This window comes from Myotis myotis, unplaced genomic scaffold (genome assembly GCF_014108235.1).
Source record: "Myotis myotis isolate mMyoMyo1 unplaced genomic scaffold, mMyoMyo1.p scaffold_m19_p_12, whole genome shotgun sequence".
Taxonomy (NCBI): domain Eukaryota; kingdom Metazoa; phylum Chordata; class Mammalia; order Chiroptera; family Vespertilionidae; genus Myotis; species Myotis myotis.
This window is the reverse complement of record NW_023416316.1, coordinates 31,616,142-31,760,320: the sequence shown is the minus strand read 5'-3', so window position 1 is coordinate 31,760,320 and position 144,179 is coordinate 31,616,142. Positions and strand designations below refer to the sequence as shown.

Sequence of the window (144,179 nt, the reverse complement as noted above, 5' to 3'; positions counted from 1 at the left end):
TGCTTTCCTAAGTTTATTATTTACTCATTTATGGGCCAGGGTAAAAAGAATATCATGGCAGGAAAAGAACCATTTCAAATCTTTCCAGACTTCGAAGTAAAACCAGAACTGAGCTTGGAATGTTTGCATTAAATGTTAAAATCAGTTTAGAAACCAAACCATACAAAGGATGTGCTTCCCAAATGCAAAGCGATGGTGAAACTCTGCTGGGAGAGAGATTGGTCTGGGAATATGGTTTCAGTGAGATGCCCCTCTTCCTCTAGCTCACACGGCTCAGGAGAAAGTCCAAGAGCTGAAAGAAAACCACCATGGCCACCCTGAGACAGCCTCAAGACAAGCAGGCCCCAGTGACAGAAAGATACAAAACTGTCCCTAAAGCAAGCCCTCTCCTGTGCAAAACACAGAACCCTAAAGATCCCTCAGTTGGTGGCCAGATGAGTTAAAACTCTATTCTGCACATCAAAAACGCAGACATTTATCAGCATTGTTGTGCACTTTGAAGATTAAAAATTGGAGTGTGTGTGTGTGTGTGTGTGTGTGTGTGTGTGTGTGTGTGGAGGGGGGATGTTCCAGAGTTTTTAAAATAAATGTAGTAGAAACTGTCTTCTCTGAGTCATTGGAACCAATAGCTCGTAGGATAATTTAAAAAATCTGGTGCAAGCACTCAGTCATAAATGGTAATGCCTTAAACACTTTAACTTAAAACACACACACGTACAGTGGTTTCCCAGACTTTTGATGTAAGACCAAAGTCTTTCCTTTGACTTTAGATCTCTGAATTGGCATTTCCCCTGCATTCTCCATAATTTCCTGTCTTTGTTTAAGTCTTTGAGTTTAAAGACATTTAGAAATCAGAATGCTTATGAGTTCTTTTTCTCATTTTTAAAATTCAGCCACTTTAAAAAAACCATTTGCCTAATTTTTTCAAAGCATTCCATTTACATGAGAACTCTTTCTTTTGCAATCATTTTTCATCAGTTTATATATTTTAAAAATTTAATTTCATCATTACAATAGTACTGGCATAAATAGGTTCAAACAACCGATCCTTGGTAAACATAAAATTCCACCGCTTGGAGGCATCAGGGCTCAGTGTACTGTGGGTACCCGTTGGCGAGCTTTCCTAGGAGAGTAGAGCCTCCTTTTCTTAAGACTTGGAGCTACAGTTAAGAAATCTTCTCCTGTACAAGTTGAATGTCCTTGTCTGTTCCTACTGCCATAGCAAAACTCCAAAGATTGGGTGGTTTATGAACAACAGAAATTTATTTCTCACAGTTCTGGAGCCTGGGGAGTTCAAGATCAAGGTGCTGGCAGATCTCAGTGTCTCCTGAGAGCTTCCTGGTTGATGCCCAGCCATCTTCTTGCTGGGTCCTCATGGGGTGCAAGAGGCAAGAGAGCGCCCTGGGGTCTCTTTCTAAGGGCACTAACCTGATTCAGGAGGGCTCTACCTTCATGACCTAATCACCTCCCACCTCCAAATACCATCATTAGGGATGAGGTTTAAACATCTGAATTTTGGGGTGACACAAGCAGTCAGCCTAGAGCAGTGAAATGATAAAACTACTTTCGTTATCAAGATGGATTGGAGAAAAATGGGTTTGGAAAAGTGAATTTTCTAGATATCCGGATACTTAAAATTATTCCAAATGAACTGCTGAAGGAAAGCTTTCTACAGTGTATTACATTTTAGAAAGAAAAAAACAAAGCCCCCAACAAGCTAAAGAGCTGACACCAGAGTAAGCAATAATGTGGCACAATGATAATGATTGAGCGCCACTGGGGTGCTGGGTGGGCACACGCCCTTTCAGTGGATGTCCCTGCACTGCCTTGCTGGTCTAGTTTGTGCTTCCCCTCCTTTCTGTACACGCTAGCACTTCCCTGGGAGCCTTCTCTGACCGCCATTCTCTTTGGTTCAAGTTGCCATTCCTGCGCCCTGATTCCTTCATGTGCCTGATTTTTATTGTTTCTTCTCTCCAGTACATGGCTTTCATTTTTCCTGCCACTTGGAGTTTTCAGTGTTTGGGCCAACAGGGTTTAGCTTTGGTCTTCTACCAGGTTAGCCAAGTTGGATGATGACATCGCCTCATCTTGGATTCTCCTCATCTCTTTCCATGCTGCCCCCTTGGGGCCCGGAGGCTGGGGCTGGCTGGAGGGCTGGTGACAACCGAATATGTGGGGATATTGCAGGGAGTGGGACCCAGAGCCCTCTAGGCACAAACAAAGGAAGGAGACGTCCCAGAGGGTCATGCCCTTTATTCTCTCAGCCTTTTAATGCACATGTTTATTTCTGTAAAGTGCTTTTCCCATTTGGATGAATGATGAACTGCAATGCCCAGCGTAAAAGGCTACCAGAAATGAGTTCTGTTCAGAATCACAGAAGGTTACAGTGGAGTCTCACTGTGTTTGCTTTAAAGTTCTCAGGATAACGCCGACGTATCTTTAAAAGGGATAACAGAAGAGCATGCAGTGTAGCTGTTGCTGTTTTGATGCAGAAATTGGTTTAGATATAACAAAACCGCCCTTCTTAAGATTAAAAAAAAAAAAAAGCAACACAGCAACAACCCACTCACGTATCTCAAATCCCAGTTGAGCTAACGCTACAAATCACACGCATTTGTAGGATATGGCTTAGAGATGACTCTCGATAATGAAGGCTCCTAAGCCTGGGCTGTAGTTAGCATAACATGTAAACAGGGCCTCCCAGTTTTCACTCTGTTGGACGCTCTAATTCATTTCTAATTGCTGTTTCCTGGAAAAACACTGTGCTGTCTGTCATTGCCTTTTAAATTTCTTCCGTCTTTAGAGAAAACACATATTTTAGACCATTAAGAAAACCCTTGCCTTGATTTGGATGATGTTTTTGTTTAACAAAGCAGAATTATTATTTTCTTCAAGACTCAATTCGTGTGGTAGGAAGAAGTGGCTGCATACATTTTAATTTGGCAATGAATTAACAATAATCAAGATAATGTGGCTTATCTACTTTACACAATTCAGATCTACCTGTTTAGTTAAGCCAGAGAAAAAGAGCCTTTGCTATTTGATTTTTAAAAAAAATATATTTTTATTGATTTCAGAGAGGAAAGGGGGGATGAGAAAGAGAGAGAGAGAGAGAGAGAGAGAGAGAGAGAGAGAGAGAGAGAGATCAATGATAAGAGAGAATCATTGATTGGCTGCCTCCTGCACACCCCACACTGGGAATTGAGCTCGACACCCAAGCATGTGCCCTGACCGGGAATCGAACTGTGACCTCTTGGTTCACAGGTCGACGCTCAACCAGTCAGGCACACTGGCCGGGCTGCTAATTTGGATAGTTAAAGTGAATTAGTCAGGAAGGAAACATATTGGCATGTGAAATATTAAAACCTTATCTTAATTTATTTTTATTATTATTATTATTTTTTTAATTTATTGCTTAAAGTATTACAAAGGGTATTACATATGTGTCCATTTTATCCCCCCGCCCTAGACAGTCCCCTAGCCTCCCCTATCCCCCAGTGTCTTATGTCCATTGGGAAAACCTTATCTTAATTTTTAACTCAACATTGCATTTTGCAATTTAAAAAAATCCGTGACAAAATATACAAAGAAGGCTTTAAAATTAGCAGGTGTAGTAAAGAAAAACCAATATGTTTTTGCATAGACAAGGAAGTAGAATGTGCCAAAACCCAGCTTTAGTTGTTTTTCCTGTTATGACATACTACCGAAGTACATATGGAAATTTAAGTGGACAAAACTCATTTTCTCACTCATTAGCTGAAGTTACCTTGGTTATTTTTTCAGTGACTTTGTCCATTTTTATAAGAAATTTGGGTAATGTATGAATTGGTGGGATAAAGTTTTCTTTGAGATTGTGAATGAAAATGAGGTCAATGGAGGATTGTCCACCAAGTCCAGCTCCAGGAGAAGGTTCGGGAGAAAGGACTGAAGGTAACTGGAAGGGGGAGAGGGGAGAGAAAGCTCTTCTAGGCCCAGGTTTTATCTTTCCTAAAAACTTTCACTTCTTTTCTATTCTTCTGGGGAATATAAGGAAGCTGAAAAATCAAATACCCAATCAGTCATCTAGTTTAGAGGTTCTCAAAGTGTGGTTCTGGGACCAGTATTATTAGAGTCACTTGGGAACTTGTAAGAATGCAAAGCCTCCGGACCCACCCCAGACCAGCATTGCTGGGAAGTAATCAACTGCAAAGGCCACACCATGGACCAGAGAGGGGACCCAGAACTCAGAACTTGCCGTTTTACTCCTCGATTTACCATTGGGCTCCAATCTTGAGCTGTAATGTGGAGGTTGGGCGTAAGTAGTAGGTAGGTAGGTCTTAAATCTTGTTGAAAAATAGATTAATTCTGAAATGTTTTAGCATGTAGAGTCATAAGAACACATTTTGATTATTCTTTAGGCCATTATTAACGGGCCTGGCAAAACCTTTTACTTATTTGATCTTTACCAGCTGCATTTTTGTATTACAAAAGTCAACCATATTTGTTGTAACAAGAAGAGACCGGAAATGCCGATAAGCCACAAGAAAAATAAATTATTTGCAATTCTGTCTCTTGGAGATAACTACTGTTGACATTTTTGTATAGATTCTTTTAGCTGGCAAGTGAAAAACAAATGCAGTTCCTAAGAGGGTGTCTTTGAAAGCGCTCTCACATGAAATATAACCAAATGAAAGCGTTATGAAATTCATAGCAGCCTGGGCTCTGATGTAAACCTGCAGTTCGTAAACTCTTCTGTCAACAGTGCAAAAAACAAAAATAACAAACAAACAAGCTCTTCTAGGCCTAGGTTTCATCTTTCCTGAAAACGTCCACTTCTTTTCTATTCTTCTGAAAAATCAAATGCCCAATCAGTCATCTAGTTTAGAGGTTCTCAAAGTGTGGTTCTGCGACCAGTATTATTAGAGTTACCTGGGAACTTGTAAGAATGCAAATCCTCCGGCCCCACCCCAGACCTCTTGAATTGCAAGCCTGTGTTCCAGCAAGTTGTGTGTTTACGGGTCTTCGAGGTGATTCTGAGACGCACTAACACCACTGCCCCTCGAGACATTCTCCAGTGGGGTCTGGAAATGGTCTCTGGCAGGCTGTTCAGAGGTCTGGCAGCCTGGTACTTGGCTCAGATGCACCAGGGGACTGCTCTGTTGGTGTCTGGGTGTAGTTTCCAAGAAGAGTCCAAAGAAAGGAGAGGCAGCTGTTTTCTCTGGAGGTCAAGTGGCTGATAGAATTAGGAACATGTAATTTAAGACCGGAAAGAGCTGTTTGTGTGGAAATATGCTCTAAAGACCAAATTAAGACTAATGAATTTATTGAGGGAGAATAATTAAATATTCATAATTATTGGAACACTGCTACCTCTCCTGCCATTTGCTTGAACAAACTTCTTCTGCCTTTATTAGAACAAGTAATGCCCGCTAGCGAATCATATTGTATTTTTATTTCCTTAAGTATGTCATCATCTTACAGCAGGGAGCAAAGCAGAGCAAATGTTTATTTTTAAAATGTGAAAACATTTCATGCCTCAAAACATGACTTAAGATAGTATTTAGCGTTTAGAATTAAAATAAAGAGAATTTATGCTTTGTGGATGGTTTCTGTCTGTGTGTATAAAAATATTTTCTATTTCCAGACAGTGTGATTCTAATAGCTGAGTGACCATGAGAAAGAAGTGAAAGCGCACCAAGCCTTAATTTTTTCACCTGCAAAATGGGCTAATAATGCTATACTCATGTCAAATAAGATAATGATATATTAAACTGCTTTCCAAGCTGCATAGTATTGTCATGACCATTACTATATTATACTGTTATTATATAATGTTTTTTAACATAAATATTGATTAGTTATTTGTATTTACATTAGTATATTTAATTGTTACTTATAGTAGAGAACAAATACCACGGACCTTTATTTTTTAAATAGAGAAACTATTTTGGTCCAGATATAAAATATGGTATGAGTTAGCATTTATTTTTATAATATATTTTTTATTGATTTCAGAGAGGAAGGGAAAGGGAAAGAGAAACATCAGTGATGAGAGAGAATCATTGATGGGCTGCCTCCTGCATGCCCCACACTGGTGATTGAGCCCGCAACCCACGTATGTGCCCTGACCAGAAATCTAACTGTGACATCCTGGTTCATAGGTTGATGCTCAACCACTGAGCCATGCTGGCCGGGCGAGCTAGCATTTAGACTTTGGAATTACAAAAGAGAAAAGTTATGAATTGATAAATAAAGAACACTTATTGGCAAAGTCACCAGCTAGATGCCTATTTACTGTATTATTATGCCTATTTACTGTACTATATACTATTTTTAAACATTCATAAATAAGATTCTGGGCACTGCTGGCTGCCATTGAGTGACAACATAGACAGAGGCCTAGTCCCTGCTAGGAAATGCAATGTGTATCTTGGGCAAATTGCTCTCTGTCCTGTAATATCTTAGACCTAGGAAAATGCCAGCTGCAAAACATTGAAAAATAAAAACATGTTTTTCTCCTGCATAAACTTAGATGCAGAAATCCTTAACAAAATATTTGCAAAACTAATCTAGCAATACATAAAAAGGATAATGCCTCATGATTAAGTGGCTTATCCCAGGAATACCAGGTTGGTTTAACTTTTGTAAACCAACCAATGTTATTCACCATACTAATAGACTATAAAATAAAAACCATATATCACAATTGATGCAGGAAAAGAATCTAACAAAATTCAATACCCATTTGTGAAAAAAAAAACAACACTTCAAGAAATTAGGAGTACAAAAGAATTTCTTCAGTCTGATAAGGTGCATATACAAAAGTCTACAGCTAACATCATACTTAATAGTGAAAGACAGGGAACAGGGCAAGCATGTCAGCTCTGACCATTTCTATTCAACATGGTACTGGAGGTTCTAGCCAACAGTCCAGCTAGCCAAGAAAAAAATAAAATAAAGGCAGGGTCCTAATATAAGGTGACAGGAGAAGATTTGACTTTGATGATGGGCACACGGTGCGATATACAGATCCTGTAACATAGAATCCCCCCTGAAACCTATATGTTCATGTTGACCAATGTCACCCCAATCAATTTAATAAATATTAAAAATAAAAGGCAGATATATTGGAAGGGAAGAAGTAAAACTATCATTATTCTCAATGAAATAATCATCTATGAAGAAAATCTTAAGTAATCTACAAAAAAGTGGCTAGATCTAATATGTGAGTTTATCGAGATTGCAGAATACAAGATCTACATATAAAAACAAATTTTCTTTACTAGCAGCAAACAATCAGAAATGAAATAAAATGACATTTACAATAGCATCAAAAATATGACATTCATATGGATGAATTTAATAATATATGTGTGAGATTTCTGCCCCCGGAGGGTCTTGTTGCCTACTGCCAAATTGTTTTTTTATTATGGTACATTCCCAGGAGCAGTATACCACAGACAAGTATTAGCTTACACTTGTAAGCTTTGGATGTTATCATTCCATTTTTATTAAAACTTTAAAATCTGGCTATATCAGGTCTGGCCTGTATCCAGACGGCCTGAACATCAGGTCTTTTCTTGCCAATTTTAAGTTTCACTTTTAAAACCTAAATTGCAAGTGGTCATAATGATTAGGATAGCGTCCACTTACTGTATGTTTTTGTGTGCAAGGCACGTTAAGTGCTTAAGAGCATTAACTAATTTAATTCTCACAACGACTCTATGAGTTAGGTACTGTCAGATTTCCCATTTTACAAGTGAGAAACTGAGGCTTAGCGAGGGTGATTTGCTCAAAGACTCACTGCTGGGAAGTGGGAGAGCTGGATCTTAAACTATGGACAAGCTTTATAACCTTCACACTTGCTTCTCTGAGCATTGTGAGCTGCAGTGTGGGACTGCCGTCAACGGTGCACTTGCATTTAGACTGGGTGTGCATGCTGCTGAAATATAGCAGTCAATGGTTTTAGAAAGGCAGATCCTAGGCAGTTCCTTCAAAGGAGGAACATGCGGTGACACATAATTTACAGGTCTTGAATAGAAGAAGCATGGTCCTGGGCCCACCTCCAGAGATTCTGCTTCAAGAGTGGTGGGGTGGGGTCCAGGAATGTGCGTGAGTAACAAGCATCTTGGCTCAGGTGATCTAAGGGCCCCACATGGAGACTGAGATACACCACACGTCAGAAGGAAAGAGGGAGCTTACACAGGCTGACCATCTTGACACCAATGAAGCATGGGTAAAAAGTGAAGGCTTCAAGGCACATGGCAAATATGAAGGTGTGATGATCCATTGAATTAAAAGTACAAAGATTCATAAATATCTTTCCCAAGTACTAGAGAAAGGAATTTTCATATTAACCATGAGAAGGAAGGACTACAAAGTGACTTCTCAGTGGCAGGAAGTTGTTAGGAAGTGGATTGCATCAGTTCCTCTGTGAACTCCTCCCTGTTTCTCCAATCACAGGTTGTGTCGGCAGCACCCGCCCTGTGCAGATGTGAGAGTAGCACCTCCAGGACCATCACTATGCAGGGCCTTTTAGGAAGTAAGCAAAGCCTGGGCCACTTCTAATTTTGGGGCGACCTTCATATGTTAAAAATGGAGAAAGCCAACACAGGATTACCAATATACCTACCAGTATACAGAAAATGTTTTCATTTAACAAATTAATGCTTTTAACACAAAAACATTGAGTTCATAGAATTTTGAATTCACCAGGAGAGTATAAGATTTCTTTACAATATTAATTCATGATAGGTGACGTAATCCAGAAATGGAGCACAGCTTTGAAACTGTCTGATGAGACTATTTTCCCCATCCTGTCAGTGCATCTCTGTGAATACGTGTTAATGTCATTTGGAGATGATGTCACAGATCTAAATTTGAAGCCCTTCCTGAGAGAGAGGTCTGGGCCAAACAGCTCCCCAGCTCTTTATCCTGAAGTAAGCCTTGTTGTTGACTGTACTTTCTACTCTTTTAGCTCTTTAAACTGCAAAGAACTTTGCAGGTGATTTCATGTTAACTGTTCGCATATCTTAAACGTTCAAGATGTAAGGTAGGATATGATTCTATTTACATACATTTCAAAAACAGGCAAAACTAACAAATTGTGCTAGAAGACAGTGTAGTGCTTACTCTTGGTAGGAGGGAACTGGAAAGAAGCCTGAGAAGTTCTTCTGGGTGCTGGTAATGTTGGTTCAAAGAAGTTCAGCCACCACAGCAGTAATCCCTTAACAGTGGTCGGCAAACCGCGGCTCGCAAGCCACATGTGGCTCTTTGGCCCCTTGAGTGTGGCTCTTCCACAAAATACCGACTTCTGCGCATGGGCCACAAAGTTTCAATCACACTGTACATGCGGGCCCGCACGTGGTATTTTGTGGAAGAGCCACACTGAAGGGGCCAAAGAGCCGCATGTGGCTTCCGAGCCGCGGTTTGCCGACCACGGCCTTAGGACATGAGAGGCATCACATCTGATGAGTGGCTCTTCCATCTCCAGGAATAGCCCTCATTGGCAAGGACCCCTAGCTCAATGGTGGACCCCTGCTGGTGTATCCAGAGGGCCTGGCACCACCAACCAGGTGGCCCTTTAGGTCCTCCCTGGCGAGTGTGGACGAGCACAGCATGTGCAGTCTGTCATAGGCTAATTGTGCAAGGCCTGTGACAGAAATTCCCTGGATGTGAGTCCAACCTGGTTAATGGTGGCTCTCAGTGTCTCTGAATTACTCATTCACTGTGTGTGTGTGTGTGTGTGTGTGTGTGTGTGTGTGTATGTGTGTTTTTCTCACCTTCCTCAACTTTGTTGTCCATAGAGATTCTGAGTGACAGAGTGGAGTGAAACAGAGCCTGTTCATAGGAGAGGTTGGAAGCCTGCCAGCTGGCCCTGTGGTTTGTTTGGCCCCCGGGAGGCCGTGCCTGACACCTGGCCCCATATAGCAGTGCATTCTCAGCTGACATGAGCCAAGAAATCCCGAGGAGTAACAGAAACACATTCCTAACTCCCTGGCCAGACCAACAGGAGCCAGGGAGGTGGGATGAAGTGCCTGGGCTTGGGAGTTTAGAGACGTGCATTTTAGCACATGTCCTCATGGCAACTGGCTGTGTGACTCTGCACTGGGACTCCTTTTGAATGACAGATGAAGGGGACCAAAAAAGGTGTCTCTAAAGCCCCTTCCAGTTTCTATGATCTTATGATAATTAAAAGAAGTTTCTTGCTGGAGTTTAGACTTTTACCAGATTCCTTTCTCAAGTTTATTTACCCCTACTCCCCATTACAACTCTGTGTATCTGTCATGGTCTAGATTAAATGCTATTTTCCATATGCATTCTTCGCAAGAGAAGGTCAACAGTCTGTCATAATTGTCATCTAACTTCTATTCTGTTACTTATATCCATGTCTTATAGTAATTCCATTTGAGATTGCAGATTCCTGGATGAAAATGACAGCGCCATCTTTGTATCCTCAGTAGCAAAGATTCCCAAATGTTGGTTGACTGATCTATAGCAGAGTGCCTGCATTCAAGTCACACAGGGAACTTAACCATTCAGATTCTCATGTCTAACCCCAGGAGTTTCTGATGCAGAGATTGAGGGAGAGACCAGGGAATCTGTATTTTATTATTATTATATTTTAGTTTTCTAGCCTTTTATTTTAAAATTTATTTTTCAACTTCAGTTTACATTCAATGTTATTTTATATTAGTTTCATGTATACAGCATAGTGGTTAGATAATCATATATTTTACAAAGTGGTCCCCCTGATATTTCAAGTGCCCACCTGGCACTGTACATAGTTATTGCAATATTATTGACTATATTCCCTATGCTGTACTTTACATGTTTGGTAATTACCAATTTGTAGTTCTTAATCTCTTCACCCTTTTCACCAAGTCCTCCAACTCCTCTCCCCTCTGACAACCATCAGTCTGATCTCTGTATCTATGAGTCTGTTTCTATTTTGTTTTTCATTTATTTTGCTCTTCAGAGTCCACATATAAGTGAAGTCATATGGTATTTGTCTTTCTCTGTCGACTTATTTGGGAACCTGTGTTTTAAATAGCACTTGAAGGGTGTCCAGGGCAGAGCCAGTTTGAGAACGCCTCCGTACTGTGATTGGCATTAAGTACTCAACATGTGCCAGTTGAATCAGTCGAGGAATATGGTTCATCACATCCTTTAGTCATCTAAACACGTTCCCGAGTTCACAAAGACATAGAACACGAATTAAGATTGTGATATCCAAGCCAGGATCGCATTGCCTGGCAAAAATGTCTTTGAGTTGCTCCAACAGCACTTTTGGATATTTGGAAATGGTCTGTACCGTGGAGATAGACAAAGTGAAGTAGGGACACTTTATTCCCCAAAGAATTTTTGACCTGAAATAGGCAAACTTCTTTTAGAGCAGTGGTTCTCAACCTTGGCTGCACATTAGAATCACCTGGGAATCTTTTTAAAATCCTGATTTCTGGGCCTCATCCTCCGGAAAGTCTGTTTCTTTGTTATGGGGTGAGGCCACAACATTAGTAACAAAGAAACAGACTTTCCGGAGGATGAGGCCCAGAAATCAGGATTTTAAAAAGATTCCCAGGTGATTCTAATGTGCAGCCAAGGTTGAGAACCACTGTTTTAGAGGCTTCTGCAGCACCTATATTATCCTTTTTTACCTGCTCTTTGTCTCCCTCAACTGGCCCACCTGCTTCCTAGTTTGGCCCCCACCCCCCACTTTTTTCCCTTCTTCCATCAAAACCTGCTTTCTCTCATTCTATTTATTTGTGCAGCCATCCAGTTGATAAATGTTGACTGAGAGGTGTTCTGTGCCAGGCACTGGGCTAAGCCCTGGGAATGTGGCGATGAACAGAGCAGGCCTGGCTCAGGCCCTGTGGAATTTACACTCCCAGGGGAGGGGGGAGGCAGATGTGATATAAATAATTACAAATATTAGCTAGGGCCTAACAGCTTATCTCATCTCTTAAACTAATGACACCTAAACTCTTGGCTGCTAATGACTTAATATTTTATTCTTCCCAAATAACATTTGCAGCTAAAAAGGCTTTAGCACCTAACCTCAAGAAGAAAATAAGTAGTAGAGGAGGATAAATTTCAAAAAGAGGTCACTTTGTGGAGGGAATCTTTTCTGCTACTCTTAAAATTGTGTAGTATAGCTAGACGCCTACCCCACCTGACCGCGATGGTCTCTTTTTGTTGTTGTTGATGTTAATCCTCACCCAAGGATATTTTTTCCATTGATTTTTTAGAGAGAAGGAGAGGAAGAGAGAGAGAGAAAGGGGGAGAGAGAGGAGAGTGAAACATCGATGTGAGAGAGACACATCAACTAGTTGTCTCCCACATGCACCCTGACCAGGGCCAAGGATCAAACCTGCAACCCAGGTATGTGCCTCTGACCAGGAATCGAACCTGCGACCCTTCGGTGCATAGGCCTACACTCTACCCACTAGCCACACCGGCCAGGGCTGAAATGTTCTCCTTTGCAAAATAACATTGGTTCTTAAAGCAAGGTTTCTGGAAAGGCTTCCAACAGGTCTGTGAACTCTTGAGTATTATGCAGTGTTACGTGTTTGAATATTTTCCTGCCCATAAGTCCATTCCTTCCTCAGTCTCTCAAAGGTCTCAAAATCTTTAGGGGGGAAAAGAAAAAGAAAAGAAAGGAATAAAAACAAGCAAGCATTCTTGGTTTTCCTACTTTATTAATGTAACTCAGATCTCTGTTCTTGTCGCAGAAACAAACACACACACACATTAACAAAACAAGGAAAAAAATGTGTTTCTAGGATTGGGTTCTTTGGTAATTTCAGAGAGTTAAAATATCCATCCTCACCTTCTCCCCTCCCACCACCTCTTAAAAAGAACTGGAAATACATTCTGAGGATTTTTATTTGTTGGGAAGGATGAATAAAGCCAAGAGCAGGATCTGTGTACAATTCAGGGGGGAAAATCTTCAGTAGTAAAGGTCCATTAGACATCCAAATCTCCCAGGTCTCAAATGGCAGGAGTAAATTAGATTTTTCATACATGCAAAGAAAATTTTATTTAAGTGATAACCAAGACAGTTCTTGTTGCTTCTGTTAATAGCAAAACCAACAAATACAGGAAGCTAACTTAATGCATCTTAATGCCAAATTTTGATGCGTATAAAAAAAGTCAAGAAATTGAGCATTTCATACCAAATTGTGTATCTGTGCCATCCAGACCGAGTAAGTTAAGATTAGAATCAGTTGTGAGAGACTGAAAATCCAAAATAACAAGAGTCTGAAAAAAGATGAAAGCTAATTTTTCTCATGTGAAATTCTGAGTAAAGGTCCAGGGTTGGCATGATTGTTCACAATACCAGGAAATATTATGTTTCTTCTCCACGTTGTTCTCTATTCTCATGTTCACCTCATTGTCCACAATGGCTGCTCCAGTTCAAGCCATCAGGCCACATTCCAGCCGGCAGAAGGGAGTAATAGGAGAAGTTCTCTTTAAAGAGACGTCTGGGAGGTTGCATACACCACTCTCTTCTACATTTCTTTGCTCAGAACATAATAACTTGACCACACCTATAAATAAGGGAAAGTAAGAAATATAGTCTTTCTTCTCGAAGGTTAGATGTTCAACTACAGATTCTATTGCTATGGAAGAAAGGGAGGTCAGATACCAGGAGTCTTTGCTACTGAAAGTTTTTACATATAGATAGTTCCAAATGGTTAACGTTGGTATAACATGCAACTACAAGTCTTACTTAATGTGCCAATGCAATTGCTTGATCCTAATCATCCATTTTTGGAGCTGCCTCTGATGAAATCTATACTGACATTAAAAAATAAAGGATATTTTTTATTTTGAATGTCTGTCTGATGGATGCTAAACAAAATTCAGCCCACATGGAACAGCATATCTTATTTGTGGATTCTTGAGACCCCTTTTCATTCCCTCATCCTTTCTGCTCACCATCTTTCAACCATTTTCCCATTAGTCACAGTCTCAAGTAGAGAGAAAAAGGATGAAAAAGAAATGAAGTCTCGCCGGAACCGGTTTGGCTCAGTGGATAGAGCGTCGGCCTGCGGACTGAAGGGTCCCGGGTTCGATTCCGGTCGGGGGCGCGTACCTGGGTTGCGGGCACGTCCCCAGTGGGAGATGTGCAGGAGGCGGCTGATCGATGTTTCTCTCTCATCGATGTTTCTAGCTCTCTATCTCTCTCCCTTCCTCTCTGTAAAAAATCAATAAAATATATATAAAAAAAGAAAAAAAAAGAAATGAAGTCTAGAACAGATGGTTTTGCTCTTTCTGAGCAATGTTTCTAGAAGGGCTAAAGCAAAAGAGATAGAAATTAAGTAATACAGGTTGTAGGATTATCTATCATAAAAAACAGTCCCTAATGCAGGCAGTAGGCAAGCTCGTTTTCATTGCCATCTGTAATTGTGGCTACAGCCCTATGAAGAAGGTGACGTCACCCTCCCCCATCCTCACCCTGACTGTGGAGAAGAGAAGAAACTTGCCAAAAGAACCTATTTCTAAGGGGCAGAGCCAAGATTTTAGTTAAGGCCTCTCTGCCCCCCAAACCATGCTCTTTGGACTACTCAATCCACAGACTCCATTTCACCATGAGTTTTGAAGCACCCTATCGCCATGGGAGAGCAAGTTTTTACATTAACATTGACAGAGACTAAAGCAGACCTTGAAGGTATAAACAAAGTGAAGAGGTTCAGAGAGTGCTAGGCAGCCAGCTCCTCATGGGCTCTCTGCCCGCCCAGGTTTTGAGAGTTGTTATTAGCCAGCACTTAGGAGGCACTTGATATTTGCAGAGTGGCACCCAGGACTTTCAGCCCCAGGAAGCATGTAGAAGATGAGACAGTGCTCTCTCTCCAGAACACTTGAAAAGAGCAAGGATGGTTTCAGGACCGCATTTCCTTGGTTTTTGCATCCTACAGTGCTTGAAAGGAGAAAGTCACTGAGTTGGGTGGAAGTTTGAGTGGGACACTGCCCTGTCTCCACCTTCCTCCAGCTGGGGATGGAATAACAGAGCCTCACATGTATTCTCTTCTTGCTCTGGGGCAGCCACTGTGCTAATTGTTTCTTCTCGGACAAGCCTTTAAATTCTGAGAGCCAATCTGATGTGGGGCGGGGAGGTGTGGAGAGGGGTTATGAGATTTGAACGCAGAGGAGTTTTGGAATTACCGAGGAGGTGACATTTGGTGTCTGCTAATATTACCTTTTTATTTGAGAGATGTAGAACTAAGGCCCAAAGTCAAGTAACTTGGGGGCAGGTCAGGATTTCTTCCTGGTCCCAGGCTGCCTTTCAAAGAGAATCTTGGCAATGAGGTCGGCTGGAGAGCTTCCACTGTGTAAAGAGTCAGGGCCCAGGCAGAGGCCAGAGCAGGAGGTTACCTGGATCCTGATTCCACTCTCCATCCTTATTAGGAGACTGTGGACAGCTCTGGGCCCAGCGGGGCCAGTTAGAAAGTCTCTGCCTTTGTAGGATGGAAGGGGAAGCCAGCAGATCCTGGCAAGGGCATCTGTTGCTTTGAAGATTTTTGCTGGGTCACTACCTTAATTTGGGTCCCCTGGAAGCAGATCCTGATACAAGTTGCTGAAGGAAGTACAGGGAGGGGCATGGGAAGTGAGACAGGGAAGGGCAGGCAGCCAGCAAGTGGTGTGCTTCCAAGCAAGTCACCGATGTGGACAACTGGAGCTGAAGGCAGAAACACCATGTGCCCAGAGCGGGGTGTTTATGATTGTTGCTTCCAAGGGTGTTGATTCCAGTGCAGTTCCGGCCTGCTATTAGGTGGCAAGGCAGGTTCTACGAGCCAGTGAGCCAGCGAAAGTGCTAAGGCGAATGAATGCAGGTGTATTGTTGGAAGCTAGCCTGCATGCAGGTGCTGGCACAGGTGATGGGACATGGGCGGGTCACCTCTTAGTCATCAGCGGACTGGCTGAGGGATAGAGCCCCACAAGGTGTGTGTGTGTGCCACCTGCTCAAAAGCCCTAGTTCAAGTCACATGCTAGTGAATAGAGGAGTGGTGTGGCCCGCGGCTCTGCCAGACCCCTGAGGCTTTCATCTCCCTGGACTACTGTCCCTACCTGCTCTGCCTGTCCATCCCTGCCAGCCCTCACAGACTCCAACGTGCTGCCCCAGTGGTTTCTGACCAGTTTCTGAGTGCCAGGCCAAACAACTTAGAAATGGGTCTTGCCCCCTCATGACCACTGTCATCAGAAGGCTGGGCAGGAATCTGGCTTTCAAGAGCTTTGTCAACTCCCAGTGTCATATTTCAGGTGCAGGGCAGTCAGCCTCGGTGGATAGTTTAAATCCGCTCCTTTCCCCTGGTAGCTGAAGCCTGTACAGGTTTAGTGGACGTGTCTATGCCCTCGCATCAGCGAGGCAGCTGTCGGTCTGAGTGAAATAATGCCTGCTTCCTGCGTTCTTTGGGAGACACATGGCACGACCCTATTATTTCTATGATTATTTGCAGTGTTGTTTTCTAAACACACACAAATGTGCATATATAAAAGGCTAGAAGCATGTTCATCTGAACACGAGCTCTCTCCTCGGGTGTCCAAGACAAAGGCAGGTTCACAATGTTTCCAGACTGCAATGTTCCATCTGACGGGGCAAGGTCTTCCCCCGGAAACCAAGATAATGTGGCCAAAAGGAGTTTTTGAATTTAGAAAAGTATGCTATTGAGCAATGTTCTAAATCAGGCTCCTTATGCTTCTGTGTAGGTTATAGCCTGCAATGCTCTAGAATTCACTTTGCCATATGGGGATGTTGCCTCTAGAATTTTCAGTACACAATTTGTGCAAGCACACACAGTGGCCATGAAGGACCAATGAAAGCCTGTGTATAAGACAGTAAACAGTTTGCAAATACCAAAGGGCTAACCAATAAAAACTAGAGGAAGTCAGCTCTTAGCTATATTTTTTATTTTTTCATCACTTAGAAATTTATTTTTATGTTAGCAATTTAAACAAGCTTATGTTACCCGTAAGTATAAAGCTCATTTTAACACTCCTGTGTTATCTTAAGGTAAATCTAATCTTTATCACTCATATTTAATTTATTAAATGTTGTCTCTTTGATGCCTAATAAGCTTTTCTCTAAGCTCTGAATATTAAGATCTAAATACTTTCTCTCTGATGTAGAATGCTGTCATTTTGTGTTTACTCTGGGCTAGCACTGTCCAATAGCATTTTCTGTGGTTGTGGGATATTCTCTGCGCTGTTTAATAAGGCAGCCACTAATAACATGTGACTTTTGATTATTTGAAATGTGGCTAATGTAATTGAGGAAGTGAATTTTAAATTTTATCTAATTTTAACTAATTTACATTTAAATAGCCACCTGTGGCTCTTGGCTACTATACTGGACAATGCAGCACACCCTTAGACCCAGTACCAGTCACGATTTCTAATCCTGTTGAAGTCATACTGTCACAGTCCAAGGGGACCTTACTTAAGGGCAGGATGCGACTTTGCTTTGACAATAAAACTGCTTCATTTTAATGCATAACACGTGCCTAAAAAGTCCTATAGATGGAGAGAATTTTTATATCAAATCACGTTTTTCCATTTAATCCTATTTTAATTTCAAGATGGCATCCCTTCCCCCAAACCCTTTGATTTCAGCATGTAATAGATTTGATGGTTGAGAAGACTAACACTTGCTTTAAGAAAATTTTGATCTTTATCAAAGTCTTGTGTTTTCATGTCTACTTTTCCTGGTCTGCACCCTTCCAAGGAAGGTTGATCAAATGGATTCATGCGATTGTGATGAGCACTGTTAGAAGTATTTCTCTATCAAAACATGCCAATGCCCTGGGCCTGGGAGTCCACACCGGGCCCCTGCATCTGTTCTTGCCTCTTTTGCACTTGCTGCATCTTTGCAAACATGGCTGGAGATGGGAGCTCAAAAATTCAGCACTCGCAGTGGGCACCTGCCCAAAGAGCAGACAGGTCTTCCCTTCCCCTCTCTTTAGGTCCTAGAGATCAAAAACATTTGAGAATCAATGCTGTGGGGTTAAACCAATTGTGAGTGTGCGGATTGAAGTTAATCCAGCAGTGCTGGCCAGGGCCCGCCCCCCCCCACCCCCACCCCCGCCCCGAACCCCTGACCCTGCTACATGACTGGGAGGGAGGGTGAGGAAGACAGTTTCTGCTTCTTTTGAGCATGTAATGCGCACTCCAGAGAGGGCTGTTACTGCTGCAGAGACCAGGAGGAAGAAGAAAATTAGAAGTAGAGACCATAGGGTCTCCATTTTTCCTCTTGGAGAACCTTCTGGCCTGATGCTATCAATCTGAGAAATGATGATCACTTCCCAAATAAAGAGCAACAAACAAACCTTCATAGTAAAGATCAGAGAGTTTGTGACCTGCTCCCAAATCCACATTCCCACTTAGTGACATGGGTCAACCATGTAGCCAGCAGAAGCCATTGACCTCCCCTAAGCCTGCCAGCTGGGTACTCTTTCATATAAGACCTTTAAGCTCCCCTTTTTCTCTCCAAGAAGAGGAATGAGTAATTTTAGCCCAACACTCTATCCTTATTTTTAAAAATACCTTGTTTAAAGTCTTAACTTTATGCTCAAATAAACTGCTTCTAAATCACGTATTCGTTTTCCCCTTTAATAAGTATTTAAGCCATCATTGTAAATGCTTCACCAGGGTGAATTGCTAATGAAAAGGGCTTTGGGGTAGCATAAAGCTCCCCAAATATTTGTGCTACTTGCAGATTTCCAGGTGGCATTAAATAGCCCCATTTTACAAAAAGTGCCTCCCCCATCTCATACTGTAGCACTTATTTACCTAAAATGTTCTCTCGGCATGCACAGTTTTGAATTGCTGCCACCAAAATCTGCCTGCTGCTTGAATATTTTAAGAAGAAAATTTACTGAAGAGTTAAAAACTCATGATTGTAAATATTCAGCAGGCCCTTAATTTATTGTTTCAAAATAGCTTTTGTGATGCGGAAGCCATGTTTTTCTGTCGGCTGCTCAGTATTTATTTTAACATATTAAACAACCTCAGAAATATTCATTGCATGGAAATCTTTCCACGTTTGAGTGGATTAAATTTATAAGCCCAAATTAATGCTATAAATTACATTTACATAATTCATTTCCCACTAAACAGTTATTTATTTAGTCTGCATCTCTGCTAATACATATGTTTAAGAAAAAAAGCAGCACCTGTATTGTTGCCCACGCAGTTAATTTAGTCTAAGTAGAATTTTAGAAGGCATCTCAGTGCTTCTTTTGTTACAGGCTCTCCTACCTCCCCTCCCACCCCCACATTCAACATCTGAATTTTGCAATTAAACAGCATATGCATGTGGTCTGGGCGAGGAGAGAAATCTGCTGAACAAAACCCAAGCCCCCCTTATTTTTGCTTTTCAGAACGTTGTGTGATGTCTTTGCAAATTTTCTATTACTCGTGTTTTGATAATTTTACGCGAACCTGAAAAGAAGGTAAGAGATAAATAAACTGGGCTGGAGGTCAGACAGAAACTTTGAAACCAGCAGCTCAATCCCAGATGGGTTTGAAATTGCCAAGGAAGGTAAAAAGAAGCAAGAGATAGTGAGTGGGTTGACAATGCACACGGGGACACAAAGAGCCTGGAGCTTTCCTTTTGCATTTACATCTATTTTCACAGATGAGGGTGAGGGCTGTCAATGCATTTGCGGCTGTAATTTCAGGTTTTAGAATGCTGTGAACAGTATGCCTCAAATCACGCCAATAATTGGAGCACCCTTCGTTATTGAGTGTTATGCCTCTAACGATGTTAGTGGCAGACAGGAGCCATCAGTTTACCGGGCTTGGTTTTGTGTGACTGGCACCAAAACAGGCATTGTTCCCCTCAACTTCCCCTCTCTTTTTTTCTAGTAGCCCTATTTAAACCTCTTTGTTAAACGACCCAGCTGCTTGTTTTCTCTCAAGATAATGACTGAAAAATGCGCTTTAAAAAAATCATGGGGAAAATGATTTCTGGAAGGTCTGTTTCCTCTTTCTTTTGCTGTCATCTGGCTGATGATGACTTTCAATAATCCCAGGGTAATAAAAATTCATTTGACTACATAGACCCAATATGGAGTTTAAATTGCCACAGAAACCAGAAACTACTGCCCTTCTTTTTACCTTAACGGGTATTCTTGATAGTCTCTTTTTAAAAATGGAGATATAATTTACAACAGTAGTTATGTACAGATTTTAAACCTACTGTTTGTTGAGTTTTGATAAATGTATAGACCCATGTAAGTACCATCCCAACCAAGATGTAGAACATATTTGCCCTGGCCGGTGTGGCTCAGTTGGTTGAAGTGTTGCCCTGTACACAGAGAAGTTGCAGGCTCGATCCTCCGTAGGGATATGCAGGAGGCAGCCCATCCATGCTGTTTCTCTCTTCCTCTCGCTTTAGAAAAAAACAATCAATAAAAACATATTTTTGAAAAAGACGGTACGGAACATTTCCATTATCCCAGAAAGTTACTTCATTTCCTGTCCTGATCCAACCCCTCTCCAGAGATTAAGCACCGTTTGGATTGTTATCACATGGATTAGTTTTGCCTGCTTTTGTACTTGTGTAAGTGGAATCATACAGTATGCATTCTTAGGTCTGGCTTCTTTCCACTCAGCATGTTTTTGAGATCTGTGTTGCTACCTGAATCAATAGCTTATTCCCTTTCGTTGCTGAGATGTGCTCCGTTGTAAGGATGCACTACAATTTCTCTCTTTTTGTTCATAAACACGTAAATACATAGATTGCCTCCACTTTTTGGCTATTTTGAATAAAGCTGCTGGAACACTTTTAAGCATAAGATTTTATGTGGATATTTGCTTTCATTTCTCTGGGGTAAATACCTCTGTGTGCAGTTGCTGGATTTTGTGGTAGGTGTAGGTTTTATTTTATAAGAAGCTGCCAAAGAGTTCTTCAGAGGTGTTGTCCATTTTCCTCTTTTGATGAAACAACAAAACAAACAAGCAAATAAACAAAAACATGTACACATCAAAAACTGAATTTGGTGAATGAGATCATAACGTTTATGGGGGGACCAGCATAAGGTATGCTTTGATTCACTTTTATTTGGGGGAACACTTGTTTTGTTAACAAAGAGATTCGAGTTATTAGAAATATTGGAGGTTGCTTGATTGTTTTTTTTTTTTTCTTTAAGAAAAAAGACCTGCAGAAGCTCAGGCAAGTGTCCCAAGGAAGTGATCCCTTGCACCCGATTCCCTGTAAGTTGCATGTTCTGATACACTGCTCATTTGGGAGGTGGGGGTGTCTCAAAAAAGGCTAGATCTGCAGGCTCCATCCTGACATGCAGACATGTTTCTGCAACAGAAACTCAATACTCATCGACCCTTCTGCTGTAACAAAGAGCCTCTATGAAAAATCAGAGAAAGATAAAAAAAAGTCAGCAAAATGACAGATCTCTTTTGTTTTACTGGACAAACACCAAGACCCTTTTACAGGTTGCTTTTGTACTAGACAACTACTAGGACCTTTTGCACATATATGCTGCCTGCATGCCTTACAAATAGCTGTGAACCAACACATTGAGACATTTTTGTACTGTGTTTGTCCTGATCGGTTTATCTAGGTATTACTGAATCCCAAGAAAGTCTACTGTGTTTACTGCCCTCTTCATGGATCTTTGCAAGGCAGGCAAGGAACTGAAGTGTGCGCACTGCCCTTTTTCCTTCCTGGGGGTGGATTTCATAACTAGCAGAGACCTACTTTAAATTCACAGTCTCTGGTATCTTAGTTTTGACAACAGATGCCAGACTCTATGCTTGGCTTTGCAAATAGATGTTCTCTTTGTGTAAAAACAATTAAAGGAGGAACTAGTATAGTTTAAGAAATTGAAATCTCTTTACCATACTCATCTTCCATCCCCACGTGATTCACAATCTCAATTCGTGATTCATGCTGCTATAGCTAATATACCAGATTATTCTGGTTAAATGAGTCCTTTGAAGTCAGAATATTTGAACAATATTATTTATTTATTTATAATATATTTTTATTGGTTTCAGAGAGAAAGGGAGAGGGAGAGAGATAGAAACATCAATTATTAGAGAGAATCATTGATCAGCTACTTCTTGCACACCCGCTACTAGGGGTTGAGCCCACAACCTGGGCATGTGCCCTGACTGGGAATCAAACCATGACCTCCTGGTTCATAGGGTGACGCTCAACCATTGAGCCATGTCAGTCGGGTTAACAGTATTTATTAATTTTATCTTTAAAAAAAACTTCAAATTAACAATAAGAAAATGAACAACCCAATTAAAAATGTGCAGAAGATCTGGAAAGACACCTCACCATATACAGATGGCAAACAATATGTAAAGATGTTCAACATTATATCTCATTAAGGAACTGTAAATTAAACTGAGTTACCACTACACACCTATCAGAATGATGAAAATTGAAAACACTGACAATACCAAATGTTGGCAGGGATGTGGAGCAGCAGGAGCTGTCTCATTTATTGCTGGTGGCAATTTGGCGGTTGTTGTTTTTGTTTTTTCCGCCCCACAAACACTAAGCATACTCTTTCCATAGGAACCAGAAACTGCACTTCTTGCTTCTTGGTATTTATCCAAGAGAGCTGAAAATTCATGGCCGCTCAAAAACCTGCACACCGATGTTTATAGTAGTTTTAGTCATAACTTTCAAAACTTAGAAGCAACCAAGATGTTCTTTAGGAGGTGAATGTATGAACAAATTACGGTATATCCAGACGATGGAATATTATTCAATGCTAAAAAGAAATGAGCCAAGCCATGAAAAGACATAGAGGAAACTTAAATGTCTACTACTGGGTGAAAGAAGCCAACCAGAAAAGGTTACATGTAGGATTCTAACTATTTGACATTCTGGGAAAGGCAAAACTGTGAAGGCAGTAAAAAGAACAGTGGTTGACAGGAGTTGGGAGAAGAAGGGATGAATAAATGCAGCAAATTTTTAAGATTTAGGGTTTTTGATGGCAGTGAAACTATTCTGTATGATACTGTAATGGTGCATACATTTGTCCAAACCTATAGAATGTACAACATCAAATGAAAATTATGGACTTTGAGTGATAATGACGTGCCCATGTAGGTTTATCAATTGGAATAAATGTACCACTCTGGTGCAGGAATATGTTAGTTTGTTAGGGCTGCCAGAACAAAATGCCACAGACTGGGTGGCTTACACAACAGAAGTTTGTTTTCTCACAGTTCTGGAGGCTGAAGTATAACATTATCGTGTCATGGGGTTGATTTTTCCTGAGGCCCCTCTTCTTGATTAGCAGATGGCTATCTTCTCCCTGTACCCTCACATGGTCTTTTCTCTGTGTGAGTACATCCCTGATATCTCTCTGTGTGTACAAATTTCCTCTTCTTATAAGGACATCAGTCAGATTGGATTAGGGCCCACCCATATGACCTCATTTCACCTTAATTGCCTCGTTAAATGTCTTATCTCTAAACATTCACATTCTGAGATACGGGTGGTTAGAATTTAAACATATGAATTTTGACGGGGCACAATTCAGTTCATAACAAGGATGTTGATAGTGGAGGAGGCGGAGTGTGTGTGTGGGGTTAGGGAGTATATGGAAATAATCTACATTCCACTCAATTTTGCTAAACCAAAAACTACTCTAAAAAAATTAAATCCATACAAAGATAGCTCCAGAACTCTGAACTCATGGGTGATGTTACTCACAAAAGCCACAGTCATACCCTTTGTTTGTCCAACAAATGTTTAGTGACCACTTAAATGTGCCAGGCATTGTCCTAGGCACTGGGGAATATGGTAGTAAACACAGACACAAATGTCTATCTTATTGGAACTTAACTTCTAAAGAAGAAGGATAGACAATAAACAAGATAATAAGTAAAAATATGTTTTTGTTAGATTGTAATAAAGGCTATAGAAAAAAAAAGGAAAGGAGGTTATTAGGTTGATATTTCAAGTAGAATGGCCATTAAAGGCTTTATTAAAAGGTGATACTTGAATGACATGGAGTGAACTTATTATTATTTGGGGATTTGCATCAAGTCAGAGGGAATAACAAGTGCAGAGGCTCTGATGTAGGAGTTTGCCTGGTGTGTCCCAGCAAATCAAGCCACCCTGTGTGTCCCAAGGGTGTGGTGAATAGGAATGGAGATCAGAAAGAGAATAGGATGAAGGCCTGGAGCTAGGGTAGGGGAGCAGGTGTGGACTAGAAGGAGTTAATGGGAAAAAAGGGGACATCTGCAATACTTTCAAACAATAAGGATAAAAAAAAAAACCCCAACAAAGCCCAGTTGGTGTGGCTCAGTGTTTGGGTGTCGTCCTATGAACCAGGAGGTCACAGTTTGATTGCCAGTCGGGGCATATGCCTGGGTTGTGGGCTTGATCCCCAGTGTGGCGTGTGCAGGAGGTAGCCAATCAATGATTCTCTCTCATCATTGATGTTTCTATCACTCTCTCCCTCTCCCTTCCTCTCTAAAATCAATAAAAATTATTAAAAACAAACAAACAACAACAAAAAAGAAAGAGAACAGGGCCTTTTAGGATATTTCAAAGACTGTGGCTCTTACTGAGTGAGATGGAATGCCCCTGGAGGATTTAAAGCAGAGGAATGACATAGCCTGCTGACATTTTAAATAGATCAAGCCACCTGCTGTGCGAGTCCAGACTGCAGAAGAGAGACCAGTGAGGACTCTATTCTGATAGTTAGGTGAGAGAAGGTAGCAGTGGAAGGGATGAAAACTGGTCAGGTTCCAGATATATTTGAAGTTAGAGCTGACAGGAAATGCTGAAGGGCTGTAGATAGGAGAGTTAAAGAGGAGTCAAGAATAACTCTAAGGCGTTAGGCCTGAACAACTGCAAAGATGGAGATGCCACTAACTTTGTTATGGAACCATGAGGAACACGTGTTATGAGTAAGATCCACAACTCAAAAACATAGGGATAACTCTTTGTGGCTTTGGATGGTTTCTTAGCTAGGACATCAAAAGCACAAGCAACAAAATATATAAATTAGATCATCAAAATTAAAACTTTTGTGCTTCAACATATTAAGAAAGTGAAAAGACACAGCGGGAAGGCCGGGGATGTAGGGGGGCAGAAGCGGGGGGGTGGGGGGGTGGGGTGGTAAGAGATCAACTGAAGGACTTATATGCATGCATATAAGCATAACCAATGGACATAAGACACTGGGGGGTAGGGGAGGCCAGGGGATTGTCAAGGGTGGGGGAAAAATGGAGACATATGTAATACCCTTTGTAATACTTTAAGCAATAAAACTAAAAAAAAAAAAGAAAAAAAGAAAGTGAAAAGACAAACCACAAAATGGGAGAATATATTTTCAAATCATATATATAATAAGGAATTCATATCTAGAATATGCAAAGAACTCTTAAAACTGAGTAATTAAAAGACAAATAGCTCAATTAAACAATGTAAAAAGTATTTGAGTAGATATTTCTCCAAAGAAGATATACAAATGGCCACTAAATACATAGAAAGATGCTTATTATCTTTGGCCATCAAGGAAGTGCAAGTCAAAAGCACAATGACATACCCCTTCACACCCATCAGGATGGCTACAATAAAAATAGTAGATGGTAAGTGCTGGTGAGAATGTGGAGAAATTGGAAGCTTCACACAATTGCTGTTGTGAATATAAAATTAGAACAGCACTTTAGAAAACAATCTGGCAGTTACTTAAAAGGTTAAACAGAGTTACCATGTGACGCAGAAATTCTATTTTAGTTATAAACCCAAGAGTAATGAAAACATGTCTACCCCAAAACTTCTGCATAAAGGTTCATAGTAGCATTATTCATTATAGCCAAAAAGTAGAAACAATCCAAATATCCATCATAATGAATGGATAAATAACAAGTGACATGTTCATTGGAATGGAATATTATTCAGCCACAAAAAGGAATATAATACCAGTACATGCATGGATGAACTATGTTAAGTGAAAGAAGCCAATTACTTAAGACAGTAGGATTCCATTTATATAAAACACTTGGAATAGTCAAATCTATAAAGGCAGTTAGTACATTACTGGTTGTACAGGGATGGGAGGGCTGGAGGAATAGGGAGTGGCTGCTACAGAGTATGATGTTTCTCTTGGGGTGATGAAAATTGTGTTCTAAAATTGATTGTGGTGTTGGCTGTACAACTCAGTGAGTATACTAAAAGCCACTGAGTTGTAGACTTGACATGGGTGAATTATATGTTATATGAATTGTGTCTCAATAAAGCAAAAAATTGAAAAATTTAGATCAAGAGCTCAGTTCTGGACATGCTAAATTTGAGATGTTCATTAGATACCCAAATGAAAATGTTGAGTAGATAGTTGGAGATATGAGTCAGGAGTTCACAGGAAGGTCCAACTATAATTACAAATGTGGGAATTGTCAGCACATAGACATGTATGAGACTGGATGGACCACAGAGATTGAAGATAGATAAAAAAGGAAAGTCCATGAGTGAGGCAGTATAAATCATTAACTCAAACTCATCACCTCAATGGGAAGATCAAATCAAACAAAAGTCCAAGAGGGGACAAGAATGGGAGCTTTGATCTAAAAATAGCAAATAAGTGTGCAAGTTTAAATGAACATGGCTTTGTACTGATAGAGTGGCCCTGAAGTACCACATGGAATATTAAACCTCTGTTCCAAGTTTCCTAGATATTTTTTATTAGCAGTTTCTCTACTGTCCTGTAGACGTGGTTGGAATCTTTATGGAACAAGCAGTTGATGAAAAAGCCAAAATGAGGATTAGGCACAGTTTTGTTTTGTTTTTTCTAGGTAGCTGCTGAACTTGAGGTTTAAACAAAATTTCAGGTTAACCATTCTAGAGTCAAGGTCAGTAAGTTTGGAGAGCCAAAGATTCATGTTCTTTTAGCGGTGAAGCAGTATCTGGATAACATAGTCACCATACCCTGCCTGGGGAAGCAGGTAGAATCAGTGAAAAAGTGTGGGACACTGTAATTTATTTGCTTGTATAACTATAGAAGCTTCCTTTTTTAATGCAAATTCTGGCACCACCAATTTCTAAGTATTTAGCTTTGGGCAAATCACATAGTCCTCTCTCATAGAAACTCTCAGTTTCTTCCTATGGAAAAGGAAAAAAATTATAGTAATCATCATTTTGCACAGTTGTTGAAAGAATAATATAAGATAGGTTAGTACCAAGCCCTGTACTAATGTAAACATTAGTACAGGGCTTGGTACATAATAGGTTCTCAGTAGATGGTAGGACCCTGTAATTGCTAAACATGGTTTACAAATTAGGAGAAGCCTGTATATATTTTTTATACACTCATACCTGTATCTATTTGCTAGACTCAGTGTAACACCTCTGTAATGGGTTCATTATTTACCTGCCTGTCTCTTCACTGGACTTTGAGCTACCGACACAGTGAAGGAACTACCTGCTCCATCTTTCTATCTCCAGTGACTAGCACAGTGTTCAGTGAATGTCTGAGTGAATAAATGAAAAACTTCTCCCATTATATGGACTGGGAGAAAAAATTTTTTTTACCAATATCTACCCTATTGAGGACTTCTCAGACTGATCCTATCCATGCTTGTAAACTCCTGCCTTTTACAGAGCAGACTCATCACTATTCAAGGGTTTTCCTATCTAACAGGGCATGAAAGAAAGCAAGTCCCTCCCTCTCTGAAGCTGTTTGACTCCAAAGTTAGGCTCTTAACTGCTGTGTGGGGACAAGCTCCTGTCTTTTTCTTTTCTTTTCTTTTTTATTGTTTTATTGCTTAAAGTATTACAAAGAGTATTACATATGTCTCCTTTTTTTTTTCTCCCCTTGATCTTCCCCTAGCCTCCCATACCCCCCAGTGTCTTGTGTCCATTGGTTATGCTTATATGCATGCATACAAGTCCTTCGTTTGATCTCTTACCCACCCCCCAACCCTCCCCAGCCTTCCCGCTGTAGTTTGACAGTCTGTTCGATGTTGCTCTGCCTCTGTATCTATTTTTGCTCATCAGTTTATAATGGTCTTAATTATCCATAACTGAGTGAGATCATGTGGCATTTTTCTTTCATTGACTGGCTTATTTCACTTAGCATAATGCTCTCCAGTTCCATCCATGCTGTTGCAAATGGTAAGAATTCCTTCTTTTTTACAGCAGCATACTATTCCATCGTGTAGATGTACCACAGTTTTCTAATCCATTCATCTGCTGATGGGCACTTAGGCTGTTTCCAGATCTTAGCTATGGTGAATTGTGCTGCTATGAACATAGGGGTGCATATATCCTTTCTGATTGGTGTTTCTGATTTCTTGGGCTCCTGTCTTTTTCTAAAGAGAAGACAATATCTCCTGTCAATTTTGATGGTTTTCCTTTACCATCAGGCATTCTTATTCTCAGGGGCTGAGGAGGTGAGTCTTAGGCTGGAGGAAGGTGAGGAAGGGGAGTTCCCCTCTCTTGTGCCCTCGTGGATGTTGGTGCCCTTGACTCTAAATGGGTATTTGAGGATGCTTCTCATGGGGCAAGGGAAAATAGAACTATCTACCTGATGAATGTGAAGATAGGCATACCAGAGACCCCAGGGAAGACTATAGGGACTATGGAGAAGCACATCTACTGTCCAGCACCGGGTTTCTTTTTGTTATAATTCCTCTCTGTTAACTCCAAGACCCCATGAAACCCCCTTTAAACATATGGCTTGTTTTCTGCCTTCACTGAGAGAACTTCAGAACAGGACAGCGGAAAACAGCAGTAGCTGGAAAGAAGCAGGGCCGGGGGCCACAGGGGAGCCACCAGCCGCAATCAGAGGCTAGGCTGCAGCCAGCCGCGGAAAGAGCATCATGGTGCATGAAACGATTCCATGGCACTCCCAGAAAGGCTGGTGAACAGGAAGCTGGTGGAAGAACTGACCTTCCTGGAGCCAAGTAGATAGGAACCTGAGGTGCCATCATTTTTACAGAATAGATGTGACTTCATTATGTCATTTGAAACCAGTAAAGCCTGAAAATGTGGGCTAACTAATGTGAGGAACTGCGGCTTGGTGACTGTGGCTTATTTTTGCTCATTATGTTGTCCAAGGAATGGGAACAAGGCCACACTCTGCTTGAAAATTGGGAGTAAACTCTGATGGAGAGGGACATTCTGATTTCATTGTATAAAATTAGAGTCACAATGTAACACTCTCTGTCTAATTAGCTACAAAGCTTTGACATCAGTGTTCATGCTCTGAATCTCAACACAGGTCGCTCTGTTTTTGCATCCACACCGTCTTCTTGATTACCAAATACCTTCGCAAATAGGACAGCAGATGTTCCCTCTCACAACTTCAACGAGGCATCTGCTCAAATCATTTGTCTTCTCTTACCCATTCAACTCCTAAGCCCCAATATTTGTCCTGACATCTGGGGCTGGCTCTTTGCCCATCCAACAAAGCTGAGTAACATTGAGTAATTTCCTGGACTAAACTGGTATTCAAAGGGGAGAGAGCTGAAAAATTATCTGAATTCTTCCTAATGAGGTAAATATTAATTTTACCTATAACCAAAGTAGGAGTGATTTTTTTTCCCCTCTGGGTGACAGGAGTGATTGTTATTTTTATTTACCCATTTCTATTTGCTAATTTTAAAAAAACCAAACATATTATTTATAGAACAACAATTTAAACATTTATGATTATCCATTTAGGAAACTCTGGTCAGGCCTAACTTCTCAGTCCTCCATTCCATCTTAACATTGTTGGAAGAGATGGATGGACAGGCTGGTGGCTTATGGCAAAGTGGGGACCATCAGTTCTTTCCCTCCCTACATTTACAAACCATTCTCCACCTTACTGAATTAAGGTTAGCCTGTGACTGGCTCTTGACAAGCAGAATATGGTGGAGGTGACACTGTTTATCTTCTAAATGATAAGACTTGCAGCTTCTGTTGGGTCTCCTTGAATACTCCCTCTTGGAGTCCAGCCCTCGTGTGAGCAGCCGAGCTGCCTTGAGCCACCATGCTGTAAGGAAACGCAGTCTAGCTGCGTGGAGAGGCTGCGTGAAGGAAGATGCTCCCGCAGTGATGGCGTATGTAAGGCCGAGAGCCTTGCCGGGTAGAGGGCGGTGGCTATTCCACAGGTCTCCTCTCCCAGACTTGCGTTTTGAAGGCCACTGCTGGCTCCATGTTTCTCCTTTGCTCCCTGGCAATCATCTTGGGCAAATGCCTGCTTATTTGTGCTCGGGAGAAAGTGAGGGGTGTTCTGGGCAAGTTCACTGAAGATATCATGCCAGCTTAGGCACAAACACCCTGCCTCAGCGGCCACCCAGCTTCAGGGGCTGGTTCCTGCTCTGACTGCAGGGTAAGCAGTGTCTGTGCCCCATTCAGACACAATTAAAGGCCCAGGAGATCTGGTCCTGCAGAACTTCTCCAGTGCCTCTTCTTCCCCCTTCACTCGCTGACCTGCCTCTTCTCCCCTTTCATAGCTGACCTGCTTCTTCTTCCCCTTCCATCGCTGATGTGCTGCTCAAGCAGCTGTTTTGGGGCGGATGGCCAGCCAGAGACATCTTTCAGTTTTATTGCTTATATGGCAAGGATCCTTCCAAAAAACTGTTCTTTTCATATATATATGCTTACAATTTTGAGGCCTGGGTTTTTAGCTATTCCATTAGATGTTTTTTGTTTTTTTTGTTTTTTTTTTTTCTGGTAACTTTCCTTCCTAGGGAGGGAGAATCAATGTCCTTTGGCAGCAGCTTTCATCTAAAGCAGTGTCCATTTTGTTACTCACAGGCCTCCCCACTGCAGGGTGGGGGCTGGCTGCTGTCCCCCTGCCCATGTCTGCATTTTGCCTGGGCAGTAGCGAGGCTTGGGAACTGACTGTCCTCTCCTTCTGAGTCCTCCCACCCCACCAACAGCCTTTAGCCAAAGACTGGCAGGAGCTGGCATGCACATACTCCAGCTCCCCCACTCCCGGGAGGGCGAGCTCTGAGGTGTGGAACCTGCACTGACACCCGGGTTTTCTCGGCAGGGTGCAACCATTCACATTTGAATTCTTATTTCAGGCTTTGCTTCTGGAGGCAACCCAATAGCAGACAGTCACATTTTGCCGGAATACACTAAGCCCCCCATTTTAATCTTCCAGATGCTTTTTTATACACTTAGGTCGGGAACATTATCCTAAGTGTGGATATTACCATCAAGAGTTGACATCAGTTAAGCTCCAAGATGTTTTATTGCAACATATGTTTAGAGTAAAACTCGTAACAAAGGACATAAACCTCAGTCCAATGGCAGGCAGACATCTGGAGTGAAGAGAATGAGGGCTCCCGAAGATGCAGCCTGTCCCTGACTCTGCCAGCTCTTGCTGAACCTGGATGTTTAGCTTCAACAAGCCTCATTCCCAGGGGCTGGGGCAGTCAGAAATGTTTGAGGCAGAATGAAGTTTCAGTGTGTGGTTTTCTCAGCTCGTGGGTGGCCCATTTGACAAAGTAGAAAAAGAAAATCACGTTGCAGCTTCCGAAGAGAAACGGATATAAAAGGACTTACCTAAAAATAAGTTTATTTCCCAGCGGAGAGCTTACCGGAGAGACAGCAACTTGGAGTCACAAGGCCCAGCCACTCCATGCAGCGGCATGCATACTCCTATTGCTTGAGTTTACCTGTCATTCTCCCACCAGGAGGCCCTTCATCTCCATCACTTCCTTTAAGACAGCGGTTCTCAACCTGTGGGTCACGACCCCTTTGGGGGTCGAACGACCCTTTCACAGGGGTCGCCTAAGACCATTGGAAAACACATATATAATTACATATTGTTTTTGTGATTAATCACTATGCTTTAATTATGTTCAATTTGTAACAATGAAAATACATCCTGCATATCAGATATTTACATTACGATTCATAACAGTAGCAACATTACAGTTATGAAGTAGCAACGAAAATAATTTTATGGTTGGGGGTCACCACAACATGAGGAACTGTATTAAAGGGTCGTGGCCTTAAGAAGGTTGAGAACCACTGCTTTAAGACGTGGCTCAAGCATTGTTTCCTCTAGAAAGTCTTCTGCGAAGCAGGTCCATCTTCCCAATGGAGATACAGGTTGTTGAGACGGTGAAGGGCCTGAGATTTTACACTACTTGTAAGTGAACAGTCAGCCAAACAGTTTTATGCATGTGGCAGAAGACCGGAGACACACAGATCAGAGACAAAGGACGTCTTTACTCCTAGCAGCCGTAGTAGCTTAGTGCCAGCATTTGCTCCTGAGCCCTAATTCTACAAAGAGATTCGAAGAAGGCCAGATGTCACCTGTTGATTCCCTTATAGGAGGGGAAACCTCTCGGGAAGCCTGAATCATTTATAATGAGCAGGGAGTATGTCTGCCCTTTGCTCCAGAGGGAGGCAACAGCTTTATCTTCCCAAGGCTGTTCACTGTGCAAACATCTATGAAACAATAGGTAGGAACGAAGAAAGTTGTGCCTCTGTGCAAAGATGTGTAAAAACACGAGACCCACAGCAAATTGTCACCATCACAGAGCACTGAGAGGACTGTTATAATTAAGTTGATAAGCAGTGTCATGGTTAAGATCACAGACTGCATGAGTTCCAGTCCTTTTAGCTAGGATTTAAATCATGTTAGTTAGCTGACCTTTGGTGAGTTAGGTAGTCCCTCACTTGTAAATGGGGGGAGTAGTCCCTCTCAGGTGCTTGTGAGAATTCAGTGTTAGAAAATATGAAGTGTTGGTATAATAAAATAAGAAATAGAGATGAGTCAGTGCAATCCCTGATGGCCTGTGGCCAGGACCCATGTTCTTTGTAACATTCCCATCACACTGACTGACGTGCCTCAGCTAGAAAATAAAGTACGTGATTTACGTAAATGGGAAATCTGAGTGTGTCTCCTCAGGATGGCAAGTAGAATGGGCATTATCAACATAGGAAATTGAATTTTTAAATATGACTCTGTGTCATGAATGTTATTTTCTGTTTACACAGAGTTCACCAAGAGACCGGTCCATCTTAGAGATGAAGCCTCTCTCCAATTAAATGTGACTTTCGCCTCCAAAGTTCCGGCACATGTGTATACTTTTCTTATATCCCTTGGGGCAGTGTGTGTGTGTGTGTGTGATCTCCCAGTAGACTCTACAGTGGTTCTCAACCTTCTAGCCCTTTAAATACAGTTCCTCATGTTGTGACCCCAACCATAAAATTATTTTCGTTGCTACTTCATAACTGTAATGTTGCTACTGTTATGAATCGTAATGTAAATATCTGATATGCAGGATGGTCTTAGGCGACCCCTGTGAAAGGGTCGTTCGACCACCAAAGGGGTCGCGACCTACAGGTTGAGAACCGCTGCTCTAGAAGCTTCTGCAATGTGGGGGCTGTGTCCTGCTCAGATTAGTTTGGTGGAGCTAACATGACAGATACTAATGTTGTGCCTGGATTAGAGCTGGGCTCAGTCACCATTGACTCCAACTGGAGTTCTGCAGCCTGCATAATGGTCTCCTGCCTGTCCTGGGGGCTGCAGAAGCCAGAGCTGTGCCACTTGGTTGGTAGAAGCCCTCAGTATGGAGTACCCAAGGTGGGGAGGAGATGGGATGAGGGGCTATTCACAGGCAAATCTGAGCAGGCTAACACAATCCTGTTCACTTATCTGCACCCCTTCCTTGGCAAGTGTGGCATGTGTGGCCAGTCAGGTGACGGGGGGACAGGGTCAGCCCATCTCTGTGGCCTCATAATTCAATTTAGGAATAGAACAGGTGGCTCTCACGGGGTTCTCTGGTGAGCAGAGTTCTGTTCCTGAGAAGGGCAAGTCTATGATCAGCACCAAGCTTGATTTTCAGGATGCTGGCAGGTAGCAGCCACTGGCTCTGAAGGCACAATTTCCACAGAGGTCTGTTTGTCTGTGTGGCATTATTAAAAAGGTCATGGTCAGGTCAAAAGATATAAAGGACATTTCTCCAGCTTGCTGCTGTGAGGCTGTCCACATGTAACATGTATGTAAGGCAGGACTGAACAATGATATTTCCTATTAAACGGTGAAGTGCATCTGCTTTGGGCTCCTTGGGCAGTTCCAAGTGTTTGTGCCAGCTTGGGGTTAAGAGACCCAGACATGGATGTGCCTGGACTCAGCCAGGAAGGTGATGACTAAAACAGGGCTCTCTGGAGCTGCTGCTCTAATCCCAGGCCTCCGGTGGCCTGTGAATGAAAAAGTGTTGGTGTGAAATCCAGGTGGCAGCTGACCCTGTGGTCTCCGGCAGGTCGCTCTGGCCCTGTTTTCCAGGTTTCTGTTTGTAAATGGAGCAAATATCACTGGAACATCATAAGCCACGAAGGCAGCTGGTTCTGAAGGAGCTGGAGAAAGCAAGGCGGGGGGTGAAGGCGGAGGAAGCCAGTGGCGTGGAGGGGCTGAGGACCTGTGGGGAAAGGAAGCCGCAGCTATGGCGACAGAGAGCTGCAGAGCACGCAATAGATTTTCCAGGCAAGGGCCATCCTTGGGTGTTAGAGCCCTGTGTGAGGAGACACTGCAGTGGGAAAGATGGGAGGTGCAGAAGGGACTAGGGAAAGGAAGGTGGAAAGGTTCCCTGAGGCTAAAGCTTTTTCTAAGGCTGGGTGAACATTCTTTTAATTCTCCGGAGAGATAAAAGGAGGAGCAAATGGCCCTTTTAATACATTGCACATGCAATCTCTTATTGGAGAAAAGTTTAGTGAGAAAATAAAGTCCTCCACTGAAACCCGGTCATCACATGCCTTTCACAAATCTGACCTGTGATGAAAATGACCAGGTGTGGGAATGCTGAGAGGAGTGCAGTGGGCATAAGTACTTTTGTCATCTATCCAGATTAGTAATTCTCTTATTGGTAAACCCTCTGCATGCTGTCCACCATGAAAACTAAGCCAGGAGTTGGAAGAGGGAAAGAGGATGCGGTGTAAGGGATGTAGCACCTAATAATGGGAGTGGGGAGGGATTAGCTCTGTGTTGAGTAAAAGGAATCAAGGAAAAGAAGGACAGGCTGGAGTCATAAGGGTCAGGCTTAGGATGGGGGTAGGATGAAGGATGGAGATAGGGAGGAGATAGAAGCCCCTGAAGAACGTGCAGGTGTCTACTCTGTTCCTGCTAGGGAGCTGGGAACAGTATAAAAAGAGGTCAGGAGTTCAGGGAAACATTCTAGTTGTGAAAGGAAGATGTAGAAAGATACATTCCTTCCAGGAACTCTGAACATTGACAGGGTGGACTGAGGTGGAAGTGGTGATCATTAGAGCGTGTTCAATAGCATTCAGATCTGCAACATGTCTTAGAGGTAGACGCAATAGAGATGTCTCTAGAGATGGGAGGTAGAGACAAGAGGATTTGCTGATGGATTGTATGTGGGGTGTGAGAGATGATATCATTTGGGCTTGGGTGTAGGGAGAGAAGAAAAGAGTTTGAGGACTGAGTCCAAGGGTCCTCCACCAGTTAGAGATCAAGAAGAGGCTGAGGATCCAGCAAAAGAGAGCAGTTCCCTATATTCTCTTAAATGGAAATACAGCAGAAGCCCCTGTTTACTGTGGGTATTTATAATCAGGGCTAGTGCCTATTGTGTAGATTAAACCAGCTTTAGCCCTTTGGAGTTTGAGAGTCTGGAGCGACACCAGTCATCACATGGTCCTGTGTGTTTCCACTATGGGTCATGGATGGCCAGGAAATCAGTTTATTGCATCCTGACCAGCATTTAAAAAAAGGAAACTGGAATAGAAGACTCAAGCACACCAAATTGAACCAGTGCTAATCCTTAGTTTGTGACATCACATATTGGCATTGGTACATGGAAGCACTCTTATTTTATGTATCATTTAATAATTTAATTAGAAAAATAACATAAAGGTCACTGGCAACTAAGAACTAGTAAGAACATTTCCAATAATCTTGACTGCCCCCAGGTAACCAGGCCCTTAATTGTATGTTTATCTTTCCTTCTTTTTTTGGTTCTGTCTTCCTATCTTTCTTTATATGTATAAACACTGTGTTGTTTAGATCTGTTTTTTTTTTTACTTTTTATTGTAGAAAATTTCAAATATATAAAAAGCAGAGAGGATAGTATGATAATAAACTCCATATAGCCATCTTTTAGCTTCAACAATGATCAACTCATAACCAATCTTGTTTCATCTCTATCCCCCCCTTATCCCATTTTGAAGCAAATTCCAGATAAATATCATTTTATCCCCAATATTTCAGCATAAGACTTAAAACATTCTAAATCATTATCATAGCTAAAAAAATTTCATAATGGCTTTAAAATATAATTAAATATTCCATGACTTCTAGAGTCCCAATTGTCTCAAGAATTATCACATTTATGAAAAAAATAGAAATTTCAAATTAGACCTGATAATGAAGGATATTAAAAAATGATTGTCATTGTGTCTTAGATATAATATTATGGTTGTTGTTTTTTGGTATTTTTAAAAGAGTTTTTATTTTTGAGGTCTATATTATATATCTATATTATAAAGAGGTGATATGCAAATTAGGCCAGGACTCTGTAACAGGTCATGACCAGACAGGAGGAGGTTGCACATACAGGTGAGGTCCAGAGCGGAGATGGAGACAGAGGCAGGGGAGCCTGCCTGAGCTGGCGTGGTAGCTCGGGCGGCCACGGAGTGGACATAGGCAGGAGGGCTGAGGGACACTGTGAGTCAGCACGGGTCCTGGCCCCCTGCAGTGCCGATCCGGCCTGACTCCTGCGGTGGCTGGTGCTGTGCGAGTCAGGTGCGGCCCCCCCCCCCCCCCCCCCCGCAGAGTGCCTCCTCGCGTGATTTCAATCATGTGATGGGCCTCTATTTTGTTTATATACATCTACTTAGTGTACGTGATATACCTATACTAAAATATTTATGGGTGAGATGATATGATGTCTGAGATATGCTCTGAAACAATATAGGAATGGTGGTGAGTGGGTAGATGAGATTGGCTATGAATTTATTATAATTGAAGCTGAGTGACGAATATATGGGGATTTACTAAACTTCTATGTAAATTTTTGTATGTGTTTGTAATTTCCCATAGAAAACACATTAATGCAAAGAATGCAATACTGAAATGAACATGCAGGTACATAGCTCTTCAGGTCATAAACTAGAAGTGCAGCTTCAGCTTCCCTGGCCTGTGCAGAGGGGCTCCCCAGCGTCCATGGCAGCCACAGACAGAGACCAGGTCAGGACTCAGATTGCTTCACTTTGAGGACAAGGAGTCCAACCTCTATGTTGGCCTTTTTGCACCTTCTAGGGTGTGTGACTCTGTCTGGGGTGAGAAGGAAAGTGTTGATCCGTGTCCCTACTGAAGTGTGATAGGACACAGCTGGATCAGATGAGCAATTTCTAGAACATGAATACCTGCCTAAGTCTACCTACAGAGCCCTTGCTTTGGGTATAAGACTCACCCAGCTTACAAAAATCTGCATGCAGGAGCTGTTTTTGTTTTGTTACAAAAGAAATACATGTTTATTATAGACATTGCAAGTAAGTACAAGAAAATAAAAATCAGCTTAACCTACCATACCTGTCAGTATTTGCTATTTATGCTCTGTCTTTTTTGTTTGCTAACACTCTACATTCTATTGAAATGTGCTTTCTTCATTTAAGGTGTATTTTCATATTACTAAAATACATTTACTAAACTATTTTTTATGGGTGGCTTAATATATTTGTTGTCTGAAAATGACATAATTCATTTAAATCATTCCCAATTTTCAACACTTAGACTATTCCAAGTATTTCCTCATTTTTTTCTATTTTTGCTCATTTTGAAGGACTCAGCACTTTGACTTGTCTCCAGCTAGAACCAGCTCCACTGTGAATGAACAGATGTGAATGTTTCACGGGGAAACACACAGTGCACAGCACGGAGTGGGAACTCAGGCTCAATAGCTCTTTGGTTTTTGTGTTTTCTACCCTCTGTGCTTCTTCCCAGACAACAGCTTCTTCTCTCTTCTCTTTCTTCCCTGGGCACCGTTTCCAAATATTTCCCATGAAGCCTGGAATTCAGAGTTACTCATCTCTGGGCTCCTCCTCAGCAATGTAAAAGTTCTGCAGTCAGCAGAACCACCCATCTTGACACAGCACTTCCTGGAGCATCTATTTTCACTGAAATATGTCCCTGGAAAGTTTCACCAAGTGACTTATCAAAATGTTATATAATCCATAACTCTTTCCTTGAAATAAATTCTTAGGGGTGAAGTGGCTATATCAGAGAGTATAAAATATGTGAAGAGTTGGATGACTGTGAGGAATGAGGTGCATTGACTTGCTTTCTGCCTGTGTTCCCGAGTGAGTGTTGGCTTGACTGCAGTAATTAACAAGCTGAGATTTGGAGTCCTATTTCTCGGGTTCATTCGTCACTCTGTTCCCCATCAGCTTTCTTTCTCAGTAGCACATCAGTCAAGAGTTCAGTCAGGAGAACAGAACCAGTGTGTGTGGGTGGATAAAGGGATTTGTTATAATGGCTAGACTTCACACAATTATGGAAGCGCTAAGGAAATCAAGTGCTGGAAGGAGTTTAGTTGGAGGATCACAGACAAATTTTCAACCAGGGACCTTGGAGGGGAGCTGCCTAGAGATTGGCCTGAAGTGGTTGTAGGTCCATAAGGCAGACAGTTGGAAAGAAAAGTTGGTTATGAAGCAGATAAGTGACCATGAGCCTGCATAGTGGCTTGGGGGACACCAGACCTAACTGAAGACTTTCCTGACCAATAAACAATGAGGCTGTTATAACCACCTTATTCAGTCATCTAGAGAGATTTCAAGCCTTAATAACCACCATGAAATTGCCTTCATTACACTTAAAAATACCTGTGAGTTCCTCAGCAAATTTATTCATTAGTGGGTGTTTCCTTGACTAGCAAATTTTCCCCTGGTACTGAAGGTCTTTGTTTCATTCTTTGGCATGGAGGAAGTCAATTAATAGGTGTTTTTTATTAAATTTAAATGCCATTTATTCTATTTTATTTATATTTATTTCTATTAAAATATTTTTATTGATTTTAGAGCGAGAGGAAGGGAGAGGAGGAGAAATAGAAACATCGATGAGAGAGAGACATTGATCGGCTACCTCCTGCATGCCCCCTACTGGAGACTGAGCCTACACCCCAGGTATGTGCACTGACTAGGACTCACTGGGAATCAAACCAGCGACCTCTTGGTGCATAGGTCGATATTTCATCACTGAGCCACACCTACATACAGGCTTCCCTCTTGGGTGAGTGAGGTAAGGGATGACATCTGCAGAGACTGACAGCTGCCTTCTCTGTGCCCCAGTACACTGTGATGCCGGGAGCCGGTCCATCCTTGCTGTTTCAAGGGACCTGGCATATATGGCATACTGTTCTTAATATGTTTGCTCACCTTCTTGGCACTACGTGTTTTAAGCAAGGTCACCTCTCTGAGAAAGGTTGTTTCCCCAGGTAGGGATTTTCCCCTGAAGTTAGGGAGGGAATAAAACCCCTTAACTAAGTGCCAGGCGGGTAATTAATCACTTTAACTACGAACAATCATGCTTAAGCTACATAATCTTTACTCCCTGGAATGGAGATAAGAAACGCCCTAACCTTTGGAATAGAGATTGATAGGATTGGAATCAACTGGTATAAATACAGATGTAACAAGACAACAGGACACAGAACCTAGACACAGAACCTAGACACAGAACCTAGACACAGAACCTAGACACAGAACCTACACAGAACCTAGAGACAGAAGAACTTCACTGGAGAGAACATGGCAAAAGATCCTGGACAGAAACTGGCCACAGAACCTAGAGACAGAACCTAGCGAGAGAACCTGGCTGAAGAACCTAGAGACAGAACCTGGCTACAGAACCTGGATAGAACATGGCAAGAGAACCTGACTAGAATCTGGTGACTGAACCTGGCTGGAGAACCTAGCGAGGGAACATGGCTACAGAACCTGGCTGGAGAACCTGGAGAACCTAGCAAGAGAACATGGACACAGAACCTGGCTGCAGATCCTAACCAGAACTTCGCTGGAGATCCTGGCTAGGCTGCTGATCAACTGAATGCTGTCTCCGTGTCATTCCTTCTTTGCCGACTCCGTCTACACCTTTGGGAACCCCAGCACTGTGACCCCTTCCCTTTGCTGAGCAAACACAGGGCTGTGGGGCCAACCACCAGATGGGAAAACAGTGTATTTGGAACTTGTACAGTTTTGGGGTGCTTATTTCAGGAAAAGAATAAAAAATTTTCAGAAATTGCCGAGGCCGGTTTGGCTCGGTGGATAGAGCGTCGGCCTGCGGACTGAAGGGTCCCGGGTTCGATTCCGGTCAAGGGCATGTACCTGGGTTGCGGGCACATCCCCAGTGGGAGATGTGCAGGAGGCAGCTGATCGATGTTTCTCTCTCATCGATGTTTCTGGCTCTCTATCTCTCTCCCTTCCTCTCTGTAAAAAATCAATAAAATATATTTAAAAAAAAAATTTTTTTCAGAAATTTAAAGTGAGAAAATAGAACCCAAGACATTATAAATTTAAAACAAGCAAGAAATTACAGTTTCCTAATTGGAAGGCATTAGAAAGGGTACCTTTTAATATTATGAGCCTCCAAAGGAGCTTGGGCAAGTGCAGAGCCCCAAAGCGTAAGCTTTATCAGCTTCATGGTAAATCTTATTCTGGTGACCACACCCTGACATTTCAAACCCCGGTCCCAGCAGCTCCAGGCTTCCACTTTCCTTCAGCTTCCAGTGAGGAAGATAAAGTTTTGGGAAGTGGGATGAGGAATTGCTTATGTATGTAGATAAGTCATTGGTTAGATACCTGGGCCTTTCTCCAGAATTGGCCTCCTCCTTGGAAACTAATTAACTTCCATGAGCTTTGCTTTCTTTCTTTGTTACATGTAATCAGAGGCTTGCCACCTGTAATTCAGTAAGAGGGATCACATGATGTGAGCAAAGGCATTTTTTATCCATCTTGTGGCTCCAAGTCTGAGCAAACTCCTGTAATTGTTGGTGCTCAGTGAGTTGTACCCTAAGGAAATCTGCTCTACAATCCTCTCTGTAAAAGGTAAAGTAACTAACAGGTAATGTAAGATTTGGAAATGTAAGCTGTGTCCTACAGAACAGTAATAATGTGTCATTTAAAGTGATAACAAACAGTATTTCTTCATGGTGGATGGGAGGAGGCTCTTTGATGGCTGTTCTCCAGATGCTACCTTGAGGGTTGGTTTTGCATCTCCTGTCTGTATTTCCATTGTCAAATGGGCCCATAACAGACTCCATAAATGTTTGATGAATGAACACATGCATTCCCAAAGAATCCCATGTTATAGAAGTATTATGTACAAATTGCACTTACAGTGCATCTACACTGACCTGATTCTCTTTTCCTTCCTCCCTTCCTTAAACATAAACAACTTTTTTCTCTATTCCAGGCAGACTCATGGCCTTGGAAGACATCCCAGATCCCAGGGCCATTCTCCAAGTTTTTCCCACACTTAGAGCTGTTACCAAATGGGGACTGGCCCCAGAGTGGGTCTGTCTCGGGCCGGCCAGCAGTGCGTGGGTTCTGGACGTTGTGCAGGAAAGATTTCACAACTTGAGTCCAGGTGATTTTGAGAGTATGCTTATGAAAGCTGGAACAAAGGAAGGGCTCAAGGTAGAAGGAGCAACAGGAGAGAGCCTCGGCGGGGCTGCTTTGGCTCACCGGGAAGTCAGAGAAGAGGGGGCCCATGGAGACAGGTTCAGGGGGTGAGCCCGGCAGGAGCTGCTGCTGCCCGCTGCTCCCCTCATTGCTAGTCTCATGGGGGCTCTTAGAGTTGAGGATAAAAAGAGCAAAGATGCAAGGCGTGGGTGGGCTCCAGCAAGAGTGCTCCTTGGGTCCTTTGTCTTGAGGCTTCTTGATCTTTCTTTGGCTGGCTGGAATCCCAAGAGAAATTGGACTATTCATTAGCTTTCCAGGTGTGCCCTTCAATATGTCTATTCATCAAAATGTGTGTATAGAGGGGTCAGGGTTATTTTCTGGTTAGTTTTATTTTCAAAGAACATCTTTGAAGAGGGGCTGGGACTGAGGCCGTTCTGTCCTGGGAAGGTCTGGAATATGTAAACCATTTGCTCCAAAGTGTCCTTGGTTAAGGAAGATAAACTTGTGAGTCATTAACTGGCTGTAAACTACTCAAATATTTGGCCTTGTTTAATTATATTGTCTTAGTTTCCCTTATTCCGTTTGTCAAGGAATTTCCCCAGCTTCTTACTCTCCTGCCACAGACCGAGTGGCTGGGTGGTGGTTTGGGGGAACATACCAGGATTATCCAGAAACTGCATTCTATTTTGAAAAGGAATATTTTGTATCCCTTTGAGCAGTGGTTCTCAACCTTCTGGCCCTTTAAATACAGTTCCTCATGTTGTGACCCAAGCATAAAATTATTTTCGTTGCTACTTCATAACTGTAATGTTGCTACTGTTATGAATCGTAATGTAAATATCTGATATGCAGGATGGTCTTAGGCGACCCCTGTGAAAGGGCCGTTCGACCGCCAAAGGGGTCGCGACCCACAGGTTGAGAACCGCTGCCTTTGAGGCTACTCCCTGAAGCAGGGCATTCTGCAACAGACAGACATCTCTTCTCTTGAGAGCAGGTTTCTTGCCTTTGTGTGTACCGTGGGGTGTCGGCACTCAGGTCAGCTTTGTCACAGCACTTTGCAGCTGTGATTCACGTAACATTTTACTTCAAGAAATGGCACTTCTTTAAGGCCCTGCTGTAAATTGAGATGAGATGATAATGTGTTTTTAAAGTACTTAAGGAGAGTTAGAGACTCAATTGAGGCCACACGTGTTAAATGTTATATGGAGTTGTTGACAGGCTGCGCGTTAACATTTTTGACAGGTAAGTGAATTACTGGTGAGGGAAGAGGGTTCCATCATGTCACCTTCTGACCTGAAACTCCCTGCAGCCCTCTGTGTAACAGCCATGCCTCGGGCTAGAGAAGGAGAAGGAGAAGGAGGTATTTGTGGGGCTTCTGGGTTTTTTTTCTTAGATTCATGCACGGGAGCGGTGTGAAGGGCAGGGAGTTTGTCCATCACTTCACTCTCTTTCTCCCTTCCTTCTTGGAATTATACATTGGCAGGAGCCAGTGTGTCTTTCCACTTTATATTACAGTGAGCAGTCTCTATTTAGGTAATGGAGGATTTCCAATCTCTACCTATGGCCTGTCATTTTGAGCAACATTGATGAGAGTCCCATACAGTAAGACATGTGAAAAAAATTCTTTAGGCATGTGCTCTTTTGGGTCTGAGTCACTTAGAAAAACTAAATATCCTTGTATGATACAGGAACATTTTTCTTTCTATTCTTTAAAAAAGAAATTAATTTCCCCCATTTTAATTCTTTCCTTTCTAATTAAATTTTTGTTTTAATCAGAGTAGTGTCTGAATCTAGTTTTAAAACTCAGATGCATTACCAATGGTCTTAAAAACATCTCCCTCTCTCTTTGAAACTTTTTTTTTTTATTAGAAAAGCAGTGTATTTTAATGGAAGCAAATTTAGAAACATTTAAAAAAAATCTAAATGAAAAAGTTTAGGCCTGACATGCTCTCTTAACACCCAAATGATAACTTCACCTTTAATTTTAAACACAAGAAACATCAAAGCCATGAGCTACAAGCATAGGGCTGAACAATTGATTTGCTTAATATGTTTATAGTAAATGAAAGGTCCTTAATGACTGTATATGTTTTAAACTTATTAAATATCATCATATTTAATATTCCATATTATACCATGTATACAAAAAATCATTAACATATCTGAATTCTAGAAATGCAGAATGGGTCAGACCCATATATTTGGGTTAGTAGTCTTTTTTCATACTTCTTATTAGTCATCTTTTTCTCTGTATATATTTGAAAATTAAAAATAAATTTTGATTATATATCAGCTATTATTTTGTTAGGAATCATTCTCATTAGAGTCCTTAAAAAGGATGCATGGGAAATTTTGGAGAAATTCACTGAGCGTTAACTCGAGAGAGAGAAAGTTTAAGATGGATGTGATTTAATCATTACTGGATGATTGAGTTTGACTGATCGAGCTATGTTCAGTCTTCCTGATGGGGAATAGGTGTGGAAAACCCATCAAAGAACGGTAAAGCAAGCTTCACATAACCCAACCGGTTGCACAGAGAGGAGAATACCTGAAGGAAAATTCAGCAGGCTGTTAACAGTGGTCATCTATGGTGTGTGTGTGTGTGTGTGTGTGTGTGTGTGTGTGTGTGTGTAGAGTTATAGGAGGCCTCTGTTTTCTACATGATGGATTATTGTGGTGATTTACTTTTATAATTAGCATGCTATTTTTTGTAATTATGAAATGCCAACAAAGTATAATTTAAAAACCCGGAAGTCGATTAGCTTCCAGCTAATCAGTTTGACGTGGCCTTTGGAGGTGGATGTGCGGGTCAGCTATGCTTGCTGATGGAGCCGTGGTTCACACGAAGGGCTGGGAAAGGCCAGTGGGGCAGGACGTGCAGATCAATGCCATACCATTACCACCACTAGCAAATTGATCGGAGCCTCTCCTTGACTGATGGTGAGGGAGCAGCTTAATCATCACATGTAACACAGGAGTAGGGCTAACATTTAATGTATTGGCCAAGCCAGTACATTTTGAGTGAATGGCAACATTAGTAATTCTGCCGGGACTTCAGTGTAAACAAGGACTGTTTTGGCAAACGGGCATATGGTCACTCTTAAGCATAGGAAACTCACACAACCCTGAGTATATGCCATGTGGCTGTGTTCTAGGAGTGGTCTCCTCAGGGCTGTCCCCCTGGGCCCTGGAGAGGGTCTGGGCACCATAAAATGGTCCATCTAGTGAATTTCAGTGATTAGAAAGGCCCTAGGTTACTGAGTGCTGTCCAATAGAAATGCAGTGCCAACTACATATGTAATTGAACATTTTTTGTAGTAGGCATATTAAAAAAGTAAACAAGAAACTGGTGGAATTCGCCTTAATACATTGTATTTAATCCAACATATCCATGTGGTAGGCAGAACAATGGCTTCCAAAGAGGTCCACGTCCTAATTTTCACAGCCTGTATCCTACTTGACAAAAGGGACTTTCCAGATGTGATTAAGTTAAGGACCTCGAGATGGGGAGATAATTCTGGATTATCTGGGCCCGATCTATTCGCATTGATACTTAAATGTTGAGAGCCTTTCCTAGCTGTAGTCAGAGGAAGACATGACTAGAGGAGAATGGTCAGACAGATGAGGCATTGCTGGCTTTGACGATGGAGGAAGGGGTTTGAGTCAAGAAATGGCAGCCTCTAGAAGCTGCAAAAGACAGGAAAACAGATCTTCGCTAGAGCCTCTGGAAGGAGCACAGCCCCGTCCACACCTTGATTTTAGTCCAGTGAGACCCATTTCAGATTTCTGACCTCCATGACTGTAATATAAAAAGTAATATTGCTTTGAGCCACTATATTTAGTCGCAATTTGTTACACTAACAATAAGAAACCAATGCGATCCAACACATTCTCATTTCAACATTTGAACATATAAAATTTATCAATGAGATAGTTTACGTTTTTTATTTCATGCTAAGTCTTCAAAGTCTCACATGTATTTTACACTTAAAGTACAGCTCAGATCTCGATTCTGAGATCTAAAGTTTAGCCCCACTTTAAGGGCTCAGAAGCCAATGTGACTGGTGACTATCATACTGAAAGGTGTCATTCTAGTAGATCCATTGCCCCAGGATTCTGAAATCTGAGGTGCCCAGGATTGACTAATCTCAGCTCAAGGCATCTGCAGATAGCTAGCTGTGGCTGTTTGCATATGTGTGAGGAAGTGTGTGTGTGTGTGTGTGTGTGTGTGTGTGTGTGTGTGCGTGCGTGTATGTGAGTGGGTTGCCTCCATGAGCATTTATGCTGTGTCTGTGGGCAGTGGGGCAGGGCCAGCAGCCTTGGCAGACATCCCAGATGCCCAGGGAGAAAGGTACAGTTTTTGCAGATCTTAGTGGTCATCCTAGTAGGAACCAGCTTGCAAACTGATCTCCTGCTACAGATCCCTCGTCACTGCCCCCAGTCCTGCCAATGTTGGCAGGCAGCTATTCCCGATCGGCACAGAGGCCCGTGTCTACTTGTAGAGGGTCCACATTCCATTTAATTAATGTATGTTTTAAAATTCTCACTTTATTGAGATATAATTGACATATAACATTGTGTAAGTTTAGGGTGTACAATGATTTGACAGATGTATATGTTGTAAATGTTTACCACTATAAGGTTAGTTAACACATCCATTGCCTCACGTAATTACCATTTTGTTGTTGTTATGGTGATAACGTTAAAGCTCTGCCCTCATAGCAACTTTGAAGTATACAATACAGTCTGGTTAACTGTTGTCCCACCTTCTGTTTTGATCTGCTTTCGCTGGCACCTGCCTGGGAGCCACCCCAGGGTCACGCACCACTGTGGTGACAGTTCCTGAGTAGGACAGTGAGGAGAATGACTGCACGATTATGTTTCACTGGGTTAGGGCAGGGAACTGTATTTCCGTCAGGTCCGATTTTCACTGAGAAGTTGCATTTTCCACCAGTTCTGCATTAGGTTGTCAGGAACACCACAGTGTAGTTGAAACCCTGGCAGACAGAGATGGTTGAGGATATGTATGTCAGTGCACACCCATACAAAGGGGGACATGAGTCTTCAGACTGCTCTTCCTGGCATCTCGAAACTGGATACACAGGAATGGGCCAGCCTGGATGCAGAACCAGGCAGCGGATACATTTATGCGCTGGCAAAACCAGCGGAGAGCAGCTGGAGCTGTATCCCTAACTCTTACTAGAATGGCTCTCTATAATACTTGATGTGCAAAAGAGATACAAGGGACCTACTGTACTTGCTAAAGGTTGTGCTGCTGTCACAAAGCAAGTAGAAAAAAAGTACATTATCCTCACCTGATTAGATTTCCTGAAGAAATGACCCATTGCCTGGGCATGTAATCCTAGTGCCCATCTGCGTCTTCTGTGTCCCCGCTTCTGATTGTCTGCGTTCACTTCTCTCTGGCACACATTGTTTTGTATTTCTGATTAGACTAAGGTGGAAAGTAGGGTGGCAGATAATTTATTGGTACAATTTGCTCTTGTAATCTATGCTGTTGGTGATTCAGAAATACATTCTGAGGCATTAGCTTTTAAATTATGTGTTTTCACAGGATTCTTTGATATGCAGATGAAGAGTCAGCCTCTGATGGTGGGAGCTCTAGCTGAGGATGGTGGCATCACGGAGGTCAACCTATTATGACTGCAGAAAGCATGATTCATTTAATAGTTATGGCCCACCTTTTTCCTGGGTGTGCTATGAGGCAGGCTGCAAAGCCTTGCAAGTCTACAAAGAAGTAAAACCTACTCATTAAACTGGGGATGAAAATTTTGCTAGGGAAAGTCTCATCTTAATACCACTGTGTTCCTACTTTTTAGCCTGCAGGAGAGCCTATCTCAGGCTCCCCTCAATTTTGCATAAGTGTGTGTGTGTGTGTGTGTGTGTGTGTGTGTGTGTGTGTGTGTTGGAGCACAGCTGGAGAGGCAGCAGTGTTCTCAAGAGGATAAAAGTGTGAGAGCGTGGAGCACACACTACCTTTTTCCTCATCCTTTCATGGCAAGGAGCACTAACAGACTCTGTGGTGGTAAAACCCACTGATAAAAGTTCTAGCCCTTTTCTAACATTAATGGGCTGCTGAGAGGCAAGGTGTGAGCTTACAACGGACATCTTAGTCTGAGGAATAAGGTCTGAGGCTCTTGGTTGGATGCGGGGTTGAGGGATCCTTACAGAGAAGAGCTCAGTAGACTTTCTTCCCACCTCCCAGGCCCATCATGATGCCACATACTTAGAGCAGCTTGGGGCTATTGCAACTCTGCTCATAGTCCATCCCTTTGCCAGCTGCACCCCAAGCTCTTTCTGGGGACCATGGCTTTGTGCTTGGCATTCAAACCCTCCAGTATTGGCTGCAATCCTCTTCTATAAGCTCGTTTGCTTTTATGCCACTTCTTACCTCTGGGCTCCAAGCCAGTTAAATGACTCCCTCTTCCCCACACAGCTCCATGCTTCTCCACTCTGTGCCATTGCTCACGCCTGCTGTGTTTCAGGTTGCCTTCTCTTTTCTCCCTCCATGTGCCCGAATACTACACATTCTTTCAGGTTTAATGCATACATCACCTCTCCACAAAGTCATGCCCCCTCCCCCTCTGGCTCAATGTTACCTCTTCCTCTTCTGAACTCTGTTCCTCTCTCATGACAAATCTCTTACTCCCTTTGAGTGACATCCTATACATAGCAGGTCATTATTTGTTGAATAAATGAAGAAACACAGCATTGATCAGAAGCCATTGAGATGCACACTCTTGGAGGTCACTGGTTTGTCAAAGTGAATTCCAGGGGCCCTTTTACTTGGTTTGGGTGGAGACAGAAGGTTGTTGAAAATGCAGATTCATGGATTCTACAAAGACCTACTCTAAGATTCATGGGTTAGGGTTTGTGGGAGGTGAGGCCTGGATATATGAATAAGATCCCTGAGAAGTCTGGTTTTTGAGAGTCTCTGGGTACTTACAAGATGGAGATGTGTCTGTCCAGTTGGGGTTCGGTCCCCTTAGGATAAGGATGTGGAAAGTGCTGACTGGAGGGCTGGATAATTCCAGTCTACTGATGTGGCAGAGAGGGTGTCTGCATTGGCTTTAGAGCTGGGAAAGGGAAGCTGTGGTGAATTTTGGCTATGATATTTAGGGAGCCTGTTCTCAAATGCAGAGAATCCTGCTAAGTCAGGGAAAAATACATCCTGGGCAGAGAGTTTAATTTGTGTGTGCCCATCACGCAAAGGGCTGTCAAGGACTGGCTCCAGTTTAGGAGGAGAACCATGTCAGGGAAGCCAAAGGTCACTGATTTAATGAACAGAATTGGGTGTTTACTTATTAGTAAAAAAATTTTTATTTTAAATGAGTAAAGCAACAGAGGAAAATCAGCCAGCCTTTAGGCCTAAGGGTGGGAAAGAAGCTCAGCTGGGATGTAAGAGAAAACACACAGCATCCAAGTGAATATTTTAAATGTTTCTAAAATTTAAATAGGAAATGGGAAGTGGATCTCTATAGACTTTAGTTACTATGGCCAGTGGGTAACTAAGGAAATAACCCATTTTTCCCCTACTAATTTTTCCAGGTGATCTTAACTAGGTATAAAAGCCATCAAGAAAAACAAAAAGTGGCATCCCTAGCTACATAGGGAAAAAAAGCAAATAAAAGAAAGGCACTTCACACTTAAAGAGCTTTTTTCTAAAGAAAAGTAGTGTATGTGGTGGTTGGGGGTGTCAAAAAAGGCAAAGGGTGACAAGTACTTTTGAAAAATGATGGTATTATGGGCTGCTGCTAGTATTTAAAAAGACAGGGAATATAAGAGTTGAGCTGCAGAGAAAATGGCCCAAGGTTCTATTTTCAGCTTTCCCGCAGGTCAGAGGCACTAACGAGGGCTGTTGGGGTGGCAGGCACTCTTCCAGCTGAACTGGTTGTACAGCTTCTTGTACTAAAAGCAGAGGCTGCAGGAGCCCTCCCAGAGCAGAAGCAGTAGGTAGAACAGCCGCCAGGATCCGCTTTCCTAAATAACTCGCTCTTTCTCTTTAACTTTTCAACTTGATGTCCATTAGGGGGAAATTTACCTGGTTGGATCGTTTAGACTGAGTTATCGAGTTTCCATTTGGCCGAAGGCCGTGCATCTACTAAGCATGCGAAGGTCTTCCCCTTAACTGAGCACTCAGAAGGCTCCTGCAGTGTGATGTTCACCAAGTGGTCCAGGGAGCCGTTTCAAGTCTTCTTTCTATTTGGCAGGGAAGTCACCCATGCGATGACTTATAAGTTTCACTTGAAGCAGACTGTCTAAATCTATATTATGTTTTCTTGAGGCCAAGTTCTGGCTGGGTGTGTGTGTGGTGGGGTGGGCTTTGCTTGTGTGGTATTTATTTTCTTTCTTCATGTCCTGGGACAACTTGCTGTATCCAGGTTAATTGCACATCTCGGTTGTTATTCTGGAAACCAGGCCATCCTGGCAGCCTCAGACAGAGTCACCCTGGCTCTGAGGATTCGCACGAGTGCTTTGCTCAGGGGCACAGAGGCAAATGTCTTCAGAGGCATCTTCCTTCTGAGGCTTTCCAGTTGTACTTGCTCATAGAGTTGACAAATCCTGTGGGTTTTTTTTCCCCCTGCTGTCTTCAATATTATGCCATTCTCATCTTGAAAAGGCAAGCAGTACATCATGTACCGGGTATGGCTATCAAGACCAGCAGATCACCTCTGCATCCCTGTCCCTTGGTGCCTGATGGTACCTGCACTTGAGAGGACCCATTCCACACCTCCTATGTAGCCATGAACTCAGCAACCATAACTCAGCAAACAACCTCAATGCATGGAGCGATTGTCACAGAGTCGCTGCCCCCAGGATGGAGAGCGAGACTAAAGTGGCAGGTGGGGGAGAAAACCAAGATGGTGGCATAGGTAAACACCGGAAATTGCTGCCTCCCACAACAACTTTAAAAATACAATGAAAAGACAAAACGGACATCATCCAGAACTACAGGAGGGCTGGCTGAGTGAAAATTCTACAACTAGAAGGAAAGAGAAAAGCACACGGAGACTCAGAGGAGCTGCGGAAGTGCAGAGGTACGGAGGCTCGAGCATATGCGGAAAGGGGCTGGCACCTGAGGACGCGGCTGTCTTTTTTTTTTTTTTTAAAATATATTCCATTGATTTTTTACAGAGAGGAAGGGAGAGGGATAGAAAGTCAGAAACATCGATGAGAGAGACACATCGACCAGCTGCCTCCTGCACACCCCACACTGGGGATATGCCCGCAACCAAGGTACATGCCCTTGACCGGAATCGAACCCAAGACCTTTCAGTCCGAAGGCTGACGCTCTATCCACTGAGCCAAACTGGTTACAGCGCGGCTGTCTTTTTGAATCAGGAGGGATTCAAAAGCTCCCAACTGCTCTGAACTCCAGTTCCGGGAAGTCTCTGGGGACCCAGGACTCATATGGGGAGAAACTGGACTGTCTGGCAGCAGGCAGAACTCCGAACTTGAGGGCGGCTTTCCCTCAGAGGTGCTTGCAGCAATTACCGGGACACTGAGACCCGGGGCCCCTTAGGGCAGGACTGAGGATCAGCCATAGCTGCTTGTTCCGCCCTGTTGATTCCCTGAGACCCCGCCCCACCCAGGCTGTGACAGAGGCTTTTACATATGAATGCCCTGGCCCTTTGCAATCTGAAAATTACCTAACAAACTACAGCTGGGCCAGACAGACCCAGAACTTCCAAGAGAAGGCCCAAGGCCCCACAGCAGCTTGCATTGCTTCACAGCTGGGCCTCATCTGGGCACCTCCAAACCCCAGAAAGGGGAATCTTCAGATCTCTTTGTAGCTCCTGCTGGGTAGCCTCAGGCAGAGGCTAAATTAGCACCTCCTTAGATCCAAGAGCCAGTGTACCCAGTGGTCAGAGTGGGCCCATCCAGATTACAACTCCTCAGATCCATAAGGGACACACTCAGGGGGCAGACTCAGTGAGCCCCAAAGCCCCACTGAAGCAAGTCTTGCCCCAGAAGGGTGTCTTCAGCACAGAAGTTCTCCCACTGCAGACACAGCTGATTCTCACAGCCAATTGGCCTGGAGGTCAATTCCTCCCAGTGATACCTACAACAATCAAGGCTTAACTACAACAAGACTGTGCACAAAGCCCACAAAGGTGTGCACCAAGAGTGTCCACCTCAGGTAACTGGGGAGGCTGAGCCACTGGGCCCTATAGGACACCTAGCACACAAAGCCACTCTATCAACACAGGGAAGCATAAAAACTACGGAGACAAAGAAACAGGACACAAATGACAGAAATGGAGGAAAGCAAACGATTGGATATAGAGTTCAAAACCACAGTTATAAGGTTTTTCAAGAATTTTCTGGAAACCACTGATAAATTTAGTGAGACCCTGGAGGATATGAAAAAATACCAACTAGAAATTAAGCATACACTGACTGAAATAAAGAATATTATACAGAGATCCAGCAGCAGACAAGAGGATCCCAAGAATCAAGTCAAAGATTTGAAATACGAAGAAACAAAAAATACCCAACCAGAAAAGCAAAAAGAAAAAAGATTCCAAAAGTATGAAGATAGTGTAAGGAGCCTCTGGGACAGCTTCAAGCATACCAACATCCAAATTATAGGGGTGCCAGAAGAAGAGAGAGGGCAAGATATTGAAAACCTTTTTGAAGAAATCATGACAGAAAACTTCCTCTACCTGGTGAAAGAAATAGACTTACAAGTCAGGAAGTGCAGAGAACCCCAAACAAAAGGAATCCAAAGAGGACCATACCAAGACACATCATAATTAAAATGCCAAGAGCAAAAGACAAAGAGAGAATCTTAAAAGCAGCAAGAGAAAGAAAGCCAGTTACCTACAAGGGAGTACCCATACGACTGTCAGCTGATTTCTCAACAGAAACTTTGCAGGCCAGAAGAGAGTGGCAAGAAATATTCAAAGTGATGAATAGCAAGAACCTACAACCAAGATTACTTTATCCAGCAAAGCTATCATTCAGAATTGAAGGTCAGATAAAGAGCTTCACAGATAAGCAAAAGCTAAAGGAGTTCATCACCACCAAACCAGCATTATATGAAATGCTGAAAGGTATTCTTTAAGAAGAGGAAGAAGAAAAAGGTAAAGATACAAATTATGAACAACAAATACACATCTATCAACAAGTGAATCTAAAAATCAAGTGAATAAAAAATCCGATAAACAGAGTAAACTGGTGAATATAATAGAACCAGGGGCATGGAAAGGGAGTGGACTGACAATTCTTGGGGGGAAAGGGGTATGGGGGTGCAGGAAGAGACTGGACAAAAATCGTACACCTATGGATGAGGACAGTGGGAGGGGTAAGAGCAGAGGGTGGGGTGGGAACTGGGTGGAGGAGAGCTATGGGGGGGGGGGAGAGGAACAACTGTAATAATCTGAACAATAAAGATTTAATTTAAAAAAAAAATAAAGTGGCAGGTGGGAGGTGGGATGAAGCCCCTGCTGTTTCGAACTTGCTGTGATGACTCCCAGCCCATGGGATTGCAGCGGAAGCTGTTTTATTAAGATATAATTGCCATATAACATCGTGTAAGTTTAAAGCACACAGCGTGATGACTTGACACATATATTGCAACATGCTTTCACTTTTTAATATTGAAAAAATATTGCTTTTGTAATCACAAAACGTTATTTAAAAATAACAAGACCTATCTTTTGGGACAGCAACAATGCAAAGGGCCCTGGGAACCAGTCAGCACAGCTTTGTGACTATTCCCCCACTCCCACCCCCGCAGCCTGGGACTCCTCAGGGAGACCCCAGCGGAGACCATGATCTCACAACCATGAAACCCCACATTTTTCTTTTTGAGGCGCGGGTGAACAATTTAAAATCTGTCACAATGTAAGTGGGATGTGCAGTGACTTCCCACCGATGATGACTTTGGAGGCGTGGAGACTGTGGAGGGGGAGTTGCAGGGTGTGCTCACGGGAAGAGGTGGGCTGTGGCTGTGCTGCCAGCCTGTTTCTGCTCGGGCCAGGCTTTGTTCTGGGAAGCATTTCTTTAAGCATCTTGATGGCTTTGCCTATCACTCTGGTAAACTCCTCAGGGGCAGGTTTGATCAGTGACATTTTTCCTTAATCAATGCCTTCCCTGAGAAGAGTACTCTCTAAGAGGCAGATAGATAGCACACAGTTTTCCATGCAAACATTAAATGACACTACACTGAAATCGTAGCCAGAAAGTTCTCTGTTCTAACCCATGAGTCCTTTCTCCCGGGTAGCTTAGAGATGCTGGATGACACCTCCTGGATATGCAAATGAATGGATGGTGGGGCAGCTGCTGTAATTGTGCTTTGCTGGTAAATTTAGGATGAGGAAAAACAAAAGCAAGAAGAACCAGAGAGAAAAGATGGCTTGCAGCCTAGCTGGCGTGGTTCAGTGGTTGAGCGTCAACCTATGAACCAGGAGGTTACTGTTCGATTCCAGGTCGGCATAAGCCTGGTTGTGAGCTCGATCCCCAGTGTGGGATGTGTAGGAGGCAGCCAATTAATGATTCTCTTTCATCTTTGATGTCTCTCTCTCTCCTCCTTTTCTCTCTGAAATCAATTTAAAAAAATAAAAAAAGAAGAAGATGGCTTGCAGCACAGTGACTTCAGCCCTGATTTGCAGGGTCATATCTGCCCTGAGGGAGACAGGGGGGAAGACCGAGAGCACACTTTGTTCCTTCGTGAAATTGGATAAGGGCAAATTAGATAATCCGGCCTGTCTAGCTGAGTCCCAGGACCTAGAAGGACCAGGCCAGCAAACCTGCCCCCAGACGTGTGGATTATGGCCATGATCTGCAGGTTATTACTCAGGGTGAGAATGATGTTTCTTACAGAATAGCCCTCTTTGTGAAAGGCTGCTTGTTGGTGTGCTTGGCAGACTTTTTCACCCTTTTGATGTACTGTTTAAATCGGTGAAAAACCTAAATGCATAATGAGTAGAACTACCAAGGGGAAAACTGGTGTTTACCTCGGTTGTGGAGCATCATCCCTGGCACATTCCCTGGCAGTTCAGTGTGGGCAGCCAGGATCGTCCATCTCAGTACAGTGATATTAACCAACACTGTTGGACTCCTTTTCACTATCGTGCTAAAATAATAAGGTGTCAAATGTAAGATAGTAAGATGTCAAATTAACCATATGATTTTTGTAGATCAATGTGGTGAAATGGCAGCAATTTCATAGAACTCAAGCTAGTAAGTGGTCTTTCCCTTTGTGGAGTTTAGACATGAGTTGGGAGACAGAAGTTTAACTTATCAATAGGTACATATGATTAAGACCTGGAATTCAGAGGCTTTTATTTTGAAGCCAGTAATGCATGTGGAGTTAGGAATACCGCAAGGCTTTTCCTGACTGCCTCCATGTAGGTGAATCCATTTCTCACTTGATGAACCATATGGTTCAATTTATAAGTCACAGGGGAAATCGACCCAATGACTATATGCAATTCAGTTTTATCTGAAAATGTTATTATCTGCCTCGACCACCCACGTTTTCCCCAAGAGTTGATTCTGCACGTTTTCCAGAAACAGCCGCACCCTCACGTGACCAAGCTTTATGCTGGGTAGAGATTTGGCAGAACGTGCTGAAGCTCTGAGGGCAATTCCTGCAGGAGAGTTAATATTTGAGCCGCTGCAGCGGATCTGGCACTAATATGCAGCTTCCCAAGCTCTGCCTCAGAGGACACAGGGCTCACTTGGAAAGTGCTGGCTGTGTTTCTTTTAACATCAGGCCCATTACTTTATTGTCACACCTTGTGACACCGGCTCAGGGTCTCCAGGGTCCAGGGAAAGTGACTGTTCCTTCTATCTGGATTTTATTCAGTCACATATCCTAGTTGAGTGGCTGTGGCCTGGCAAGTTCTTTTTCAGGTTCCAAAGAGATTAGCCCTGGATCATCAGGGGCTGTTGTTGTTTTTAAGGCTTTGCTATTGGAATAATCATGATGCTTCTCAGATGGTTTTTGTCCTAACTGCTATTGAGTTTCTGATACAGAGCTGGACTGATATTCTCTCCTTGCTGGTGGTTCTCTACGCTCTAGGGTAAAGGAAAATCACAACTTTCCTGACATAGTTAAATAGAAAATCCACGTTAGTCCAAACTATCCTGAGAGTCAGGCAACAAAAGTTTGGGCCTCAGTTCTGAACGGGCAAGTTCATTAACGTCTGGAAATACTAGTTTCTTCCTTGGGAAAATGAGGCCATTAAAGTAGATAATCTCCCAGTTACCATCTGACTCTAAAGCAGTATGAGTCTATGTAAAACCTTGTCTATCATTTGGCTCTATTTAAGTTATTCTATAATCCTTAGACATTCTTTTTTTTTTGGTAACTAGTAAAAGAGAAGGTAGCTCAGAAATAGGAAGATTGGTAGGAAAATCCAGGTTTTAAAATGTTTATGGTAACTGAGTTATATGGAAATAATTTAAATTTGACTATTTTTAAAGATATTTTCATCTTTATAAGAAAATGTTATATGCCCTGACCAGTGTGGCTCAGTTGGTTGGGCATTGTCCCGTGCACCAAAAGGTTGCCGATTTGATTCCTAGTCAGGCACATGCCCAGGTGGTGGGCTCCATCCCCTGTAGAGGGCATGCAGGAGGCACCTAATAGATGTTTCACTCTCACATTAATGTTTTTCTCTCTCTAAATATTAATAAAAATGTTTTAAAAAAGAAAATGCTAGGATAAGAAGGTTCTGGAGATTCTGGAGGGTTGCTGCTGATATCTAAAATTTCTCATTCCTTTATACATTTGATGCTTGGAATTCATGCAAACAGAAGGAGTCATTTGTGTTGGAATAAGTTCCTGGTCACCTTAATGTTCCTTTTTGTGCAGACTGATGAGGTGCCTATGGTACTGTCTTAAATAAGAGCTGAGCATGGAGGCAGAAGAATGGCATTTTCAGAATTTTTGTCACTAATTTAGGTTTAGGGCTGATGTTAACTGGGATATTTCAGTTTGTCATCTTGGACATCAGGCATCAATCAGTGCCAGGGCCGATTGTGAAGTTGGGGCTTGAGCAATGGCGATTCGTTCCGCAGTGAAATTTGGGGTTGAGCGTCCTTGCTGGTGACATCCTGCCACCTTGTGGCCAGCTGTGGACTTTAGCATCGTGCATTGTCCCTAAGTGCGCAGGCTGCTCTGGGCTGAGCCTGGTGGAGAAGTAGCCTGTGACAGGCATTTCCAGGCCCGGAGATTCTGTGGACTCTATTCACTACAGACTCTCCCACTGATCATCAAATGTTTGCATTGTCCCCTCTCCGCAGAGGAGAGCCAATAATCCTTTCCTTGTTTAACAGTGCTCCCATAGCTGATGGGATGGCAGAAATAGAGGAAGGTTAATGTTGCAAATGTCTGACCTTGGTTCTGCTCCTAAACCGATTCTTGCTTCAGGTAAGCCCAGATCTGGAGTTGAGGAGTGAGGCTCTTCCTGGTTCAGTCTTGGGAAGACCAACTCACCTCTCTGTCCTCAACTGATAGTTACAGCATGTTACCAGGGTTACTGCATGTCTGCACTGCATATCACAGCATCTGCCTGTGGTAGATACTATCTTTATTCTCATTTTATAGGATTATTGAGGGTCAGAGACATTCTGTAACTTGTCCAAGGTCACGGAGGTGATATGTGTTAGAACTGAGATCCAAGGCCCAGTGACGTGAGCCCCCACTATTAACCCCTGTCCTGTGTCTGTGAAAAAATGTAGAAACACCCACTTTACTGCACACAAGGAAGCTACATATGCAACTAAAGTGTTTTGTATTGAAAAAGATCTGCCCAGATGTTGATCGACATTTTAAAAGTTACCATTGTTACTATTGTTATGCATGCTGTTGAGATTGTTGCCTATGCAGGCAAAATATTTCCATTTCCTAAATGGAAGAGAACAGCGACTTCTTGGAGAGAAATATCCAGATGATTTAAAAGTTATTTGAAGTTGCTATTACTGGTGTTCTCTAATTTTCTCATTGGCTATAAAATTTCAAACAAAGCTGATCCTATTAAGAGATTCCTTTTGGAAATGAATTGAATATATGAATGAAAAGATGACTTTGGACCACTGCGGGTAACAACTAGACCAGAGTGATGAAGTTTTGAGGTTTGGGCCTATAGCTAGGTGAATCATGCAGTTTGTTTGGTAGACAAATATCCTTCAAAGACTGTGACTCTTGTGGTGCCATGGGATGGAAGAACATGACAAAAAGAATCCAGAATAGTGAAAAGTTTGGGTGTTACTAGAATTATTGTTTTGTCATGAGACTTTCAGGTTATATAGCTACCCTAGAGCAATAATTTTCAAACTTTATGGAAGACCATAGGGACATTGTTAAAATTGCAGCTACCTGGGACCCATCCCCGGAGATTCTAATACGATAGTTTGGGGCCAGCATTTTGACAAATACTGGACTGGAGGATGCCCATTGCTCAAAGTTTAACATTCCTGAATGGAGTTAATTAAATTTCTGTTTTTTCAAAAGAGAACATGTCATTAAAAAATACAGAATTTGTCCACTTAGTAAATTATATAAATGTTTGACCTCTATGCTGTACACCTAAAACTACTAAAACATACGAACTGTAATAAAAAAAAGTTAAAAAACAAAACAAAAAAGTATAGAAACATTAAAAGAAAAACACACACACACCAGAATTTGCTTTAAATACTAAATTGTCTAGGTTTCTGAAGGGTCCAGTTCTCCTACCCCTCCCAATCTCTTTTGTGAAGCATGACCCTCAGACCCATTGCATACAATTGAATTCTTGCCTAAATGTTAATGATTTGACCAGGGGCTTTTAGCACTCTCTGGCAACTCTGGGCAATGTGCATGGCGGAATCATCCTTAGGTTCCTCCTCACCATGGCAACCAGTGCACACTGATCTCTGTCCGTTTCCAGGCTGACAACTCTACAGGCTCACCTGAGTCATAGCAGCAGGAGAAAGCTGCAGCTGGCTTTGGTGGTCCAAATGTCCTGGAAACAGGGCTTTCAATCTCAGGCCCCGACTTCCTCTCTTCAGTTTCTGGGTAAGAAGCAGTTTGGACTCTGGGAATTGGGGGCCTGAGAGAAAGAGGGTCAGAGGGGGATTCTGGGATATGAGAGAAATTGGTGGCAGATAGGTGTAAATTGGAGCTGTCAGCTGGACCAGCAGGAAATAAGAAGTATGAATCTCAGGGGAAGGGAATGAATCACAGTTCACAAAGACAGCTTGAAATTTAGGCCAGGAGGTGAATTATAAGTTTTTCACTCTACGTGAAATATCAAGACACAAGGAAAACCCATCACCCTTTGCCTTTGAGTGTTTGTGGGGGGCAGGGGAGGTGTGGTAAAATTAGAATTGGAGAGAAGGATGATAGCCTTGAGTTTCTCCCAACATTTTAATATAAAAAAATGTTCAAACATATAGCAAACTTGAAAGAATTTAGAGTGAAACATACTAGTTAGATTCTACCATTAATATTTTTTAACTACTTGATCACATTTTATCCATCTGTATATCTCTCTGTTCCTCCATCAATATATCTTATTTTTTTGGATAGCTTTGATTTTAATATTCTGATTATTTTCTTCTTTCTTTCCTTCCAATTCTGGCATTTATTCCCCTCCTTTTATTTGTTCTCATTCATCTATAGCCATCATCTTTAATGATACAGCAAAGAATATGATGATGATAAAAATAATTATCATTTATTGAACATATACTATATGATAAGCATAGTGCTAGCCACTTTTCTTATATTATTATCTCATTATTTGTCAGAATGAGAAAGAGGTAAAATTATCCCTCTTTTAATGATAAGGAAATGGAGTCTTAGAAATGAATGGCTAAACTAGAATTCAAGTCTGGTCTTACCTGACATGTTGCCTTGGCAGACCAGTTTCAGGGGGAATAACAGCCCTTGAGGTTCACTTTCAAACTGAATTAGTGAAAAAATTCACTAAAATAATCTCAAACCTCTTATCCAGATCATTGATGACTATTTTTCACACGTAAACATGTCTTTAGTTCAGATCTAGTGGAAAGGCTATCCTTGGCTGGGAACCCTCTGGGTATCTGCTTTTCTTTGCACAAGAGTGAAGTAGACGACATTTCCTTCTCTTTGTCATCATTGCTGAAATTTATCGAATTTTTCTATGGACCGAACATTCCACATTTATTTAATTTTTAAGGCTAATTCTCTGGGTTAGATATGATAATCTCCATTTTAGATATTATAAGGAAGAAAAAGGATCTTTTCTTCTACCCTGTTAGGTTCTGGGACTGGGGCCCACAGATTAAATTAACAAAAGAGATTAACAAAAGAAACAGCTTATATTACATGCACATGGGGGCTCCCTAAGAAAGAAGTGAAAACCCAAAGAAGTGGTTAGATGTGGAGGCTCATATCTCATTCTAACAAAGATTGTGAAATAACAAGACAAAGGGAGTGGGGTAGGTTGTAGGAAGTGAACTGTGCTTCTAGGTGCAGTAAATTGTGGGAAGGTAAATATACGGGAGAAACTAATGAAAAAAAAGGGGTAACATCCATAGTGGCCAGCCATGGGAGGCAGGTTAAATTATAGTGAAGTCATATAACGGAATGCTTTGCAGCCATTTAAAAATAATGTACAAGAATATTTAACAACATGCAAAAATGTTCATGATACATCGGAGGTCGGGGGGGAAGCTGGCCTCAAAATATATCACAATGGTGTTACACACACACACACCACACACACACACACGTGCACATTAAATGACTATACATTACAGATTATTAGCACTAGTTATGCTTTTGTAATGGGGTACGGGGAAGTTTTAACTTTCTCCTTAACATTATGAATATTTTTCTACAACCAAGGATTGATTACGTTTGCAATGAAGCATCTTATAAAAGTGGTAGAGACAGAATGCCTCTGAGTGCCTTTCCCAATCCAGTTACAGCGGCTGACGCAGGGAGTCACCCCTAGAACAGGGATCTCTGCCTTGTCCTCCCAGGGCCATCCGGGCTCTGGCCAGTTGCTGCCGGAACTACCTGGATCTCTGCTCTGTTCCTCACCTCAGGGTAAATACCTAAACCCTGAATACAATCCCCCTCAAGCACATTCCTGATATTATTGATAAGAAGGAAGAGAGAGTATTTTAGAAATTCATGTTACTTTCAGGTCATCTAGAAGGCCGGTTTCAGATGAAATTTTGATTGAAACCTTTCTGAATACTTCAGTAACTTTTGAGAAGTTTTTTGAGTGTCCAACTGCAGCCTCCTGTAGGCACATGGCCGCTTTTGAGAATGCCAGAGTCTGTTGCTATGGAAACAATAGTCAAGTCACACTGACAGGAGAACTCCTGAGCCCCCAAGAACATTGAGTTTCCTTCTGTTCGAGAATTAGTCTTTTGTTTCACACAGGTGCTTTTAAGAACTGGCCAGCCATTCTCATAAATGGGATTACATTTTTTGTAGCTCCTAAGTAACAAAATTTTCAGCTGATGGATGCTTTTGTATCTTGCGAGCTGCTGGAGCCAAAATATTATATGATCAGAGCTCATCTTGCGTGCACGCCAGGGTTGCCCACAATATTTTCAAACTATAAACTGCTTTCTTACATTATTACTTGTATTTTTAAAAATTCAAGTTTCTGCACTACAGCCCTATGACGTCAAATGCTAATGTAAAGTAGATCTATTGGAGATTTAGAAAAGCCAAGTGAATTTTCTCAAAACACAGTAGAGTGGAAACGCCATTATGTCCTGTGTAGGAACAGATTAATCACCACTCTTTTTAACCAAGAATGACCGTACAGGTACTCCAGCTTCCCTGTTATTCTCTTTCAAGGCTCAGTTATCACTGACCTTCCAGTATGTGGCCCGAAGCCAGTGATCTTGAAAATACCTTTGAAAAACAACATGTGAGTAAAGAGATTCAGCTTGATGATGAGGGAGAGAAAGGGCATTAAGGAGCAAACCCCAATGTGGGCAAGCCACATCTTTTTTACCTTTCAATTCACATTTCCTAAACTTCAGATATTCTGAAACACCTAAGCAAAGTGCGGTAAATAGAAGTTATTTTCAAAAAATAATTTTGCAAAAACTGAAAATAACCTAAATGTTCATTAAGAGTAGAATGGATGCATAAATGGTGTCATATTCATACAAGGAAATAATACTCAGCAATAAAAGCAGAAAGACCTGCTGGATAAAATTTGAATACACTGTGCTGAATGAGAAAAGCAAGAGTCAGAAGAACATGTGCTCTATGATTGCATTTATATGAAGTTCCATCTGATCCTTCCAGAGCTAATCTCCAGGGGAAAGAAAATGAATCAGGCTAAACTGGGAGGACAGGGCGAGATTGACTGGGAAAGAGGCACCCGGGAACTTTCTAAAATAGTGCTTCTCAACCTTGGCTGCACATTAGAGTCACCTGGGAATCTTTTTAAAATCCTGATTTCTGGGCCTCATCCTCCGGAAATTCTGGGCCACAACATTAGTAACAAAGCAACAGCAGTTCTGGAGGATGAGGCCCAGAAATCAGGATTTTAAAAAAAGATTCCCAGGTGAGTCTAATGTGCAGCCACGGTTGAGAACGACTGTTCTAAAATGAAGGAAATGCAATCCATCTTGACTGGGGTGAAGTCACATACATGGGTGTATACATTTGTCAAAAATCATCAGGCTGTACACTTCAATTCTGTGTAGTTGCTTATATGTTATACCTCAATGAAAAAAAAGTGTATTATATAGTCTTTCTCTGTGAGGCATGCTTCTAAGTGCTTTACATTGAATTAACTCATTTAATTATCACAAAAATATGGGAGAGAAGATATGTTTATTTGCATTTTACAGATGGCGACACTGAGATAGGTAGAGAGGTTATATCAAAGGTAAAGGGTCCAGGATTTGAACACTGGTAGTTCCACTCCAGAGCCGAAATCTTAGCTGCTGAAGTAGCAACCAGCTGGTTGTTTTCCATTCCTTGAAAGAGCTTTTCCAAATGTGATAGCAGGACAATGGCTCAGATAAGCAGAAGGAATCTGGTTACGGGTAAATACTCGTATTCATGCTGGGTGTTGGGATGTTTTTAATGATTCCATTTAGCTTCAACAAAGACAACACTACTAAATTGCAGGCTGGCCGTGCAGATAGATGATCAGGAAGGCCAGTCTCCTGAACTTTGTTTGCTAATTACTGTACAGCACAGTTCATGTAGGACAAGCCAAACCCTGTGCCTGGCATTACCAAGAGATGGAAGGTGAAATGCTTCAGGCTTTGAGCTTGAAAGAAGACTCACCTGTGCTCTCTTCGGCAGCACACATACTAAAATTGGAACGATACAGAGAAGATTAGCAAGGCCCCTGTGCAAGGATGAGATGCAAATTTGTGAAATGTTCCATATTTAAAAATAAAGACGACTCACCACTCCAGTTTGCTAGTTACCACTTATTGTATTGTTTATTATACAGAGAAAAATTAGCAGCGACACCAAAGTATTAACTGTGGCTGACTTATGGTAGGAATGAGATTGAAGTGGGAGGCAATTTCCAACTTCTCATTTGCATAGCCTTTGCAATTTTTATGTGTGTAATTTTGATGAGATTTTTAAGAGTTTTCAACAGTTATCTAATCAACTGTCTGCTTATGTGAAGGTTAGCCATTTTGCAATCTTCATTTATTCATTGAATAAACGTTTACCAAATGTCTACTAGATGCCAGATCCTAGGTACTAGAGATACATAGGAATTAGTAGTCTCGTGGTCAGACAGACATGTGCATAAACACTCAAACAACAAGGTGGTTACTCTGCAGTTGAAGGGATTTAGATTAGACCAGGGATACTGCCAAACTCTGCTGTTAGCCATGGGTTTGGTGGCTCTACATGTCTGGGGGCAGGCAGTAGGGGGGCTGAGGGGAGTTGAAACATTTCTGAATGATGTAGGGTTCTACAATTCTCTTATCTAATCTATTAAAAGAGAAACATGCAAATTGCACCTCTGTTATGCCCCAAGCCACGCCCACCAGCCATTCAGAGCGACTATATGCAAATTAACCCAACCAAGATGGCGGCCGGCAGCCATAGAGCTGGAGCAAGCAGGAGGCTTGGTTGCCCTGGTGATGGAGGAAGCCAAGCTCTGAATGGCTGGTGGGCGTGGCTTGGGGCATAGCAGAGGTGCAGTCAATTTGCATGTTTCTCTTTTAATAGATTAGATAAGAGAATTGTAGAACCCTACATCATTCAGAAATGTTTCAACTCCCCTCAGCCTGCCCTGCCTGGCTGTGGCCTCCGCTCAAGGCAACAAAGTTTCAATTATAGAAGAAAAATAAATCCCAGGTACTTGCTTCCAGCCAGCCTCCACTGGAAGCTGGACAGCCATCAGCCCCATCACCCAGGCTGGCCACACCCTCATGGGGTGAGGGTCCCCGCTGGGGGGCTTGACCAGCCTGCAAACAGCCATCAGCTCCTCATCCAGACTGGCCAGGCCCCCCAGTGGGGACCCCTACCCTGAAGGGGATGTGGCTAGCCTGCAAACAGCCATCAGCCCCTCACCCAGGCTGGCCAGGCACCCCAGTGCGGACCCCCACTCTGATCCGGGACACCCTTTGGGGCAAACCAGCCGGCCCCCACCCATGCACCAGGCCTCTATCCTATATAATAAAAGGGTAATATTCAAACTGACCCTAACAGAAGGGAATGACTGGTCACTATGACACACACTGACCACCAGGGGGCAGATGCTCAATGCAGGAGCTGCCCCCTGGTGGTCAGTGTGCTCCCACAGGGGGAGCTCTGCTCAGCCACAAGCCAGGCTGAGGCTGCGAGTACAGCGGTGGTGGTGGGAGCCTCTCCTGCCTCCTCAGCAGCGCTAAGGATGTCTGACTGCAGCTTAGGCCTGCTCCCCGCTGGCAAGTGGACATCGCCCGAGGGCTCCTGGGCTGCCAGAGGGATGTCTGACTGCCAGCTTAGGCCCAATTCCCCAGGGGTCCCAGACTGCGAGAGGGAACAGGCTGGGCTGAGGGATGCGCCCCCCCCCCCCCCAGTGCACAAATTTTTGTGCACTGGGCCTCTAGTTTTATGAATATTACCAGAAGCATGTTTGTACATGGAAGATGTAGGGCTGATTTTACATGTTAACATGGCTTGTAAGACATACATTTTATTCCAATCCTGGGTTCTCATGGTCAAGTAGTTGCTGTCAGTTCTAGGAGGACTAAATCTTAAGGTTGTAATTTGAATGCTTTCCTCCATTGCATGGCTACTGGCTATATCCTCCTCAACATCAGTCACTGTTTTCCCATTTTGCAAAAGATATAATGGGTAAGAGGGGCTGGCTTGGTGCAGATTTATTGTTTATTTTTTAGAGTCTTTTGAAATGAAAATGCCAAGGAAACCCACTAATGACCAGAGTTGAAAATACTCACTGTACATCCAGGAGACAGTCATATTGCTTTGTGATATAAAGGCAAACAATTGTTACAAGCTTGTGCTGTCCTTAGACCCAGAAAAAGAATTGGTAAATGTACACTTTCCTTCCTGCTTGAGCTTACAACAAAAATTTTTTTTTTTATAAATAAGTAACGGGTTGTAGAAAGTAGCTATTCTCAGGGCCAGGTGGTTCATTAGCACCATATGGCGTGCCTGTACCAGACATCTCTTTCTTAAATCCTATGTTCCTGCCTGTTTAAAATGTGAATGATTGCCTCCCCTTTTCCACTCCAGGACATTCAGGGGAGTTAATCCTTCCTGGCACACTGTGTCCTTCAGCACCTTCTTTAAAAGCATGCCTATTTGTAATTGTTCTGTAATTGGAAGTCAGCTTCACTGGACAAGTGCACGTCTTAAGCCCTTCACAGTAGCCTATCAGTAGCCTAAATAAACCACAGAAATATAAAAACAATTCGTTGGGAGTTTTTGCAAAATGAATGCATGTTAGTAATCAGTGTAGTTGCAGAGACTTTGCCACTCAGGTCTAACTGCTTGGATATGCTGACTCTACCAATGGGGGTTAGGGAGAATCAAAGAAAATTCTCCATGGTCCATGATTCCAGTTTATTTTTGGCTGAGGCCCTAAGGCTTCTATAGGGTCAGAAAATTTGTTTATAACCATAGTTTCTGCATTGGGGAAAGAAATGCCATTTCTGCTCCCTTCTCCTTTTGCAAACCAATGGAAAACAATTAGGAGAATAATAGGCAGTAGAGAAAACTTCCATCTTTATTGAAATTAGGAGACATTCATATCTGGACTTCTAATACTGTGTTTGAAAAGGGCTTTCTGATTAGTGAAAACTGTATCAGTGTAAACACAGACTCAGAGATAAGGCCGGGGGCTTCAAATTTCGTGGGCCAACAAGGCAGAGTGCAGAGTTTTTCAAAATATAGGGTGCCCCAAAAAGTGTATACACACACTTTGAATAATTATAAAGCAGTGTCTATTAAAACACATTTTGTTTTCAAAATTGAGCTGTCAGGTGTTAAAGTATGTATATATTTTTGGGGGACACCCTATAGATATCACAGCGTTGGCTTAAAAAAGGTCCAGGTACCTAGGCTGACAGCCACAAGTTGTCAGCTCTGAGTGACCTCAGAGAACAACTGAGCAAGCACATAGGAAACACATGGACATACCATCTTAGGACACTGAGGGGCGGGGTGAAGGATAAGCTGGGGTGTGTGCAAACATCCCTTTAGCTTCTATGTCTGCTAAAGAAGAGTGAAGATGCCCTGGCTGCTTTAGCGTAATGGCTAGAGCATTGGCCTGCGGACTGGAGTGTCCTGGGTTTGATTCCGGTCAAGGGCACATGCCTGGGTTGTGGGCTCGGTCCCTAGTAGGGGGCGGGCAGGAGGCAGCCAATCAATGATTCTCTCTCATCATTGATGTTTCTATCTCTCTCTGTTTCTCCCTTCCTCTCTGAAATCATTAAAAATATATTTAAGAAGAAAGAGTATAGACTTATCATGCACCAAAAACCTCCATTAAGAGGTTTCACTGGGAACATGTAGTTTGCTATCTCATTTATGTAGAATTGTATGCACACACATACACACACAAACAGTGGTGGGAAGGGAAGGATAGAGCTAGAACTATCCATAATGACTTATAGGAATTTGCAAGGTTATATTACCAAGTGAAAAGAAGTTGAAGGTGATATGTAAATTGACTCATTCTATTTGTGTAGAACCAACGTTCTTATATGTTTGGAGAAAGGTGCATATGGCAGTCAATTAACAATATTAGTCTCAGGAGTATGGTACTGGAAAGAGCTGGAGTCAACAGGGTGAGGAGAAAGGTGTGTGTGTATTCAGATAGTCCCAAACTTATGATTTTTAAACTTTATAATGGTGTGAAAGCAAATTACATTCAGTAGAAACTATCCTGCAAATTTTGAATTTTGACCTTTTCCTGAGCTAGTAATATATGTTAAGATACTCTCTCTTGATGCTGGGCAGTGATAGTGAACCACAGCTCCTGGTCAGTCACACAATCTCAAGGGTAAACAACTGATACTCTACAGTGTACTGTGTTGCTAGCATTTTTAGATACTGTGTTTTGTATTTTTCCATCCTATCACGTCTACAAAATACCTGTCTGTGTCTTCTAGTTCTGGTGAGAAGGGGAAGGCAATTACTCTTGTGATGAAACTCAAGATGATTGTCCAACTGTAGGCTAATGTAGGTATTCTAAACACATTTATGGTAGGCTAAGCTAAGCTATGATGCTTAGGTTAGGTGTATTAAATGGATTTTTGACTTACATTTTCAACTTCTAATGAGTTTATTGGGATGTAACACCATTGTAACATCATCATTTAAAAATTATATAATTTTAAAATTGGTATTACTTTTTATAATTTGAAAAAGAAAAATGCTTAACAAAAAACAGGGCAGTAATTGTTTTTCTTGAAATAATAATTTTAAAAAGGAGCTCAGAGAAGAGCTAAGAGCTACAAACATCCAAGGAATAGTAATGGTAACAGACATAATTTGAAAAGTAGTTGGTCAGAGAGAGACACTAGAAACATCAAAGAGATTCTTTAAAATAAAGCAGAATATAAAAAAATGCAAAGAGTTAAAAAGGGAGAGGAAAATAATAGCCATGGCAGACAAAGGAGAACCAATATACGAATAATTGGCCTCCATGATACACTAAGCCAAAGGCTTTTATGAAGGCTGACACCAGAACATAAGAACAGAGGGAAAAGACATATAAATATGTTTCCATAAAAAAAAAGTCTATATACCAAAAGGGCACATTGAGTTCCAAAAGAATTTTGATACAAATGATTAATAACTAGAAATATCCTGGTATATTATGCTTCTGACATAAAGAGTTCTTTGGGTATTTAGCTTGCTTCTTCACCACCACCACCAACACCAGCACAAAAGAAAATCAACTATTTACACATAGATTTAAAAAAATTACTCTTGTACATTAACAAAAAGAAAAATATAAATAAATTACTTAAGGTATTTCAAAACCTTTTTTACATTCATTTTCTGTGAGTCCAGACCTTAGTGTTTGTGTTTTCTCATTCAAAATGGTCTTTACGGTATGAAGAGCACTTGTGATGGCCTGGCTGGTGTGGCTTAGTGGTTGAGCATTGACCCAGGAACCAAGAGGTCACAGTTTGATTCCCAGCCAGGACATATGCTAGGGTTCACTCCTGTTCTTCTTTCGAATTAAAGCTGATTCCATGATGGACGTATCAATCTGTGGAGAATAGCTTTTTTTCTCTCTCTCCAAAGTAGAAAATTCAGCACCCGTACTTAGAGTTCTGTTGGAGAAGTAACTGAACTCAGAATGCATCAGGGATCCAACTGCAGTTCAGTGATGATGGATTCAACAATTGGCAGCAGTTCTTCAGAGAATACAGGCTGTGGTTTCCTCCTGGGATGACCTTGCCGGGACCGTTGACAACAGTGCTAGTGGAAAGTGGAATGAAACAGTTAGTTGAGCCTTAGAAAACAGAAACAGTAGATGAGCAAAAGATGACACATCAGAAAAAAGCATAGGGGAGGAAGCTGATTTCCTCCCTCACATTCTGTTTAGGGTTAGGTTAAAGGCAGAGTCCCCGGAGAATTAGTTTTGACTCTCAAATCCTATTTGGCCTCAAGGATTTTCCCTATTTCCTCCAGAATAAACAAAGGGAGAATCAAATCAATCCTTATAGAACACTTACATAGTAAGAAGGGCAGATGGGTGGGGATATTGGTTTTGTAAACAGAAACTGTACAGGACGGGGGTGGCTGGCATGGGCCACTGGTGGCCCCTCATTCCCTATAGTTCATCACCACGTTGTCAGGATAACCTGTGCTGCATGACCTCCTTCAAAGGGAGGCAGTACCTAGTAATGAAACTAGGATACTAGTTAAGGGCGTGGGTTCTGTGGCAGAAAGACCCAATTTTTCTTAGGTCTTTCTGTCTTGATTGTGCATGAACTCATTTTTCTTAGGCAAGTGACATAGCCTCTCCAAGACTGATTTCATCCAATGCTTACCTACCCAAGCAAGGGTGGCCTAACTTAAACAGTGGTTTCGAAGTTCAAGTGAACTAATTCAGACACAGGGCCTAATACACAGCTGGGGGCGTATAAAATGCTTGAGCAGCACTGTTTAATATTATGATCCTTAGCCTTAGCTGAGAAAAGTCATAGTGAAAGGGGGTTAGAATTGTCACACACATTCTTATATTTAAATAAAGCTAAGAGTTATGAAGATATAAAAATAAGTGAATGGGGTCTATAACGGATATAAAGTAGTAATAATCAAGAATACAATACCTGCTCAATAGAGTTTGGCAACAAGATACCACATAGGTTGTGTTTCTAGGTAAACTGTAGTTGAAGACTTTCTCTAAAATGTAGTGACAGTTGACATCTACAGGAGTGCCAGAGAGAATGCCTGGAAGTGGAATAGATGCCATTCAGTGTATTAACAAAGCCTCTTAACTCTCCTTCAGTTCTTAGCTTCTCCATCGTGCCCCACACATTTCACTTTTCAGGCAGCTCTGCCTCTCAACTTTCTGCAGCAGCATATGCTGCATATGCAGGTTGGAAGCTCTGTCCCCCTGAAAGCTGCCATCCTATGGGCACAGGGAGACAGGACACAGAGGACAGGATGTGGTACCTGCGACACAGGCTGTCATGAAGCAGGCTGTAGTCCCTGAAATCAGAGCTCTCATTGCCCCTGAGATGATGTCATCCTTTCTGGAAGGAGCCATGGATGCTGGGAAACAGAAGCAAGAATTAGAGATTATTGTCGAGACTATTGAGTAGAATTCCAAATTCCCAGCCTTTGAGAATTGTTCTGGGGTGGGGTCTCAGGTCAGCTAACTTAAAAAACAAAACAAAACAAAACAGAAAGCTAAGCTGGAAAATTCAAGATTCAAGAACTTAGTGATGAGCTCCACAACCAAAGTCCTCTGGTGTGTGAGGAAGGGACTAAGTTTGTCCACAAAGAAACAAGTCCTCAGTTTCATCCAGAGGGCTCCTGGTATGTTGGGGGCATTCCAAATATTTGCAATCCAGTCACCATTATCATCTACTTCTATGCCCATGAGAGAAATCACAATTTAATCATGGCATTTTCCCACTGAACTTCCACTGAACCCTTGCATCCTTCTCCAGGTGGCCATTATAAATCTCTGGGAACTGGCAGGCAAAGTGAAACCTAGGTGTCATCCTCAGGTGGAAAAGAACCTGTCCATTGGAGCAAATTCTTGCTCAAGTTAGCTTGGGTATACACAGCAAAACTGCACTGCAGAGCAGGGATAAAAAATAGACTCCAAAAGATTTATTGCTTTACAGGGCTTTTTTTTTTTTTTTTTTTTTTCTAACACGAATCATGTCACAGAGCAAAATGGAGAGCTGAAGCCTGTTTACATCACATCTATTGTTGAATAATATTCTTTCCACTTACTGAGTGCGCCAATTGCTATTCCTAGGGAACTGATATTGGCAAAGCCACAGAGAGCATAAGTGGCAATGGTCTCCGAACGAATCTGTAAATAAGCATAAACACACAAGTGTATATAAGGTGTGACCCAGCTTATAAATATGACATCCTAACCAGGTTTTCTAGTGTGACTATGGAAACAGTATTGACAACTAAATGTGCAATGCATGGTGTCCAACACTTGTTGCTTCCTAGACACTTTTTTCCATCTCCCCTTGAATTTTGAGGAAGGGAAAAGAGACTATGTGGATTCAGAGACTCTATAAAAGACTTGAGGTTTGCCCAGGCTGGTGTGGTTCAGTTGGTTGAGTGTCATCCCATGCACTGAAAGGTAGCCAGTTCGATTCCAGGTCGGGGCACATACCCAGGTTGTGGGTTTGATCCCTCGTCGGGATGTGTATGGGAGGTGACTGATCAATGTTTCTCTCTCACATCAATATTTTCTCTCTTTAAAAATCAATAAAAAAGAGATTTTAAAAAGTTGTTTAAGAAAAAAAAAATTGAGGTTGGTGGTCTTGGCCTCTACAAATTGCTACTTTCTGCTTACAATGATAGCTTCTAACATCAATATGACCAGACCACCTATTATAATGTGCCAGGCACAGTACTAACTACTAAAGATACAAAATTGGTCCCAGAAAATATCCACATTACATTTATTTGACAAAGGACTTATTCAGAATGTATAAAGAACTGTTATAGCTCATTAGTAAGAAGACAAGCACCCAATTAAAAAAACAGATAGATTTCACAAAAGACATATGAATGGCCAATCAGCACATGAGAAGATGCTCATCCTTACTCACCAGGAAATGCAAATTAAAACAATGAGATACCACCGAGTCTACTCAGATGGCTAAAAAGGTGGACAATAGCAAATGTTGGCAAAGATGTGGAGCAATTGGAGCTCTTGTACATCATTGGTGGGAGCCTAAGCTGACATAGCCTGTTTGTAAAATACAAATGTACTCGGCAGTTTCTTATCAAGTAACATTGCTGTGTCACCAGAAATCCCACTCCTAGGAATTTTCCCAGGATAAGAAATATGTATGTCCACAAGAAAACTGTATATGAATACCTGTAGTAGCTTTATTCATAACAGCCCCAAGCTGGAAATAACTCAAATGTCCTTCAACAGGCAGATGGACAAACAAATTGTGGCTATCTATAAAATAGAATACTACTCTGCAATAAAAAGGAAAATAACTAATTTATGCAACAACATGAATGCTAAGTGAATCCATTTATATGAAATTCTAAAATAAGCAAAAGTAATCAATAGTGAAAGAAAGGTCCTTGCTGCCCGGGACTGGTAAGGAGGGTTGTTGACTACAGTGGGACGTGGGACACTTTCTAGGTGTGATGGAAATGTTCTATATCTTGCTTGTGGTCATGGTTACACAGGGGACACATTTGTCAAAACTCATGTACACCCAAAACGGGCCTTTTGGTATGTAAACTATACTTCAGTAAAAAGAATGGGTTAAAATGAATTCTACGAGGCAAGAGGAAGCTCAGAGATACCTCAGGAGTTCCTCTCAGTATGGGCGTGGTGTGTGCTTGCTTTCCTTTCTTTGTTCCTCAGCTCTGCACATCCCATGGGAATATTAGGTGCCTGCTTAGAAGGGGGAGAGTGAGCAGTCCTTCTCACAGGGCAGTGAGATGATGGAAGGTGAATTTGTAAAACCATGAACATGGCCTCTATTCTGATAGTCAAGAGGTGTTGCTCTGGTCAGATAATTCTTTCTCAGACCGAGGGTCCTACTGTTGGAAGGAGGCTCAGAGATTCAGTGGACTTTGTTGTTCACCAGAGGTATACCCCATCTGGTAAAGGCACCCCCAACAAGGAGGCAATAATTTTCTTTTCCAAAATCCTGAAAAATCTATGATTTGGTTCAAAGAACAAACAAGGCCAATGCTACATTCAAAGTGGTGGTGCCTTTCCCCCCCTTTTCACTCACTAGATTTTTAAAAATATATATGTTTTCATTGATTTGAGAGAAAGAGAGAGAGAGAGAGAGAGAGAGAGAGAGAGAGAGAGAGAGAGAGAGGAGAGAGAGAGAGAGACATCAATCAGTTGTCTCCTGCATGCACCCCAACTGCAGGATTAAGCCTGCAACTCGGGCTTGTGCTCTGACTGGGAATTGAACCAGCGACCTTTTGGTGCATGGGATGATGCTCAAACAACTGAGCAACACTGGCCAGGGCACTAACTGGAATTTTTAAAAATATATATTTATTGATTTTTTACAGAGAGGAAGGGAGAGGGATAGAGTTAGAAACATCGATGAGAGAGACACATCGATCAGCTGCCTCCTGCACACCCCCTACAGGGGATGTGCCCGCAACCAAGGTACCTGCCCTTGACTGGAATCAAACCCGGGACCCTTCAGTCCACAGGCTGATGCTCTATCCACTGAGTCAAAATGGTCAGGGCAACTGGAATTTTTAAAAGCTCACATTTAAGACTCAAGTGGTCATGGCAATTTTTGTTGATTATAAGGCCCCTCTTCTTGTTCCTGGTTTCTGAGAACTCCTTTGTTGGTTGTCAATCAGTGTGCTTATAGCAGGCAGGAAAAAATATTTCAAGTATTCAAGCAGTCCAATGTTTCTGGACAAGCTCATTCTCATCCCCTGCTTTCTCTAGTGCTTTTCATTTAGTTCAGTCGTCTTAAAAAACAGGCCAGCCTATTAAGAGACCATAGGGAGGGAAATGGCATAAAGGACTGAGACTCCTCTTTCCCCTTTCTGGGGAGTTATGGGAAGGGGGTACACAGATGTGGCCATGGAGGGTTGTATAATAAGAGGAAAAGGACGCTGGGATGATTGCATTTTGCCTTTTCCCATAAATGTGCAAGATTACATGATGGAATGGGCTGCATGTACTAGGAAATTAATAATAGATCCGACGGCTCTCCTTGCAAAGATGCCATATGTACAAGGACATTCATTGTAGCATTACCTCCAACAGCAAAAAATTGGTAATATTGTTCATCAGCAAGGGACTGGTTACAATAAATTGCAATGTGCCTGTACAATAGAATACCATGTCACAGACAATGATATGGAAAGGCATCTGAAATATGTCATTACGTGCAATGAGCAAGGCTAAGAACAGAGAGCCTAATATGGTACAGGGAGAGGGGCTGGGGGCAGAGAATAGGGAGAATGACTTACTTTTCCCTCTACATCATTTTGTACCCTTTGAATTCTGTACCACAGTTTGTATTACATGTAAGCAAACATGCAAGACATTATGGTTAAGAAAGAGAACATGATTGAGAAATAAAGAGCTCATTCTGTGTATGTGGGTGCTGCATACATGTTCTGATCTCTTAAACGGAGATCAGCAGTGGCCATAATTCAAAGGATTACATTGGGTTTTTGCCTCTTGCATCCAGAACTCACACTCCAGCTACAGTTACAGGGTACCTTTCCTAGTAGATTGTTGTCCCTCCCCTGAAACACACACTTCTTGGTTAGTAAACAAGAACTTGCAGGGACTCATCCCCATTTTGTTGATTGGAAATAAGATCTGGAAAATAAAAAAGTGCTTTTCCCATCACGACTCAACATTAGTAGAAGATAGTGAGCTCATATTTCCAAATGTCCTTTGTGTGTCTGCCTCTGGTTGGACCAGCTGTGGGCAAACTACGGCCCGTGGGCCGGATCTGGCCCGTTTGAAATGAATAAAACTATTGGAAAAAAAACATCATTTATGTAATGATGTTTACTTTGAATTTATATTAGTTCACACAAACACTCCATCCATGCTTTTGTTCCGGCCCTCCGGTCCAGTTTAAGAACCCATTGTGGCCCTCAAGTCAAAAAGTTTGCCCACCCCTGGGTTGGACTCACCCCCAACCCAAATCAGCTCTATTGTTCTTTCCTCGATCCCCTTAATAACCTGTTGGCAAATGTGCTCAGCATTGCCAGAACTATGAGCTTGCTGTGCTCATTAACAGAACTACTTTCTCCTGGCAGCTGGCAGCTGGGGATGGAAAACATTTCACTTCATCTAGACCAGTGGTTCTCAACCTTGGCTGCACATTAGAATCACCTGGGAATCTTTTTAAAATCCTGATTTCTGGGCCTCATCCTCCGGAAATTCTGTTTCTTTGTTATGGGGTGAGGCCACAACATTAGTAACTAAGAAACAGAATTTCTGGAGGATGAGGCCCAGAAATCAGGATTTTAAAAAGATTCCCAGGTGATTCTAATGTGCAGCCAAGGTTGAGAACCACTGATCTAGACTATTGTTTACTTTTGGCAGGGGAGCAACCTGGTTAGTGGTGGCATCTAAACAATGAGGTCACTGGGCCAAGCACCACTGTGCTGCCAGTTGAAGAATGAACATTTGAGAAACAGGAGACTTACAGAGCCACTGCTCATATCAGATATGTGGGTCAAAATGCTCCCAACCATAAAATAGAAATTAGTACTCTCCTGGAGTATGCTGTTACATGTGTGTAATATGTGGGAGTAACTTTGCATGTTTGGTCTTTGTGGGGCTGGGAGAGGTGATGGTATTGTTCAGAGGTGGGTTGTCTGTCTCCATTAGAACCTTGGGCAGCATGCTTTTCCTCCCCTTTCCTTTGAAAGCCTAGGACATTAATTCCAAATGGATTGTGTCAATGAGTAATGGTCAGAAATGCTCACCATTTCCCTAAGAGCTTCCTTGTATGACAATTCTGTCCTTCTAGAAAGTAAAAGTTGGAGACTCAACTGCAAAAATGGCCTGAATAATGGCCTCTCCTGAGTTCTCTTATCCCATCCAGGGCCAAGCAGACATCAGCATCTCCTCGCAGCCTATTGACTTCGTTCTGACATAGTTATGGGATACTTGTCTCAGAGGTTCTGATCACAGACCCTGACCTTCTCTTCTCTCATCCACTTGGAGGGTGGCACCTGTGCCTGGGATGTCTAGGCACTATGTTGCGGTTTCTCAGAGTTCAGAGAATTGCTTAAGCTGGAAGGAAGGGACCTTCAAGATTATTAGACTCTGAGCCCCATTAGGGGTTAGGCCTCATCACTTGTTCAGTGCTGTGGCCTCAGTACCTAAGTATGTTGTACATAGAAGGTATTCAATAAGTATTTGCTGATTGATTAATTTCAGTCCCAGCTCCATAGTGCTCAAAAGTAAATGATCACAGTGATAAGGATTAGTTGTGTTTCTCTCTACACACACACACACACACACACACACACACTGATTAACTCAACATAACTGAAAATTATGAGGTGCTAAGTACCCAATGAGCTCCATGAGACCAGGGATTTTGGTATGTTTTGTTTTCTTGATGCATCCCAAGTGCCTGCCATGCTGTCTGACAATCAGAGGCACCAGTAACTATCTGATGAATGGATGTATGTGATGAAAAGGTGCACTGAACATCAAAAGATTTACTTACCGACATGTATTGCTGCACACCATTCACAAATTTGGGTCCAGCCTCTTTCCTTAAATTGATCAATTTTGAGAGATGCTCATAAGCCACAAATTCATTGAAGAATGTCTTATAACCTAAGAGTTTGGCAACCATAAAGCTGTCCTGCCAGTCCACTCCCATTATGAAGGAGAAGGGCATGAAGATGTAGGAGCATATTAGCTACAGAAACCAAAAACAGATACTTTATTAGAATGGTGGTTAGCTTCTGCCTCAGCCTCCATACAAGATTGTTCCTGCCCCTTCTGTGTTTCCTTGAGGCATAAAAATCCCTTCACACACCCTTGCCCATCTTTATCCATTGGAATCAGGGTTGGAATTGGTCATTTGAAGCAATCTGGATTCTTGGGATGGGGTCAGGAGAGAATGACTGTATATTGGGCGGGGGGGGGGGATGTTAAGGGAGGGAAGTGAGGGTGAGAAGATGGGTGTTACACGGTAAGTGCGTACATTAGGTAAGAGTGTGCTCTAGGCATTAGGGAAAACTGTTCAGAAAACTTTTCTTAGTTTTAAGAAAGCTAGGCAGAAATAAAATGGAGGAGAAACATAGTAGAATTATACCTCGAAACTTAGTTGTGGGTAGTCGAGCATGTTTCCGAACCAGGACAGCGCTGAGTTCATAAAAGACAACAAGGCTATGAAGGCAATCAGATTCACAGCGATGTTTGCCACCAGGGAGATGGATGCGGAGGCTCCCTGCGTTGCGGCTTCTAGGAGATTCCTTGAATCACTTTATCAAAAAATAGTAATCCCAGAATTACCGATGAGTTTTCTGCAGATGGATATCACATGTATGGGAATGGCCTAATCAAAGCTCATTTGGGTGGAGAGACCAGCTCCCAGGCCCATGTCTGAGTCAAAATACTCACCTGAATTCTATGAAATCATGGTGGCAGAGTGTAGGTGATGGGTATGAGTTATATTACTCTTTTCAAATGGAGTCATTATAATATAAAAATTAGGAAAAGATAAAACTTTAGGTTTTAAAAATTATCTCTAATTAAAAATAGCTATCAGAGAATATTTAGAAAATATTCATTATGTAAGAACTAACAGTTCGAGGAAGGTCTGAATATCCATAACCTCACTTAAGAAATGGAACATGACTATCACCTTTGAGTCTCACCTTCCTGCCCCCCAGTGCTCTTTCTTAGTCTCATCTTCTTCTCTCTAATCTCAGAAGTACCTGGCTCCCTTAAAATTTGCTTATCATTCTCTTTCTTTTCAATTTTTCTACTTGTCTGTATCCCTAAATAATATGCTGTGTAGGTTTACACATTTGCTAACTTTATAAGTGGAATCACACATATTTCATATATACATTCAACAACTTGCTTTTCACTCATGGTTAGGACTTTCCCTATAATATAAACAAAGGATGAATCTCAAAAACATGTTGGTTAATTCTGTGATTTCATGAAACACTCTTGAACATCCTAAATCCCTTAGTCTCTTCCACCTTTTTTTTCTTTTCCACAGAGCCAAAGAAAATGAACCAATGAGGGGCTAAGGATTATTATATCACACTGTCTCTTCCCTATCTATATATATAAAAGCCTAAGTGACCGAAAGACTGAACAACCGGTTGCTATGACACGCACTGTCCACCAAGGGGCAGATGCTTAATGCAGGTGCTGCCCCCTGGTGGTCAGTGTGCTCCCACAGCCAAGCTCCTGCAGCTAGCCAACCTCCCACTTCCTCCCCCTGGCTTGCCGCCCCGATGGGCCCCGATTGCCAGCCAGGCCTAGGGACCCCACCCGTGCATGAATTCATGCACCAGGCCTCTAGTTATATAATAAACTTCTAGAAGTGATTATCCCATGGCTTTCCAATGGTCTTAAGCTCAGTGAATACCATACTATATTTAAAGTGAAATATCTACATTTAACAGTCAAGGAATTGTACTGACATTCAGGTATTTAGAAAGATTTTCCTCCAGTGTGAAAACAAGATTTTTTTGGGTGAAGTCTAAATAGCCACTGGGAAATTAAATTTGTTTTACTACCGTAATTCACTGTGCTCTCTGATGATCACCTTGAATTTGGACCTCCCTCCCGCTCTGGTTGTGTAGTGATGAACTAGGTGAATGTGTTCCACTTACCCAGTTTCCATTTTCATGGCATTCTTGAGGGTTATTTTAGGTGTTTCTGTCTCAGGCCAAAAGAGTTTAGCAACAGCCAGTGATGCGGGTGCTGACATAACTGAAGCCGTCAACAAATGGGTGGGTGAAACCTGTGATTTCAGGAGAAAAAAGGCCAACTTAGGTATAGCTCTTCTGTTGTGTTCAGAATAAAGGTCCCAAAAGTCTTCCAAGGGAAAAGATGGGCAGGAATTGATTCTATGTCAGAAAATAATATTTCTTTGGAGGCTTGGGAGAGCTTACTTAGCCAAATCGGCATTACCTTGAGAGTCATAGGGAGAAGAGATGAATTTGTGTGAATTAATCACATCCTTGAGGAGAAGTACAAACAACTCAGATCATTTCAGAAGAGGATTAATCTTGCACTGTAGGAACTTTCAAAGGAGCTCCTCCACCTCTCTGTTGTCCTTTTGAATGTTCAAATAGTCCCTAAAGCCCATACTTCATTATGTCATCAATTTAGATAGGGGCTACCTGTGGGGTACAGGCATGGATGTACCCCTCTCCATCTATCTTCTACTATCCTGAAATCCTTTGAGTCTTTACATAATATTAATTTACCCAGACTCCCTTTAATCTGTAAACTATTTCTGTTTTCCTCACTGCTGGTCTACTTAAACTCTTTCCCCTTTCCTCCCTGTCACCCTAATTGTTTCTGCATTCTCGCTTATAGTTTCAGAATTCTAGAATCAGCACCTCTCTCCCTACTCCCATCTAGAGATCTGGTCAAACTGCTATTCCTGAGGTTTCCTTGCTCCTTTTCTTCTTCCCTCTTTTTATTGACTGGCTTTCCAAGGCCCAGACGTAGTCCTGGAATGAAACACATCTGTCTTGTGAGAATTCCTAATCACTGGTTCACACAGCTGGTGTGTTATTCCATTTCTCCAATACGGGCTCCATCTATGTGCAGCTCTGTGCACCAGTTATCATAACATTCTCCAGCCCCATACCATAGGCCACTAGCTCTCAACTGGGCTGTACATTAGAATCTGTGGAGTTTAAAAAAAAAAAATTGATTCCTGAGTCTCATCCCAAGAGATCCAGGTTTAATTACTCTGGGTTATGGGTTTGGGCATGAGGGTTTCTAAAAGCTCCTTGGTGATTCTAATGTATGGTAGGGTTTGAGAACCACTGCTCTAGGCCAGAGAGAGGTCAGACAGCATTTTCTGTAAAGGGCGATGGAGTAAACAATTTTGGCCTTGGGGGCCACAACTATTCAATGCTATAGCATGAAAGCTGCTGTACAGAAATGAATGGGAGTAGCTGGTTTCTAATAAAACTTCAATTTTATTAGAAATAAAGGAAGTTATCTAGATTTGGCTCATGAGCCCTCGCCTCTGCTAATGTCAGAATAGTTTAATTTTTAATCTAATTTAAATTTTCAGCAAAAGTAACCTCATAATAAGATTTCATTCTTTTATGGGTGGATATAATTCACATTTAGGTGACAGGGATATGAAAGTGAAACCCCCAAAAGGTCACTCCATTCAAATGCCAAAGGAATTGTGACCAACTATACAGCAAAAAGGATACTCTTTTGGTCTCCTTATCCAGCAGCATTGGGGAAAAAAAGAAAAGAAAAGAAATAATAATAGCAAAGAAAGACGAGGTTGTATTTCCATAAGTCAATCCCCAAATATTCTTACCCCGAAAGAAATGTATGCACCCAAGACACTTCCGGCAATGGTAGCATACCCAGCGGTCATAATTGCGTGGAGTTCAGACTTGGTGACGTATGGTAAGTACGGTCGGACCAACAGTGGGGACTCTGACTGGAAAGAAAGTGTGGCCAGATTAAACATTCCCTTTGAAATTTTGGGACTTTATGACAACCTACTGACATTTCTATTCTCTAAATGCAGTATTTCTAAGAGCAGACCTCAGACCAGCTCTATCAGCAGCACATGGGAACTTTGTAGATATGCTGAATCAGAGGCTCTGGGGGTGGGGCCAGCACCCCGTTTTAATAAGGCTTCCAGGTGCTCCGGTGCATGCTGAGTTTGAGGACCCCCACCATAGGTGTCTGGCTTATTTGGACTCTAGGGCAGTGCACTTACAGGATAGAGTCATGTGTTGTTTGCAAAGCTTGCAAGGCCAATTCACCTAAGGCCGCCACCTAGCCTAGGACTGAATTCTGCTGGCTGTGTACACTTTTCAAAGGTGGGAACATCACTGGCCAAATAACTCTACTCAGTGGCCTGGCCTTGTGATTCCCAAGCTTCTGTAACTTCCCATCTTCCAGCTTCATGCGACAGACCCTAAGTCACTTTGCTAATACCACAGGGAAATGGAAACACAAGTATAAAAAAAAATGCCAGCAATAACAAGGACAGGGGCCCACAGGCCCTTTTCTCATTGAGAATCAGAGACACCCCTCTTCCTCTTGGGCGGAAAGGAATTGGAGAGGGTGTAGTTGTAAAGGCTTGAGTCCCATTAAGGAGAGCCGGTGCCTGCAGCGTGGGGCTCTCCATAAATAATAGCTGTACTTTTAGCATATTAAGTACCAAATTGAGCACCACAGAAGCATGTGTGCAATTTTACAATTTTCCCCTCATTATTTCTAATTGTTTGAAAAGATTGAATGTGTTGAGCTCCAATTTATGGACCAAATTGAAACTCAGTCCATGAGTCCTCTTACCCTGCAGGTAGGAGTAATCAACTCAAGATGGTGCCCTAATTAGTCCTGAGAGAGTTTATGACTATAATTATAATAATTTCAATTCCTACGGAAGGAATATGGGCCCCGCTCTAAAGACTCTGCTCCCAGCTAGCAAGCTGGGCTTACCAATAAGGCCCACTCTGCCTGGAGCAGTTGTAAGCCTAGGATTTGGGCCGTGTGCTTTCCTGGCTGACTTGATTTTCACTTCAAATCCAGTTTCCTGGGGCAGCCCCGATAGCAAGCATTCATACTGGGTTTCTGTGGTGTGTGATGCCATTCTGCCTGGAGCTACGTATCTGAATGATGAGATGATCATTACCATTTATTACGTGTCCACCCCTCAGGAATGCTGCTGTTTTTGAGGGATATCTGTTGGCACTTTTTTTTTTCTTTCTTAAAGGGACGTCAAGCAAAGAGACACTTTGCCTGATGGGTGAGAGATAAAAATGCTTTTGTTCATCAACATTTTTCTTCAGGCTCAGCAAAGATAGTGTTGGCCAGTTCAGAAAAGGGAGAATGAGTTCGAGTATTCATACAGCTGCCTGGTTGTTGGCTGAAAGCCTTTCTTGGTCTCCTTCATTACCACAAGCACTATACTAGGGATGCCTGGGCACGTTAGCAGCTTCGAGGTACATGGTGCGTTCCCTGCGAGGGGATGAGCTGCTGCCTCAGAAGGGTGAGCCAGAGACCTCACCAGTTCAAAAACTCAGAAAAGATGTACTGAGAAGCTGTACACAAGAAGCCCGATGTTTTTGGTAAATGAGTCAGTCTTTCTTCCTGTCCATGAACATTCAAGAACCGAAATACTATATTAGTGCACCCAGACTCTTGGAATGGATTTCAACTCCTCCTCCCCTTCTTGCTCTCATTTTTTTCCCCCCTCTTTCTCTGGAATCCTGGACATTGTCAATACTGACTGTTTTCTATTTTGACACCCTTCCCCTTGCACTGAAAGGAATAACATAGTTCTTTTAAAATCCTACTTTCTGGGAAGAGTATCCATTTGAGCAGATGTTTTGTTTTATTTTTTAACATTACAACTTACCTGTCCGACAAAGATATTGCCAGCAGCAACTACAGATTCAATAGGAGATGATCCCATAGTAACTAGCATTATCCATCCAACCTAAATGGGAAAAATCAATGAAGAACTATTTGTATATACACAAAATGTCAAAGTAGGGATAAGAATCTTTAAGCTGGAGCAAAATGCTGTGACCTTCAATTGTGGGCACGCTGTGATGGAGCTGCATGTGAGTATATCATATCTAGTCCAGAGCAGGCTGATCAAATCCTCCTGTTTGACTCATAAGTCTGAGTCACTGTATATACTTTGAACATTATACAAACGAATTTCTGTTGAAGTAGTGTAAACAGTCATGCTGGCTTTACTGTGTTCCAAGCACTGTGTTAAACTCTTTGTCCGAATAATGCATTTAATCCTCATAATAACCCTTTGAGGGAGGTCCCATAATTATACCCATTTTATTTATTTTTATTTATTTACTTGTTAATCCTCACCTAAGGATATTTTTTCCCTTTATTTCTTTAGAGAGAGCAGAATGGACAGAGATGGGGGGGGGGGGAGACAGAAGAAATCGATGTGAGAGAGACACACTGGTTGCTTCCCCCACGTGCCCAGACCCCAGACCTGGGGATCAAACCTGCAACCCAGGTACATGCCCTTGACTTGGAATTGAACCTGCGCCACTCCAGCCAGGGCAATGCCCATTTTACAGAAGGGGAAACCAAGGCACAGTCAGTTTAGTTGTTTTGTGAAAGATCGCCCAGCTGCTAAGTAGTGGCATGTAGTTGAGTTTTGGCCTTTCCTACTTAACTGAAATGAACATAGCTTATGGTCCGGTTTTTGTACTGGTCGTCCAACCAGAGCCTGTGGGGCCACCTCAGGATGAGGACTTCCAATTGCATTTTCTCTCCTTTCTGTTCAGACACAGTAATTCTGAATGTTCAAATTGACAAGCAGATAATTATGGGCCCTGGCTCTCTTGTTGAAATTCTGAATCTGCTGGTATTCATCTGGTTCATTCTCTCTCTCTCTCTTTCTCTCTCTCTCTCTCTCTCTCTCTCTCTCTCTCTCTCTCTCTCTCTCTCCCTCCCTCCCTCCCTCCCTCCGTCCCGCCTTTCCTCCCCCTCCCTCCCTCTCTCCCTTCCTCCCTTGATCCATTTTATTTATTTACAGAAATAAAAGGAGGGCCTGACTGTGCCAAGGCCCTGTATGTACTGCTTCACTCTCATGTGCATTCAAGCTCTGTTAAAAATCTCCTACTTTTTAAAATCAAACATATCAGTGTAGGACTGACAGTTGCTGAGGCAGCAGGAAGGAGATACACTTTTCATATTTAAAGCAAACATTGTGTGCTTACAAAACTCCCCTAGAAGCGAAAAGCAGCTTTGCCTTCCTCCTCCTTGCATTGATTCTCTAGCAGCCCCTAGACTTTTGTGACCTCCTTACATAGACCTACTCTGTGTAAGGTGCCGGGTGGGCAGCCAGGATGAAGGAATAATGCTGCTTTCCCCGGCAGGTGTCTGACCTGTTGGCGTCAAGTCTTTGACTTAAAGAAGTAATGGCTAATAGAAGTCCCTGAGATAACATTCCCTCCATGGAAACATGTGGGATTTGGGGCATTTCAATCAAATAATATGGGTGGTGGTGGATCTTGGTGCAAAGAGAAAAATACTTGGAAAAACTGGGATAAAAGGCCGATAAGACTTTGTCCCTGAAATAATCCAGTTCTACACCTGTCACCCAGTCCCTTCCAGTCCAGGTACCTTTCTAACGATCCACTGCATCAGTCCGAGGTAGTAGAGCATGGACATGACAGTGCTGAAGAAGATCACGATGGGCAGGATCTGGGTGGGTGGAGATGAAAGTGATCACGGGTTAATGTTGGCCCTCCTGGTGTTAGTAGGTTTCAGATCCGGCTCCTTTCTGCCTCCCTCTGAGGCATCATAACAATACTAGGAACTCCTCTCGAACAAAACAACACTTTTATTGGGCAGCTTCCCCATGGACTGTTCTCTTATTCTAATTTGTTCTGGGTAAGCTTGAGTATATTTCATAGGAAAATTGACATTTTTTCCCCTCTGCTACAATGAGCTCTTCTTACTTTAGTTTCTCTGAGAAGGAATGACGTTTGAGAGGAATTTGTAATAACTAGACCAACAAACTGAAGGTGCTACTGGGAGATATACTTGTTCTGATATTTAGCAGGCATGGGTGCCACCACTCAGCAGTGGTGGAGATTAAGTGTGAGCAACCTTAGATCCTTATTCATAGTGGCTGCACAGATCAGCTACAGCGTGGTAAGTGCTTACACACTGTGCCTCCTATAGAGGAAGCACTCATTCATTTAGCTTTGAAGGTAATAATTATTTTACTTCTAGATTTTTGAATCGCTGAAATGATTAAACTTGGGAAACTAGGTAATATCTGTGCTAACAAAATATTGTCTTTTTTCTGGATCCTATTTTCCTGATGCTCTTTGGGTGCCTTCAATGCAGCCTGTGTGTCTACAGGGAGCAGCTTGTACCCCGCGGAGATCACGCAGAGCTGTGGTCTACGACCTCCGCACCCCTACCCCACCGGACCCCTTCAAGCCCTCTGCTCCCCAGCTAAATGGCTGGAGATAAGCCTCCACCAGAGGCACAGAATGGCTGAAGACAGTTTGTACAAGATCTAATTTAGAAAAATCTATTAATAATATATATTAAAAGACATTCTGTGCCATTCTTGAGAGCTCACTCATGTCCCTTCATTGGCTTTAATGGGAAGGCAGAGCCCTTCTGAAAGCCTCAGGGAGCTGGAGGGGCTCATCTCTCCAGCGTTCCCACAGGGACTCTGCTTCGGTGGACAGGATAGATGTTGCTGCCCCCGGAGAACAAGATCTGAAGACACTCAGACAGTCTGGACAGCAAATTTCATCTTCCCTGTGGCTTTATTTTTCCCAGTTCTGAATTAAATTCATGATATGAGCACACTTCCATCTCAATTTATAAACACTTGACCTTTCCAAGATGGCTTAGTTATCTCAGCACCAAAGCATCAAATCAACGGTTTAAAAATCAGCAGTTTGTAAAGGTTCACCGTTAACAGTTGGCCCAACCGATGTCGGGGTTCTTTGGAGGTAAATTGGGAGTCACGAAGTGAGCACACAATTTAGAAGTGTAGGAACAATAACATACCACAAAAGAATAAAGTGGAATGAAAAGCCACATGCATCTTTCCGGCTCATCAACAAGGATGTATAGGGATTCCCCCAAGGAAGGTGAGCTTCCCGTGCTTGTGGGAGTCTTGGGAGGGAACCTATTAGGCCTGGCCATGGGGCCAGCTGGGCTTTCTCTTGTAGAATAACATCTCTCTTTTGGTTGGGAGAAGGCCCTGCCTCCAGGCCTGCATAGGCAAAGGCTGTGCTCAAGGAAAGATGGGAGAGATTTAGCATGGGGATGGTTCCGGAAGATGAGGTTGATGTGGGGAACCAGCTGTTCTGGTTTGCTTGGGACTGAAGGGTTTCCCGAGCACAGAGCTGTCACCGATCCTGAACCTGGAACCATTAGTGGCCTCTTCACTGCCAGCTACCTAATGTCCTTTTCCCTGAAATCCCAGGTGCTTTTACCCCGTATGATTTTCATAAGTATCTCAGGCATTCTACAAGCCCACTCCCGAAAGGATTCTTTTAATATTTCCAACTTCCTCTAGATGTTCCCCTTAATGCTATGGTTACAAAGTAAAACGTTTGCAGTCCACTGACTTCAGATATCATTGTAAATGAAAAAGGGCAACAATATGCTGTACACCTACAACTTATACCTGGTTTATGGTGGGTTAGGTTCTATCTGAACGACTACACAGACTGAGAAGTTATTGAAAAGAAAGTGGCTACATAGAAAAGGAGCTTGGCTTTACCTTGAATGCAAAGAAGTGGTCTGTGTATTTCTCACCAAAGACAAATGAAGCACCGGCATTTGTGAACTCCAAGAACGTCTGAGTTGAAGAAAGGAAAAGAGAAGGTCATTACAACCAATGAAATGGCGGTTACAATGCGTAGGACCTATCAGGCTCTGCAGAGGTGGGGGCCCAGCACGCTTGTTGGATTTGGTGGATAGACTTGGAAAGTTAATTTCCCAGCTTCCCCCACTTCTCCAGTGGATGGCATGGAAGTGTATTTTGTTGTTGTTAATCCTCACCTGAGGATATTTTTCCATTGATTTTTAGGGAAGTTGGAAGAGAGAGGGAAAGACAGAGAGAAACACATCGATTGGTTGCCTCCTGCACAAGCTCCCACCAGGGCCTGGGCCAAGGAGGAGCCTGCAACCAAGGTACGTGCCCTTGACCAGAATTGAACCCAGGACCCTTTGGTCCACAGGCCAGTGCTCTATCCACTGAGCAAAACCAGCTAGGGATGGAAGTGTATTTTTGAACTCTACATGCATACAGATTTCCCATCATTTCTGACATTCAATCTGACTCCAGAATGCTCAAGAATGAGTCAGGCGTGGTAAATTGTTCCAGCAAGTCACAAATGGCACATAGGTGGCACTAGTTACCACTAGATGCAAAGAAAGCCTGCTTCTTCTCTATCTGTGGAACTATTTTAAAAATGTGAAACTCTTTGGGCAGAATAAAGGGGGCAATCAGGATAGGGTGTGATGTAGTAGATGATATGGATAAGGGACACCCATACTATTAATAAACTAGACAGATGTTAATATTCTACATAAGCCAAATTATTTGTCTAACTCATGCTACAGAATTAAAATTTGGGTCAACTAATGCAGACAAATAAACCTATTTTTGACATGTCTTGAAAATTATATCCAAATGTTAAAAAGCATTCTAAAAGCAAGGTGTTCATTTGAACCCAACTTACCTGAACTTGTTTGCCCAACCAATCAAAGGCTATATATCCAGGCTTAGTCCTTAGTATTAAGAGCCCAAGAAGAAACTGTAACCCAAGTCCCCAAATGACAGGCCTCCAGTAAACCTATGCAGAAAGATGAAGAGATATTACTCATTAGAAAATGAATACTGAACTCAGCATCAATGCCCATAGGATCACTATTTCCTTGGAAGCTTCTCTCACGAGAGCAGCCTATGACTGGCTTTCTGTGGGAGGCCAAAGTGGTCCTGAGCAGAGAATCCCTTGATAGAATCAGACCTAAACATCTCAGGATTGCATCCTCTCTTCCTAATCCTCAGTTTGAAGACCTCCGTCCTGGGAGAGTATGTAACTATTATGTCATGCTAAATTAACTTAGTCACAAGAGTAGGCTTAGAAGGGTCATTAAAGGAGGAAGGACCTGGCCTTCCTACCATGCTGTTCATATTAGATATGTGCCATTACTTCCTCTGCCTGGAAAATGGAAAGGCAGAACATGACTTCTCTGTGTGCCCCAGGTTTGTTGATCTGACAATTTGTAAGTGAATTAAGTGAAATTCCACCCTGTTGAGGGGCTCTCATTTCACTGTAAAAGGCACCAATTAACTCTAATGCAGACCCAGAGAGTACAGCGGTAATGGACAATCATCTGCTTTCATTTTTGGTGCAGAGATGAGTGGCTTGCAAAGAACTATGGGATTGGAGGCATAGAACACAGTGGAGACGTTCACCAGAACATGGCAAAGAAGTGGAATCATATTAGATGACTTTTTTTATTCCTTTGGTCAATCTTTCAGCCAGTAAAATCTTCCAGAGTTGGCCCATATGAATCATATGCAAAAGCTTCAATGTCTCAGAATTCTTGCCCATTTAATGCGTTACAGGCAAGGAGGAGAATTGAATTCCATAAGAATAAAACTGTTCAAGGACAAAGTTTTGGGGTAAAACAGCCTACATTTCAAATGGAAATTTGATAAAATGCGGAATTCAATGGTAGACTATTAGATTATTTGCTGGTCTGGGGAAATCTGGATAAAAATGGATGAGTTTTCTTTGTGTGTGTGTTTCACAGGGGAAGGTGGGGTACATGAGTAGTGATTGGACTTGACAGGAGAGAACATCTCACTGGTTGTGTAACTGAAAAATCTCTGGAAGTGAAAAATGAGAGAGCAACTGTACAATGAAAGTTCAGGAAGAAGGGTGCCCTAGCCACTTAAAATATAAAAGTAAGGTGAGATAAATATTGAATAACAGTTCAATTTGCTCACACTCGTTAATCTGAGCAATTTACTCATGAGGGGGAAAAAGGGAAAAGAAACAAAAAAGATCGCTTTTGTACTTACTTTGGTTGGGTATTTGGAAAATAGAAATAGCAGGATAATGTATATGATGAGGCCCCCGAAGGACATCAGCTGCTGCTGGCCCAGCTTGGCAGTGTCAAAGATCAGCCAGAAAATAACCCCCAGGATCAGCAAGCTCCAAATCACCCTACGAGACCAGCACAGAGGCATGGGCGTCATGTTCTGTGCTGACTTGAAAAAATCAGCTAAAACTACCAAACAAAAACAAGAGCAACACACCCTGGCACCAGAAGTAGTGCTTCTAGACATTGCACCAGATCCTTTCTGGTTGTGGCTATACAGGCAAATAGCCAAAATATTAAGCAACATGTCTCCCTCACTCCACAAGTCTTATGGCTCTTGGCCAGTTCAAGGATCTATAAAGGGGTCAGAGAGGAGAAAGCATGTTTGGAGAGAGAAGTGTGGTGATTTCTTTGAGAGATCTCCTGGGAGTCCTCACCTCTGTTTTGGGAGATGGGTGAGGCGATACCTTTTAAGGGAGAACTTGAAATGTGTTCTCTGCAGTGGAGGGAACTTACCCAAGCCTTAGAGAGCTAGGTTTAGCCTGGGTTATGACTCTCTGGGGAATCTGGCAGGTATGACAAGTCTGACTCATGACTTGGGTGGCAGAGCCAGAAAGGGTGCTGTGTTGGTATTGCACAATCCTGGTTTATTAGGCCAAGGATATGTGACATTTCCTAGTAGATCCTACATGGGCCATGCCGCAGAAAACTGGTTCTGGATCCTACCCAGTAGGGTCACTTGGAGGGAGAGGAGGTCCCATAGACAGAGACTGGGGAAGAGCCCCGAGTGGTCACCGGCAGGACACAGGGTCCTATAGGAAAAAGTTGGCTTTAGGAATTTACAGGATTTTTCTCCCAAGGAGGCCAGAGCAGGAAGCCACCTTCCCAAGTAGAATCATCCCATATACTGGACACCAATTTTTCATTTAGTAGCACTTGAAATTAAGGTAGTTTATAGGGACATTTGAATACATCTCAAATGAGTCATTGTCGTATCTAAGCTTTGATTTACTATTTGTAAAATGAAGGCATTTTATTTATTTATTTATTTATTTTTTAAAATTGTTTTATTGCTTAAAGTATTACAAAGAGTATTACGTATGTCTCCTTTTTTCCCCCGCCCTTGACAATCCCCTGGCCTCCCCTACCCGCCAGTGTCTTATGTCCATTGGTTATGCTTATATGCATGCATACAAGTCCTTTGGTTGGAAGGCATTTTAACAGATACCCCCTAGGTTATTTCTAGATGCAATATCCCATAAATGAGGAAGCAATTTCAGAACAAACTTTTGAAACATTTGGAAAAACTAACACCCCTCTCAACTGTAATAAGAGAACCAACTGCATTTACCACTTCAGCCAGAACCAATGGCTGTCCAGAAGTCTTCTGCCAGGAGATAGGAACTCATCAATTTGATGTTCATATTTGGCCATAAAGTGATCCCAGATCACAAAGAAGATGGCAACCACGGTGATCACGAAAAGAGGAAGGGCTCTGTGAAAATTCAGCACACAGGCTGCAATCACCATGGCCAGGTAGCCTGTCCAGGAAGCAAAGGCAGACAGTGAACATCACCAACACTGGCTGGAGACCAGCTTCCAGCGCTGATTTGGCTCAGCCAAGGGCAGGTTCAGTGAACAAACCACTGAACACAAGAGTGCTCCTCATATTCTTTTTTTTTTTTTTTTAATATATTTTTATTGATTAAGATATTACATATGTGTCCTTGTCCCCACGTTACCCTCTACCCCCCCCCCCTCCGCTCATGCCCTCACCCCCCCGTTGTCCATGTCCATTGATTAGGCCTATATGCTTGCATATAAGTCATTTGGTTGATCTTTCCCCCTTACCCCCACCCTCCCCTACCTTCCCTCCAAGTCCCGACAGTCCAATCAATGCCTCTCCGTCTCTGGATCAGTCCTTGTTCATCAGCTTATGTTGTTCATTATATTCCACAAATGGGTGAGATCATGTAGTATTTATCCACTCTCCAGTTCCATCCATGCTGTGGCAAATGGTAAGAGTTCCTTTTTCTTCTTCCTCTTCTTAAAGAATACCTTTCAGCATTTCATATAATGCTGGTTTGGTGGTGATGAACTCCTTTAGCTTTTTCTTATCCGTGAAGCTCTTTATCTGACCTTCTATTCTGAATGATAGCTTTGCTGGATAAAGTAATCTTGGTTGCAGGTTCTTGCTATTCATCACTTTGAATATTTCTTGCCACTCTCTTCTGGCCTGCATGGTTTCTGTTGAGAAATCAGCTGACAGTCGTATGGGTACTCCCTTGTAGGTAACTGACTGTCTTTCTCTTGCTGCTTTTAAGATTCTCTCTTTATCTTTTGCTCTTGGCATTTTAATTATGATGTGTCTTGGTGTGGTCCTCTTTGGATTCCTTTTGTTTGGGGTTCTCTGCGCTTCCTGGACTTGTAAGTCCATTTCTTTCACCAGGTAGGGGAAGTTTTCTGTCATTATTTCTTCAAAAAGGTTTTCAATATCTTGCCCTCTCTCTCCTTCTGGTACCCCTATAATTCTGATGTTGGTACGCTTGAAGTTGTCCCAGAGGTTCCTTACACTATCTTCATATTTTTGGAATCTCTTTTCTTTTTTCTTTTTCGTTTGGGTATTTTTTGTTTCTTCGTATTTCAAATCTTTGACTTGATTCTTGGGATCCTCTTGTCTGCTGCTGGATCTCTGTAAATTATTCTTTATTTCAGTCAGTGTATGCTTAATTTCTAGTTGGTCCTTTTTCATGTCCTCCATGGTCTCACTATACTTATTGAGGGATTCATTAAATTTATCGGCGGTTTCCATAAAATTCTTGAAAAACCTTATAAATGTGGCCTTGAACTCTATATCCAATCGTTTGCTTTCCTCCATTTCTGCCATTTGTGACCTGTTTCTTTGTCTCCGCATTTTGGCAGCTTCCCTGTGTTGATAGAGTGGCCCTGCGCGCCAGGTGTCCTGTAGGGCCCAGTAGCTCAGCCTCCCCAGTTACGTGGGGTGGACACTCTTGGTGCACTCTTGGTGCCTTGGTTGTTGTAGAATCACTGGGAGGAATTGACCTCCAGGCCAATTGGCTGTGAGAATCAGCTGTGTCTGCAGTGGGAGAACTTCTGTGCTGAAGACACCCTTCTGGGGCAAGACTTGCTTCAGTGGGGCTTTGGTGCTCACTGAGTCTGCTCCCTGAGTGTGTCCCTTATGGATCTGAGGAGTTGCAGTCTGGATGGTCCCCCTCTGACCACTGGGTACAGTGGCTCCTGGATCTAAGGAGGTGCTAATTCAGCCTCTGCCTGAGGCCACACAGCAGGAGCCACGAAGAGGCTCAGCTGTGAAGCAATGCAAGCCGCTGCGGGGCCTTGGGCCTTCTCTTGGAAGTTCCGGGTCTGCCTGGCTCGGCTGCAGTTAGGTACATTCACATGCAAAAGCCTCTGCCGCAGCCTGGGTGGGGCGGGGTCTCAGGGAATCAAAGGGCGGATCAAGGAGCTATGGCTGATTCTCCGCCCGGAGTCGCGGGTCTCAGTGACCCGCTAATTGCTGCAAGCACCTCTGAGGGAAAGCCGCCTTCAAGTTCGCCCGCTGCCGGACAGACCAGCTTCTCCCCGTATGAGTCCTGGGTCCCCAGAGACTTCCCGGAACTGGAGTTCAGAGCAGTTGGGAGCTTGTGATTCAAAAAGACAGCCGCGTCCTCAGGTGCCACCCCCTATCCTCGCGCGCGAGCCGCCGTACCTCTGCACTTCACCTCTGCAGCGCCTCTGGCTCTCAGCGTGCTTTTCTTTCCTTCTAGTTGTAGAATTTACACTCAGCCAGCCTTTCTGTTGTTCTGGATGATGTTTTCTCAGTCCTTTGCGGTAATTTTCAATTGTTGTGTGAGGCGACAATTTCCCGGTGTTTACCTATGCCGCCATCTTAGTTTCTCCCTCATATTCTTGATATGGCTATTGTCTCATCTGATGATAAGTCCCTAACAATCTCACCATGAATGTCACAAGACCAGGGTCCTAGATCTTTTTTTCCTTATGTAACCTTCTGAGTTCTTAAATCTTGATGCTTGGTCATCGGGTCTCCCACTTAGTACTAACCACTTTTTTCTGGTATCCATCCAGACTCAGCAGGTGAACTTCTACCAGAGAAAATCCAGGTGTCGAGGCAACCACTGGCAAAAAGACATTGATTCACCTAGTTTGCAGCTCAGATTTTGCTTAAGCTTGAGTAGGAAAATTGCTAAGTGCCACAGAATCTCTAAAGGAAAGTGGTGGAGGTAGTAATCAAGGCGGCTGGGGTTTTTTGGTTTTTTTTTGAAAGGAGATTCTAGAATAAGAACAACAAGGTTTCCCATTAACGGTCAGCAAACAGTTTTGTTTGCAAGGTAAATTTGGCCTGCCACTTGTTTTTGCAGGTAGCAAGTACAGTTGTATTTGTATATTTGTATTTGTATTCTATAAATAAAGTCACCTGGGAACACAGCCATGCATGCCTGTTTGCTTTTGTACTATGAAGGCAGAGATGTGTGGTTTTGATGTATGGCCTGTAAAATACTTCCTGGACCCGTTCAGAGGACACTTACAACCCTGCTCTTCCCTGTGTAGGCCGTGTGAGCACCAGCAAAACCACTGCCCTTGAGGGTGCAGCATTCTTGGATTAATATCTATAGACTTGGGCAGTAGAGTTCACGTTTTCTAGATAGGGGTATTCTTTAAATGGGTGGAGCCCTCTGCTTTGGAGGGAGTGAAAACAAAAAACCTGCTCTTCTGTGTACATTGACCCTTGAACAACACAGGTTTGAACTGCGTGGGTCCACTTATCTACGGATTTTTAAAAATAAATTGTCAATGTAGTTTAAGTTCTTAATAACATTTTCTTTTCTCTAGCTTACAGTATGTAATACATATAACACACAAATATGTTAATTGACTGTTTATGTTATTGGTAAGGCCTGGGTTCGTCAGTAGGCTATTAGTACAGTTTCTGAGGAGTCAAAAGTTAGATGTGGATTTTTTGACTGTGTGGTGGAGGATGAGGAGTGTTCGTGCCCTGAACCCCTGCATTGCTCAAGGGTCAACTGTAAAAGGTAGAAAAAATGCACACAAAAATAAAAGAAAAACAAAAACAAAACAAAATATTTTTTTAAAAAACAAGAGTCAACTGTAGACAGTTACGGCTCTGCCTTCTGGCAAGAGGAGTGGGCTGTGTGGCCCTAGGCAGCTCCCAGCATTGTATCCACATAAAGCACCTACTGCTTACTTTTCCCCCTGCAAGTAGAGTCCTACCTGTGATTACCTTATTTTCCAGTTACTTGGATTTGGGTTGACCAACTTTCAAATCCACATCACAATAACAGAGGCCACAGAGTAGGTGATATAAATGAACGAAGTTAACCAGACGGGGAGCTATCTGGATAGGTACCCCAGGCTGAGGCCGGCAATTCAGGGCCTTCTGGATTTGCTTCTCGGGATGATTCATGAGGGTCCATGGGGAAGGAAGGGTTTACTTCCTTTCCACAGAAAGCTCAGCATAATATTTGGGGGACCCCCAAAGAGAGACACTGATAGCCCATCTCCTTTTGTTATTTACCTGCTAATAAGATGCCCCAGATGATATACCGAATGGTGGTTCTGTGTTTTCTACGAAAATCACAAACTGCATCATACTTCCTTGCCAGACACCTGCAACAACACGAAAGCAAAATGGCAGGCAGAAGTAAATGCCAAAAAATGAAGTAAACCCGCATGCTAAAGCTAGATGAGCCTTTGTAAATAAAGCAAGTAAACAAACAAATTTGCAAAGCGTATGTCCTACAAAATGGAAATGGGAAACTCATTTTATGGTAGGCTAAACTCAGCCATGGCTTGGATCCACCTTTGCTGAATGGATGTGCCAAGCACTGAGAGATCCCAGAGATACAGAAAACATGTTCCTGGAAATAGAGCGGGGGAGATTGATAACTAACCAAAAGCTGAAAATAATACATAGGACGAGACTGTTTCTCACTGGACCCTGAGGGCTTCCATTAGCTTTTAAGCCACCGTTATTAAATGCTGATTAAAAAAAAAATCCAATCAACTCTCATCTCTTTATTTCCACAAAGTTTGAGCAATGTGGTGGTTCCCTGTCCTCGCTCACCACACCTGGTAGTGGGAAGCTGACAGACTTCACTGAGTGCTTGAAATGTAAAGCAGGATTCTGTGGATTTGAGAGCTTTAACCAGTAGGTTGTTATGCAGCTTCCTCAGAAAGTTCTAGAATTGTTGGTGTGTCTTTGTTTCTGTTCAGGGCTTTGTTGCGGGGTGGTGGGTCGTGTGTGAGCAACGTGTGCATGTGATCACTTCTCGTGACCACCAGTGAGTGAGACTGGAGAGGCCACAGGGCTGGACCCACAACAACTGTCCTCTGCTTCTCCTGGGAAGCTGCTGGTCCCTCCACACCTGCTCTGAAACCTGGCTTCCCTGCAGGTGCCTCTTTCCTCAACGCCACATCGAACCGAGGCCTCTCCTCCCACCTGAGGGCGGGCAGAAGGAATTTACTCACACTTGTAACCATTGCCACTTCCAGGCCATTGGATAGCATTTCTAAAACAGGCACGTCTTGTCCGTGTAGAAGATCCCAATTTCCAGGACCTCAAAGGACACAGCTTCCCCCTGGGACATCTCCCCCCTTGGTTGGTGCCTCTAGTTCCCTTCCTTCCAGCAGTAATTGTAGGAAGCACCTCACGTCAGGAACAATAGACTTAATTATAGAGGAATGGAAAATTTTAAAACTGTGTGACCCCGTTTGCAACAGCTGCCAGCTGCTTTTCTAGCTTACCTGCAAACCTGCACATCCTGCTTCTCGGGCCCAGGGCAACGAGCCATATCCTGCCAGTTACCCCCAAATAAAGATAACTTTTGCAGATTAAAGATTAGCCAATTAGCTTTTGCAAAATAGCCCCCCAGAACCAGGGGATAAAAGCAACTTACAACTGATGCTCAGGGCTCTTGTCTGCTGCTGCGTCAGCTAAGGCTTGAGCCCGGATTTGAATTCGTGAATAAAGGCTGTAATTCGAACCCAATTGACTCTGTGGCTCTTTGTCTGGGAATTCACTCCATAACAGTAATGCCCACATATCCAAGCCTCAGCCCCCTTCAAGTTTCAGCTCAAGTTCTCGCTTCTACAAAGCCTTCTTGTATATGCTCAGACAGAGGCATTCTCCTGCACTTTGCCCTACTGTCTTTTTTTATTTTGTTTCTTATGAAGCCTTGATCTGACTGACCTCCTGGAGAATAGAGTCCTATGGTGGCAGCATCTTGGACATTAGGCATTTGCTACATTACTGGATAAATGAAATGGGGGTGCATATTGCTTCTCTGGAGCAGTATTTTATAGCTGTGGGTGGGGACCCATTAGTGAGTTGTGAATGATAACCATCACTAAAAGCAACAGGACATGTCAGAGTGGATCACCTTTAGTGATGACAGGTGTTATTTCATGAGACTTCTGTCATTACGTATGTGTGTGAATGTGTGCACTGAGAATTAGAAACACTATTCTAGAAAATGTTGAGGTAATAGAAGTGCAGTAAAGACTAAGTTTTTACATCTAATTGAAGATAATACATTATCCTCAGTTGTGGATATAGTGTTAAAAAGTAGCAGTGGTGGAGGGCAACATTTCATAGGAAACATCCATCTACTTTAGGTTGGATTTATCAGATTTTTTTAATTGCAGGGAATGTGTGTAGTCCATTAAAGCAATCTGACACTGCATAAAATAAAGTAGCTAGAAATAGATGCTTCCGCTGTTTGGTTATCTGGGCTGAGCCACTTCCAACCACCCCATGGTTGTTTCTGTCCCATTAACATTAGTGAAACCTGAGTTACCTGACCATCCTGGAGACTCTCAGCTCCCAGGGTCAGAGAGTCATGAAGTGCAAGGAAGGATGGACCTAAGCTCAGGTTTCTCAGGTGGTAAATATTTCTTGATGGGGTATATGTGACAAGATCTTTCAATCCTAATTCTGAACAACTCCAGAGATATCCTCTGATTCATAAAAGCAAAGTTCCTCAGAGACTTAGGAATTTAAATTAACTTTAAATTGGAATTTAGAAAATTGACAAATATTTGAGTCTTATGATAGAGTACCAGATAATCTTGGACTAGGAATCAGAGGCTGAAATTGTAAGTTAGCTTTGTTCCTCTCTAGTTGACTAACCTTGAGTAAGTCACTTCTCTGAACTTCATTTCCTGGTCTCTCCCTCCTTTCCCCCCGCCCCCCCCCCCCAAAAAAAAAGATAATACAATTTGCCTCTCCTACCTTACAGGGTGATAAAGACTTGGAATACCTTCAGGATACCTCAAAGTAATAACAAGTAGATTGGGTTTTGAGAAACCAATTGCTTATTGATTAACATTGAGAAGATGAATTAATTACTTTTTTGTGGACTGGAGCAATTAGTTGGTAATTTACACCTGTAATTAAAAGACCATCCTGGATATTCAGTTTCTAGGACATCAGCAACTTAAATTTTCCACATTGATTATCATAGAACTCCATTAATTTTTCTGAAAATGGTAGGAAATAGGATTGGTTGTGGTGATCATCTCTAATAATAAATGTTAAAAAATTAGGTGAGGATAAACAAAAGAGTGCCCTGGCCGGTGTGGCTCAGTTGGTTGGACATTGTCCAATGCACCCAAAACGTTGCTGGTTCGATTCCCAGTCAGGGCACATGCTCTAGTTTTGGCCTTGATCCCAGGTAGGGGGTGTGCAGGAGGCAGCTGATTGATGTTTCTTTCTCACATAGATGTTTCTCTCTCCCTCTCTCTCAAAATCAATAAAAACATATCCCCCCCCCCCGCCCCCCCCCCAAAAAAAACCTCACAAAGGAGCAAAACCATTTGTTTAGGAGGTAGGTGTGGTTATTTCTATGGTTAAAGCCTGTACCCATTTGGATGCATCACTTGATCATCCTCCTCATCTTCTTCGTTTAGAGAATCCTGCTCAATGGTGATCTGCTCTTCACCCTAGAAATCAAACATTGGAACAGAGATGCTAGAAAGAAAATCTTAGGCATAATGGACCCTTTCTGGACTGTTGAGTACAATCAATCCAAAGGCAGCAAACACTTCTTCCTTATGGACTATGCACCTATCCCACAACTTACTTTGCTTCCCCTTCTCCTGCCCCACCCCTGTCTATAGCCAATGTAAAATCTTTTAAAACAACTTACATCTTTCTTCCAAATTCATTGTATAAAAGAGCCCCCTTGGCCTCAGGATGGTGCTAATGTTGTCTTGTCCATCTAGCTCTGCTGGTGGTGGTTTGGTCTGGGTGCCCCAGGATCTGGTCCTTTTATGGGCTGGCACACGGCTCAATAAACCCTTTCTTTCAGAAAATCTTTTGGCCACAAAGATCTTTGTTTAACAGTTTTATATTCTACTAGAGGCCCAGTGCACGAAATTCATGCACTGGTAGGGTCCCTAGCAGCTGCTGGCCTGGTACTTCCTCTCTTTCCCTGGCAGGCCCCGCCGAGCCCCTCCCCCCCTCCCCCCGGTCGAACTTCTGGAGGAACTCCTGGTTGAGGGGACAATTTGCGTACTATGATTTTATTATGTAGGATGGGTTTGGACAAGTATTTAATAGCATGTATCAACCATCATAAACAGTCATTTCACTGCCTTAAAATTCCTGTTCCTATTCATTCTCCCTCCCCTCTTGGCAACCACTGATCTTTTTACTGTCTCCATAGTTTTCCTTTCCAGAATGTCATAGAGTTGGAATCATACACTATGTAGCCATTTCAGATTGGCCTCTTACACTTTGTAATATGCACTTAATGTTCCCCCATGTCTTTTCATGGCTTGACAACTCATTTGTTTTTAGTGCTGAAGAATATTTTATTGTTTGGATGGACCACAATTCATTGAACCATTCACCCACTGAAAGACATGTTGGTTATTTCCAAGATTTGGTGATTATGAAGCTGCTATAAACATCCATATGCAGGTTTTATGCAGACAGAAGTCTTGTTTTCTCTTTCTTTGTTGAATAATATTTAGTGAAATGGACACTTTTTATAATATAGTAAATAAAATAGACAGTAATAATATGTATAGCATGATCCCAATTAGGTAACATATGCATGTGGATGTATATAGTATTTGCCTTATTACAAGATTTTCCTTAAAATGGAAATGCTCTTGTTTAGGCCATCAGGGCATTTTTTTCTGAAATTACAGGTCACTTTTTTGTCTTCCAAATTTTGCTGCAATAATTTTCCTCTTTTTTCCCTAATTCAAACAAGTTATTCTCTTTATCATGAGAATAACTATCCCCCAAGAAATGGCTCCATACTAGGCAATTACTATAGAGCCAGAATTACTAAAAAGAACAACAAAAAAGGATGACTGATAGGGAGAATTTGCTCACTTTTAATAGCAGAAGGCTTTCTTCAAATGAGATCCTACCCAGATCCAATATATAAGAGAAACAGAAGTGGCATGGTGATGGAGCGCCTTGGACTGCTATGTAACTTAGGTGTCACTGAGGAGCCCCAGGGCTTGATGGACACAGTTTTACAACCATCTCTTAGAATCTTTCTTGTCTGCCTCCTTTACCTTAAAATTAAAATGCCTTTGTTTAAGCCCATGCTTTCTGCACAGGATGGAGCTTGAAACCTGTAGCAGTGACATGTCAGAGAAAGCCTGGGTACCCTCCCCATCAGAGAATTCTGAGGACAGGTATGTAAACAAGACCTTTATTTGGGCACGAATGTTTTCCTCATGACTTGGTTTTATACACTCTAATTACCTCTTAACTCATTCCTCTGAGTGCCAGCTGAGCACCATGCTTTCTGTCCCCATAGCTCTCAGGTGGCTGTCACACAGTGGTTACCATGGTAACAGACTCACTCACCAATCTCGGGCCATACCTGTTTGGCATTTACACGTTCGCTGTTTTGCACAACTCTATTCCTTATGGAGTTGTTTCCTGATGTGTTCTGGTTTTTATTAATGTCCTCTTCATTCTAAAAACAAAGTACAGTTTGCAAAAATAAAATTTCAGAGCCAAACAAATATATGTTCTTTCAATGAGTGGTGCCTAGAAAACTTTATTTTCTTTTTATTAAAATTGGGATGACATTGGTGAATAAGATTATATAGGTTCCAAGTGTATATTTCTATGATACATGATCTTCATATTGCATTGTGTGCCCACCACCCAAAGTCAAACCATCTCCCATCACCATATATTTGATAGCCTTTACCCTTTCCTACTCCCTCCATCCCCTACCCTCTGATAACCACTTCACTGTTGTCTGAGTGTATATGTTTTTGTTTGTTTGTTTTTCTTATTTGTTCATTTGTTGCTTTCAGTTTTACATCCCACATATAATGAAATCATATGGTTCTTAACTTTTTCTTTCTGACTTATTTTGCTTGGCATGATATTCTCAAGGTCCATCCATGTTGTCACAAATGGCAATATTTCATCTGTTCTTACAACTGAGTGTATTCCATTGTATATATGTACCACATCCAATCATCTATCAAAGGACACTTGGGTTGTTTCTATGTCTTGGCCATTGTGAATAATGTTACAATGAATGTAGAGATACATACATTTTTGTGAATAAATGTTTTCAAATTTTTGGGGTAGATACCCAGAAGAGGGGTTGCTGGGTCATCTGGTAACTCTATTCTTAATTTTTTGAGGAACCTCCATGCTGTTTTCCATAGTGGCTATACCAGTTTACATTCCCACCTCCTTTTTCTTTGCAGCCTCTGTAATACAGCACATACATAAAATCTAACTTCCAGCACATACATGACCTATGCATAAGTCTTGTTGCCAAAATGCTCTTTTGTGTTAGCTGTTTATATCTTACTTTAGCATAATTCCTTGTGCTTAGCAGACACTAACAATTATTTGTTACATTAATAAGCCACAGTGATTTTAATATTGCACTAACTGGTACAGCAATGTGGTATCTCTTGGTATTTCCTATCAAATCTGATAGGTGTGCAGGGACAATACGTATAATAAAAAAAGATGACAAAATATTGCTAATTGCTGAAGCTGGCTAATGTGTACTTAGGGACTCATTTTACTATTCTTACTTTCATGGATGCTGAAATTTTCTTTAATAAAACATTAAAAATAAAATCCAACTGGAGTTGGTAGAAAAATGGGACACAGGTAACAGAAGGGGCTGGTCCTCAGGGTCCCTAATTACAAGTGTGACCCTGGGCAGGTCATATCTTTGTAAGCCTCAGTCCACCCATTTATACAACACAGCTTCGACTCGGTGTTCTCATGGTTCCTTCCAGAATCCTGACATTTTCTGGTTCCATGAGGAACTTCAGCTTCTCGATGCTGATTATTCCTGCCACCTGGTGGCAGAATCTGAAGCTTCCTTGTGAAACACAAGGGTGGAGCCTGCCTTTTCAGACTTAAAAAAAAAAGAGTAAGGGGTGGGTGTGTGTGTGTTGGGGGGGGGGGGGGGGGCGGGTGCGAGGAGAAGGGAAAGGATGGTGTATGAGGTGGGGGTGCAGAGTGGGCATGAATGATGACAAGGGTACCTCTGAATGTATTTTGTAACATGTAATGGGGTTGTTTTACCCCCAGGGGAGTGCGCACTTAGCTTTTTAGCATTTTCAGGAAGAAAAATGCATCCTATTTGAGGATTTCCAACAGAAATAATGGGAGTGTTGTGTGGGTGTTGATTGGTGCCTGAAAAATAACCCTTAAAACACATGCTTCTCAGCTTCTTTTCAAATTGGAGTTGTGAGGCTGTAATAGGTGGCTCCTAATTACTTCTGAGCCCATTGTTTCCCTGCCCCCCCATCTATTTAGCAATTCAGATTACTAGCAGCTTAGTAGTCTCCTGGACTCCTGCAGTCCTGACTGTGTTCTAAGTGCAAACCTGCCACTCCACAGAGTGCGTTACAACTCGGGGTGTGTGTGTGAGCTTTTCTAAACAGCTTGCAGCACGACACTTTTACTTCCTCAAACCAACGGTCACTGCTGGCATCCTGAGGGTGATGATTCCGGCTAGAGCCCCTCTGAAGGGCAGGTCCTTGACCAGGGAGTACAGGTGCCTGCGCTTTTCTCTTTTACGCTGCATTCTGCGTGCTGCTCGAGCAGCTACAGGCCCACAGTGGGTGCTACGGGGAGCACAGATGGACAGAGCCCTTTTCATTGATTTCTTCTTTGTATTCAGTTTCTAAACAGTATTATAACTTCTAGCATATAGGAAATTATTAAAACCGTTCCCTCCCCCTAATCTATTTGTGATGCCCCCTTCTATAGAATGTTAGCTGAAAACATGGCCGCCCAGAATAAAGGCTACATTTCCTAGAGTCCCATTTCACTAGATTCTGGCCAAGGAAATGTAAGTACAGTAAGTAGGTCCTCGGCGTACATCGGAGATCCATTCCTACGGCGCGACATAACACGGTTTTCACCGTTAAGTCGGAACCCACCCACATAAGCACCTACGCCACTCACATGGAGCACACACAGCAGTAATGAAGTGAGACAGTAAAGACAATTTAAAAGAAAGATAACAATTCCTGACCTTTACTTGTGGTGAATAAATAATAATAATAATAAAGCACATATGTACACACGTCAAAATGACGGAACTTTTTTTTTTTTTTAAATAAATAAATGGGAGATGGCCACGTAACCGCGAAACGACCTTCGTCGAATCGGACGTAACCCGAGGACTGTCTGTAGAAGTGGCAGGTACTCTTTGTCCCCTTGATCTTTTCTCCTGTCCTGCTGCCTGGTGTGTGGATGGTTCCATCTGGACCAAGAATACAAGGGCCCATCCTAGTGATAGCAGAGTGGTGAGTTGGGGTGGGGAGGAACTTGGGTCCCACCCCAGCTCTGTACTACCCACTTCCAGCCTTTAATCTGCAGGAAACAAACTTCTCCTTTTGTCTCTTTTGGGTTTTGCTTTTATTTGCACCTAGCCTGATATACTAGGTTAAACCCTTTAAAGGTTTTGTTATTTGACCCTAAGAGGCCTGTGAGATGGGTTTCCTGGTCTGTAAAAAGTTTCCTCTTTTTACAGATCAAGAAACTAAAGCAAAAATAAGTAAATCACTTGCCGTGGTTTGCACAACCAGAAATAGCTGAGATGGGATCTCAGGCCACATTGTGTCTGCAGAGTTTTGCGCCCTTGGGCCAAGGCCCTTTGGCTTTGGAGAGATGTAGACACAGCGGTATACCTACAAAGTAAATTCCCTTTTGATTAGGAAACTTGATTTGACCCTAGACCTAAAAGACAAGAGTAGAAATGAAAGAGGTGGTGAAAGATTCCAGAATTGCTCGCGGCCCCTTTTGAACAAATTTGGGCTCTGGAAGTCATTTCTCAAGCCAGAATTTTTCAAGCCCCACGGTACAGTCTGATTTTAAGTAGATTCTATCTTTAAACGATGTGAGTGGACTCTCTTACATTTGTGGACATGTCATGTCTCTGTGGTTAGTTTGACATTTTGTTTCCTTCCAATATGTCTGCTCCACTCACTCAGTCTCTCCCACCACGGTGGCCCAGAATTCACAATGTGGCTTCCATTTCTCAGTTTTGTGACCAGGATTTTTCTATTGTGACGGGAGAGCCTCTGTTCCCCCTTTTCTATAGAAAGTGCTATGGCCTGGCGTTGCTCTGAATGTATGAACGGCAGAGGGGATACAGCCAGGCTTGAGGACTGGGGCAAGAATGGCAACTGATACCCCAGGGAGACTTTCATCCTGACCTTTGGTGGGACATAGATCATGTACGTTTGTGGAATATGGGGACGGCCCAGTGGGCAAATGTAATGTGGACATGGAAACTGAGGAGTTGCTATGAAGATGTTCAACTGGTTTTAGCACTTGATACTTCACAGTGAATTCTATGAGGTGTTTGATAATATGTCTTAGCTGGAAGGCATACCGCCAGAACAGATTTAGATTGGTGGTTAAAGTTGTTTATTGTATTATGCACGTATGTGTATATGTATGTGTATATGAATGTATATATGTATCTGTCTAGCTATCATTTGCACTTCTCTGTATACCTTTAAAGCAATCTTCCTAGAAACATTCAACATGGAACATACTGAGAAGGAGTGATGCCTTAAATATTGCCATGGATGTCAAAGTCTCAATCCCCAGATCAAAATGGGGATATGATGTTAGTTGAGCTTGGGACTGTTTAAGTCTATATATTTCACCCACTCGCCTGTTAATCTAAGAAGCCAGATCTTTACTTTGTCCCCTGTTCTCTGCCGAATATCATGTGCCCAGACATATAAATGCTCGATACTGTTTTTGAATGAATAGAGAAGATATTCTCAGGGGCTGTTGAGCTGATTTTAGTAGCAGCTGAAACAGTGTCTCTACAATTAAGTAGAGACCAAATGGCATAGGACTGCTTTCTCTATTTCTCCACAAGGTTACCTTATGTTCTAATGTTCTAAGCCTTAGGTATATAAATAAAAGTGTTAGAAATACATCTCTAATTTCTGTTGTTTTTCGGAGCTTCTTCAAGTGATGTAACCTCTCTGCGTTCATTTCTCTGAACATGGAATGAGACTAGACTAGAGCCACTGCCTCAAATAGTAGCTTAATTCCAAAATGCCATGTAAAGGGATTGTAGGGAGTGGCTCAACATATGCCTTAAGATGACTGCTGTTTGGAATATTGATAACTTACCTATATTAATTAATGCTGCATTGCAATATAAAGCTTGGGTTCCATGGTCAGACCTGGGTTCAAATCCAGCCTTAATATTTTGAGGCCCTGTGCCCTGTTATGTGGGAATGTAGCACTCATTACTTGCCTGTGGGGCTGTGTAGCTGTTGCAGAGCCACTCATAGAGGTCATTGACTATATGTTATATAATTTTATGGTTTAGTTTGGCACTTGCTTGCTTGTTCTGTGGCATGTACTAGTATAGTCATTTTGTTCTCTATTAAGATTTGGCCTGTAAAAGTCAATATCTGTTTTGTGAATCTGATCTCTCCAAATTGTTTGAGATCATTCCTCCCTTATTTATTTATTTATTTATTTATTTATTTATTTATTTATTTATTTATATTTCCCAAAGCTATAAATGTCAAATATTTTAAGGCAATTTCTCTAAATTGCACGGGCTGTAGCTTGAAGGATTGCACTTCCAAAGGCAATATAGAGAAATATTCCAGAAGCCTTTGATCTTTATCTATTGCTCCTGGCCTTCTTGGTTCACGTAACCTTCTGGCATAGGTCTTGGGTTTATGTAATCTTTACTGTGAGTTAATGGGCACTGGCTAGACCAGCCATGGGCAAAACGGCCTGCGGGCTGGATCCGGCCCATTTGAAATGAATAAAACTATTGAAAAAAAAGACTGTACCCTTTTATGTAATGATGTTTACTTTGAATTTATATTAGTTCACACAAACACTCCATCCATGCTTTTGTTCCGGCCCTCTGGTCCAGTTTAAGAACCCATTGTGGCCCTCGAGTCAAAAAGTTTGCCCACCCCTGGGCTAGACCCTTCCTCCCTGCGATCCTCCTGTTCTTCTTGCTGGCCGGTGAGGTTTGAAGACTGGGTAGGGAGCAGCAGTGCTGTGGGCTGAAACCACCTGGTAAGCCTGGGACGCACTGTTACACTTGCCTGTCCACAGTTCCCTGTCATCTCTGAATGCTCTGAAGGGAGCTTTGAATTGGGTGCAACATTCTCCCCTTGTGATCATGTGAGCTTGGGGCAAACCAAACCATGTAAGAAAAAAGGAAAAGTGGCAGAGTTCTGTCCCGAAAGGAGAAAAAGGAAAGGTTTACAATTATCAGGTTAAAAAAATAAATGTAATCTATGAGTTCACTTCTCTTTAATCATTTACTTTGTTTTTTAGATTCCATATATAAGTGAAATCGTATGGTATTTGTCTTTCTCTGTCTGACTTATTTCACTTAGCAGAATTCCCTCTAGGTCCGTCCATGTTGCTGCAAATGGCAATTGTAATTGAAAAATTTTAAAATAAGTATAAAAAGTTTTAAGTATGCATATACTCATAGAATATGGTTTCTATGACCTTTCTTGAAAACACTGTTAGAGGAAGAACTTTAGCCAAACAAATGGTAGATGGAGAAATTATAGCAAAAGGAGTGATAATATATTTTGGATCTAATTAGTGAAGTAAAATAAAAAACATTCCCAGGGATTTCAGAACAAATTTTAAACATTCTCTGTCAGGGGTAGATAGAAAGATGATCAGAAGGAAAGAAGGGGGAGAAGGTGAAGTACACAGGTAAAGAACCATTTCCTCATCTGTTAATTTCTGGGAAGCTGAAAGAGATTATAAATGGCTGTGTTTAAGATAAAAAGGTAAACACTACACGATATATATATTCAGTTAAAATCAAGTGGCGGAAGAGAAAGAAAGAAATTATGGAAGGTGGAAAACATACCAATTTTGTATTACTCATAGTCTTAAGCTGGTTATGAAGGAACCATTAAAACAAAACAAACAAAAAACCACACCAGTCGTCAGTAGAAACCAAACAAAAATAAAGGATATAAACCATAAAGTGAAAAGATTTTTTAAAAGCACAATATAAAATATGATGAGAGAAGCTAAGAGCAAACACATATACCTGAAAAATCAATCACTGGATGTGATTGAGTCATATAGCAAACACACCACAAGCATATACTGAAGATGATCCAAGAAGATGAAACATGCAGTGGTCATGACCTTAAGCCACCAAAGCTGAATACAGAACAATGCCCCCTCCCCCCCAAACAATAAACATGTCCAAAAAGAAGCAATGGGGGGATACAATCTCATGTTTTGAGATGTACAAATGGCATAGATTAACATAAAGGAAACACAGAAATATCTAGAAATGCATTTAGAAAGAGTTTTGTCTATGACAGATCAAGTGGGCAAAGGTGAAGATAAGGAAGACAAAATAACAATGAATAATAGGAATCTAATTAACATCTATTGAGCTCTATAATCCTGATAAGACTGCTAGTTGTCCCCAAATCTATTCTTCCTCCTTTCCTTTAAAAACAGAACTCTGAGTTTTATGGAGCCTAAGATTTCCCAGAATAAAGATACATTTCTCAGGCTCCCTGTGGCGTTGATAATGTTCTGCCAGTGTGGTTGATGCTGGGGGCAACTTCTGGGAAATGTTCTCATGCAGGATAGGTAGTGGAGCCTCTAGACCGCTTTCTAGGTATTTTAAAATACACAAAATGAAATATATAGGATTCAAAGAAAACCAATTATATTGAAGTAGTTATTAAAATAAATTTGTGGTAGAATAGTGTATATGAATCTTTATCAACACATTTAAAAACAAGGAAAAAACTCAACAAGGTCCAGTGAGAAGTTTTAGTAACCACCTTAATTTCAATGCCTTGAGATAATTTTAAAATATTAAAATAATGAGGGATAATTTCAATATTTTGAGATATCTGCAACAGATATGAACTCTTTTTACTACTTGTATGTATTAACCCCATGGAGTGACGGTGCTTTTGCACCTTGAATGTTCATTTCAAACTAGGGGCTCTACCTTCTCGTGGTCTGTGGAATAGAATGGACTGTGTCCTTTCCCTGCTCACACTTATGTGGAAGTCCCACCCTTCCTTCACCCAAAGTATCTCTTAGTTATGAGGTAACTATAAATGGGTACATCTGGGAGAATATGGACCTTTTTTCTTATTTGTAATTGAATATCTTGGTTTCATTTATGGATCTGTTCATAAATATAAGTGGGGGGAATCAAGTAATACCCAGGATTAAAGGCCTTAGCATCGTCTTCACGTAGATTTTTGAAACAGACAGCAAATGAGTAATGTTTAAGCATTCTGCTTAATTGTGTGTGAGGCTGACTTCCATTGACTTCATCAGAGTCCCGAGTTCCATTTAGAAGATGAAATGCAAATTAACCAATGTAATACAGGTGCCAGACCACGCCAGTGGTCGCTGCAAGAAATGTCCACTTGATGGCACCATTCTACTAAGGCTGTAAGATTCAGCTGCCATGAAGGCCAATGCTTGCCCAATTTCTGATTGCAGCAGTATGTTGGCTCTGGAAGCAGGTACCTGATTAAAAGTATTAATATTCATCCTGGTCGGTGTTTCCCAATGGTTAAAGCATTGGCCTGAGCAGAGAAGGGTCTCAGGTTTGATTTCTGGTCAAGGGCATGTACCTGGGTTGCAGGTTCGATCCCTACCCCTGGTTGGGAGGCAACCGATCAATGTGTCTCTCTCACATTAATGTTTCTCTCTCCTCCCTCTGAACCTCCCTCCCTTGCACTCTCTCTAAAAATCAATGGAAAGGATATCCTCTGGTGAGGATTAACAATTACAACAACAGAAAGCATTAATATGCTAAGTCATGGTCTCAACTTTATATACTATAAATGTTTACTTCATATATTGTCTAGGATGGTTATATCTAGTAAATAAATTCAATCCTTGTCAAAAAGCGTTCTGAGATTGCTGGCCAAGTTTGACACAAATTGAGAACCAAAAGTAAAAAACATGAGTAAAGTATCCGCAACTTGTGTCAAAAATAGATGGATTGATGGATGGATAGAGGGTAGCATAGATGAGTAAATATGTGAGAAAGCAAATACAGCAAAATATTAATTGTAGAATGCAGGTAGTGGATATAGAGGTGCTCACTATGAAATTCATCTATCTTTTCTGCATGTTTGAAATTTTTCATAATAAAATGTTGAAACAAATATTATTGATAATTGATTATAAAATATTGAATAAAAGGGAATTTTAGTCTCTCATGAAACAAAAAGGGAGAGCAAGTCAAAAAAGGGAAATCTATTCTTTTCAGAAGAATGTGAAGTAAGGAATATTGAAGAAATGAAAAATCATCAATTTACAGATCCCAAGTAATAACTGATTTAGAGAAAGGTCATCCATGGTTGCTAAAACCATCAAGTGAAGTGTGTGGGAAACTGGATATTCACAAAGCCTTGAAGTATCACCCCCTCAAATTGCTTATTAATCAGAAAGAGAGATGTATACTTTTATAATAGAGTGGTCTGCTCATCACACCCTATCCCACTCATCATCAGTAGGGGAGTTAAGTTCCTCCAAATGCATGTATGTGTATTTATTTCTTTTTTACATTCGGAGTTTTTAGAGCTTGGAGCTAGCTAAAAGTCACATAAAAATAGAATTGTATACTCCAAAACATCACTGACCTTATCCTACTGGGTTGCCTTTCACTCTTATTATGCTTTTGGTATTTGTGTTGATAATTTGTGTTTGATAAGGTGTGATTCTTTAAGCCTTGTTCTAATTTCCTGCTATTGTCTTTCTTTGACTTAGTCTGATTTGTTTGAATAAAGAAAAATACTCCTGTAAAGATTTCTACTATATGTTTGAGTGGGAGAAGGCCAGAACTAAGTCTCAAGACACCCAATGAGAAGCTAATCCCAAGAACAATATGTAAGTGCCTGGACTTTTTACTCTGAGCCAGGCATAGGCACAGTACTCTGCGCTTCTCTACGTACTACCTTACTCAAACCCTTCTTCCCTTGTTTTCTAATATTTGCATCTTTATCAATTTTTTATTACCCTGAAGCCAAGAATTCATAGATAAGCATCCTTTCTCCTCCCATTAAAAACCAGTCTTCTTTCTACCCTTACTGCTTGCTATGGTCTAAATGTTTGTGTTCCTTCAGAATTCATTCTGTTGAAATTCTAACCCCCAAAGATGATGGTATTAGATGGTTGGGCCTTTGGGAGTTGCTTAAGTTATGAGGGTGGGACCCTCATAAATAGGATTAGTGCCCTTATAAAAGAGACCCTACAGAGACCCCTAGTCCCTTCTGTCATGTGAGGGCACAGTGAGAAGGTGCTGGCTGTGAAATAGGAAGAGGGCCCTAACAAGACTGCCACCATGGTGCCCTTGATCTTAGATTTCCAGCTTCCTGAACTGTGAGAAATATTTTGTTGTTGTTTATAAGCTACTGAGTCTATGATATTTTGTTATATCAGCCTAAATGGGCTGACACTAGGTCCATATTTTGCCTCAAATTCATTCTTCAACCCATTCTAGTATGGCTTTCACCCCTAACATCTATGGAGATCACCCTTGTCAAAGTCATCAATGGTTTCCATTTCCCTGAATCCAGTTTTCATTGTATTAAGTGTTCCTTAAAATACTTTTGTCCCTGACTTCTGTGATAACATGTTTTGCTAGTTTTCTCTTACCACCCAGACTTCTCTTTCTCCCTTTCTTGTACCATATCAACCTTTCCATTCAACCTTCATTGTCACATACAGTTCCTTGAGGCTCTGTCCCAGGCATTCTCAGTCATTCCTTTAACAAATATTAGTATTTACTGTGCACCTACCGTGCTGGTTGTTGGCATTTCATATATGATTCCTGTTCTTAGAGAGTTTAGAAAAAAAGCTGTTGACCATAAATTATACAATTGATTATTTAAATAGTAGGGTAAGGACTATTAAAAGGTTCAAGGTACTATTTCTACAGGTTAACTGGAGTAAACTTGTTGTGTTTGAAAGTCCAAAGATGCAACCCATTTAGCCATAGGGAACTGGAAATACTCTTACTAGCAAAATATCTTCCTACAGTTGAGAGGGAAATAAAAGGAAAGAAAGAAAAGAAACAAGTATATAATCACTTTGAATCTATTAATTCTCCTTAGTCTTATTTCCTTCTCTGATTTGTTTTTAAAGGCAAATCTCTAGTAATCTGAAGGGATCAAAATTTTGCTGTCCTCATGATTCGTTCAGGATGTGGCTTTTAGCCTCAGCATCTGTGCCGGCCTGTCACCCTTCCCCCTCCCCATCACACTTCTGGCCACACCCTTACCCTCACTCTCCCACTTCCTCTTTAATGAGAGCCCCCTTGTCATTTCCACATACAGTAGAGTCAATGCTTGGAACATTACAGGCTACCTCTTATTCCCACCTGTGCTTTCTAAATTCTTCCTCCTCTATTTCTTTGTTCCCATTCTCTGACCTAAAGATCTCGTGGTCTACAGGGGAATGAGGAAGTGGACATGTGGGCCAACAGGAAGCCTAACATTTTGTTGGCTTTGTGTGCCTTTGTCTCTTTCCCCGCCTTGCTAGATCCAATATACCATGCAACTGGACCTTTGTTCTCCATCTCCTTTATCTGCATGGGTCAGGCCCTCAAGCAATTCTTTATTTTTTAAAAAATTATATATATATATTGATTTCAGAGAGGAAGGGAGAGGGAGAGAGAGATAGGAGCATCCATGATGAGAGAGAATCACTCATCGGCTGCCCCTTGCATGCCTCACACTAGGGATCAAGCCCACAACCCGGGAATTGAATGGTGACCTCCTGGTTCATAGGTAAGAGCTCAATCACTGAGCTACTCTGGCCGGGCAACAATTCTTTATTTTAAATTTCCATGGCTGCACAAGTCAGACCTGTGCCCTCTAACCAACTTTCTCGTTGCAAATGTTCCTGAACCAATGGATTTGGGTGATGAGAAACTCATGATGCAATAATTTGAATTAGAAAAAAAAATTCTTTACATGCTAGCAAAGTTGTAAAGTGATAGAACTGAAAGGGCGGGACACTGACAGGGAAGTAGAACCCATCAGTGGACAGCTGCACAACTGTACAGGCTGCTGTGAGGAACTTTGGTACGCTCCTGAAGATGAGCGTGTCAGGAGGACACTCTCAATGGAGAGTGGGGAAGGAGAGCAGATATATCTGTGCTGGCCCCTTCTGGATTATGTATGACCTACACTTCCTCATGGTGTAAAGAGCCTTGCCTCACATTAATGAATTACTTTCTGATCATGTTTCATGGAGGAGTTACAGCCCCTTATAAGCTGGCAGGCTAGGTTTTTTGTTGTTTTTTTTTCCCCGTGAAATGTTCCTGAGTCCACACAGTATAGAAATTTAGTTTTAAACCTAAACCGTATCATTGGTTTTGGATCCTTGGGACCAGGATTTTGAGGTAAATCAGACCTGACTGGCCTCTCTACTCCTGTGTGCCTGTCTTCACCAGCCTTTCTGTCTCCCTGCTCACGTCTCTCATGCCTTCCCAGTCAGGCCTTGCCTTCTCCACACGATGCAATATGGAAAAAGTGGTTCTTGACATGGTAGCTTGGGGAGTTACTTCTGCTCTACTGGGTATTTCCTTCCACCTATCACAGAGTAGGTGTTCAATGGACATTTGGAATAAATGAGGGAGAGAATGAAGACCTGTAAGGGTTCATCTGGAATATCTGAGAAATATTCTCCAACCCTCAACCTAGGTGAGCTCACATTCACTCTGCATTGTACGACTTGGCCACTATTAACTGCTTTTAATCAAACAATAGTGCTCTATTTCCATCTCCTTGCATAATGCCTGGCACTAAGTCAGAGCTCAATACATATTTGTTGAATCAATAAATGTCATGGTTGCCCTAACCGGTTTGGCTCAGTGGATAGAGCATCGGCCTGCGGACTGAAAAGTCCCAGGTTCGATTCCGGTCAAGGGCATGTACCTTGGTTGTGGGCACATCTCCAGTAGGGAGTGTGCAGGAGGCAGCGGAATCGATGTTTCTCTCTCATCGATGTTTCTAACTCTCTATCCCTCTCCCTTCCTCTCTGAACAAATCAATAAAATATATATATCTTTAAAAAAAAATGTCATGGTTTATGTCAAAGAATTTTGGCTCTTGGAGGAAAAGAAGCAAACAGGGCCTTGACTTTGCAAACCCAGGAAACGAATGAATATTAAGAAGTCTCCCAGTGCATTTCCCTGCTTCCTGATTTAATCATTCCTAGTAATCATCTACCTTGTTCCTGACCACTCTGGGAGGCTCCTTAACCATGTGATTCATAGGGCTTCCTTAAGAAACCTCTATCTTTATTTACTGCCAAAGGACACACAGTGTGCATCTTCTCCTCTCTCTCTCTCCCTTTTAAAGGAAGAAGAACAGTTAGACACGCCAAGGCTGTAAGTGGCTTCCCAGTCAAACACATTAGCCCATGCGTGGCGTCCAATTAGACACCTCCAGATCCAGATCCCAGCTTAGAGTGAAAACCATGCTGCACTCTGTCTACCTAAATCTGCAATTTGAAGAAAGAATTTTATGCTCTGTGGCACAATAGGGACTTGCGGTTCATGCTCACAATAATCTTTTCTATATAAAATTCCAAATACTCCCACCTTTTATTTTATTTTTTTTTAATTTGACAAATAGCAGTTTGGCTAGCACCCAAGGCCCAGCTTCTCATCAACATCAGCAGTGTCTGGATAAGATGGGTCAGCGAGCACCACCACCCTCATTTTAAATTAAGGGACTGTGGAATGAAAGCTTTATTCCTGCCCTTTAAGGGCCTGACCACTAAGGTTAGGTCACCAAATTAAAAGTAAAGTAACACGTTCAGATTTGCCTGGTGTAAGTAATTTATCTTCTCTCTCTCTCTCTCTCTCTCTCTCTCTCTCTCTCTCTCTCTCTCTCTTTCACATTGGTCTTTTAAAAATTTTTCCTGGACTTTTCTATGTTGGAAGTGTGTGATTACTAAGCCAATCTTTTTACTTGTTATAGGTCCGCCCCCCCCCCCCCCAACTGTTATCACTGCTTCAGGTAAATGCCTTTATTAACGGTTGGCTCCAGGGAAATCATGGTGGGTGAGCTGTAAGCCCGATCAAAGACAGACAAGCCTTGTGGGATTTTCTAAAGGAACTGCAAGACAGGTCAAATAATGGCAGTTACCTGGGAATTTTGCCCCCTCCATAGGCTGTTAGGTTGCTAGTTTTCATTGTGATTTCAGAGTTGTTTTTCAAGACTATCCTGAGTCTGCGGAGAGTGGAATAGGACTAGGCAATTAAGACACCAGAATGCTTGCTGTTCTAATTGGAATTTAGTTTTGTTACACACACAAGACACTCTCCGGATTGCTATGAGGCTTTGATTATTTTCCAGAGTTTTAAAAAAATGATTTTGACAATTTTCCCCAGCATTCTTGTTGCTTTTATGAGAGAGAGCTTTGGAGGTCCTTACTCCACCATCCTGTTAATGTCACCAACAACCTCAGATTTAAATAGGAAAGTCAGATATGTCACAAGGGAGAATCTGTATGATCAAGTGATAAGTAGTATCAGATTTTTTTCTGTATCCTCCCAAACCAAAAAATATGTATATTACCTGAGTCATTAGTACATGTGGCTACTAAATATTTGAAAAGTAACTAGTGCCACTGAGAACCTGAAAGTCAATTTTACTTAAATTTTAACTAATTTAAATTTTAAAATGAACATGAGAGATTCATTCATTGGAAAACATTTAAGTATGTTTGAAACTTGGGTATGAATCTACTTTTTCAACTATACATTTTATGAAACCTAAATACAGATTAAGTATTTCTGATAAAAACCTAGCATTAAAATTGGCGTGTACTGTTAAGTATAAAAACACACTGGATTTTAAAGACTTAGTATGAAACAAAGGATGTAATGAAAGCATCTCAGTAACTTTACATTAATCGCAGGTTGAAATGATAATGTTTTTAGTATTTCAGGTTAAATAATCTATATTGCAAAATTAATTAAACCCGTTTCATTTTACTTTTTTTTAATTAAAAAATTTTTTTTATCCTCACCCAAGGACATTTTTTCCATTAATTTTTAGAGAGAGTGGAAGGGAGAGGTAGAAACAGAGAGAAACACCAATGTTGGAGAGACACATCAATTGGATGCCTCCCGCATGTTCCCTATGAGGGTCAGGAGCCTGGAACTGAGGTACATGCCCTTTACCAGAATTGAAACTGGGACCCTTCAGGCCACAGGCTGATGCTCTATCCACTGAGCTAAACTGGCTAGAGCTCATTTTACATGTTTAATGAATTTATAGAAAAATGTGAAATTACATATGTGGCTTATACATACATATTGGACAGATCTATCCTAGTTAGTCTTCAGTTAATATCTACTTTTATCCACAATATTATGCCACATTCCAATGCCTTAATTACTAATGAGTAAGTGCCCTTCCTTCCCCCAACACACACACACACACACACACACACACACACACACACACACACACACACTTGTTTTTGAAGGGAATCATTTCAGGAATGCTTGAATGAGGAAAAAACAAAATCATTAAGCACATCCCCTCTGAGATGTCATGGAAATGACATGGTTTATAGTCATGCACGTTATTTTCCTTTAGAATTAAGTAGGTCTAGAGATGATCATACAGATCTGAGGAAAAAAACAGAGAATGCAATTTTTTCAATTTTTTAAATGTCCTTCACAAAAGCAAAGTACTGTATTGTCGTGGGTTTTCTGTGTTTTAATTCACTGATAGGGGGGGAAAAAGCATCTGATAGCTCCAGCCAAACTTGCCCTGAACTATGTGAAAACCTACTTAATAACCTGAGTGTGATTACGTTGACCTCCCTGACTAGTGTGTTAGAGAAACAATACTCTTCCTCTTCACTTTGCATAATTTCTTCCAACCTCAGAACTATTATATTCAAAGAATCTGGGTTAGAAGTCCATGCCAATGTTCTTGCGCTTATATGACCTCTCAAATTTTAACCTCCATTGAACAAACTCTCCATACCTGACTGGCACACCAGACAATTCGCGGAGCAGGTCAGCCTTCCTCTGTGTGTGAGCAGGATGGAGGCACATTTCCCGTCTGGTCTTGCCTCCAGACTTTCCTAAGTGGTTTCCACCCAACTGATTTCCTCATGAGCATAAGGCAACCTGAGTTGGGATTCTGAGGGCCATCTTCCGTAAAGGTGTTCTTTCAAAAACTTGCCTGAATTTTCACCCTTGGAAATTCTGAACTTCATCTGACTTCTCTTGCTGTCCTTCTCTCTCTTCTCTGGATCCTTCCACCTCCATTGAGTTTGGAAAAATCTTTCAGTCACTCTATTCTAAAAAGTCATACCCCAAATATGAAGACTTGGCAAATGTGGTATTTTTCAAATGGGGAAACGATGGGTTTTTTAAAAAAGTGATGCTGAAATAATTGGGTGTCCAGGTAGAAAAAACAAAAAACTTGACTCCCACTTACACTATACATAAAAATCAATTTCAGGGGACTAGAAGCCTTAATGCAGAAGCAAGGACAAGCTTTTAGAAAATATGGGAGGGCATCTTCATGATCTTGCGGGTTAGGAATTGATTTCTTTTTAAATTTTTCAATTACAGTTCACATTGAATATTGTTTTATATTAGTTTCAGATATACAGCATAGTGGTTAGACATTTATATAATTTATGAAGTAATCCCAAGATAAGTCTAGTACCCACCTGGCACCATAGATGATTATTACAATATTATTAACTATATTCCCTAGGCTGTCCTTGACATTCCTGTGACTAGTTTGTAACTGCCAATGTGTACTTCTTCTTCCTTTTACCTTTTTCATCTAGCCCTCCAACAACCCCTCCCATCTGGCAACTATTAGTTTTTTCTCTCTAAGGAAAAAAATATTTTTAAAAAAGCTATTGATTTTTAGAGAAAGAAAACATCAACTTGATGTTCCACTTACTTAGACATTCATTGGTTGATTTTTGTATGTGCCCTGACTGGGGATTAAACCTTCAGCCTTGGCATATTGGGAGATCAACTGGGCTATGCAGCCAGGGCCAAGGAAAAGATCTCTGAAACAGGATATTTAAACAGAAAAACACCTGATAAATGGGACTCAGTGTAATTCACTTTGTTCATCAGAATATTCCAGTGAAAGACAGCTTCAGTGATAGAAGACATTTGCAAACCATATAACTGAGAAAAGGTTTGTATTTGAAACATGTAAAGAACTCTCTTAAATCAATAAAAAAAGGACAAAATCCAGTAAAGAAAATGGGCAAAAGACTTGAACAAGTATTTCATAAAAGAGGCATCTAATGGCCAATAACATACAGAAATGAAGTTTAATTATAATTTTGTTTAACAGTGATATACTACTATACATACACTTACCAGAATCACTGAAATTAAAAGCCAGATCAATACTGGTGAGGCTGTGGAGTAATAGGAACTCACACTCTGTGGATGGGAGTGTAACTTGGTAAAACCACTTAGGAAACCGGTTTGGCCTTATTGCTAAAGTTGAAAACATACTAGCATATATGCATTTCCAATAACCTAGCAATTCCACATCTTAGATAGAACTCCAGAATAAACTTGTTACATAGGCATCGGGAGACATGTACAACAGTATTCATAGCTTTGTTGTTTGTAAAAGCTCCCGAAAGCTCCAAATTTAACTGTCCACTAAACAGTAAAAATAAACAGTGTAATATTTACGGAGAATACAGTATATCAATGGAAGTGGATGAATTCCAGTTTACATGCAACACGGAAGCAGCCGGATCTTAGACATTTTAAGCTGGATCAAAGAAGCCAGTTATAGACTTTGGATTCCAGAGAAACCAAGATGGCGGCATAGGTTAACGCCGGAGATCGCTGCCTCAAACAACCACTTCAGAGATATAACTAAAGGACAGAACGGACATCACCCAGAACCACGGGAAGGCTGGCTGAGTGGAAATTCTACAACTAGGAGGAAAGAGAATATCATACCCAGACTCAGAGGAGGCGCAGTGCTGAAGTGAAATACTCAGATCCCCGGGGACCCGCCCCGCCCAAGCCCTGCACAGAACCATTTGCCGGATAGCCTCAGGCAAACGCTAGATTAGCACCGCCCTAAAGATCCAGCACAGAAGCCCTCCCACTACAGACACAGCAGACTCTCATAGCCAGTTAGCCTGGAGGTCAAATCACCCCGGTATTGCTGACATCAATCAAGGCTTAAAGGCAACAAGACTGCGGACAAAGACCACTAGGGGGTGCACCAAGAAAGCATAAAAAATGCGGAGACAAAGAAACAGGACAAAACTGTCAATGGAGGATATTGAGTTCAGAACCACACTTTTAAGGTCTCTTAAGAACTGTCTAGAAGATGCCGATAAACTTAGTAAGGCCCTCGAAAAGACTGGTGAGACCGCCGATAAATGTAGTGAGATCCTCAAGAAATCTAATGAGACCCTCGATGTTGTGATAAAGAACCAACTAGAAATTAAGCATACACTGACTGAAATAAACAATATTATACAGACACCCAACAGCAGACCAGAGGAGCGCAAGAATCAAGTCAAAGATTCGAAATGCGAAGAAGCAAAAAACACCCAACTGGAAAAGCAAAATGAAAAAAGAATCCGAAAATATGAAGATAGTGTAAGGAGCCTCTGGGACAGCTTCAAGCGCACCAACATCAGAATTATAGGGGTGCCAGAGGATGAGAGAGAGCAAGATATTGAAAACCTATTTAAAGAAATAATGACAGAAAACTTCCCCCACCTGGTGAAAGAAATAGACCTACAGGTCCAGGAAGCGCAGAGAACCCCAAACAAAAGGAATCCAAAGAGGACCACACCAAGACACATCATAATTAAAATGCCAAGAGCAAAAGACAAAGAGAGAATCTTAAAAGCAGCAAGAGAAAGAAACCCAGTTACCTACAAGGGAATACCCATACGACTGTCAGCTGATTTCTCAACAGAAACTTTGCAGGCCAGAAGGGAATGGCAAGAAATATTCAAAGTGATGAATACCAAGAACCTACAACCAAGATTACTTTATCCAGCAAAGCTATCATTCAGAATGGAAGGTCAGATAAAGAGCTTCACAGATAAGGAAAAGCTAAAGGAGTTCATCACCACCAAACCAGTATTATATGAAATGCTGAAAGGTATCCTTTAAGAAGAGGAAGAAGAAAAAAAAAGGTAAAGATACAAATTATGAACAACAAATATGCATCTATCAACAAGTGAATCTAAGAATCAAGTGAATAAATAATCTGGTGATCATAATAGAATCAGGGACATAGAAAGGGAATGGACTGACTATTCTTGGGAGGGAAAGGGGTGTGGGAGATGCGGGAAGAGACTGGACAAAAATTGTGCACCTATGGAAGAGGACAGTGGGTGGGGAGTGAGGGCGGAGGGTGGGGCGGGAGCTGGGAGGAGGGGAGTTATGGGGGGAGAAAAAAAGAGGAACAAATGTAATAATCTGAACAATAAAGATTTAATTAAAAAAAATAAATTAAAAAAAAAAAAAAGAAGCCAGTTATAAAATGATTCAGCTTGCTTACTTCCATATAAACATTTTGCAATGAGCAAAGCATTTTTCTTGTATATTTCTACTTGCAAAAAGTTAAAAATCAGGAAATGGTGGTGCTTGGGGATTCATAACTAGAAGTTAAAGTGTAAGCAAAGCAGGGAAGCAATGACTATAAAGCTGGGTGGGGTAGCTGTGACCCTCGGGGAGGGAGGCGGTTATGACAGAAGGCTGGCAGTTGGGGCCTCAGAGCGGAGGGATGGCAACATCCTATTTCTTAACCTGGGTGGCACTTTATAGTAAGCTATTTGGTTCTGTGTATTTCTGCATGTCAATTTCACAATGAAAAAATTTTATTAAATAACATCTCTCCCCACTTACAACCCCAGTCTTGTCTCCCCTGAGCCCGTCTCTCTCTCTCTCCTCTGTTCTCTCAGTCAAAGGAATGTTCCTTCTGCCCTCATTGTCTCCAGTCTCTTAACTCCCACTCATGACATAAACTGCCCCTACCTTCTCCCCCACATCATGAGGAATTGGCAAATCAAATGAACTGATCTCATTCTAGGTGCTCTGTTCCCTAGGGGAGTTTTTGCTGTTGACCTGGTAGCTCTCTTTTCCCTTGGCTCCCCCGACCCTTCTGACCCTTCCATCTGACTTCTGCAGTTTTTCTGCTCATTCAACACACGTGCCTCCCAGCTTTCCCTCCAGGAGGCCCCCAGATGGATGATGCCTCCTTTTAGGCTCCAGTGCAGCTCTGCATCCATTTCCTGCTTCATCTCCTTCTTTATCCAGGTGTAAAAATCACCTGAATTTCAACCAACAGGCCTCACAACGAATTCACTCTCTTCCTCACTCCAACCCTATTTCCAGATTTCCTTTCTAATAAACTTCCCAGTTGACATCTGAAGCTAGAAATGTTGACTCACCACTCTCCTTCCCCTGCCCCAGCACCAAAGGCTACATGCTTATGTTCATTCTGTATGCGAGGCTCTTACTATGGTCTTACATTTCCGTCCCCCACAAATCCATCTGTTGAGACTCTAATTCCCAATGTGGTGTAGGAGGAGGACACTTTGGGAGGTGATTGCATTATGAGGGAAGAGCCCTCATGTGTAGGAGTAGTGCGCTTATAAAAGAGGCCCCAGAGAGCTTTCTTGCATCCTTCTTCCATGTGAGGACACAACAAAAAGACGGCTGTCTCTGAGAAGGTAGGGTAACTCACCCCTCTATTCTTTTAACATTGTTTCTGTTAAGTGTTTTTGTTAAAGATGAATTGTGTTCATCCCACGGATGAGCAGCGTATGTGTGTAAGAGTTGCTGGAATTAGCTTCAGGGAGGAGGCTGACTCCAGCAACTGGATGGTCTGGCTTCGGGAGACGTGCTGACTCTCAACCATAAAAACTGTAACTTCCCTTGACCAGTTTGAGATAATCATCAGAATGGACTGTGCTAACTTACAATAGAGAACTGGCAATCCCCTAACCACTTTGTTATTTGTTCTGCTTTCTCTCTCCCTCCTAATAAAAACCCTGTGTGTACTGAGATGTGCGGATGGTCAGTGGGACAGGAGTCTGCCCTCTTCTCAGGCTGCTGGCACTTGGATAAACCGTGTCTTTCCTTGCACCAGCATCTGTCTCTTGAGTATTGGCTATCGAAGCGGCAGCCGAACTTGAGTTCAGTGTCAGTGGGTCCTCACCAGACACAGAACCTATTGCCTTAATCTTGACTTCAGAACCGTGAGAAATAAATTTCTGTTTATCAGTCACCCAGTCTGTGTGATATTTTATTATTCAGCTTGAATGGAAGAAGACAGAACTATGTTTTTTTTCTTTAACATATATGACATATTTATGACATACATTTTAAAAACTTATATTAGCTCACTTAATTCTCTCAACAACTCTAACATAGGATATTATTATCCTTCCTTACAGAGGAGAAAACTGAAATCTTCAGAGCTAACAGCTCTTATTCCAGACTCTTATCAATTCCAGTGCTGATTCCTCTCCTGGGCATATACCTGAAAACCTCAAAATCATGTATTTGCAAAGATATATGCAAATGCCCTATGCTCATTGCAGCATTATTCATAGTGAGAGGAGATTTGACTTTGGGTAGCGAGCACATGGTGCAATATACAGATCTTGTAACATAGATCTGAAACCTATATGTTCATGTTGACCAATGTCACCCCAATAAATTTAATTTAAAAAAATTCTAGTGCTGAAGGCCCTCTTATCAGCCATCGGATTTCCCTACCTGACATCAGTTTACACTGCCTTGAACCTAGTTTAGATTATTATACTAATCTCCTAACTGGTGTCCCACTGCACACACATATACACACATCTCTTTCCGTTTCTGTTCACCTTCAACAGGGGTAGTAAAGTACTCCTAAAAAATTTGATAGTATAGCCCTGGCTAGTTTGGCTCAGTGGTTAGAGCATTGGTCTGTGGACTAAAGGGTCCAGGGTTTGATTCTGGTCAAGGGCACATGCCCAGGTTTCGGGCTCGATCCCCAGTTAGGAGCCTTGCAGGAGGCAGCCGGTGGATGATTCTCTCTAATCATTGATGTTTCTCTTTCTCTCTCCTTTCCTCTCTGAAATCAATAAAAATATATATTTTTAAAAATTTGACAGTATTAATTCTGATTGGTTCCTTCTCAAATGCCTTATCGCACACAGAGGCCATGTGATCTAGTGCCAGCCTGCCCTCTTGTCCCTGGCACACATGCTCTTTCAGGCCTCTGGGCCTTGCACAGACAGTTCTTTCTGCTTTCGATGCTCTGTTCAATTGGGGACTCCCTGCCTACCCTTTAAGCCCTATCTGATATTCTCTCTCCCTCTGTGATGCTGTCACAGACTCAGTCACCCAGCTCTACCTACATTTGTTTACAAGGTATTTGGTGCCAACCTCCAGGCTTATATTTCTTTTGTTTTTGTTTTCCATCACATTATATTATAATTACAATTGCTTATTTGTTTCTGCCTGCCCTGTTCCTTGAGGGCCAGAATAGTGTATTATTCCTTCTTGAACTGGGATCTCTTTCTAGTGATGGCCATGTCTAGAGGGTAGTTAATGGTTTCTCTGAGTAAGTACCTGTCCCTGGAAATTCTTGTTGAAAAGCAAGCATGGGAAGAAATAGCCTGGTCACCATTGATTGGTGTTGGTGTGCAGTGATCTGCTAGGTTTGAGATGCCCTGCTCTGCACCCTGAAACCTGGAGATGCTCTGTTTTGATAGAAGGAGTGAGGGATAGAAAACAGGGAAGTCAGTCATTAGCACCACCACCACCAACAAAACAACACAAAGAACAGAAGAGCAGGGCCGCTGTTGATGTGTCCTCCTCACGGACTGAGCAGCCAGTTGCTTGTGACATGGACCTTTCTCCTTAGCAGACACTTTTGTCTTGCTGCCGTGTTTACTTTGCCTCTTTATCCCATTCCATCCCTTTAATACTCTTGGACCATAATAGGCCTTTTGCTCTATGCTTTTCTTCTCATTTAGCCCTTCTGAAGGTGATAAAGATATGCCACCCCGGCTCTAGCTGGCCTGGCTCAGTGGATAGAGCATCAGCTTGTGACTGAAGGGTCCCGGGTTCAATTCTGGTCAAGGGCACATGCCCAGGGTTGCAGCCTTGGTCCCTTGTGGGGAGCGTGCAGGAGGCAGCCAATCAGTGATTCTCTCATTGTTGATGGGTTTTTTTTTTCCTCTCTCTCCTTCCTCTCTGAAATTAATAAAAAAATATATTAAAAAAAAGATATGCCACCCCAAATATGACACTTGGGCATAAGAGTTTTTTGAGAAGATGGGAAAACCAAGATAGTGGCATAGGTAAACACTGGAGATTGCTGCTTAGCACAACCACTTCAAGAATACAACTAAAAGATGGAACGGACACCATCCAGAACCACAGGAAGGCTGGCTGAGTGGAAATTCTACAACTAGAAGGAAAGAGAAAAGCATACCGAGACTCAGAGGAGGTGTGGTGTGGAAGTAAAGTACAGAGGTACGGAGGCGCACGCAGAGAGGGCTGGTGGCTGAGGACACGGTTGTCTTTTTCAATCAGTAGTGAGTCTCAAGCTCTGAGCTCCAGTTCTGGGTGAGTCTCTGGGGACCCAGACTCATACGGGAGAAACTGGACTGTCTGGCATCGGTTGGAACTCGAGGGCAGCTTTCTCTCAGAGGCACTCGCAGCGATTGATTGCCGGGGCCTCTGAGGGCAGGACTGAGAGCAGCCATACTGCTTGCTCCGCCCGCCCTATTGATCCCCTGGGACCCCGCCCTGCCCAAGCTGTGCACGAAGGCTTTTGCCTATGAAAGGCCTGGCCCTTTGTAATCTGAAAATTATTTAACAAACTGCAGCTGCCCTAAGGCCCCAGGGCAACTTGCATTGCTTTACAGCTGGCTTCTGCTGGGTAGCCTCAGGCAGAGGCTAAATTAGCACCTCCTTAGATCCAAGAGCCAGTGTACCCAGTGGTCAGAGTGGGACCATCCAATTATAACTCAGATCTATAAGGGACACACTCAGGGGGCAGACTCAGTGAGCACCAAAGCCCCACTGAAGCAAATCTTGCCCCAGAAGGGTGTCTTCAGCACAGAAGTTCTCCCACCATAGATACAGCTGATTCTCACAGCCAATTGGCCTTGAGGTCAAATCCTCCCAGTGTTACCTACAACAATCAAGGCTTAACTACAACAAGACTGTGCACAAAGCCCACAAGGGGGTGCACCAAGAGTGTCTACCTCAGGTAATTGGGGAGGCTGAGCCACAGGGCCCTATAGGACACTTAGCACAGAAAGCCACTCTATCGACACAGCGAAGCATAAAAAATGCCGAGACAAAGAAACAGGACACAAGTGACAGAAATGGAGGAAAGCAAACTACTGGATATAGAGTTCAAAACCACACTTTTAAGGTTTTTCAAGAATTTTCTAGAAACTGTCGATAAACTCAATGAGACCCTCAAGAAATCTAGTGAGACCCTCGATGTTGTGATAAAGGACCAACTAGAAATTTAGCATACACTGACTGAAATAAAGAATATTATACAGACTCCCAACAGCAGACTAGAAGATCGCAAGAATCAAGTCAAAGATTTGAAATACGCAGAAGCAAAAAACACCAAGCCGGAAAAGCAAAATGAAAAAAGAATACGAAAATAGTGTAAGGAGCCTCTGGGACAGCTTCAAGTGCACCAACATCCGAATTATAGGGGTGCCAGAAGAAGAGAGAGAGCAAGATATTGAAAACCTATTTGAAGAAATAATGACAGAAAACTTCCCCTACCTGGTGAAAGAAATAGACTTCCAAGTCCAGGAAGCGCAGAGAACCCCAAACAAAAGGAATCCAAAGAGGACCACACCAAGACACTTCATAATTAAAATGCCAAGAGCAAAAGACAAAGAGAGAATCCTAAAAGCAGCAAGAGAAAGACAGTCAGTTACCTACAAGGGAGTACCCATACGACTGTCAGCTGATTTCTCAACAGAAACTTTGCAGGCCAGAAGAGAGTGGCAAGAAATATTTAAAGTGATGAATGCCAAGAACTTACAACCAAGATTACTTTATCCAGCAAAGCTATCATTCAGAATTGAAGGCCAGATAAAGAGCTTCACAGATAAGAAAAATCTAAAGGAGTTCATCACCACCAAACCAGGATTATATGAAATGCTGAAAGGTTTCATATAGGAAGAAGAAAAAGGTAAGAAGTGGAAGAAGAAGAAAAAGGTAAAGATACAAATTATGAACACCAAATACACATCTATCAACAAGTGAATCTGAAAATCAAGTGAATAAATAATCTGATGAACAGAATGAACTGGTGATTATAATAGAGTCAGGGACATAGAAAGGGAATGGACTGATTATTCTTGGGGGGGAAAGGGGTGTGGGGGATGCCGGAAGAGCCTGTACAATAATCGTACACCTATGGATGAGGACAGTGGGTGGGGAGTGAGGGCAGAGGGTGGGGTGGGAACTGGGTGGAGGGGAGTTATGGCAGAAAAAAGAGGAACAAATGTAATAATCTGAACAATAAAGATTTAATTAAAAAAACAAAAAAACCCCCAAATACACATCTATCAACAAGAGAATCTAAAAATCAAGTGAATAAATAATCTGATGAACAGAATAAACTGATGATTATAATAGAATCAGGGGCATAGAAAGGGAGTGGACTGACTATTCTTAGGGGGGAAAGGGGTGAGGGGGATGCGGGAAGAGACTAGACAAAAATCATGCACCTATGGATGAGGGGGTGGGGCAGGGGGCGGAGTGAGGGTGGATGGTGGGGTGAGAACCGGGTGGAGGTTAGCGATGGGGGGAAAAAAGAGGAACAACTATAATAATCTGAACATTAAAGATTTAATTTAAAAAAAAAAGTTTTTTGAGCTAAAGGCAATTGACAAAAAGCAGACATAGAAAGAGCACTTTCTCTTCCCTACCTTCCCTAAAACAGGGCATACATTTCCCTGGTACATGTGTCACCCTCTCGGTGACTAGAAAGAGGTAAACTAGAAAGAGGTAAACAGCCCTTATCACTGGAAACAGAGATGGCATTGAGGTAAGATTGCATAAACAAACCTTATCTTCCATTAGTTCCCCCTATTTACTTCCCAGTTTCCCACAATACATTGGCCCTAAAAGTCCAACCTCTCTTTCCTTTGTTTAGACACTTCTTCACATTTACCCATTCTTTGTTAAAAAGGTATATGATGCCCTGTTTCTCTATAGATGTTGCTATCTCTCTCTTCCTCTCTCTCTAAAAAAATCAATAAAAACATATATATATATATTTAAAAAGGTATATAAGCCCCCGAGTCTTACTGCTTTCTTGAGTTTTTTATTTCTTTTCTATAAAGCCCAGTGCAGGTAAAATTAAAAATATTAATAAAATTTGTATAACTCTTTTCCTGTAAATCTATCATTTATCAGTTTAATTCACAGACCCCAGGCACTGAATCTAAGAGGGTAGAGAAAATATCTTTTTTCCTCCCGCTACACTTATAACTTATGGGATGAGCATCACTGTGACCTCTGTGCAGGCAACTGGAGTGAGGCTCCCGGAAATTTTAATAACTTGTGAGTGAAAGAGTCAGGATTTGTGTCACAGCCATTTTACCTTCCTTGTTCCTCTTTTGCTAATGCCTAAAAGTTTGTTTTGCCTGTTTAGTGGCTCTGAAGTCCAAGGAACTGCAGGCTTCCATGTTGAATATTGGCTCAGGAAAGGAAGCACATTTAGGAACAGCCCTGAAAAATCCCCAGGCCAGCCCCAGTTGGAGCAGCCTGGTGTTTCCCAATGATGGGACTCCGGCAGCTCTGTGGCACCCAGCCCTGGGCCGAGCAGCATTAATCACTCAGCGAGTTTTGGTTGATGACATGAGACTGGTTTGTTTAACCCGGCTGCACTGGTGTGGGCACCAGGTCACCATCTCTCAGAGACTCTGGGACCTGGTTTAAGAGAGAGAAACCCTGAGGTGTGAACTACATTCAGGACCGGAATTTCCTCTGTTCTTTCTCTCTCATCCAGCCTGTAGGTACATACTGTGTCCCTGCCTGGAGCTAGTTGGACAAAAGCAGGAGAAGAGTCTTGTTTCCAAGTGATAAGGCAAGTCATCGATCAAAACAGGTTCCGGTTAAAAGAGACTTTTCAGGTTTGTCCACCCAAGAAGGAAAAAGAATAGGTTTAAAAAGTGCCATTGAAAATCTTACTGGGTCCCAATAACTCTACTGCTTTAGTTAAGCAACTTGCCAAAGAGGCAAGGAAAGAGGATTATTTAAACTTACTTGGTCTTAAAAACAGATGAAAGTTCTGCTCACCTGGAAGGCAGTGTTTCGGTAGCTGTTGGCTTCAGAGGTGGCCACAGTCCTCAGCTCCATGCTGCTCATGGAATGGGCTGCTCTCTGAGGTCCTTTCAGATGTCTGGTTGGAGGTCCTCTGTACCTGGGCAAAGGAACACAGCCTCTGCTGATGCCAGAATGCCACCTGCTGTTGTAGAAACCAGGGCACTGCTTCAGCTTGAAAATTTCAAGAGTAACCTCCTCATTGGGGCGGGGCAGGAAAGGTGGGTGGGGTGGAGGCTTTCAACTCAGCTCCCACCCACCTCATTAACCTTCCTATTTCCCCATGATCACCAGCCGGTTTTCACTCCAGGGAGAAAACTCACGTCCTGCACAAAACAGAAGAGCACACTCTCTTTACATCCATGAGTGAAATAGTCTGTTTCCTGTGGGCAGTGTCGGGGACTAGGAGTGGTGGGGGTGGCAGGGAACGTAAGGGCTGGCTGCAACCCAGTGACCATTGCGCTGTGCTGGGAAGATGCTCAGCACTTTATATTCGGTGGTCTTGATGATTTTCAAAGCAAGGCAAAACAGAGGTGTGGGAAGTTAACAATGTGCTCAGGATAATTTGGCTAATCAAGGCACGAAGAGAAGCTAAATCCAGGTTTGGTGGATTCCAAAGCCTTTTTTCCTCCATCCCTGTCTGTAGACCAGTATAGAAATGTCATACTTTGCTGAGTTTTGCTTTTAAAAATCCACCCCTAGAGAGGCAACTATGTGGGAGATAAATGAAAGGTGACCAGTGGCTCACTTAATAAAAGGACCCTTTGCTTTATGAAATTATTAGCTGTAGGATTCTTTCAAAAACAGTATATTTAAAATGAATTATTATATATCTATTAACTATGATGATTGTGTGGCCTATGTGGAAATGTAGAAAACGCTTATGAGAAGTGAAAAATAGAATTAATAAATTGAATACTACAGACCGTGGACAAAAGAATAAAAGAAACTATCCAATATTACTAGCTATTTCTGAGCTGTGATTTTATGGATGGTTGTTAGTTTCTCCTGTATACTTTGCTGAGTTTGTTTTTATTTTTATTTTATAAAGAACGCTGCTGTATGATTATCATCATGATATAGCCTGCATGTGCACGTGTGTACATGTGTACACACACACACACACACACACACACAGTGGTTAAGAGCTTGCTGGAACCACACTGCCTGGGTTCAAGTCTGGGCTCTACCACTTACTGCAGGAAACTACAGCTCAAGAGTTAAACCCAGTCTGCTGACATTTCTATACAACCTGGGAGTTAAGGAAGCTTTTTAGCCTGGCTGGAGTTGCTCAGTTGTTTGATTATAGTCCTGTACATGGAAAGGTTGCCCAACTGGTTTAATTCCTGGTCAGGGAACATAATTGGGTTGCGGGTTCACCTGCAGAAGGCAATCAATTGATATTTCTCTCTTTCTCTCTCCCTTCCTCTCTCTAAGAATGCAGTTGGATGAGAATTAAATAATAATAATAATGATAAAAAATAAAATGCATATCCTTTTTTTAAAAAAGAATGCTTTTTTAGTTTTTTAAATGGTTGAAAAAATAAAAAGGATAACTATTACATGACACATGCAAATGATATGAAATTCACATTTCAGTGCCCATAAATGAAATTTTGTTAGAATGTAAACATAGTCATTCATTTATGTATTGTCTTTAATGGCTATTGCTCCACAAATGTAGGGCTGGGTAGTTGCAACAGAGACTGCATGGCTCAAGGCTAAAATATTCACTTCCTGGCCCTTTACAGAAATTCTGTTCTTACTAACCATGTGAACTTGGACAAGTCACTGTATTCTCTGGGACTCAGATTATTCATCTACAAAATGGGAATAATAGTAACCATTTTACACTATTATTGAGATGGCAAATGTGTTAATATACTTAAAAACAAGTGGACTAATGCCTGGCATATAGTAAATTTGTTGTAAGGTAATACTTACCTTAAAATGCTACAAAAGCAAAGTGATCTCTACAAAGTGATTTGCATGTGTTTTAGTACATATTTTTATTTTTTAATTGATTTCAGAGAGGAGAGAGAGAGAGAGAGAGAGAGAGATTTGTTGTTCCACTTATTTACACATTCATTGGTTGATTCTTGTATGTGCCCAACCTGAAGATCAAACCTTAACCTTGGTGTATGGGGATGGCACTTTAAGCAATTGAGCTACCCTGCCGAGGCTAGCTACATTTTTTTTAGTTGAAGCCCGGTATACCTAAGTGTTATGCTGCATTTGCACAAAAAAGCATAGCACCCCCTGCTGAATTGGGTCAGGTCAATATCTCCCCCAAACCCCTATTGGCACTGTGGGAAAGATGACCCCTGACTTCTTCTTTACTTTGTGTTCTGGGACCCCTATTCCAAGTCCTACCCATTTATCAACACTATCCATGCTTTCCTTATGCTTTATCTCTGTATTGATTCTTTATGGATTCTCTGGTGAATAGAGACTTGGGAATTTTTTTCAGTTCTGTCCCCATAATTGTGATTTTCCAAAATAAGTAGTCCCTGTGTTACCAATTACAAAACATCAGCGTGGAAGTGATCAAGAGAGACGCAGAGAAATGGAAGGTAAACAATGTGGGAAACTACACGGTAACGTTGTTGGAGCAGACCTATTGTTGCAACCAGGTGGATGAACTCAAGACTCCATCTACTTTAAGGTTATGGAGGAAACTTAGTCTCTGGAGGAAAAGGAAAATCTTCATTCTGCCACTTACGGTTATTTATAATTGCACAAACATGACTCAGATGCCTGACATTCTTGTAGATATTGTCACATGAATCTTTTAAAACACAACAACTCTCCTGGCCAAGTGGCCCAGTTGATTGGAGTGGTGTCAGGTCAGGGCTTGTGTGGGAGGCAACAGATTTCTCTCTCTCTCTTTCCCTTCCTCTCTCTCAAAATCAATAAAAATACATCTTAGGTGAGGATTTAAAAATGTAACAACTCATTGATTTTTCTGCCCCTTGGCTGTAGACAGGAAACTTGAAGAGTACAAGCCAAATGGGATGAAAGACCCTTTACTTTATGACACACCATCTTAACCAAACGGCTACCCAGAATATGGCAGAGACATTTATGTGCCTTTTGATATGATGCCTTGAGGGGGACACATCGCTTCTGTGATATTCTTGCCCAAAAGGCACCTTCTGTGGTATTCTTGCCCAAAATACAACGCAAGTAAGATCTATAGTTTTCAAATTGTTAAGGTCATGAAAGACAAAGAAGACAAACACCATTCCAGATTGCAGGATACCAAAGATACATGGCAAATAAGTGCAACACACCATCCTGGAGTGGGTCCATTGTTGTAAAGGACCATGGAGGGACAACTGACCAAATTTAAATTTTGGACACAGTAATGTCTCAACATCAAATTTCCTCATCATGATAATTGTACAATGGTTATGTCAATGAAAAGAACCTGAACCTCTGAAAGTATTAGAAAGATTTTTACTTAGGCCTTCCCAAGGACTATAGCCCAAGAGAATAACTTCAAGAAACTGTAAACAGTGCCTTAACTTTGGAAAAGTGGGGGTGCTTATCTAGGCAGAGGAGTAAGCAAAAAGTACATCTAGTGCTTCAGAAGTTTCAACTAGGGTGCATACATTTTAATGATTAACAGTTTTACAGCAAATGGCAGGAATGTACAGTATAGGAAAGGTAAGGTGCCCCCTGGTGTCAGAGAGTCCGGGGATAGGGCCTGAAAGTAATTAAACTGCATAGAAACTAGTTTATTTCCAGATCACAGTTTTTAGCACAGTAGATTGAATGGAATTAAATATCAATATTAATTGAGGAGAGTGGAAAAGCAAAATCTAGCCACAAATGTCATTTTGTTAGAAAAACAAATCCCAAATTTCTTTTTATTTCAAATATACATTTAAGTTGTTTTTCCCCCCTCTCAGGTGAATTTTTATCAGGATGTACCAAGAACAGGGCACTGATTTCCATACTTATTGGTCTTTTGAGTTGAAACTGTAAAAGATTGGAGTGGCGAGCATACAACAGAATATACAGATGATGTAGTATAGAATTGTACACCTGAAACCTATATAATTTTATTAACCAATGTCACCCCCATAAACTCAATTTAAAAAGTTAAAAAAAGAGAAACTATAAAAGATATGACCATCCCCCTGGTTTGTGCCTTAGTAAGAAATGTTAGGGCAGCTCATTGTTCTCCTTTGGTTGTTAAGCTGAAGCATCCTTTCTTTTCTCAGTCATGTAAGAGAATGTCCTTAGTTAGACATTGGAGGATTTAGGAATGAAGGGAATATGATGTCTGCAGTTTATTCCCAAGTGGTTCAGAAAGAAAAGCAATGCCATGTAAATGTAAATGACTCTGAGAGAGAATACAGAAAGCAGACGAGGCAGCTTGTTACTTGTGAATCTGATTCAATTATGAGAGTTTTTGTTATTCTAGCAACTTTTCTCTAAGTTTGAAATTATATCAGAATGAAAAATTACGAAAATGTTTTCTGAATTAGTCACACTTATGCAAATGTATAAATTTAGCCTCTTTGTCAGTTATGTATGTGGACAGTGAAATGGTTAATTTATATAAGATATATTTTTCTCTTACTATCTTTATTTTGCACTATAAAAAGCAACAACCAATAGTAGTGCTTTTCTTCACATTTGTATGGATTTGAGGAAATTACTGTCTTTTCCTCTGGAGAAATAATCTTCAGACAAAAAAGAAGCAGTACCACATCATGAAATCTGCAAATCCCAGAAGTCAACAGCTTATAGACAACCCTGGGGGTGGGGAAGAAAACAAGTCTCACAGGAGACAGACAAGCATGGGGAAGGACTGCAAGCTGGGGAAATCGTAGTTTTCATTCCAGAATACATAGCAGGGACCTCTCTTTCCTGCCCCCACTGCCACCACCTTGAAGGGGTGATTGGTGGCCTATGGTCGAAAGAACTCCTTTCAAATGACACAAAAGTTGCTGGGAGGAGAGGTGCAGGGAGAAAGGTTCAATGTGAATAAGAATCATGCTGAAGTCCAAGGAAGAGCCCACAGTGAAAAGGCCACCCAGAAGGGCCAGCGTCTCCCTCCTTCAACCAACTGCCTCCATTGGACCCAAGAGGGAATCTCCAAAGCATTTAAGGCAGCGGTTCTCAACCTGTGGGTCGCGACCCCTTTGGAGGTTGAACGACCCTTTCACAGGGGTCGCCTAAATACATCCTGCATATCAGATATTTACATTACGATTCATAACAGTAGCAACATTACAGTTATGAAGTAGGAACGAAAATAATTTTATGGTTGGGGTCACCATAACATGAGGAACTGTATTAAAGGGTCGCGGCATTAGGAAGGTTGAGAACCACTGATTTAAGGGGTCAAATCAGAACATATCTGGTGTCTGACGAACCCTGCAGGGTTACTTGCCTCAGAAGTTGGTGATCAGCTTAGGCCCTGAAGCAGAGACAGACACTGAGATTACCAAAGCAAAAAATAAATAAGGTGGAAATAGTGTTTCCTTCCAAATAAACTGGCTTTGTAATCACCTTTCTTCAAGCCTAGCTAGAGCTTTCTACCCTGTTGCTGCAGGTACGCATTGCCTTACACTAGAAGTGAAAAGGTGAACTTTGTGATGCCGGGACGGGGCAGCTTGAATGGGCAGGAAGTCTGCAAGTACAGGAGTCAGCCTTCCATGTGCTCTCACAGGCTTGGCCTTCCTTCCTTCGGTCCCGAGACCTGCCCCCAAGGTCAGCCTGAACTTTGTCTGTAAGCCTGGTGACTACTCAGTCACACTGGCATAGGATTACACAGGTATGAAATGTCCACCAGTTTAAAAAAACAAAATTGCTGTTGCTCTTGGGCCTGGGCTGGTTCCCCACCCCCGTTTTTGAGGGTGTGGCCGTGGCCATGGGGCTCTGGCTGAGCTCTGAGACTGTGGAAGGGTGGGCACTGGTGCCACATGGAGTTAGGGCAGTTGTACATGTTTAGTAGGAGCCCTGCCCACCGGGGTTCAGTGTCTGCATGTGAGCAGTGTGGAGCCTGCAGGTGGGCGTGGAAGACAGGATCTTAGATTCCTGTTGCAAGAACTGCTCCAAAAAGACAAAACTGGGCGAAATCACATGCCTCCTCTGTTAATGTCATTGAAGGCCTCCTTCAGGTGGAGCTGCGTGGTCTTCATGAGGTAAGCCATGCAGGTGGTGGGCAAACGGGAGATCCCAGCTTCACAGTGGACCAGGACCTTGCCTATTGTTGCTTAAAAGTAGAGGCTGTTGTCAGCCGTGATGATCCACTTGTAGTGTAGACGGGTCAGGCAGGCCTCAGAGGTCCTCAGGGAGACACTCAGCAGGACCACGAGGAGCAGGTTGGTGAGGATCTCAAACTTGGATGCATGGTTGGCACTTCCAAGGTTGAGGAATGGCAGGGCTCAGAAGATGGCCTGTAGCTGATGTTGAGCACCTGGCTAATGAGGGCTCTCTCAAGTTTCAACTTCTCTTGTGAAATGGGCTTTACATTCATGGTACACTCAGGATGTTCTGAGTAGAAGGTCTCATAACCCCCTTTGAGGAAGTAGATGTGACAAGAAAGATTCCAGGCCACCCTGTAGGCTCAGTGCCCAACCTGACCAGGCTCCTCAACACCTCAGAAGCCCTATTTTATACTTTTATAAATCTCTGAAATGGTATAATTATCCCATACCTTTCCCCCAATGTAATTAAATATAGATGATTTCATGCAAATTTTATTATTTCAGTTTGAGTTGGGATGGATTCATTAGCAATAATAACAACAATTCTGCTATTGATGAGGTTAATATTTCTGGTATAGTATAGAGGTTTCCTCTCACATATTCATAAAAAGATAAGATTTTTCATTACTGGCTATATGGCTCAAAATCATAGAGATGCCAAGTAATTATGAGTGATGTTAGATTTAAAGAACTTTAGGATGTACCCCAAATATTCTAAGTTGGTCTTAAAAGTTGCTTTAAGTCTAAAAGTAAATGTTTAAATCACATCTTGAGCTCACTTATATTTTCAGCCTCACTCATCTCTACTCCGTTATTTCACATACTGGTGGAAGCTTGAGGTGGTGGCAGGGCCCTTAAACCAGATGATAGAACATCTGGAAGATGTAGTATATTTGGGAAATATTGATATTTAATTCTATTCAATAAACTGAGCTACAAACAATGTATGAGAAGAAAAAGACCATGTCCTACATAAGCAATGTAACAATCACAAGTACACAAAACTATGTAAAATTAAGGAAGAAACCCCCATTTCTGAATTTTCTGTTTACTTCATTTTGCTACTTCATCATTTGCTTTGTTAATATTCATTAGCAGGATTCCAAACTCCATTCATTCATTCATTCATTCACTCAATTCAAATTACAATTACTAAAAGGAAAAAAAGACCCCATGCCAAGCTTCCTCTTCTGAGACTGCAGGTACTCAGACACTGTGCACCTTGTTCTCTGTTAGTAGAGGAACAGGGCAGAGGCCTGGCCCTTGCCTCATTGCATCCAACTCTCTTCCTTGCTTGCAAATCTTCCAGGCCCTCCAGGCTCTGTTCTGCCTCAGAGCATTTTTCACTTGAACTTGACTGGCCTCTGGACTGGTTCTTTCTCATTGCTCGGTTCCCAGACCACCTAGTCCTCTTGCCAGCCCACCTCTAGTGGAGGACTGACTGTCTCGCAAACTCTAGGGTCCTGGAGGCAACACAGAGAATAGCTATACAGGATTCTCCCGATCCAAATGCACAATTTGCTTCAATACATCCACGAGATATTATGAACTTCTGATGTGGGTCAATATAAAGAACATATGATCACTTCTGTTTTTTTGCATTTGTATGTTTTGGTTTCTTTCTTTCTTTTTTTTTTTTTCAAGAGTACTGAAGTTAGACTGTTTGATTCTAATCCAAACTCCCCCGCTTCGAGGTTGAGATTTTGAGTAGTGTATGCACTCCCTCAGAGCCACAGTTTCCTAGACTCTTAGGGTTCTGTGAGGACCTAATAGGAATATTTGTAAAATTGTTGGACCAAGGCCTGGCACTTTCAATGCTCAATAAGTAAGCTATTGTTGTTGTAAATATCCAGTTATTCCCTGAATAAATAAATATGACAGTCATAGTAGCTATATATGTCTATCTTTCCTCTCTACTCCCTTATCCATAGCTGCCGGAAGCCGATCCATCCTTGCTGCTTGACACAGTCACTGCAGGGAAGAAACATCTGCACAGCATGTTTCAAGGGACCTGGTGTATATGGCATACTGTTCTTAATATGTTTGCTCCCCTTCTTAGAGCTATGTGTTTTAACCAAGGTCACCTCTCCGAGAAACGTTGTTTCCCCAGGTAGGGATTTTTCCCTGAAGTTAGGGAGGGAATAAAACCCCTTAACTAAGTGCCAGGCGGATAGTTAATCACTTTAACTACGAACAATCACGCTTAAGCTACATAATCTTTACTCCCTGGAATGGAGATAAGAAATGCCCTAACCTTTGGAATAGAAATTGATAGGATTAAAATCAACTGGTATAAATACAGATGTAATAAGACAATAAAAAACAGAACTTGGCTGGAGATCCTGGCTAGAGATCCTGGCTAGGCTGCTGATCAACTGAACACTATCTCCGTGTCATTCCTTCTTCGCTGACTCTGTCCACACCTTTGGGGACCCCTGGACCTGCTGGGGTTGGACCCCAACACATAGCCTTCTAGCAGGGGAAACTTAAGAACCTATAAAGGTATCAGGACCCAGGTTCCATATTCTTCCATAATTAAACCATCTACATGACCTGAGTTAGTCCCTCAAGGCCCTTGACCCTGTTTCCTCATCGTGAACCTGAAAGAGAGGTGGGCAGGGTGGAGGGACCTCAAATGTGTGGCACATAGGGAAGACAGATGATACAAACCAGGGTAGGAAGGTATTATTCAGCATGACCATGTTCTAAAATCCCAGGGCACAAGGTATGTGAGATAAAATGCGGTGCCCTCCTAACCCCAACAGGAGGCAGCACACTGATCCTATTTTTCTTAAATTTTCCAAAATAAATTCCACTCCTTCCATAACATTGGTTTACTAAATCCTTTACATTTTTTATGATCATAATTCTTATTCCAGAATAAAAGTTCCATAGCACTATCTATTTATATAAAAACCCTGGGTGTAACATCATGACCGAGGCTCAACCAACCGGAAGGAAGTCAGTCCTGCAGGGGTTGTCTTGGCAACGGCTGTGCCCTCCCCGAGCTGTTTCCCATGTGGGCAAGTTGAGGCAGGAAACGGCCCTTGGAGCGTGGAGGCATCTACACTAATAAAAGAGAAAGATGCAAATTAACCATCACTTCATCACTCCACTACACCCACAAGCCATGCCCACCAGCCAATCAGAGCAGCTATACAAATTAACCCAACTAAGATGGTGGCGGCCATGGAGCTGGAGTGAGCAGGAGGCTTGGGTTGCCCCCGGCGATGGAGAAAGCCAACCTTCCCGCCTGCCCTGGGCTCCACTCAAGGCTACAAAGTTTCAATTATAGAAGACAAATAAATCCCAGCCGCCCTGGACTTGGCTCAAGGAGGGACTAGGGTTGCCAGGGGCAACCCAGGTTTCCAGCTGGACCTGGGCTCCGCTAGTGGTGGTGGTGGTGGGAACTGCTCCTGCCTCCTCAGCAGTGCTAAGGATGTCCGACTGCAGCTTAGGCCTGCTCCCTGCTGGCAAGTGGACATCCCCCGAGGGCTCCCGGGCTGCCAGAGGGATGTCTGACTGCCAGCTTTGGCCCAATCCCCTGGGGAGCGGGCCTAAGCCAGCAGGTGGACATCCCCCGAGGGGTCCCAGACTGCGAGAGGGCACAGGCCGGACTGAGGGACCCCCGCCCCAAGTGCACAAATTTTTGTGCACTGGGCCTCTAGTATCTTTATAAAGTGTGCCACGCCAGCATGGCAAGGATGAACTTGAGTCGGGGTGTCTGAAAGGCTTAGAAAAGACAGACAAGAGAATGAAAGCTGGGTCTCAGTGGGACGCTGCTTCCCTGAGAGACAGCGACCATGCTCACAGCCATGTCTTTATTTTATAGCAGATGCCATGAGGCAAGGTAAGGGCATAATCAAGATGTTTACAACATTCTCCTGAGTTTTAATCCTACTCAACAACATTCACCTGAATTCTATCAAGCCTATATCACTCAGGCATGTGGGGCCATGTGTTTGGACCATAGGTTCAAGTTTACAACTATAAGTGTTGGCTATAATTGGGCGGGGAGGGCCCTGCCCTCCAAGCTGGGACTTGCACATGGCAATGAGAGGACTGTGCCCTGTTATCAGTCCAAGGCTTGAACCTGTCCAAAAACACTGTAGCGGATCCCCACAATAAAGTTTTAATACATTATATTAGAGGTTGTGGTGGTACTGTTTTACCCACAGCGTCTACAGGAATTACTGCAAATTTACTTCTCGGTGGAAGACTCTTTCATTCCCAATATAAATGACCAATTCCATTAAATGAAACTTCAATTTCTAGACTCAATATAAACAGTGAAGTTTCTAAAACTATTAAAAAGGCCCAATTTCTCATTATTGATGAATGCATCATGGCATCCAGTCATGCTATAAACGCCATAGACAGATTACTAAGAGAAATTATGAATTTGAATGTTGTATTTGGTGGGAAAGTTCTCCTTCTTGGAGGGGGTTTTTGACAATGTCTCAGTATTGTACCACATGCTATGGGATCGGCCATAGTACAAATGAGTTTAAAGTTCTGTAATGTTTGGGGATGTTTCAGAAAGTTGTCTCTTAAAACAAATATGAGATCAGAGGATTCTGCTTATAGTGAATAGTTAGTAAAACTTGGAGATGGCAAACTTGATAGCAGTTTTCATTTAGGAATGGATATTATTGAAATCCCCTGTGAAATGATTTGTAATGGACCTATTATTGAAGCTACCTTTGGAAATAGTATATCTATAGATAATATTAAAAATATATATAAACATGCAATTCTTTGTCCAAAAAAATGAGCATGTTAAAAAATTAAATGAAGACATTTTGGATATACTTGATGGAGATTTTCACACATATTTGAGTGATGATTCCATTGATTCAACAGTTGATGCTGAAAAGGAAAATTTTGCCATCGAATTTCTTAATAGTATTACGCCTTCGGGGATGCCATGTCATAAATTAAAATTGAAAGTGGTGCATTCATCATGCTATTGAGAAATCTTAATAGTAAATGGGGTCTTTGTAATGGTACCAGATTTATTATCAAAAGATTACGACCTAACATTATCGAAGGTGAAAATATTAACAGGATCTGCAGAGGGAGAGGTTGTTCTGATTCCAAGAATTGATTTGTCCCCATCTGACAGTGGCCTCCCATTTAAATTAATTCAATGACAGTTTCCTGTGATGCCAGCATTTGTGATGATTATTAATAAATCACAAGGACAAACTCTAGACAGAGTAGGAATATTCCCACCTGAACCCATTTTTGCACATGGTCAGTTATATGTTGCTTTCTCTCGAGTTTGAAGAGCATGTGATGTTACAGTTAAAGTTCTAAACACTTCATCACAAGGGAAATTAGTCAAGCACTCTGAAAGTGTTTTCACTCTTAATGTGGTGTACAGGGAGATATTAGAATAAGTTTAATCACTTTATCAGTCATTGTTTGCATCACTGTTGTTTTTAATATGTTTTTGTTGTTTTTATATCATGCCTCTGTTGTTGTTATATCCTTTTGTTACTGTTTATTTATTAATTAGAGGCCTGGTGCATAAAAATTCATGGAATGGAGTGGGGGGTCCCTCAGCACATCCTGCCCCCTCTCACAGCCTGGGAGCCCTCAGGGGCAGGAGGTGACCTGGTGATCAGGGGAAGGTGACGCCCCCATCACACCTCTGTTGCTGCCACTGCTGGCAGAGCAAGCCTCGGCTGGCCCTGGTTACCTGAGCCTTGGGCTGGCCCTAAGCAGCTGGGGGCTGAGGGTACTGGGGAACTCTGGAGGCAGGCATGTGGGGCGGGCCTGGCCTTGCTACACACCTGTCACCCCTGTGGGGCTGAGGGGACTGGTCGCCGCCATCTTGTGGCTGTGGGTGCCGCTATATTTGAGGGCGTGGCAGTCAATCAGCATATTCCTTCTTTATTGGCTGTGGGTGCCACCATCTTTGAGGGTGTGACAGGCAATTAGCATATTCCCTCCTTATTGGCTGAGGGCGCCATCATCTTTGCAATGGTGTGAGGGTCAATTAGCATATTCCCTCTTTATTAGATAGGATAAATTTATATATTATTTTCATATACGTTTTACTAATTTCCTTTCATCTCTCACACTTCTATTATAGCAAAAGAGCAAATAGCAATATTAAAATATTTCTGCTAATTAATTCCCTTTCAATATGCATGAATTTCGTGCACTGGGCTACTAGTCTCCTTATAACCAGTACAGTGTACTCATCACTACATTAATTGGTTGGCTCTCCTGCTAAACTGTAAGCTCCGGAAGGCAGAGATCTTTGTTTTGCTCATTGACATATCCCCCACCAGTGGGCAGACAGTTGACTGGTCAACCAGTTACTATGACATGCACTGACGACCAGGGGGCAGGCACCTTGACCGTTAGGTTAGCTGGGGTCTGGCCCATCCGTACTGAGTGAGATGGGCCTGACACACCCTGGAGCCCTCCCCTGGTCCCTCGCCAGCCCTGATCATGCACTGATGGGGTCCCTCAGCCTGGCCTGTGCCCTCTCACAATCTGGGACCCTTCAGGGGATGTCAGAGAGCTGGTTTCATCCCTATCCCACAGCCCACTCCCCTTGGAAGGGTACCAGATGCAGGGACTGATCTCCTGATTGGGACTGATTGGGCACGAGCCCATAGCAGGTGCAGTGGGGCCAGGATGAGTGAGAGTGGGAGGTAGGAGCTGCAGGAGGTGTTTGACTGCGGGTTTCAGCCTAATCCCTGCAGGCCACCCAAGGGACCTCACCCATGCACAAATTTGTGAACCGGGTCTCTAGTTACAGAATAAGAGTTCCATAGCATTATCTCCTTATAAACAGTACAGTGTACTCATCACTACATTGATTGGCTGGCTCTCCTGCTAAACTGTAAGCTCTGGAAGGCAGAGATCTTTGTTTTGTTCATTGACATATCCCTAGCATGGACGACCTTCCTGTGCCTGACCCCTCGACAGTGTCTGACACATAGCAAATGTTTGCCGAAGCTGTTGAGGAGCTTGAGTGAGAGGCCTGAGGTATGTGCAATATGTGTCCTGGCACATGATAGCTTGGGGTTTTCCCCATGACTCTCCCTCTGCTGTGTTAGTCACGAGTTAGTAGGAATTCCCATCCTCAGCCCTCTCTCTCTTTACTTCTTCTAAATGTGTGTGACTAACCACAAGGAGCCTATCAAGGCTGTGAATCTCAAGTCCTCAGGATTGGGGTCCCAGAAGGGATCAGGGAGTGGAGACTGCTTAGCATGGCCTTGGCAAGAGATGGGGCAGGGTGTATCCTAGGCAGAACTGCCTGGTCAAAAAGGTTGCCCCACCCAGTGAACCATGATGGAGCACCCTGTCCAGGCCCCAAACGTTAAACACTGTACCCTTGGCCACACAGCTAGAACCTGCTGAACCCAGCTATCTGCCTTGTAGCCTTGGGCTTTCCCCTCTGTCCCCTTGTCTGCTTTTGCCATCTCCAGCTTCCAAACAATTATTTACGGAGCACCTGTCATGAGCTAGCCCCTGTTCTAGGCATCATCAGCGAACAAACATCCCTGAGCTGATCTGCAAGACTTGAAAAAAGCCCAAGATCATATTACAAACTGTGCCTTGAGCTCCTGGATGGAGTTGCTGTCTTCCGAGAGGGGTGGGGGGCTCTATGAGGGGCAGTGTTAGGGGGCAGAGACAGAAGTCCAGCTCTTTAAACTTCTGTAGAAGACCTTCGTGCTTCTCCCCTGTCCTCCTGAACAACCTTCCACACACCCTGGCCTCAACCTTAGAACCTGCTCTCCACACGCAGCCCTTGCACCTCAGGGTGGGCCTTGTCACAGTCTGTGGTTCAGAAAAAAGATGGGTTTCAGTGTCGTGGGTTGAAACAGACAGGGGACCGTGTGACCTGACACTGTCTATGGTATCACTACAGATCAGACTGGAAGAATAGGAATTAACTTTGACACTGTGATTGCCTCTTTAGATCAAAAGAAGGAAGGCTGGGTGGTGGCAGTGGATCCTTGAGGACAGAGTTGTTTATCTGTGTGTAGCAGTTTTAAAAAGGAAATGTTGTAAAGCAAATTGGAATGAATGGTAATTGTCAGTTCTGGCTGGTGGCAACGTGATTGTTTATGATTTGATTCTTGTGTGTGGTGAGTATATCGATTAGAACAGCGGTTCTCAACCTGTGGGTTGCGACCCCTTTGGGGGTCGAACGACCCTTTCACAGGGGTCGCCTAAGACCACCGGAAAACACATATATAATTACATATTGTTTTTGTGATTAATCACTATGCTTTAATTATGTTCAATTTGTAACAATGAAATTGGGGGTCACCACAACATGAGGAACTGTATTAAAGGGTCGTGACATTAGGAAGGTTGAGAACCACTGGATTAGAATGAAGTGGTGGTAGGTAGGGACAGAGTACTTGGGATCATTTCCAGCTTTGTCACTTATTACTTGTGTGACCCTGGGCAATGACTCAGCCAACCTCCCCTTTCTTGTTGTTACAAAGATTGAATGAGTTTATATAGAAAGCATTTATGCTGGGCACATAGTAACAAGTATTGAAGCAGTAGCGGCTGCTGTTCTTAGTACTAAGTATATGGTTACATCATTGTCAGTTAACCAACAAAAGGATTTGTGGGATTTTCTAACCACATAGAAACCCCGCAGTTTTGATCCAAGAAGTTCTGTCCAGGCCCGGAGACTTCCTGGAAGCGGGTCTGGTGTGTGGAGTGCACCGTGGAGACCCAGATCATGGTGGAGGGAAGCCCTGAAACCATAAGCCCAAAGCATTTGCTTGCATGCATCTCGAGTGTAGGGGTAGGGGAGGGTGGTGGTGGTGGTGGTGGGGGGGAGTAGGGGGAGGAAAGGTTTTGGAAAGAATTCGTAATTTATGTACAGGAAGCATGAATTCCACAAAGCAAGACACAAGGCTGTTTTCATACCCTTCCAGACAATCAGACTTTTTCTTTTTTAAAAATGATAGTTTCCTTGCTGCCCTTTATCATCCATCTTTCTGTTTAACCCTCGCTACCTGGGTGTGTACTCTTACCTCATTGCAAAAGTGGATTATTTCAACACATGCATATTTTTAAGATGAGAGATTGTTTGTTCTGCTTTTATCAGTTTGTAAGTCTTTGCCTTGAGGAAATAATTTCTTATCTGTATACTGCCTCTAAGTGAAACAACTCCGCCTCCAAACATGTTCATTAACTTCTGATTTCACGCATAACATAGGAAGACAACTCAGATTTTAGTCTTTAAAGGGAAAGAAAAACATTCATGAATCCACGTGGACCAAATCATAATTCTCTGCGACGCAGATCTCTGTACCTTTTGTTTTTCTTTCTTCACTCCTGGACCTCTCAGATCTCCTCACTCTTTCTTCAGAGCCCTCTCATCCCAAACCCAACTTTCATTTCTAAATAAATAGCAATGACTGCTTATTTGTCACGGGTAGAAGCAGCTATAGTGTGCAGGGCACCCTATCTGTGAATAACGGTCCCCGATCTAAGCGGACTGTTACTGAGAGAAGGGGCTACACTGGCTGAATCCACCACATCAGGTTACCTTCCTGCGCCTTGTGCCTGACCCCTCTACAGACTCCCCACCCACTGAGGTCACCAGAGACCCCTCTCCTTACAAATCAAACACCCTGGGCAGTCCTGATTCTGATGCTGAATCTTGGCCCTCCTTGGCTGCAGTCACCTGCACTTCCATCACCAAAAGGTTCAGGGCAGCCAGACAAAGCAGATGAATTTTTTTAATTTTATTTTTCAGATGAACTTATTTATTTTCCATTGTTCTTTTAGAGAGAGTGGAAGAGAGAGGGAAAGACCAAGAAAAACATCGATGTGAGAGAAACACATTGATTGGTTGCCTCCTGAACGCACCCCGACCAGCACCCGGGCCGGGGAGGAGCCTGCAACCAAGGTAGGTGCCCTTGACCGAAATGGAACCCGGGACCCTTAGGTCTGCAAGCTGGTGCTCTATCCACTGAGCCAAACCGGCTTGGGCAAAGCAGGTGAACATTTAAAACAATGCACATTTCACATGACCCCACATTCAACTTGTATGACTCTTTTTTATGGAAACACACAAATCCTCAGGGACAGGTACAAGGATGTTCATTGCAGTGTAATAAAAGAAAAACATTAGAATAACTTATAGGGGAAATGGTGTGTCATGTAAGAAACGTCCAAACTTGTAGAGAATTTTTATAAGAGTTTATTTGGGCCAAATTGATGACATATGCCAAGGACCAAGATCTCAAATGCTCCAGAGAATAACAGTTTTGCAGTTTCTTTTATGCATTTGAAATTAAGGAGGGAAAGGAAGGAAGATTGGAGAAAACATGGTGGGGATTGGATTACAGGAGAGTTAAGATTTTGTACTCTCTTGAGGGTTAATACTCCCTTGAAGGGGCATTAGTTTTTAAAGGTATTACATTTAAAAGGTGTGTAACCTAGATGCACAAGAACAAAGGACAGGGCTGGCTTGCAACCTTTCACTAAAGAAGTTATAGGCCTGGGGCTTGTTGGCCGTTTGAATGTCTCTTTGGAAAAATTCAACAACTGTCTAAGTCCTTTGCCTATTTTTTTTAAATCAGATATTTTTTGCGGGGAGGGCTACTGAGATATGTGAGTTCCTTATATATTTTGGACCTTAACCCCTTATCAAGTATATGGTTTACAAATATTTCTCCCATTCCTAGGCTGCCTTTTCATATTTTTGGATTGTTTCTTTTGCTGTACAGACGCTCTCACATTTGATGTAGTCCCATTTGTTTATTTCCACTTTGGTATCATATCCATAAAATCATTGCCAAGACCAATGTCTGGGAGTTTTTCCTTATGTTTTCTTCTGGGAATTTTACAATTTCATGTCTTACATTTAAGTATTTTAATTCATCTTGAGTTATTTTTTGTGAGTAGTGTAGAATAGGAGCCCAGTTTCATTCTTTTGCATGTAAGTATCCAGTTTCCCAATGCCATTTATTGACGAGACTATCCTCTCCCCATTGAGTATTCCTGGCTCCCTTCCTTGTCAAGTATTAGCTGACTGTGTATGCATGGGCTTATTTCTGCTGAGCCCTGGGTCTTAGTCACTCTGTTATAAACACAGCAGAGGTCCTGCTCTCTTGTGGTTTATATTGTTAGTGAGTAAATATACCAGTGACTTCTCTAGTACATTACTTTCATAAAAAAGAAAAATAAAAACAAAATCTCGAATTCTCCTTGACCCAATTAAGAAGTACAAATTGGCAGTTATAAAAAGTTATGGGAGGCTTCCCCCGGCTGCATTTTGAGCAGCGCACCCAGAAGGCCAGGCCTGCGGGGCAAGATGGCGTTCCCGCAGGTCCTGAGGCGAGGACTGCAGCAGGTCAGCAGCCACAACGGCCTCCGAGGCTGGCTGTGAATGCTCTTCAGGGCAAATGATGTGAGGGTTGGTACATTAGGGGGGAAGACAAATATGGAAACAAGTACTATGAAGACAACAAGCAGTTTTTTGGCCATCACCGATGGGTTATGTATACTACTGAAATGAATGGCAGAAATACATTCTGGGATGTGGATGGAAGCATGGTGTCCCCTGAATGGCACCTTTGGCTTCACTGTATGGCTGATGATCCTCCAACAACAAAACCACCTACTGCTCATAAATTCATTTGGACAAACCATAAATTCAACCTGAGTGGCACTTCAGAGCAATATGTACCTTATTCCACCACTAGAAAGAAGATTCAGGAGTGGGTCCCACCTTCAACACCTTACAAGTAAAGACAGTGAACAATTTAAACGTAAAATAAGAGGCTTTTCATGTAATTGCACTTTTGCTGCTTACTGTTAATTAAAATTATTTGATTAAACAATGAAAACAAAAAAGTTATGGGATGTAAATTCAACATAGGAAGCACAGTAAATCATAATGTAATAACTATGTGTGATTGTCAGATGGGTTTATTGGGGTGATCATGTGGTAAATTATGTCTAATTTACTAGGTTGTATACCTGAAACTAAAAATAATATTGTATGTCAGTTGAAAAATAAATATAAATTTTAAAATATTCT

At 42.2% G+C, this 144,179-nt stretch overlaps 1 protein-coding gene, 1 non-coding gene and 2 pseudogenes across 2 annotated transcripts; 2 read left to right on the top strand and 2 right to left on the bottom strand.

The window, feature by feature from the left end:
• The first annotated feature begins 62,830 nt into the window (after positions 1–62,830).
• On the top strand, positions 62,831–62,937 carry LOC118667837. Its single transcript, XR_004971414.1, has one exon. It is a non-coding gene; the product is annotated as a U6 spliceosomal RNA (small nuclear RNA).
• A 4,344-nt stretch (positions 62,938–67,281) lies between these two features.
• SLC28A3 (solute carrier family 28 member 3) lies at positions 67,282–126,367 on the bottom strand. Its single transcript, XM_036331495.1, has 19 exons — positions 126,233–126,367; positions 125,886–126,146; positions 98,895–98,990; positions 96,908–96,987; positions 93,563–93,654; positions 89,342–89,531; positions 87,971–88,115; positions 86,619–86,732; positions 85,655–85,732; positions 83,521–83,601; positions 81,776–81,856; positions 79,718–79,843; positions 78,033–78,163; positions 76,493–76,661; positions 75,896–76,093; positions 70,449–70,530; positions 69,657–69,755; positions 69,311–69,431; positions 67,282–68,453 (listed from the first exon to the last, which is right to left on the bottom strand). The coding sequence occupies exons 1-19, from the start codon at positions 126,365–126,367 to the stop codon at positions 68,327–68,329; spliced, it is 2,406 nt and encodes an 801-aa protein (XP_036187388.1). The 3' UTR covers positions 67,282–68,326.
• A 5,305-nt stretch (positions 126,368–131,672) lies between these two features.
• LOC118667719 lies at positions 131,673–140,914 on the bottom strand (annotated as a pseudogene).
• A 2,530-nt stretch (positions 140,915–143,444) lies between these two features.
• LOC118666784 lies at positions 143,445–143,887 on the top strand (annotated as a pseudogene).
• Positions 143,888–144,179: the final 292 nt, after the last annotated feature.

Coding starts and splice junctions, on each gene's coding strand:
- SLC28A3 (XM_036331495.1), bottom strand. CDS start 126,367: ATGGTCACTGGGTTGCAGCCAGCCCTTACGTTCCCTGCCACCCCCACC. Junction 126,147..126,232: donor TCTTCTGTTTTGTGCAGGAC/GTGAGTTTTCTC, acceptor CTGAGTTGAAAG/CCTCCACCCCACCCACCTTT. Junction 78,164..79,717: donor GTGCATACATTTCTTTCGGG/GTAAGAATATTT, acceptor CTGAAATCACAG/GTTTCACCCACCCATTTGTT.